We start from the raw sequence: 144179 nt of genomic DNA on the forward strand, positions 1-144179 counted from the left end.
GTGTGTTTCTTGTACACTGTCTTATTTATTGAAATGGTAAGATGTAGAACTGCATTTTAAGTTGGAAAACTAACTTTTTTTTCCTTCCTTTCTTTTTTTGTTTTCTTTTTATAAATTGGGATATCGCAATTCTTCCAATTCATCATTTTAGAAAGTAAGTAACTTTTGAAATTTTAGAGATTTTTTTGGTTAAAATGTTGTTTTATTATTTCATATATTGTGTACACATGCACGTATTCTGTTCCAGAAATTTTAGCTTTTGAATTCTGACTGAGGTGATTAACTCTTGCGTTAAGTGTGAACAAATTTTTTAAATTAAAAATAAGAAATATTGCATAGAAGATGTCCATGTTATCTAAGAATACAGACTTTTGACACATACTTGCCTCATCTTCTTTCATACCCACAGTAAGTCATTGTGCTTTTTTAATATATACAGATGTATAAATGTATGTTTGTATCTTTTTTAAAGCTGGCCTAGGTATACTTGCTAGTTCTGTTTTTTTCTGAATATTAAAATAATAGAAATACGTAAATGAGACTTTTATTTACTCCTGTTCAATGACAGTTAATTAAGACATTCATGTTTTCAGGGAAAGCAGTCCAAAATTTCTAGACCTTATGGAAATGTTGAGAATAATAGCAATAAGTAAAGGGTATGAAAGATTTTTAAAATTCACTTTCCTATGTATATGCAGTGGATAAAACAGTTACCTTTTTAGTAAGCACTTCACTCTTTCGATGCTAATGTTTTATTGTTTTAAATAAAATGGACTATATAATTCGGGTTTTTTTCTAGGAAGAAATGCAAGTGATATGTTTAAAACTAAGTGCCTATCAACCACTGACTTGAGTAGTAAAATTTGCATTTGATTGCAAAGTATTTTTTAATTCTTCTGAAATGCAAATGTTATATAGTTTTGAAATAAAACGAATTTCATATGTTTGTTTTGGGAAAGATTTGGGAAAATTACAGTAGTCATTGAGACTTTTGGAGATCTGTTGTTATGTGATTGTAAATTACATATTTTAAAAAATATTTCCACAGTAAATCTTGAGTTTATTGAGTTAATAAACAGTATAATTTAATAATATATTCATGTTCAACAGAGCTTATTATTTATATGAAACTGGGTGTTTATCACTTATGTTTGCAGCAGGCATAGCATTAAACTGCTATTTAATAGTCAATTTATCTTCTACAATTATCTTTGGTTTACTGTACCTTAGAAAGAAAATGTAAATTATACTGATAGTAAATTATATTCGTTCAGTATTTTTTAGTTGTTTTTAAATCTGTATTATTCTCTAATATTCTAAATCTGAGTTCTTGGAACTGTGTGTATTAAGACCTTAGGAATAAAGAACAGGAAGCATGTGTGTGAGGTTTGATAGGTGCACAGTTGTATTAAGTTATATCTTTAAAACATCTACATTGTTTCATTTTTATGTATAGGATTCTATTTTACTTGCAGTGCTAACATTTTCTTGCCAAGTCCCTCCAGAAAAATCTGTGTTTCTGACAGTTTCACCAAATTAAAGCTCCACAAATCTGGCATAATAATTCCCAGCTTCAGATTGTCTATGCTTTTTCTGAAGAGAATGATGATAAAAAAAATATATTTTGCAGTCTTCAGTATACCATGTATAGCATTATTTATCTGGAATTTATTCATGGACAGCTATTTCTGAGAGATGAATATATTTTACTTTATAAGGTATGCCTGGCCCACTTTACATATGAAAAGAACATCTTTTATGAGGAAAAATAATGAAATGAGGTCTGTAAGCTCGTAGAAGCTTCCAGAGGAAAGATATTACATAAACGTCCAGCATTGTTTCTATGTGTACTTCAGTGTTCTAACTGCATTGTTCTATGACCAAATTTATATCAGGGCTCTGGCTTCCTGTCAAACCAAATGGAATCATATTGATGTGTTGGCACAGAGAAGCTGTTTCCTAAAATAATAAAGAGTGTTCTTCTTATTACAATACTTATAAACCTTTATGACCATGATGTGTATCTATGCTGCCTTGCTATTGTGTGTTGTGTCAACTCAGCAAATTTGGCTTTTTCATTTTATTGGTGAGTATTCCTAGTAAGTAAGGGATTGGATAATCTTGGGTTTTAGAAAACTTTTAATTTAGTTAGTGACATAAAAATTTGTTCCTATCACAGAAATTCAAACTTTGAAGCCTTAATATCCTAAAGGTTCTCTTGTCCCAGGATATCTTGGATTACATCCCCAGAACCCCTACTAGGTAAATGGGGTGGAGTAGGGCTTCTAATCTTTATTGGTTCAGCCAAATATTGATCTTTTAGCGTATTAGGAAGTAAAATGGATATGGAAACATAAGTAAAGGAAAGTAACAATTCTACCTCTAAATTCTAGTGTACAAAAATATCAGTTTCCAAACAAAACACAAAAAAAGTTCTAAAGGCTACCCCAGGAAATACATACACGTTATACATTTCATAAACATCTTTTTAAGTGTATGAATACATTTCAGTAATGTTTGTACGTACGTGTTTTGATATTTGAATCAATAGTGTAATGCTGTTTGGTTTCTTAAAAAAATCTGTCTTCATAATTTAGTCACTTGCATCTTTACTACTGAACATAATTATTAGCTGGGTAGAATTCCCAAACCCATATTTCTTTATTTGACAAATAAAGAACTGAGGAAAGGATGTCATTGAAGAAGTTGTATCAGAGAGATAAACACAGATATAGATTTTTATTTGGGCTTGGTGAGAAATGCAATCCCGTGAGTAACTTAAATACTTGTAATTTCAAATCAGTTCTTCCGTGGTTTATTATTCTTTTGTTGCTTTTCAACCTATAGGATGGAGCTGTCCTTGAACTTGGTTTATTTGATCATTCAAGTGCAACCATCAAGTTGTCTGTAATATTTAAAACCTGAGGCTTCATGGTATTATTTGCAAAATAACACCACATAAACGTTTGGGCTTTGGTTTCTTTGAAATACAGTGTTGGTTGCTTTATGAATAAAAGCATAATTTCAATTCAGGAGACTTTTTGCCTGAAGCCTATAAGACAGATGCATCTGATTAACTTTGGCGAAACTGGACTGGCCTGTTATTGTAATGTAGATGTTTTCGGGGTTGGGAGGATATTTTAAAAAGGCATGCGAGGGGTCTTTTTTTTTTTTTTTCTTAAGAGACTGAGAACAGTTTTGCCACAGAAACTGCGTCTCAGACTGCTTCATTTTTTGCACACTTTTATTTTCTAGTGGAACTTCTCCATTAGCCTGTCTGAATGCAATGCTTCACACTAACACTCGAATAGGGGATGGAACATTCTTCAAAATCCCTGGAAAGTCAGGCCTCTATGCTCTCAAAGTAAGTTGGACTGTTCTGCGTAGTATGTCTGTTATTACTGTGTATCATGCATTTACATGTGAAGGTAAACAAAATTAGACTTGGGTGAAGGGTAGAATGACTCCTTTGCCTTTTAAATGTTTTCAGATGTCTTAAAAGTGATTTCATATTAAGAATAAACAATGACATTTTGTTTAAAGAAAACATATCTGTGGTTTCACTCTAACATATGGTAATGGAAAATAGTTGTGGCTTCCTTAAAATTCTTGATTCTTAAAAATTTACATGGAGGAGTGCCATGGTTGATCAGCCAAGTTTTAAGATGATCACAGTTGTCAAATACTATTTGACTTAATGACCGTCAGTTGATATACGGGCTTCACACCTGTATGCCTTTCTGTCTTTTACAAAAAATAAGAAATGTACCCATTCTTCTTGAAAATTTGCTGATTTAAATCAATTATTCAAATTTAAAACAACCACTGATCTCTGGGAAGTTTTTACTAATAATGCATACTTGTTATATGAGAAGAATAGAGAAATAAAAAGCTTCAGATAACTGAGTCTTAATTATTTTAGAGTAACTCCCATTTCCATCTAGAATGGAAATGCCATGTAAGATGCAAAATTCCAGAGAACAAAAGCTGATGATCTGCAAATGGTTGCATAACTTGCATCAAGCAAAATCAATGTATTATTTCTTATAAATTAAAAAAAGTCTGCTTTAATAAATGACGGGTTACATTTAAAGTTCATTAATTTCCTTTGAGAAGTTTTCTGTTTAGTTTTGGTTTTTTTTAATGCTAAAAGTTATACCTGGCAAAGAAGCAGGGGTTCTTTCTCAGCTACTTAGCATCAGGCTCTTAAACTGTGTGTGTTTCAGAAAACAATACAGGTTAATCAAAGGACTTGTATTATTTCAGTTGATTTTTGTAGCTACTTGGATATTTAATTTATGATTAAGATTCTGAGTCGTTAAGCCATTTTCTAAAGTAAGGAAGAAGGTAAAATTGAGAAAAATGGAAACAACATATGTTAAAAAAAAAACCTTGTTTTTTGTATAGATTTTAAAGGTTATCCGAAAACTCAACTATGGCAATGTGCTTCCCCCCCACCCCACCAAGGAGTGGTTTTACATTAAAAAGTAAATCAGTATTGAAATTCCAAATCACAAGCAACTGTGATAATTCCTTAGGACCGTGGAAGTATTTTGAATGTTTTCAATTGCTAATACATCTCCATAAATCATTATTTTTAAAATAATATAGAAAGAGGAGTCGTCATGCTCAGCTGATGGAACATTGGATTTAGGCTGTGAGTCTGAATTGGAAGGCACAGAGATGGCAGAGGTCAGTGCCAATGGGGAAGGAAATGGAGGTAAGTGTGACAAATTTCAGGATACAAACCCTGTTCTCTTAAAGGTTATGTAGAATTCCAATAACTTACTAATTGAGTTCCCTACCATTATAGATAACAGTTTTCTTCTAAGCTTCTACTACCTCTTAGATTTATCATCAAACAATTCTGGTTCAAAAGATTAGCACCTAAGAAAAGTAAACTGCTCTTTGCTTTTTGTTTGATTTTGTTTTTTAGCAGTATGGCTTTCCCTGGATAGTATTCTTGAGTGTTATCAGTATATTTCTCCTGCAATCTGAGAGGGTTACTGGGGTATGTCGTGGTTTTATTCTTATAAAAGTGAGGCCTGAGAATGCCAGTGTTTTATTTCTGATTGTGCTGATTTTTTCTGTGATCACAAGTAGTTTTATAATAGCTTTGTTCCCAGGTTTGTCCTTAATAAATTAAGCTTAATGTTAACATTCCTGACAGCAAAACAATGACCGAATAAGTTATATTCTTCTGAAATGCTTTTGAAAAGTGAGAAACCCTTCTAGAATTCTAAGGGGGCATTTTCCACCTCTGAATTCTGTCCATGTGGATCCATTTTTATCTTTCTCAAAACATTTGCATTGTGATTCCGTTGGTGTATGTAATTTCTGCACTGCAGTTTTGGCAAATCTTTGTCCCACAAAAGCTGCTGTACTTTTCTTTAACCCTACTGGTCCCCCAAGTGGACCCAGATCATGATTTGGGAGGAAGAGTGTGTCATTAAAGTCTCTGTCGGTGGACTCATAGAAATCAGTAAATTATCTTTAAACAAAGAAGCCTTAAAGGATCCTTGCAGAAAAATCATATTTCGGTAATAGCCCAAAGCCATTCATTTTATTAATGGTCATAGGAGTCCCTTTGTATTCTGACTGGCCACTCCTGCCCTTTAAAGTGATGTGCTTTCTGATAGTCCCCAAGGGACTGGCTCTGCGCCAGCGCTATCTGACCTGCAGCCGAGGTGCTGAATTAATGGAGGAAACAGATTCTTGTCTTAGTAAAATGGCTGAAGTCGGCTTTCTAGACTTTTTTAGCCAACTTTCGTTGAATTTGCTGTCCTTATTCCTATACCTTTTGAAAACTCAACTAAGCCCCCCAAAGTACTGTGAACTTTGGCAGGTCCTTGTGGTTAGAAAGAGAACAAAGCAGAGATGCATGACATTTTCTGGATTTCTGGAAGGGGCACACCCTTCTCCTTCAGTAGGATGAAGGGGAATCTTATTGGGTCACTCCTTTTGCCGTACTGCCTGCTTGCATGAGCACTTGTGTGTTCCCTCTCCCTCCTCCACCACCTCTCTGTTAACATGTATCAACATATATATTGAGTTTCTGCTATGTGCCAAGTACTGTTCTTGACATTATAGTTACAACAGTGAAAAAGAAGAACAGAAAGAGACCTCTCGTGGCTTTTATATTGGTAGAGAGACAGACAATGAGCAAAAGAAACATGTAAAATTTACAGCTTATTCAGTGCCAACAAGAGATATGGGGCAAAATAAATTAAATAAGGAGATAAGAGTGAGAGAGGGGTATTTGAGGAAAGACCCGAGGCAGTGAGGGAGCAGGCATTTGATGGGAGAGAGTTCTAGGTAAAAGAAGGAGCAATCACAAAGGTCTTGAGGCAGTAGAGTGCCTGGAATGTTCCAGAAACATCAAGAGGCCAGTGTAGTTGGAGTCCAGAGTGAGCAAGGGAGAAGATGGTAAGATACAGTGTCAGAGAAGTGATGGGGCCTGGTACGGAAGTTCGCTTCTTATTGCTCCATTTTTCTCAGTGAAATAGGAAATGAGTTCTTCAGCCAAGGGTGAAGATGGGGAAGTAGCTTTGTAGATCTAAGGGGAAGATAGAAAATGTTTGTCTCAAGTCCAACAGCATTAAGGACACTCCTGAAGTGGCTAATCCTGAATTTAACATGAGATCAGCCAGCATAGTTGTACATTTTTCTCCAGTCATGTTCATGATCGCTCTACAAGTGTGGAGTGGGTACAGAGTTGGATTGGACCAGAGCTGGGATTTTGCCAGGTGTGAATGATGAAGCCAGAGCGGGACACAGTTGAGGGTACATGACATAGAACATTGAAATCCATCTCCATTGAATTTCAGCTGGTTGTGGAGGTGAGGGAAGACACGATTGTGTGTGGGATGCTGTGAAGGAGGAGGTGGAGGTCTCCCTAGGGTGGACAGATTGTTTGTTTTTGGTTTTTTTGTTTCGTTTTTGAGGTACATGGGCATCTCACTGTTGTGGCCTATCCCGTTGCGGAGCACAGGTTCCGGACGCACAGGCTCAGCGGCCACGGCTCACGGGCCCAGCCGCTCCGCAGCATGTGGGATCATCCCGGACCGGGGCGCGAACCCGTGTCCTCCGCATCGGCAGGCGGACTCTCAACCACTGCGCCACCAGGGAAGCCCCAGATTGTTTGATTTGGTGTTCTAGAGGAAATGAGTTGGAAGGATAGGTGATGTAAGAGTGGAATGTGTGAAATCGAGGTTAGGGTGATATGGGATGCATGTCTGAGATGAAAGAGGGAGGGTAGGTTGAAGGCTGTCATGAATGTTTAGGCAGTGTGTGTACCCTCTTCAGAGTGACCTGGCTGAAGTGACCATCAGCGACTGAAATTCAGCAGGCCTTCGTCTGCCCAGCTTCGTGTCCTGGGATGGAGCAGGGCCTACCTGGAGGAAATGTTGCCTTTTCCTATTTGCACAAAGATGTTGTAAAGGCTGTTGGTGGCCCTGCCATGAAATATTAGAGAATCGTCTGTGTGGATATTGAAACAGACAATTATGACAGAACTAGCATTGAAAGGGTGCAGCACTTAGGAGCTAAAATCTGCCGAAAATGAAAGGGAGTAATCCAGGAGTTGGTAAATATTTAGTAAGGAGGAGCAGTCTGTTGATGCTGGAGGCATCTAAGGAGCAGGGAAGGAGAATAGAGTCCCCTCGTCCCATTTCCAGGCCCAGCGGTACAAGATGCGTGGTAAAGAAACAGGCTGCTACTTGAGAGAGTTCCAGGGGAAATAGTGTCCACGGGAGAGAGCCAGGTTTTGTAGATCAAGATGCGAAGGGAGGGTTCAGGGAAAAAGATAGAGGTTAATCAGAGACTTTGCTAACGACTAATCCTGAATGTCAGAGGAAAGAGTGGGAGGGTTTTAGTGGCTGGGAAGGGGTCGAGGACAGGGTGAGAGCACTTAGCCAGTAATTAAACCAGAGCAGGGATAGGCAAACTCCCCTAATTTGAAATGTGAATAGGTACTTCACCAGATAACACATACCCACACACCTCCAGCTAATGTGACCAAAACTAGATTTCCTGGCCTCTCCTTTGAAGTTGTAGTAGGGAAATTGCTTTGAGGAATCACTGAAAGAATAGTAAATAGCTTATTTCCTTGAGTATCCCTTGACTTGCCCACTTTTCCATCTTATTGCAAACCACAATTGCTTCTTATAGGACAAGTATATTTCCTCTCCGTTTGTGTACCGTAGACTTATGTGTAGAGTCCATTAACCTTAGGCTACATTTTCAAACCTAGATATTGAAAATATGTTGAGTGCTCACAAGGCCTAGGCTTTGTGAGCTGTTTGCATGTAGATTGTTTAACCCTGACAACATTCCTGTGAGATATTCAATCTTCCTAGGCTCTGTTATTGTGTTTTATTTCATTTTTCTATTTTTAATTTTATTTTATTTTTGACCAGTGAGGAAACGGACTTAGAGGTTCAATATGTCATCCAAGTGTCAAGCCCAGGTAGATGTGAGTGACACCAAAAGCCAGGCTCTGACCACTGACTCTGCCTGGGACTGTAGGGAACACTCTTAGCCAGGAGTCTTTGATGCAGTTTGGTTTTTCAACATTTGTCCAACTCTGTACTGATTATAAACTTGAGCTTATCCAAATGGAGGAGTGGGCTACCACATGATTTCTTACAAATCGATAATAAATACTATGAACCTGAACTGGTTTAGGTGATTTCCTTGCTTACTCTATTTCTAATACGTATTTGAACCAGCAGTTAGAATGGATATAATTTCCACACTTCGTACAGCTGTACAAATATACTTTGAAAATATAATTAGAGAGGGAAGGTGGGGATGTGTGGGGTTGCAGAGGCATGGGAGAAAGGGCAAGGGGAGAGGAGGAGGGGAGGGGAGGGTCCCACCATCTGTTTTTTAAATCTTTATTCCCTTCTCCTTTTCCCGTTCCTCCTTTGGGATGAAAGGGTGAAAAGTATCAAGGTGAATAATAACTATCAATTGGTAGGATATGCTTGTGGCAGTCCAAAGAGTAAGCCTCCGCTAGCATAGAGCTATTTCAAATTAACAAAGATTAGTTGACATTTGTTGCACCACTAAAGGGGAAACACAGTGAAGTACTTGAAAAGAAAGCGCTTTACAAAAACTGATAACCAGAAAGAAATCTTGCAGCCTGACTCCAGTCAGTAACATTTGAGTCTTTAGGTAGAGTTAAGATAATAACAGTAATGTTTTTGCCCTCTTCTTTCAATCAGTTGCCCAGCAAAACAGATTCGTTTTTAAATGAGAGGTGCTTTGCCAAGATACTTTGTTTTAACGTTTTGTTGAAAATTTTTAGAGTGCAGGAAACGTGATACATTATCAATTATAGAATTTACAAGACACAAAACTATAGTTGTGTATTATGTTTTTTGACTCCTAAACAAGTTTTTCAAGTTAATAAGAATTAGAGACTCAAGAAAGTAAACTCGTCACATTTTACAAGCTTAGCTCTGAAGATCGAACAGTGATTTAGGTGAATCACTTGATATATCTTTGTTGACAACCCATGACCATTTATGCCAATATAAGTATAGATCTATGTCACCCAAAGAAAATATGTAGAATTTTATGGGCTAGTTTAGTCAGAGATTTATGGTTATGTTTGTGTCTGAGTTGTTTTCTGAACATAATACATTGGTATATCATGAGTTTGCTTACACATATTAAGTTGACTTACAGTGCATTGCTGGCTGCAGAAACCACACATATTTTATAAGAAATGACACACTCAGTAGATCGTCTTCACTTTCTTCCCCATCTATTTATAAATTGTTATTAACAGGAAAAAAAATGAGCTTCTCTTTTTGTGGCCCTGATACATTTCATGTTTAAAATCAAAAGCAACCATCCTATTCAATCTTTTAAAATGAGGAGACTGGAGAATGTACAATTTTCATCCATAGAGATCAAAAAAGGTTCTGCTTGTTATTAACCCTAATGGCTTTCAGGGAGGAAGCAGCACTCTAGCTGGAGAATTAGTATTTTCAAAGTCTCTATTTAGGGAAAAAGATTATAGAGAACACATATCCTATGTTTTAGTCCTCAGATCCCAGGGTGAATAATGATTCCAACATTTGAAGAATTTTCTGTGGTCCTTTTCATTATTCCTTATGGCCGGTTTTATAAGCAGGTTTCTGATTGTATGATTCTTGGCAGGAGTCGTGTTAACTTAATGAAAAATTATTCTGCTCACTCATTGTTTGCATTGGCTCAGAGGCCACAGAGGGGTCTTTTTTCAAAAGTGAAAAGTGCTTTAAGATGGCCTGAAGTGTGTGCATAGGATCTCTTTTGAGACATCAATTACACACAGATGAGCAGCTTCCTGGAGGAAGTGAGAAGGGTACTAATAAAGGTTTTGGTGCCCTCAGGGAGTATTCACACTGATAGTTTATCAGTGGCAGTTTTATACGAGGGGAGAGAAAGGAAAATGAGGGGACCCTGGAGCTGTGAAGGGAGTGTTCAAGTAACTTTCTAAAATGTTGACAAACTGTGTGGTGTGTCTTTGCCCTCAGTGTTATGTGTCTGGTCTTGCTGGAGACTTTTCAGGAGCTTGTCTGTGACTGCTCCCGTGTGATCTTACATCAGATGACACATGAGCCTTCTTTGTGTTCACCATCCATTTCCACCTGACAGCCATTCCTGAGAATCTTGGAGGAGGGAAGGGAATTGTTTCAGTGACTGCGTCAGGTCCCCTGATTTTCTTAGGTTAGGCTACTTTGTCAAAGTAGGTTAGGCTCCTTTGTCTTTGATCCAACGTCTGCATTTTCGTTAACAGCTTTGTTGGCTCCTGCAGACACCTGTTCTACATTGGTGGGCCAGGGAAACTTAAGTATGTGAAAATGATGTTGTTTAAGTTACACATGGAAGAAAATACAGAGGAAAAAGAATACTCTTCACAGTCAGAAATGATCATTGGCAGGATATACAACTTCCTCTGCCCACTCTCATTCTCCTTTCTTTCATTCCAGCCCACAGCTTTCCCAGTTCAGGAGAAGTACGAGGGACTTCAGAAGTTCATGCAGGCCTGGATCCTCTCTCGTGCCAACATTTTACTTAAGCCAGTCAATTAAAGTAGACATCATTCTAATAGTAAATGCCCAGAGGGATGGGAATCTCACAGACTCATTTATATTTGTCTCTCTGTGTTTTTGATAACTTTTATAGTCAAGAAATTTTTCCTTATGCTGAAATCTCTTGAGCTTTTAATTAAACCAATTTTCTCTTGTATTTCCCTCTGATGATGGAGAACAGCTGGGCATCATCTAGATATCACCCCCTTCATCTTAACTTCTCCAAATAACTTGTCCCAGCCCTTTCAAACATTACTTATAGATACTATTTTCCATTTCTTTTACCCATTAGGGACCTCTTGTTCTTACATATTTCTCCATGAACTATGAACTTTGTTCTTGTGTAAGTGGATTTTGGTCAATTTTAACAGCCCAGAGTCATGGAAGAAAAAAAAAGTTTTCTTTTTAAGTGCAGATAAAGTGACCCATTTAAATGTACTTTCCCCCTCTTTTCTTGTGCTAGGAGAGAAATATTTCATAATATAAAGACTGGAAATAGAGTATGGTCTCATGATAAAAGCAAACTCCCTCTCAAATAAAACCAAAATTAAAGGTACTCCCCCAATTACCTATCCTGACAAGCCAGATTTCTTTTTGGTTGATAGAGTTTGTGATTGGTGTAGAGGAACAACAGCATCCATGCTCTTAAAATGAAGTACTTTTTTCCATGATATCAGATAATCCATTCTTTCCTTTTCTCTAAAGTGACAGCATGTAACCATTTCTCAAACAGTTAACCATGTGTTTATCTAACTCCCTTTCTCATACACTGGAGTTCTCTTTTCTATGTTGAAGAATGAAGTAGTAGTGCCCATGAATGAAACACTTATCCTTGACCTGTACCAACCTTTTAATGATATTCTTCCTGCATGCTTTTTCTCTATTTCTCATTTTCTAGGTGGATTCCTTTATTTCGGTGTAGATGTTTCAGGAGCTTGCTGCAGCGTAGAAAATCACAGGTGTCGTGCGACAGAAGAGAATAGCTTCTAAGGTTTCCCCCCCTCACAGCAGCTTACTGTGTTATTACTCTTCATAATTCTGAGAGGAATCTGTGTTGGTTCTCTGGTAGGAGCAATTAGGTGGTTAGAGGCTGGTACCTATCAGATATGCTTTTCCTATTAAATATTTTCATTTCTGGTTTGAGTTTCTCTTTTCTTGTCTGAGTTTAAAGGGATATTTTTATGGATATCCAGAGGTACTAGTATAACTAAATTGCCATGATGATAAATTGAGTGCTTGTTAAGAGGGATTCCTGTACCTTCAGTTCCTCCTAGTTACCTGTGGAGATTCAGTGTCCTGTCCGATGCAAACCAAAGTGTTTGTGAACCATTTGTGGACCTTGCAATTAAATCGTGATACATCCAGTTCCAGAATATCAGATGAGCATCATTTGTAGCAATATGATATCAGCCACCCAAATCTTTAAGGTGTCCGGCACGATTACATCTTATGGAGCACGTTCTTACTGATACACATGGCTGGTATAATTATCATCTATTCTTTATTCCTCCTGGTTTATTTTGCTCCCTTTTCTGTAGACCTCTTCTGAGTAAGAAGAGGACTTCATTGGCCTAGTGAAGCAGGCTGTGAAGTATAGTAATATTTTTAGTTATATTAGATATATTTTATTCATAGAGAATGTTCAAATATCAATACTTAAAATGTTTAGACACTTAAAAGTCTTCAGGGAAAACTGCTGTTTCCATTATTTTATTGCTATTATTTCTCTATTTAATTGCTTGCCTCTCATATCCTTTGAATGTTCTCTTTTAATGCAGTAAGGAAAATTGTTTCAATCTAGTTACCTAAACCTATCTTGGAATAAGGACTGCTTTGAGAGAAGTGGTTCTCCTTAGTATGGATCCAAAAAGGATTAAGGAATTGTCTTTTCTCTGAAAGAAATTGAGTCCTGGAAATATTTAGTTGGGGTCATATGGGTTTGTCTGGTTGTCGTTAAGTTGCCTTTAACAGTTTTGGGCATATATTTTGTTGCTGTGTTTATCCAGAATATCTGATATGCACAATTTCAAATGTAAGTATGGTACGTAAGACGTATTATAATACAAACATAAGCTTTTTTGATTATTTGCCAATCTGGGGATACTTTTGAATTACCTGCTTATTGATTTTTTAAAACAAATTTCAGTTGTCACCACTAGGTCTTCGTAGACTTGGTTTTTCTCAGGCAGAATTAATAGCTCTATACCATTTTTTTTTAAATGTATTTTTAAGAAACCTGTGGTCTCAAAGTCAGGTCTTAGGTCTTAGTCACTGTTTTCCCATGCATTTTATACAGTCCTTGGCATGAAGGTGCTCAATAAAAGTTTTACAGTTGAATGAATGATTAATAAATAAACAACTAAACCCCCTCTAAGACCCAGCCCTGTTTTAAAATGTGATTGAATTCTCACAGTGTTCCATGGTATTATCCCTAATATACTGTGTGCTCTTCAATTTCAATTTTATTTATAAAAACTCTATTAAGCCTATAGTGTATGTCAGGATCATTTTGATAGAAAACTGTTTTTTGATTTGAGTGCATCTAGTCTGATTGTTCAGAAAATCGAAAGGAAGTGGTCAGAGGAAGAACTGATAGAAGTGAAGTTGGTCAAAGGATGCTCTTCTCCCTGCCTCCATTAGCCCTTTGAACCCCGGTTACCTTAGATAGCCAGTCACTTAGTGTGTAGTTTAATTGACATATAAAGATTAATATCTTTGTTGCAGTGACTCTCTTGTGCCCAGATCCTGGGCTTTTGTGGTTCTGCCCCCACCCAGCTCCTGCCATTTCAAGTAAACATTGTGATTTCTAATTTTGACTTTTAAATGATACTTATTTCACCATGCAAAACCTCCAGACTGTGACTGTTCCTCTTAAAATAAGGCAACGAGTAAGGATGGCAGAAGGAAACGTATCCACGTTTAGTGGCAGGTCATACGACTTCCCAGCTGACTTGCATAGGATGTTTTGTAGTTTGGTTTTTCGTACTTTCCCTAATTGACTGTAGGATAATATAAAAAATTTTAATGAAGTTTCTGTTTTCAAATGTTAAAAATTCATCTTTTATGTATACTTTTGCACAGTAAAAAACTATGCATTGCTGACCTCCCCGTTCATGAATTCTTGTTAAAAACGGTAATTGAGGGCTTCCCTGGTGGCTCAGTGGTTGAGAGTCCACCTGCCGATGCAGGGGACACGGGTTCGTGCCCCGGTCCGGGAAGATCCCACATGCCGCGGAGCGGCTGGGCCCGTGAGCCATGGCCGCTGAGCCTGCACGTCCAGAGCCGGCGCTCCGCTAATGGGAGAGGCCACAACAGTGAGAGGCCCGCGTACCGCAAAAAAAAAAAAAAAAAAAACAGTAGTTGAAAGTTAACTTCAGAAACAGATACTTTAGATAAATTTAATGAAAATCAGATTGGACAGTTTAGTTTAATAAACATTTATAGACCAATGGCTCTGTGCCTGTCTTTGCACAGAAATAAGTCCCTGAGTTGCTGGGCCTGTGGGTGGCAAGGCAGACGCAAGCACCAGTATTGCAGGGACTGTCATGGATTCATACACTAAGTTCCAAGGAAAGGGTGGGGAGGATTAAGTCTGCCTCGGAGACTGGGATAGTCAGGAAAGCTTTGGGGAAGCTGTTTGAGTTTGGTCTGCCGAGTTTGCTAGGCAGAAAGGTGGAAGAGGGACGGTCAGAGCGAGTGAGACATACAGCAAGTATCTGCGTTCAGGAAATGGCACAAGGTCTTGACTGACTGGATCAGAGAGGGTGGCAGTTGGGAAGGCAAGCAGATGTGAAACTAGAAATAAAGACAGAGTCAAGATTGCATTCTGCTTTCTCCCTTCTTTGTGTCTTGGGCTAAAGGTCAGAGCCCTCTTGTATACCTGTCAGTGGATTGGTACTTAGATTGGGGGGAATGTCACCCATACCCTCTCTAGCACTCAACTTAAAAAATATGACCTCTAAGCCATATTTTCCAGTTCAGTCACATTGTCAAGTTGAATGGTGAATGAAAAAGAAGGGAGAGAGGGACAACTTGGGACTCTAAGAAAAGAGGCTGAAATCCAGTCTTGTTGGAACACAGTCAGCAGTTTCTCTAGCCTTCTAGGCTGTCCCATGGTTACCTGTAATCCTCCGTCTCCCTTTGGTCCCAGCCTTCTAAGTAGAATATTTTGGAGGAGGGGTTTGGGAATCTGAGGGTGAATGAGAGTAGAGGTAGGTGAGCAACAGCTACTGAAAATCCCATTAACTGTTTGAATTAAAAACTAGCAGATTAGCTTTTAACTATGCATTTGGCTTGCCTGGTTTGGGCAGGCAAGCAAAACGTAGACAGAAATAATATTTCTGTACCTTTTAGCACATGTTTTCTCGTCCTCGGCTTGTCCAGCTGTGAAAAGGGCAGGCAGTCTTGTGGGGGTTTCCAGGTATAAAATCCTGGCATGCGTTTTGTGATGGTGCCAGTGTACAGTTAGGAAAAAAAAGAAAAAAAGCTTCTATTCTGTCCTGAATGCCAAGAAGATATCACTTTCTAAGCTGCATGTCAGTGTTAGATAATTATTGGATAAAACATCTGTCCTAATTCTTCACTCTCCTGGCTCCTGTTGTAACTTCACATACAGGGGATTTCCCCTGGTCCTTTCTCGAACATTAATTTTTCTTTGGCTTATATTTTAGAGGCCAAACTCAGCCCCTTAGATAAATATTCAGGCAACTGTTTAAAAAAAGCCCTGTATTATTTATTTATCACATCTGTTAAGAAAGCTGCAAGGATAAAGTAAAAGTGAAAACTGTGTGTTTTGTCAGAATATGAATATGCAAGAATATGTTCAACTACCTGTCAAACTATGGCAGTTTTGAGAATCAGCCGCCCTCATCAGATACATGGCAGAAGAATGAATAAAGTCACTTAGATGCTCATGTTTGGGGTCTGTATTGTCAATGGGCGTGCACACACACACACACACACACACACACACACACACATATGCAGGCACACTGTTTGGGGCCTATAGATGCGTTACGTTGTGTCCTAATCATTTTTATTCTTGAATTTTTTCTCTTTAAAATAAGTTTTAGATCCAAAGGAACATTCATACATTTTATTTTCTATTATACTTACTTTCTTAAAAGTTCTATAATTATTTTATCAGAAATAAATAATTAGGGAAAATGGTTTGACCCAGAGAAATAGGACCAACTTCAGAAAGAGGAATCGGGCATCAGGTAGGAAAATGACTCTGTAGTAAAGGAATTCTCATGATGCTTCACTTGGGTCTAGGCTGGAATGTGAATGTAAGATAGAGTAAAACAGAGTTGAGGTAAAGGAAATTGAATCACCTCAAGAAAAAACTTCACGGTATTCCTTGATGCTTGTTTCAGTTTTATTGTCCTGCCCTCCAGCTGAAATTCTGGTAAAGCTGAACAGAATCTCTCTTTTGGAAACACTGTATGTAAATATATGTGAATCACTATTAACATAGTGCAGTAGTGAATTTAAACGACCATTCAGCGTATACTGAAATAGGTATCACAACACCCTGTGGTTTCCTAGGTCAGAAACAAACAGAGCAAGTCGTAACTTAGATATCTATTATCCTCAGGAAGTGACAGCTGATTGTATACCGCTTATTGTAGCAGTCACAAAATATAAGACATAAAGCTTTGATTACATCTACACTGATTCGGTATTTGTTGTTTTTTCGATCCTGCTGCATTGAAGTTTACCTTTGAAACACTTATGAATAAAATCATTTCCTAAGAAAATTAGTAAATTTGTTTCTATGTCCAGTAAGCAGAAGCATTCTCCTGTTTTCCACACATTTCCTGAAACCCATGTACCGCATTTGGTTATCCTTTTTAACTACCATTAAGTTTGTATTTTTCTAGGTGGCAACACGAATTTAAGAATGTGAAAGTAATGAAATGTATTTGCTAATGCGCACTTTACTGCTGGCTGGGCTTCCATTCCATCCATTTAGGTCTGTTCATTTGGGATCGTATATCCTGCCTGCCACCTTCCTCTCACCTCCCCAGTTTGTCACACTTCGTATCGACTCCAGAACATTGAAAAGGCCATCTATGTAATCAGTACAAAAATACATTTATCTTTAGAATATAAATCGATGGTTATTTCTAATATTTCTTGATAAGTAAGCTTTGGCAAAGTGTTACAAATTAGTGATGATTCCAAGGAGAGAAGCCTGGAAGCCATAGTTTACGCAAGCAGTGTTATAAAATGTTTCGTTACTAGAACATTTAGACTCTTTTAAGCGAAAAATGTCATATTGTGTTAAATAGAAAAAAGTTACCTGGTCTTAAACTCAAGGACTTCTCTCCCTGTATCCCTGGGCAAATCCTTTGGCAGCTTCAACCTTAGTGTTTCCTGGGCCAATCGCTCTCAGTTTTTTCTTGTCAGAGCTCAACGTCTTGTTCCCTGTACCCTCATTAACTTCCTGTTTCAGGTCCTCCAACATGACGCAAGGAAATTAAACTTCTTTAGACATTAAATTTTTTGTATCAGTTCTTGCCCTTGAAGCCAGATATTCTAAGCGGAAGATTATGGACCTGGCCTTGGACCCCAGCTCTGCTGTTTCACTTGGCTGTGTGACCATGGGCAAGTTATTGACCCTTTCTGAGCTCTAGTTTTCTCTCTTGAATGTGGAGATGATACTTTTCCATCTCGCAAGGAAGCTGTGAGGATGAAATGAGATCACATGTCCAGCACCTGGCATTAATAACTAACAATTATTTTATCTTCCAAAACGTGTTCATTTTGGCTTCCTGATTACTTTCTGTTATTAAAACAAAACTTGATTAACTCTTTATTCCAAGTATGCTCTTTCATGGACCACATGTTCATTTCTAGGCAACATGAGCTTGAGTCTGTCTAAAGCAGTGCTCTTGACACTAACACGTGTATATGCCTCCATTTTTTTTAACTCTTATGATTTTTGCATTTTATTGTATCCGTTTCATATCAAAATAAAATATTTTAAATAAGCATTGAACTACAGTTAGTAACATGGAGGCTAAAGTATTTGGTGGGAGATGTATTGATCTTTTTTCTTTTTAGCATCTTTATTGGAGTATAATTGCTTTACAATGTTGTATTAGTTTCTGCTGTATGACAAAGTGAATCAGATATATTCATACATATATCCCCGTATCCCCTCCCTCTTGCATCTCCCTTCCCGCCTCCCTATCCCAGTCCTCTAGGTGGTCACAAAGCACCGAGCTGATCTCCTTGTGCTATGCAGCTGCTTCCCACTAGCTATCTGTTCTACATTTGGTAGTGTATATATGTCCATGCCACTCTCTCACTTTGTCCCAGCTTACCCTTCCCCGTCCCTGTGTCCTCAAGTCCATTCTCTACGTCTGCGTCTTTATTCCTGTCCTGCCCCTAGGTTCATCAGAACCATTTTTTTTTTAGATTCCATATATACATATGTATTAGCATACTGTATTTGTTTTTCTCTTTCTGACTTACTTCACTCTGTATGACAGACTCTAGGTCCATCCACCTCACTACAAATAACTCAATTTGTTTCTTTTTATGGCTGAGTAATATTCCATTGCATATATGTGCCACATCTTCTTTATCCATTCATCTGTTGATGGACACTTAGGTTGCTTCCATGTCCTGGCTATTGTAAATAGAGCTGCAATGAACATTGTGGTACATGACTCTTTTTGAATTATGGTTTTCTCAGGGTATATGCCCAGTAGTGGGATTTCATATGTCTCCATTTTTGACTAGAATCATTTTTAACTCCTCCACCTTCCTTTAAAACTCAGGTCAGAATCCTCCCAAGTTACTGTTCCTTGGAAAATTTTCTTGGATTATCGTAAACCCTGGTGCCCTTAAGAAGTCTTATTTTGAGATTTTACAATATGTTCTCAAGCTATTTTCTTCTGTCGAACTTCCCCTTGCCTCCTGTATTTGACATATGCCTTCGTTCTGCCACTAATCATAGTGCTTCCTCACTTTGATTTTCCAAATAAACTCCTCCCATCAAGTGCACAGAAAAGGCCTGCATCTACACTGCTGCCAAAGTGTGAAACCTGGTCTCCTAGGCGGAATGTCTGAGGAGGCCAGAAAGAAGCGTTGGAGCTCCAGCACAGGTGTCATAGAGCAGAAAGTGACGGTGGGCTTGACTTGCATAGACTAGGTGCCTGGAAAGCTTGACTCTGGTAAAAAAAAAAATGAGCAGATTATATTGCAGTCTGCAGAGGACATGATTTTCTTGAAAGTAATTATCTTCAGTTGACACCCAGCATCTCAGATTTCATTTCTCCTTCTCCATGCTGTTTGCCTTGACCCATAGAAGAGGATACACACACCCCAGTAGACCATAGATTCTATAGAAGGAGGGCTGTTAAATAAAAGAATCATAGTACCTCTGAGGTTGGTAGATTGAAGACAATTTCATCAATGTAGATTCTTTCTTCAGAATGCTGTGCATTGCCCAGCCTCCCTACTCAGCTCCAGAAAGTACCTACTGACTCCCAACTCTTGAGATAGATATTGTGTTCTTTTTTATGTCTATACAATAGCCCAAAACATAGAAATTATCATCAATTGGTGGGTAAGGAAACCGAGGCTTAGAGAAGTTCAGTGTAACTGTGGCCACACAATTATTAAATGATCCCTTCCTTTAAATCGAGATACTCTTCTTTTTACTGTGCTATTTTGCCTTATTTTACGTATCCATTTTCAATTGGAGAAAAGCTCCAAGTGAGGTAATTACAGTGGCGATAAAAAAAGGAATTCAAATTAGTAATATTATTATCTCTCTGTTTCTAGTTTGTGCAAAGCAGGTAACTGATGAGGCATCTTCCACTCGAGATTCAAGCCTTCCTAACACAGCAGTGCAGAGCAAGTTAGTGTCTTCCTTTCAGCAACACACCAAAAAGGCTCTCAAGCAGGTAAGGTTGCTGGCATTTCTTCTTTGTCCCTCAGTTCTGCCTACTTAAGGTAATGGAAGTTATGCATAGAAAGTAAAATAAATAAGAACATAGTAATCAGAAAGCAACAGAGATGTCCTCGATTCAACTAATCCCTTAATATTCAATACGCTGATTTTAATCTATGCTAAAAACTAGGAGAGGCTTGGCTGAGACCTTTGATATAAAATAGAAGAGGGAAAATGTGTTTGGAATCATATAGAACTAAGATTTTGTGTGTGTGTGTTTTATAGCAAGTATATTGGGTTCATACATGCGTTGCATATTTTAAAAATAAAGTCTCCGTTTATGATCTTGTGTTTATCTGATAGTCGACATCAAAATAAATGTAATGTCTTTCTTATTACTGAAATGCATTGTTATAAATAAGAAAAATAGCAATCGTGCCTTGCTTGTATGTAGGCTATCCATTAGTGCGTTTGGTGCTGAATAGAGGTCAACTTTGCAGTATCATGCCAACATTACGTAAGCAGTCTTGAGTTGTGTGTCCTTGTCCAGAGACGGTGCTGGGAAGTGTGGTTATAATGTTGGGCTCTGGGCTCAGACATAAGCTGATTACAACCCTTGCTACTGTGTGACTCTGGGTAAGCCACTTCTCTCCTCTGAATCTTAAACTCCTTCGCTAGAAGATGTAGAAAATAAAAGTACCCTTCACATGGGAATGATCCAAGAATTAAGTGAGGTGATACACTGAAAGCATGTGGTAGAGTGGTCCATAATAATCACTCAATGAACGTTACCTTCTGCTACCCACCCCAGAAATGCTGAATGTGCCCAGAAGAAATGAAAGAGATGCTATGGTTAGACGGGAACATTGCATGATTGTAATAGTAATAAGGTCAATAAATATAAACCTTACATATTTAGTCCTGAATTCATGGTTTTCCCTTGTTTAACTGCTTTCCTCATTTTTTATTTTCATCCTTCTGAGACAGCCACCTCCACTTCACCCCTTGCTGACCCTTACCAAGTCTAGGAATAGAGGTGTCATTCTAAGTGATATATTTATAGCAAGAAGGAGAAGCCATGTTTTTCAATAAAGTTTAAAATGTTTTTAAAGTCCCACCAGCCTGTAAAGCTACTTAATATTCACATCCAATCCCCTAGACTTAGAATGTCTCCACCTCCTCCTCTATTACAAACCAGGAAACTTAGGAAAGAAACTTAACATTTTTGTAGTGAATTCTGTTACTTGTAAATTCCGTGTTAACTACTGAAATCGCAGTATTTCCTTTCATTGGTATTATATTTAGGGTAGTAACAGTGTTTCATCCTACAGAGGTCAAGTACTCTTTACTGAGCTTGCCATTTGTATCATTGCTCTTGAGAAATGTTATAGATGCCAAAGAACAAAATTGAATTCAGTGTTGAGATCCCTTTTTAATTGGTGAAATAAAGAATGTATGATGGTAGGGAAGCCTGGAAAAAGGCTGGTTCAGGTGGCAAATAGGATGCAGGTACTAAAACACTAACCAGGATGGAACGAAAGATACAAAACTGGATACTGGTAACTGGAGCATTTAAGAAACATGGATGCAATCATAAATGAAACTCATACTTCTGAAAAGCAGTGATTTAGAAAATGTGTATACACTGTGAAATCTTCCTCCGTGTGAGTGTAAAGATTAACATTCACATCTCTGTATTGCCGTGCCTCATTATTTTTTACTTTCTTCATTTTGATTTCGTATCCTTTGAACTTTTTTTTTTTTTACAGTTACTAAAACATTACACAGCTTTGAGTTAGTGGGTATTTTTGTTCGTTTATTTTGTTTTGTTATAGAGCACATGTTCGTGGGAAGCGCCACTTGCTTGATTAAGGGCTAAGCCTTGTTTTAAGAAACCTGCCCTGGAAGCTTCTTAGTGTCCTCAAAGAGCTCTTTATCAATGTCTTAAAACTTCTTGTTGTATAACCAAGTAACAAATTAGTTACCCATACAGTATGGCACAATATATAGCAGATATGCTAATGTTTGATTAATAATGAAATTCATACTGGAAATACATTTAGAAGAAAAGCTGTTCTTGCAGAATTTTGCCCAGATTCCCTGTAATTGCTGAGTTTCTTAAGACAGCATTTCAAAAATTGACTGAACATGCGGCATTTTAAATTGTAGCAGCCTCAGCAAATCTGCAGCTTTCTTTTTGATAGTTGAATGGCTGTGACCATGTAGAATTCTTTGTAAGTGTATATGCCGTTATATATCCATATATATATATTTTTTTTTCCATGGTTGTGAATATGTTTTGTGTGTACACGTACAGGCACAAATCATAATCTCACCAACGTAGGGCCAGCCAAATAACCTAATAATAATGACATTAGCTGTCATTTATTTTTATGAATTCTAGACATTATTCTCTGCATTAACAGGCCCTATGCCGTTTAATCCTCATACAAATCCTTTAAAAGAATCCTTTAAAATATTTTTCAAATGAGGAAGCTACCGCCCAGAGGAACTTACACAAGACTGTCCAGTGAGTAAATCTGGGAGATGACATTTGAACCCAGAGTCACGGTTTCAGGTTCTGCCTTCTTAACTAGTAGTTCCTTTTAGCATATGCTGTATAATGGGATAGATGGATTTTTGACATGATCCAAGGAAATCTACATTCTTGAGTATTTGTATAATGCAAGGGAAACATAGTCATTAAGAATATTATTTCCTGACACAGACTGACACAGGGAACAATATTATTTCCTGACACAGGGAACAATGTGTTCAGTATCGGCACGTATTAAAGGGAGGTACTTGGATGTGTTAGCTTTTACCATTTTACTAGAAGTATATTCTGAGTCAGTGGGGTTTTAGTAGTTCAACTATAGCTTGTCCAGCGTAGATTCTTAGAAAGAAGTAGGTGAAAAAAAACCAAAAACAAAACCCAGTAGCTTTATATGCATAAGTATAGTGAAGAAAAATGATTGAAAACAAACCTCATGCAAAATAAGCCAGACATAATTTCCCAGCTCTGAAGCCCTCACCCCCACCCAAAGCGTGATGCTGCAGAGAGTGGGTGCTTTAACTTTGCACTGCTGTTGATTGCAGTGTAACTACAGGCTGGACAATATGGAGGCGATAATGCCCCTTGGCTGTTGATGCAGAGTACTTTCATTGCCCCTAATATTTGGGTCCTTTTAACTTTCTAATCATCAAAACACTAGTTAATATCGTATGTTGGGTGTAATTGCATGAATAGCATGTTGTTATTTCAGTAGTTATATTTCTGAATAGAATCTTCACGCTAAGCATATTCAGAAGCCTCTGGAGAATAACAGATTGCTGATTATTACCTTGTTCCCTGTCTTCTTTCTGCCTTGATATTTTAGCTTTAATAATCCTAAAAGGTGTGAAATGATTAGAGTTTGAATTTCAAGGAAGCATAATTAAGAAAGATTAAATTTGGGAAGTTTCTAAACAGCAGAATCAAATACAAGGTTAAAAAAAGGATGGGTTGAGGTCTGTTATGATGGGAGGTAACATGATGGAGAACAGAACCTTTCTGTGTTGTTCCTGTTGGTTTCTTTGACTTCCTGCATTATTTATTTAGGGTGGGAGAGTTTATTCATAAAGTTGGAGATCCTTTTCCTTCCTCGTATCGCAAAACAGACATATTCCTGGTATTTTGCTTTCGCTTTATATGTTTGACCAGTACTGTGAAATTCCAAAGGTTATGTTGCATGATAGCAGTTTCTGGACGTGGGTGTTGACATTTATCATTCTAGCAACAATGCACATTGTTGGTGCCTGACACAGCCAGCTGTTTCATATGTGTGTATTTCTCATTATTTTTGCATTCACGGCATGTGCTATTTTCCGACTTCTCAGTCAAGGGCTTACTGCATCCAGTGCATTCTTAAGTTACATTGTTGGTATTCTTTCTCTATGAAAACAAAGAAGGTATTACTTGTTTATGCAAATTCCAAGTTAACATTGAAGGCCTCTGGCTTTAGATTTTACTTTATTTTTCATTGGGGTGGAAATGAGAATTCTTCCAGGTTTTTAGAGTTGTCCCAAGCTTTCTGTTTAAAAAATAAAATGTTTATCTAAAGGTTTTCTGTCTCTTTTTACAAGAGAATGTTGTGATACCTCTCTAGAGGAAAGCATGCTCACTCAGCATCTTTTGATTTTCACTCAAAGCCAGACTTGTAATTGTGAGATATGATCTTTACTTTCCTAGACTGGTTTAGCTCTGTTATGTTGGTTTCCTTAAATAAGTAAGTTTATTTCCAAGTGTAAGCCTATAAATTTCTTTCATATTGAATGATACCTGGAAGTACTAAACTTGGCAAGTCCAATGTACTCTGTGTAGTTTGGGCATGAGGACATTACATGTCCGGGCAGCTTGAAAGACAAGGCTTTTAGTAGACTGCAATTACACTTGCCATCTGCTTGTTTATTTAGGTTTCAGTATTGCTTCTTTCTAGAATTGAAATTAGGATTTAAAGTTGTTCGATAAGATATTCTGTTAGCGTTCCATTGTATACCTAAGGGTTGAGTAGTTGGATATCATCTTCCTAAAATGAATCTAGACTAATATAGTAAGACTTATTGTATAATATTAGTGTCAAAATAAAACCATGCTATAGATTGATCAACAGGGCCACCACTAGCTAATTAAAACCTTTGGTGTGGAATAGAGAAAGGCATCCCATCCCCAAGTTGTCACAACAACAAATAAATCTCCCCTTTCAGGGTATCTTTGTGCAGAGCAAATCTTCCATGACCATCAAAAGTGGTCATCCTAATTGTATTTTCTTAAGCTATTACATGGATGTATATTTTCCCGGCTGGGATACCCAAACTTAGATAATTACAAGGTAAATTGCATTTAACCTCTGTTATATTTGTAGCATAAAATAGGAAGTTTTCTTGTTCTCTTGGAATGTTAGCTACAGCTCAGAGTTAAGGATAATGGGGTACAGGAGTACCCTGTTGTGAAGCAGGGTGCTAGACACAGCCTCAAAGGACTTACTGAGAGGAGGCCAGGTGGCCATCGACCATCCCCCAAAAGCCTATATGAAACATAGCTCTGTGGAGTTCCTGTTTAAAAAGCCTTACCAACATTGCTGTCTCTGTTTTACAGAGACGTTTCCCCAAGTAATTTACTCGGCATTCCTCAGCTTGTTAGTTCTCTGATTCCACAGCCTCATACCTCACAGTCGTTAAGACAACTCTGCCTCAGCCCCTGTTCTGCTGCAAGTCAGCACAGTAGAAGAGGGAGCTTTTCATACCTCTCTTGGGCAGTGGTCAGACTCATTTTTGGGGGGAGGTGAGGAACTTTGGGAAAGGTGTTTAGCAGGTATCCAGAATTGATGACCTCAGGCTGAATTTGGCTCAGAGACCTCTTTGTTTTGTCTGACACATTGTTGAAAACAGGACAACTCACCTACAAATCCAGTTGTATTGCTTCTCTTGAGTCATTACTACCACCTCCAATGGGGTATAGGCATCCCGGTCCTCAACCTCCCCCTTGTCGTGGTCTTAGCCCAGCTAGTGTGGTCCAAAAATAATTGCACATTCTTCAAGGGATTGGGAGGAGGAGACACGCAGCATGTGTGAGTGGCCCATGCGCACGTAGCTGCAGCAATATAGGTATCTAACCAAAGCAAACAAACACGCAGACCATGAGCAGCTAGCCTCTTTATCTGCAGAAGCCACGCCCTGGAGTGAGGAACTGGGAATCACTATACTACTACCTGCCTTGTAGACGTAACAGGTGCTAGAGTTCTCTTGTTTGGAGCCAGCCCAAACTATCCCAGACATCTCAGTTGAGTCAACATTGGTTTCTTTCCCCTCCATCCACATTCTGATCTGCTTGGAGGGTATCCCCAGGGTCCACAGTCAAATAAATCCTGCTTTCTAGAAAGTGAATTGGAATCCCCAAGGTAGCCTAAAATGGCTACGGATCTAGTAAATGCTACCAATTTGCCCCTTCTCATAGCTGAACTCTGATACTCCTGAGTTTGTTTACTAGCCTGCGGGCTTTACTACTGTGACTGGTGTCATAGTAAAAAAAGGCTTCCCAAGTTTTGCTTCTTTGACCCTAGAAATGTTATTTGGGATAAAAAATAATGCTTGTTTTTCAGAGGTAAAGCAAAAAAAAAAAGTGTGTATTTTTAATACACTTAAAACAATCATTTAAATGATAGGCATAGTTGTTTTTATCACTTACAGGCACATAGTGTTGCATTTCAGTATTTAAGAAAATGTTGTACCAAGAAATATTGTTCAAATTTATGAGCAGGAAATACATATTCAGTAAAAAATCATTGAGACCATAGAAATGGGCTCAATGTTGACTAGCATTCCTTTTCCCTACCTTGGCTCCAGCTTGACTGTTTAAAATTCAGAATAGCCTTGGCTTTTTCTTCTTATTACGTTATGTATATCATGGTTTATTTCTGTCCAACTGCTAATTTTTCTATAATAGAGTCTTCTCCACTCTAAAAATTGAGGACAAAATTTTTGTTACTTTAATAATTATTTACTGCAAACACTGTAAAAAGACATGTCATCTTTGACTTTATGATTCCAGCTTCTAAGCGTCTTGTTATATCATCTCTTCTTTTCTTAATCAACATTTTCCAAAATACACCTCCCACCATGCCATAAAATGAGTATTTTTCAAATGCCTATTTGGATTGCCAAGGGAAAAGTTTGAAATCTGTGATGTGAAGACTCCTAAAAACGAATCACTCTTTATACAGGTTTGTTTTGTGATGTCTTACATAGTGGGTAAAGATGGGCCTAATTGTAATTTCAGGTACTGCGTTGGCTCATTCTGTTTATTTTTTTAAATTTTTTTGCGGTACGCGGGCCTCTCACTGTTGTGGCCTCTCCCGTTGCGGAGCACAGGCTCCGGACGCGCAGGCTCAGCGGCCATGGCTCACGGGCCCAGCCGCTCCGCGGCATGTGGGATCTTCCCGGACCAGGGCACGAACCCGTGTCCCCTGCATCGGCAGGCGGACTCTCAACCACTGCACCACCAGGGAAGCCCGCCTCATTCTGTTTTATCATTGGATTGATAGGTTAATGTCTACAAAGTGCTCGGAGTTCTCACACAAGGCTAGAGAGATTTATGCAATTATGTACACACCTTAATGAAAGAGTAAATGTCATAAATATTTTATAGCACACATGCTGTCATTCAGAATATTATTGCCAGCAAGCTAAAGGTGAGGAGGATGGCCTCTTATTCATCTTTGTATCTCCTGTCCGTCCACGGTGCCTAGTACTTTATAAAAGGTCAATAAATGTAAGAGTTGAAGGGACGATGTATCCTGTTATTATTAGCAACAGTATCATTTGTAAGCGATTTCCCAAGCCATTCACTTTCCCACGTGGTTTTAAATCTCATCTGAATATGTCTTTTCTCATTTAAGTGATATTTAATTTTTCACATCTGCAGTTATTTGACGGCTAAATCTTATGGTCTACGAGTTGGACATTCAGGTAAAACCCTTTGCAAATAAAATGGTATTGTTTCTGTCAGCAAGGGGATATACAGTCAATGCAGTATTTCAGGAGACTGTGACAACTATTGGTCAAAGGACATTAGTCAAGTAACTGAAATGTTATAAAATTGGTAGAAATTACACAGAAACCAGGAATTGAAAGGTTGGAGACTGTCTGTGGTCAGCCTTTTAACCTTTTGAGGAGTTTTAGTATTCCTGGAACCGTGAATTTATCCTCTCTTGAATTGTGTCTGCTTAAGACCCTTTTTATTGCAGGTAATTTTCTGCGTAAAACGATCAGCTAGATAAGCTGTATTTCAAAACTTTCCAGTGTCTTTTCAGTACATTATCATCACCATGGTTGATTCATTTATGAAACACAAAGCACTCCCATTTGGAGCAATTTATTCTCGTATCGGTCTTCTTTTCCCTGGATTTGCCAGAATGCCGTCACGTTCGTGTTCTGAAGGTTAATGCCCAAAGTCAAGCAGACAGAAGCCAAGTGCTGCAAGGTTTCCAAGATTAGGACTGATTCCCTTCACAGAAATAAATGATTCCTGCCATGTTCAGTGATTTTGTGCAGCGCTCCCCACGGCTGAGTGAGTGCATCAATACTGTAGTCCTTACCTGCTGTACATACTGATGACACTCGGTGTTAACTTGATTGACTGAGCAGCCCACTGGAGAGGACGCACCTGCAAGAGAAGTGCAGACATATATTTTTATCCTGGTCTCGAAACATTTATTTTACGTTTCTTTTCCTTGGGAGTCATGGTTTCAAATTCCATGGGCTCTCAAGCCACACTGCGCAGGTAGAACAAACCTTTACGTGCTGCTTTATTTTCAGAATTCTACCGAAAATGGTCTCAGGTTTATACCCTTTGCCAAAGCCTGATTTTATGCTTTTGAGGGAAAATGACAGGAAGGTGATGCTTAAGAGTCCTGACAAATCAGTGACTCTGTGGAATTTAAGTCTCTTTAAGAGGTTCTATCTGATGATGGGCAAGTGGATCATTTAATTCAATTATGAGAAATCATTTTGACTATATTTTTATGTTCTATTTTATTATCATGTTTTGTAGGCTTTGAGGCAGCAGCAGAAAAGAAGAAATGGAGTCTCAATGATGGTAAACAAGACTGTTCCTCGTGTTGTTTTGACACCATTAAAGGTGTCTGATGAGCAGTCGGATTCGCCTTCAGGTAAAGAGCTAAAATATTGTATGCTTGGCCAGTTTCTTCCCGGAGGAGCCTTTCTCACCAAGAGAGATGTCATGAATTTTCTCTGGAACTGAATAATATTTCCACCTGAGGTTTCATTTAATTTTTTTATACCTTAGACTCTTTCAATGATTCAAAAATAATAGGGTATTTCGCTCTTAAAAACAAAACAAAACAAAAGCTTGCTCATCATCAAAGGACTTCATTTGCTAATGTCAATAGATGCAAGAAAACGTGTAGTACTGCTAGGTGGATTTTTTTGTTGTTGCTTTGGCTTTTGTTTGAATGTTGAACTTTAATGGTGGACCCCATGCTGATGTGTAATGCCGTCAAAAGCCGTTCTTCCGTGAGTGTGAATTTGTTTTTCCATCCTCTGCTGCAAAGTCAGGAATCCTTTATTAGTTTTTGTGTTCTGGCAGCATTCTTCTCACCTCAGTGCAGCCCTGACCGTTTCTTCTAATTTACCTCTGTCACTTTATCAGCTATGTACCATTCTGTATATTATAGAGTGATGTTTGCGTTTTCTCTTCCTGCTTCAACATAAAGTTATTAATAAAGGCATGATCTCTCCCTCTCTCCAAGCCTCCCTTCATCCTTCATCTTTCTGTCTCGGTCTTGCATCGTCTCCAAGTGGCACAGTATTGTTGAAGCTTATTCGTGTATTTTCACAAAAGATCTGAGTGCTTCTTTGAAAAGCTATCAGTTCAGTGAACGTGTCTTTGACTCCACTATCAGGCCATCTGTTCATGCTTTTTGTTCTGTGTGATTGATTTATTGGGCTTTTCTCTTTATATAGAGTAGAGGAATCAGATTGTGGCCAAAGGTAGTGTATTAACTCTTAGCAAAGGAGATAATATCTACGGTTTGTAGAACAATTTGAGATTTTTCTTTTCAAGGACAGCAAGAGGAAGATAATGACATAATAACTATTTCCTTTTTTAGGATCCGAATCTAAAAATGGTGAAGCAGACAGTTCAGATAAAGAAATGAAACATGGGCAAAAATCCCCCACTGGAAAACAAACGAGTCAGCACTTAAAACGATTAAAAAAGTCTGGTTTAGGTGAGTGTTCAATATACTATAACATTTCACATTTTAGATATTTAAATCTTGTTGAATGAAATTATGGGGACTTTTTTCTTTAATAGTTAAGAATATTTTTAAATCTTTTCAATTTATCTAAACCAAAAAGGGTGCTAAAGAACGCAACATATTACAATGGAATGATTTTAAGCATGTTGCTAAATTTGTGAATGATACTATTGGATGAAGCAGAGGCTAAAGATAAGAGGTTTAAAACGATCTATGTATTAAAGTAATTATCTGCCAAGTCATAATTCTGTCTAACATGCAGTGTTTTGTTCCTGAAACTGGGTTTCACTTTATCGGAATACATTGTATTGGGGGGAAAATGCAACTTTTATAAAGTGTTCATTGAACTGAAGAGTACACTGTCATTGGGGTCTGCTGCAGTAAAACTGCTCTGCCTTGCTTTTCATCTTATGCTGTTTGAAATATTCAATAGTGCTTGTCTGAAAAACAGTGTACAATTGCCGAGAAGTGTGGCAGACAGTTACTGGGTCTTGCAAGTCAGTACCAGGTTTTCTTTTGAAGATTTCCTTCCTGATAACTTTTCATCAGGAACTCAATAGCAGCATTTTGGGGGAAAAGGAATATGGAAACTAAAAAGAGGAAAATAAACGTATCCTAGGCTGAACATTAAAATTCTAGACCAAACCTGCCTCGTTGCATGTCTGGACCTAATGGCTTCATTTCTCTCTCTCAGTTATTTCATCTCTGAGTTAGGGTAATGATAATGACCTAGATCATTGTAACATTTTGTAAAATGATGGGTTAGAAAGTACAGATTTATTGACCTGAACTTTATTATTGGTTCTGCCACTTACTTTCTTGGCAACTTAGGGTAATTCTTATTTGCAGAGTTTATCTGTTTGTAAAATTCAAGCAAGATTTTAACCCATTTATTTATTTATTGAGTAAAGATTTATTGAGTGCCTACTGTATACCAGGATTTTGTTAAATTCTGGGAGATTTTCAGTAAAGTCTTTGAATGGGGTTTAGATAGCCTTATGTAAGAGATCTTTGGGAAAGCAGAATTTATGTTTGTTTTAAATTCTTTAAACACAGCATAATTATCTTTTTCATTGTTTCCAAGGCTAAATCATTTTATAGTTATTGTCTAGCCCAAAACATATGTGTTAGTTTATAAACACCTACATATATACTGACATGTTCTTTCCTAGTCTTTTTGAGTTTTCTAAATTAAGTACTTTGAGTAGCTTCTGAAGCTGGAAACTGTAATGGGAGAGTGATATGTAAAGAATGTACTAAAAAAAGAAGCCCCCCCCCTCCAAATATCATGTTATGTTACCCTAAGTAATTTAAAAGTCAGTGACCTTCAGTTAAAAACAGTCTGCTACAACCTCAGGAAAGTCAATGCCATATCATGAGTTTAAGAAAATTCAAGGCATGGGGACCTCTTCATTTCTTTACTTAGCTGCCTTCAGGGCTGGGGTTCAACAAGGCTTGTACTCTTGTCAGGATCCTGCCAGGTGCTCAGGTCTTCAATCAGGATCTCTTGTTCTAACTGTTGTAACCTAGGAATCCTGCACGCCGCTTAGCATCTTACATGTTAACAATCATACAGTAAAGGTTAACAATCATACAGTAAAGGGTTTTCAGCTAATTTGTTAGCAAATTTAGAAGGCGATAAAGGAGACCACCATGTTCTTTTTAACCTGCTTTTTTCTTTTTAGACTACTAAGTAGTAGAAATAATGAAGCTACTTTAATGAAGGAATGGAAAACTACCCGTATTTAATGCAGTGGTCTTGGTACTTTGACATATTATCTCATTTACTTCAATTATGTACAGTTGAATTATTTTTATTTTACAGCTGAGGAAACGGAGGCCCAGAGGGTTAAGAGGGTTGTCCATAATGACACAGCTATTACAAGCCAAGGCACAGCTAGCTCCAAAGTCCAAACCATTATTTCAGAATATGTTCTGAATGTCTGTAATCATCCAGCCTGTGTTGTAGACCTGTGGGCACCACTGAGGAGTAGCATAGCATCTATGACATGATGAGCCTGCCATGGGTGTTAAAATGCAGGTACACTAGTTACACATAGAAGGAGAGCTAGCAACTAAAACATTTCCTGGCTGATCCTGTAAAATCAGAGGAAGAAGGTGGGATTTAAGGTCAAAAGTAACCTGAAGGTGATTACTAGGAAGGAACGCTGACTGACTGAGTAACCCAACAAGCAGCTGAGTACAATGGCTTATTTTGTGCAAATGAAGTTGGTGGTACTTATTAAGCCTCCAATATATGCCCAGCACCATACAATGAAAAGTGAAAACATGCAAAAGGAAAGAAAGGGCCTTAAAGGTGACCATCTCCAGATAGAATCCCATGTGTCTTCTAGAAAGTAATGTTTCTGATGTCCTGTGACCTTAGGAATCTTACAGAGTAAAGGATTCTCTGTTCTGTGCAGCATTTTAGAATCATAACTAAAATGTAAGTTCCTTGAATTAGGGGTCGTTGACTTACACCAGTTTTTAATTATGCTTCTTCCTACCCAATCACACAGTAGGAGTTTAAAAATTACTAAACAAATCCAAGCTTCTAATGGATATCTCTGAGGGGTTTTTAATAAATGTCCTCGCTGAGCTCAACTTCTGGGATTCATTCCAATATATTTTATTTGGTTTAATCTTTTTGTAGTGAAGAATTACAACTTTGCTGGTTTCATAAAATGTTACATACTTTTGAAATAAATTAATGCAGGAAAATAAATTTGAAAAGTAACCCTAAATACTATCATCAAAAATAACTTCCCCCAGGCTTCCCTGGTGGCGCAGTGGTTGAGAGTCCGCCTGCCGATGCAGGGGACACGGGTTCGTGCCCCGGTCCGGGAAGATCCCACATGCCGCAGAGCGGCTGGGCCCGTAAGCCGTGGCCGCTGAGCCTGCACATCCGGAGCCTGTGCTCCACAACGGGAGAGGCCACAACAATGAGAGGCCCGTGTACTGCAAAAATATATATATATATATATTAAAAAAAAATAACCTCCCCCAGTGTTTTATAAATATTATTTGACATCTCCTAATGTGTAGCCATAGTCAGGGGTCATCTTAGAAAAATTGAATTATATCATTTTAATTAAAAGTACTAAATTTAATTAAGTTTAGCCTGAATAATAAAAAAGAATGGAAGTAAAACCAAAAACAAAATTGCTAAACATCGCCACGAGATATATTCATATCTAAAAGTTCTCTCCAAAGATACTAAAAATATGAAAAACTGGAATAGGAGCGATGATCATTTTAACTACTCAAGCTTTGGACAATATATTGTAAAGGATAGGGAGATAATTATACTCATGGTCCCTCTTAACTCCATGTTTTTGTTATATTATTTTTTAAACATCAAGGTTGTTAACATTTAATAATCTTTTTTTTTTTTTTTTTTTACCATAATCCCCATAGTTCACTACCCCCCTGGTATTATATGGTAATGGATTCAGTGCTCCCCGGTAGACTGTTTACACAATTTCTTCATTTGTAAAGGGTACTTGGATTTATGTTGTAGATGATTAGATTTTGCCCTCTGATAATTTTTTTTCCCTAGACTTTACTCTTTGAAAGCCTATTTTTCTTCTCTGAGCTCTTTCAGAATCCATTCGTCTCTAATTTCTTTGAGACAACGAAGAACTCTCGTTTTGAACTCTTTCTGTATTTCTTTGGGCAGTTCCTCTTGCAACCAAAGGCCTTGGTCTGCCTCTTTCATGTGCTCCTTCCCTCTGTGTGAGTGTATGTGAGTACATCTTGTGTGCACATTTTATGCACAAATACCGTGTGGCTTCCCTTCTGGGAAATAGGAGGCTTTAAGCCAGCAAGGTCTCCAAAGTCTGCAGCCTTTATTCAGATTGGTGCTCTTCGACTCCCTTTGGTCAAAATAACAATTTCCCTGATCCTCATCAGACACTTTCCCATGATTTTTATTATGACTACAAAGTGTCATCTTCTATAGCACAGACACTTACTGTGGCAATTCGGCAATTGTTGCTTCTTTGCTTCTCCGGACCTCAGCTACTTTATACTCTCTAGTGTCCAGGAATTAGACACTAAAATGACTACCTCTTTTCTTCCTCTGCTTAGTGTAGGGAGATGAGGTACCAGCTTTAATGAGATAAGACAATCAGATATAATGAGCTTGTTCTTAAGCCAATTAAGAGTAAGTATGTAAGGATAATTAAAATGGAATTAAACATCCTGTGTGGCAACAAATTTAGCAGTAAGTTCATCTGCTCTGTCTTTGTTCCAAAATTATAAAACATAATTTTGCTTAGATGGACATCTTTGAAATAGATCTTCTTTTGACTTTGTCATAAAACATTTAGAGAGGCACATAGTCTTTTTTTTTTTCCCTGATACCCTTAAATATTTTGAACCATACCAAATAGTAACCAACAGCATAAGTTCTACTTCTCACATTGTCCATAATACATGTTTCTAAAATTTTATGATTTTCTCATTTCGCCAATACTCCTTCCCAAAGTTACTCTTGGTAAATGACCTCAACTCCCTCATATGGAGAGTATTTCGGCCATACGTAAGCATTAAGCAAATTCCTTTCCTATATTTTCAACATTTCTGTCTCTACGTTTTGCCTTTGCCTTCTCTGCTGAGAAAATAAGCTTCTTCCTAATTCTCTTCTTGTAGTCTATTTTATCTCCCTGTGAAATACTTGAAACATATAGAAAAATACAGATGCTAATAAAACATACATCTATATACCTGTCACCTTGACTTCATTCCTAACAAATGTTAGGAGTTTGTTGGGCAAAAAAAATAGATAAAATTTTTGTACTTTTTGTGTTTATAAGTGAGATTGGCCAACAGATTTTCTCTCTCATATTGTCTTTGTTTGTCCTTATTTTGGAATAAAAGTTATATTAACTTCATAAAGTGAACTGAAGAGCTTTCTTTACGTATTCACTGGAATAAGTATAAAATGAGTGGGGGGAGAGTTCCTTGGTGTATTGGTAAAATTCGTCTTTAGAGCTATTTGTAATATGTGCTGTGCATGTATGTGGGGAAGGAGGGGTTGTCTATTTATTTTACAAAAGTTTTCACAAATTTATTGAGGTTTGCTATTTTTAATATAATTTGAAAATTTGCAAACTTGAAATACTTTATGTCTTCAAAGATATTGGCTAAAGTCATAGTAGTATGATTTTTATGCATATTATACTATTTAAAATCAAATTTTAATTATAATTTTATTTGCCTTGTATATCTATACTGTATCTCAAATTATGTGCCTACCTTTCATTCCTATTCATGTTTATTTATGCCATCTCTCACTAGATTTATACCTATTTTATTAGTCTTAAAAAAATCCTTTTTCTGTTCTTGATGGTCTTCATTGTTCTTTTCTATTTCATGAATGTGTACTCTTATTCTTTACAATCTTTCTCCTTTCTTCTTTCTCCGGTTTTTATTCTATAGTTCATTCATTAACTTCTTGATTTGCACACTTAACTCTTGAATTTTCAATATTTTTTCTACTCTCGAATATATACAATTTATTTTTAAAACAAATTCAGCTGCATTTTACAAATTTTGGCATTATCATTTAGAATGTAAATATTTTGTAATTTCCATTACAAAACATTTCTTTAACTTGTGAGGTACTTAGAAGTGTACTTCCAAATGTCCAAATATATAATGAGTGTAGGAAGATTGGAGAGTTGCTATGTTATTGATATCTAATTTTACTTCTTTGTGCATAGAGAGATGAGGTTTTATATTATTCTTCAGTATTGTTGAGACTCAGTGGTCAGCTTTTGGGGTTTTTTTGTTGTTTTTTTGTTTTCTTTACTGTTTCCTGAGTGCTGACCAAAAAATTGCTTTCTCTTAAGGGCTCAGTGCAGTGTCCTATGTTAAATTCATTGGTTTAAGATCGATTATTGAGTTTTTAAAGTCCTTGGTATTCATAAGACAAGTTTTTTGCTTGTTATCTCAATGTCTGGTAAAATATGTTCAGATGTTCCACTGGCATTATATAGTGCCAATTTCTCTTTTTAATTCTCTCAATTTTAAATTTTGAATGCTATGCTGTTGAAATGGATGCAGGCTCTAGGTCATTGTATCTTTCCAGTGAATTATTCCTTTTATACTCAAGGAATTACTTTCTTATCCCCAATAAGGTTTTTTTTTACCTTTGTTTATCTTTGATGTTAATATTGTAGTATTGCTTTTTTTGATGTTTTGAATGTCTGCCTGGTATGTCTTAGTTTATCTCCTCATTTTCTTCTGTTCCATGTGATTTTTATTTTAAGTATATCTCTTGTAAAGCAGTATATAATCAGATTGTATTACTTTTAAAATCTAATATGAAATCCATTTGTATTTTTTTACTGTGTTGGGGACTTAATCAAAAATTTTTTTCTCCTTTTATGCCTTCATGTGATTGAGTTTTCCTTCCATGAATTTATTTGGAAATTATAAGTCTTTTCCATTTCTCCCATTGACTACCTACAGAGTTTTTGGACGGAATGTCCTATAAATATCAATTAAGTCCATCTTGTTTAATGTATCATTTAAAGCTTGTGTTTCCTTAGCTATTTTCATTTTGGATGATCTGTCCATTGGTGAAAGTGGGGTGTTAAAGTCCCCTACTATGATTGTATTACTGTCGATTTCCCCTTTTATGGCAGTTAGCATTTGCCTTATGTATTGAGGTGCTCCTATGTTGGGTGCATAAATATTTACAATTGTTAAATCTTGGATTGATCCCTTGCATGCAAATGGAAGTCAGCTGGAGTAGCAATTCTCATATCAGACAAAACAGACTTTAAAATAAAGACCCTTACAAGAAACAAAGAAGGACACTACCTGTAGAGTTTTAACAAACTAACAGTATCTCTCCTGTTTCCAAACAGTGCCAGGGTTATATGGTGTTCTCATTTCAGTCACACCTTCCCATCTCTCATGCAATTGCTGTCTTCTGTTTTTTGTGGTTTTTTTCCATTTTGTTTTAATTCTCATTAGTTGTTAGTATTATTTTTCACTGTTAATGTTTATTTGGAGTTACTCATGTCTGTGAATCTTTTAGTTTGTCGTTGTTTCTGCAACCCACTCATTCGTTCTTTGAGTTAATTTCTTTATTTGTTAAGAACATCCACTAGTACTTTTTCAGCAAGATTCTCTAAGGGATAGTTTCCATTTTGGATACTGAAAATATTCTTATATCGTTAATATCATTGCCATTTAAAGGGACTTTATTAACGAAATTCTAGATCAATGCTTCTTTTCTTTTGGCCCTTTGAAGATACTTCATTGTCATCTGTAATTTATTGATGATAAGGTTCCTGTGTCTTATTGTGATCCCTTTGGAGGTAATCTATTTTTGTTCAAAACTGTTTTAAGGTATTCTTTTTATTTTTGATGTTTTGCTATTTCAACACATCGGATGGAGGAATGGGTATTTATCCTTTTTGAGATTTGGTATGTTGCTTTATCTGAGGACTCTTATCATTTTTTCAGTTCTAAAACTTTCAGACGTTAGCTTTTCAAATATTGCCTCTCTGCCATTTGCTGTGTTTTTTCATTCTCCAACTCCTGTAAATGTGCATCCCGACTGCTTATTCCATTCCCTTTATTTTTTCTCTATCCTGCTTTCTTGACTCATCATTTTTAATGCTGCATTCAAGATATTTTCATCAACTCTATATTTATTCAATAGTTATTTCATTGTATCCATGGAATATTTAAAAAAATTTTTAAACTAAATTTTCATTTCTAGAAGTTCTATCTGTTTCTGTTTCAAATCTGCCTATTTTTAAAATTACAGTGTCCTGTTTTTTCATAATGAGTTTATTTTCTTTTTTGTTTCTATTGTTTAAAACAAGGGGCAGCAAGTTTTTCTGTTAGGGGCCAGAGAGTAAATGCTGTAGGCTTTGTGAGTCATGTGATTTCTGTCACAACTATTCAACTCAGCATTGTAGTGCGAAGGCACATCTAGACAGTAGCTAAACAATTGGGCATGTCTGTGTTCCAGTAAAAGTTTATTTACCAGCAGCCACTGGACTGGATATAGTGCGTGGGCAATAATTTGCTGACCCTTGATTTAAATCACACTCTATTAAAATCACATTCAAGTGATTCTCTCAACTCAAGCAACTGAGAGTGGTAATTCTTCCGTTTGATGCATCAGCTGACGGTCCCTTATGGTGGATTGTTCCCTTGTGTGTCGTAATTTCGAATTGTGGGCTCTATATACAGCCGTCTGTTGGAGGTCATTGTACCTGAGTTGTAGAATTATCCTACAAAGCATACTGGCATTTCAGGCCTCACAGCTAATATTTTTATAAAGGATTGCTGTTTTAAAGTATTACCCTTAAATCACCCTGAATAGGCATCTTCTGAAATACTCCAGTGCTTAGTGCTGTGCATGACACTTGGGGAGCACACAGCTATCAGCTATAATGCTCTCATTATCTCCATTAAAATTAACAGCACTCTTATTGTTATCATTGATCCTAAGTCTTATAGAATCTACAAAAACTGTAGTTGTTACCATTTATGCTCCTAAAGTTTTTGAGGATTCTGATTAATTGGAAGACCGTAATTAAAATACTTCTTTATCTAGACCTGGTGCTACTTTGAGTTAAAAATACAGATGGTATTGAGTGAAGTAGACATTATGAAAATTAAAGACAACTAAGGCAAGATAGAAACCCAAAGAAACTTTGGAGATTTCATTCTGAAATATCATTCTTAAAAGAGACAGAATTAAATACATTATCAAATATATATATATTATATATATATATATATATAGTCAGTATACATATGTGTGTGTACAGGTGTATGTTTTTCCCAATCTATAGTGAATTCATACCTCTTGCTTATTTATCACAGGACACTTGAAATGGACCAAAGCTGAGGATATTGACATAGAAACCCCGGGATCTATTCTTGTCAACACTAACTTGAGGGCATTAATAAATAAACATACGTTTGCTTCCTTACCTCAGCATTTTCAACAATACCTCCTGCTTTTGCTCCCAGAAGTGGATAGGCAGGTAAGTAGAAGTTTCAGACATTTGGTATTAGTCACCAGTTATATTATTATGAACTGGCAGGTCTGTTATCGAAGATGACTGATACATGGATGGATAGTTTTCTAATAATCTAGTATATTTATGTAATTTATATACTTAAATGCTAGCATTGGTGTGTTTGCTTAATCTGCCTAAACAGACTCATTTTTCATTATCACTAGTGAGCAAATTCAAACTTTAAAATACAGCACATTGCCATAGAGTGAAAACAACAGACCTACCTACACTGGGCAGGAAAAACAAAGAAATCAAACGTTCCAGTATCAAATAAATCTTTGAAGTAGCTTCCCCTTTGCCCCGAGGGAATATTGAAGTGCAGCAATAAAAAGCCAGGGTTTCTAAGAAATTATGTAAATATTTTCATTCTCAGTTCTTTCCAAAAACCATTTAAACCATTTAAAATTTATGTTTGGATTTGGCTTCTGAGAGTCTATCATCGTGAATATGATTGCCTATAAATAATCACCTTTTATCTTTTTTTTAGTATAACTAAAAGTGCTTTAAGTGTATTTCTGTATTTTTTAAAAGCCTCTAAAATAAGGAAATACAAATATAGACTCATAATAGCAGGCATCAATCATCTTCTAAAGCTGTTTCCTTTGAAAAGAAAAAAAATATTTCATCGCATAAACTTTTATTAAATTTCACAAAACTGTTACATTTCCTTGTGATTCTCATTTCAATAAATTTTGACACTGTATATAGTTTCCAGTTGATGGACATAATGTGCATGTGTTTATGAATTTGTATCTCAAAATGATAGGTACATCCATAAATTGAAATGGGCAAGATTGATTCAATATTTCCACATTATTCTGAATAAATTTTCTTAGCTTTTTATTTGATTCTGTTTTCTCCTAACTTACCCACCCTTTCATACATACTTAAAATTTGATAAGCTGCTGTCTTCTATCATTCTTATGTATCTCTTTGGTGGAGATTATTGTTCATATATAGAAAAATACTATTTTGATTTTGAGTACATTTTTGTTTGAAAATTTGTTCAGTATTTACTATGAATATAATACATGTTTGGTGCCTTGGAATAATGGAAATATCTATTAGTAAGTGCCTATTGCATGTTTATTGAATCAATGATTAAATACACTCTAGTTGGATACAGAAGCTATATTCCTGAACAATGAAAATATGAGGGAGAAACAGGTAAGCTTAGGGGGGAGAGCACAAAGTAAACTGAGCTTTTATATGTAGAAGGGAAAAAATCAGAGACAAATACAAGATCCTTGAATTGGGCCTAGAGGTATAGGCAGAATTTGAATAAAATAGATGGAGATGTATTTTATGTGAAAGATTCAAAGATACCAAATCAAAAGCTGATTTTGTGGGAGTCTGGATTATAGGAACAACAATGCAAATGAGTCTGGAAAGACAAATTAGAAGTCAATTTTGGAAGATGCCTTAAGTGTGACACTAAGGAGTCTAAACAGTGTTCACGCTGTGTTTGCAGTGCAAAGACACTGAGGGCTTTTGAACAGAGCTATAATGTAATAAGATCACTGCTTTTTAAGAAAATTATCCTGGCAATACTGAAAAGGGAATGTTAGAGATGGGAAGCATGAAAGTGTTGTTAGAAAGCAATTTTAGTTATTCCAAAAGGCAGAATGAGGGCTTGAATTTGGAGAATAGCCTTGAACTCGAAGAGGAGTAGGACCGTGCAGTCACCTTCCTCATCACCACCATCATCAGTAGCACCATCATCCAGTGGTGGCAATTTTACATTTTGTCAAATAACACTTGAAGCAAGGTCTAGGGAGAAGCCCCTGATCATTCCTGGGTTTCAAGCTGGTGTGACTGAGGATTGAGTTCAGGTGTTTAGAAAAACTTTATTTTTTCGGCAGGGGGAGGTGGATTATTAGCTACGTGACTATTGCCTGCACTTCAACGTATGTGTGGTTTGTCTTGTTTACAGTTGTACCTCCAGATCCTGGAATAAGATTTGGCATATGTAAAGTACTCCAGTCTTTTTGGAAAGAAGAAATGACAAATTGTCCTTGGATTAGCCAAATATTTCAGAAACCCAGGAGGCAGTGTCAATAAGCCTAATATTGAATTCAACCTGTAGCAGTTTCTGTTACTCAGTTTTTTCCAGTCACTGTGAGAAATATAAATGAATAAGGCACAATACCTGTTCTCAAAGAACATGTAGTCCATTGGGAAATCATTTATTCAAGAAATACTCACTGAGCATGTATTATGTGCTGCATATACTGTGCTAAATACAGAGGCTTCAGGAATGAATCTTCCAGAGGAATAACAGACGGAGGAGAAAGACAACCTCATGCTGAAATACAGTTTCCTCTTTACTAGGAAAGAAGTCTGATAACTGGATAGATCTATACCAAATTTAGTATAAGACCAGGCAGAGTGACATAAATGTCAAATAGAAATATAAAGTCCTCAGAAGGCAGAAGGATGAAAAACTTTAATCTGAAAGTAGTATTGGAGAAGATTTTATGGTGGAACAGATACTTAACTTGAACCTTGAAGGACTAATAGGTGTTTTGTAAGTAGAGCCAAGGGAAAGTGAATTTTACAGAGGGAGAGCTTGTCGTTTACACAGACTTGCTGTGTGTGTGGTAGGATGCTGTGCTAAAGGGTAATATGGTCTAAACCTCGATGACCCTGGTTGCAGATTAAGCTCTTTTAACTTTTTCTGAAACCAGTGGGCACCATCAGAGATTTCTCAAATGAGAAACAGCATACATAAAATAATTTAAATAAATATTTTAGTGCCTAGACATAGGGCAGGAGAAGAAGATCCAAAGGATAAATAACATATTGTCATTATTTTCTCTTAGGAGCCAGTAGCTCTGTAAAAAAATGTATTGGAGAGGCAGAAAGATAAGACCCAGGGAGACTGGGCAAGAGACAGTCACAGTAGTTGAAATAAGAGATAAGAGTCTGACCTTAGACATTGGCCTTGGAAAAGAAAAGAAAGGACTGAATTCCCGGCATATTTTCAACCCAGAAGAGTGGGAATAAATGACACTGCCTATGGGATGGTCTGGAAGAAGAAGGTCTGTAGAAGGTCTGGAAGGCAAATGGAGATTTTATTTAGGGTGACTTGGGAGGACAGGAAGGCTCTGTGGGCCTATTAGCATTTGACATCAAGAAGTTTAGAGCTCTTTCTCCGGGCCCTGCTAGAGTTGAGCTCAACCCTACCTCCCAGCAGAAAGGAACAGGCAACTTGATGAAACAACCTTCCAAAACCGGTCTATTTCACTTCAGTTTATAAAACCCCAAAAGTCGGTGAACATCACCATTTTCTAGGCCAGAATGAGTAGGAAAGGCATGGAAATGTGAATCTGATTACAAAGATTTATTTGAGCGAGTGGAAGGTACTGTAATTATGTGAAATACCTATGAATTTCACTTGTACAAAAGCTTGTTTTCAATACAAGAAAATACTTCTGTCCCAGTATTTCAAAGATAAACCTGAGTCACAAGAATGATACTACGTATCAGTAGATCACAGTGACTACTTCTTAAACAACGACCCTAGCTGAGGAAGTGGAATATGCGGATTGGTTTAAAGCAACCAGGCCTACTCCTGAATTTTAGGGTGCTCACCAACTCCTGAAGTAGAATGGTGCACTGTGGAGATGTCAGGAAAACTTTAGAAATCTGGTTTTTAGGAAGTTCTATTAGAGGCTATGCAGTGGAGGGTGGGGGAGAAGTCAACTATCATGTCCACTGTAGTAGGGTAGGTGTTGAGTTTGGTTTTGAACACGTTGGGTTGAGATGCTTCTATAAACTATATGAAATGTCCAAAGATGGCTATATATATTCAGGTTTTGTGACTGGAGAAGATGGAATTAGTGATTAAAATTTACGTAGATTATACTGTCAGCTATGGGATTTGATGAGCCTGTGAGATATCATGGCCATCCCAAAGGAGTACATATATTTGTAAGAAAGTATTAGAAAGGGTATGGGAGGAGCCAGGGAATAGATAGAAAATAGCAAATCCATGAGAGATCATCAATGGGGAGGTTATGTACAGGCAAGTGTCTCAGATGGACATTAGGAAGTCACTGGGGAGTAAGTGGGACATCTTTTCTTTGTTCCTTTAGATCCACCCTCCACCTTCTTTTCTCTGCTTTGCTCCAGGAGGCTGTATATGGAGAGTAATCCACGTATGGACTACTGCATCAAGAGAAAGGATGCCTCTGTCTTCCTTTCTTTTTTTTTTTTTTTGAATTTTGAAATAATCATAAACTTTCACAAAATTTAAAGATATATTAGAGAAGAAGTTTCAAGCCTCATTATCCATCCCTCCCCCCACCCTCAGTATATTATGACTTTAAGCCTGCTTTTTCCTACAAACAAGGGCGTCCTCTTGCATAAGCACAGTGCAGCCAATCAAGATCAGGAAGCTAGCATTGATCATTCTTACTGTGTGATTCTTAGACTCTATTCAAGTTTAGCCACCTGTCCCAGTAATGTCACTTTTAGCAACAAGATTCAGTATGGAATCTGTCATTTTATTTAGTTGTCGTATCTTTTTAGTCTCCTTCATTCTAGAAGAGTTCTTTAATCATCTCTTGACTTTCATGATTTTGACACTTTTGAAGATTATAGGCTAATGTTAGTTTGTGTCATATTTCCTAGTGATCAGATTCAGATTGTGTACCGTTGGGAGGAATACGATAAATGATGCTATATTCTCCTTGCACCTATGAGGTAGCACACAATTTTGATTTCTCCCAGTCATTTGATTAAAATGTATCCGCCGAGTTTCTTCAGTGTAAAGTTACTTCTTCCCTCTTTGTAATTAAATAGTATTTTGTGAGGATATATCCTGTTCTTGAGACTCTCAATTTATCCACTTACTCCTATCTGTATGGTTTCCTTGTTTCCTAGTTTTTCAATAGGTTATTATGCTCAGTTGTCCACATCTGGTCACTAGGAGCCTGTTCAAGCTGGCTCCTGTGTCTTCTGACGTGTCTCCATCACTCTTCGAGCATTTCATTACTTTAAAATACATGGAATTGTTTCAGTCTCATCTTGTACTTTCCCTGTCTCAGCCCTGGAATGAATCCTTTCTCCAAGGAGCCGTGGTTCCCTTTAGTGGAAGATGGTATTTAGAAGTCAGTATCTCATGAAACACTTGCTCTTTGCTATTGGGGTGTTGCTTCTCCCAGATCTATGACAGACCTAGGAAATATATGTATGTATATATAGGAATGCATACATCCATACATGTGTGTGCATGTATGTGTGTGTGAACACCTCCTTCTGTGTCTTGGAGATAAGGGACATCTTATAGAAGAAAGAGTATGAGCCTATATATAAACATAGCACAATTTCTATCTGCATTTATTCTATATGTTCCTCTATATCTTGTAAACCATGAATTCACACTAATACCTTCAACGCTAATCTAATACCCCATAGTTCATTCTGGTTTTCTCCCTTTCCAAAGCTGTTTGACAGTGACAGTGAGAAACTCAGTTTCTATTATCCTTAATATATCTAAGTAGTCGATTAATCCCCTTGTAGGTAACCAGTCTTCCATGTTGGCCAGCATACCTCCCCATGGGGATGGTCTCCTTGAGGCTCTGACTTTCCATGACGGCCCACGTACCCACCCACCCTGCTTGGGCACCTTCCCCCCACTTCCTTCTTGACCCCTGACACTGCTTACCAGGCCTGGCCTGTACAGGCGCCCCACCACCACCAAACCGTGCTCTGTCTCTGCAGCTCCTCCCCAGGCCTCCCCTCTACCTCACCCCGCTGGGCGCAGTGATCCCACTCTGAGCCATCGTGAGCCCCTCATGCAGGGACCTATGTTAATTTTAGCTTCAGGCCTGAATTCCTCAGGAGGGGGAGGAGAAGGCCTTCTGGATTCTAATAGGTTTCAGCTCTTGGGAAGCCCCAACAGGGGATTGGGTGGAGGAAGAAAAGTGAGGCTGAGCCCCTCACCTGCCCTGTGTGGTCAGCACGGGCCACATCCACTGACCAGCTTCTGTCAGAAGGCCCTTGCCACACAGCTCTCTCTGTCCAAATTCCAATCACCCCCTTCTCCCCTTACCGTTCATGTCAAATACTAGCCCCCATCATTAGCTCTGGTTTAATGCACTGTCCTCTGTGGTTTTGCTGCATCCTGCCCACACCTTTATAAATAGTCACTTTAATCTACTTTCTTTGAACGATGATGACTTGAATGAGCCACCTGTACCTGCCGGGCTCCTGAATGACAGACCTTTTGAGGAAGTAGAATGATGTGGATGTAAGCAGACTCTGGTGGTTTGGGGGAGGACTAGGGTATAGAGTTCATTCATTCAACCAGTGTTTATTTAACGTGTATTATGTGCCGGATAAGCATTGATGATATAAACATTAGTAAGTTCCACTTCCTACCTTGAGGGAAGTAATGGTTAGAGAAGAGTGGGGCTGGGCGTGAGGTGAAGACCTGTAGGTCCAGAGCCATGCCATGGTGTTAGTATATGCCTTGTGTTAAGGTGACACGGAGGAGGTGATTATGTTCTGTCTGTGGGAGTTGGAGAAGGTTTCAAGAGAAGGTATTACTGAACTAGGTCCAAAACAATGGAGGAAGTTTCCCAAGTTAAGAAGTGTGTCAGGCATTCCTAGTAGAGGAAACATATGTATCAATAATAATACTGATTACCTACAGTGCTAGGCCTCCTACAGAGATGAGCACTAATGCTTACAGTAACTCTCCAAAGAGTCTGCATTACTAACCCCACCTCATATGTGGAAACTGTGGATCAGGGAGAGAAAAGGACTTAACCTAACTTCTTCCAAGTAAAAACGCGGGAGCCAGAATTTGAACACAGGTTTGTCTGGTGCCAAGTTGATGCTCTTTCCCTACATGATGCTCCTGGCACCCGAGAGAGAGGCAGAGAAGTATATGATGTCTGTCCACGCATAATTTTAGATGACTGGGGTATAGGGTGAGAAACTTGAGGCTAGAAAGGTAGGCTGGAGCAAGCCTATAAAAAAGGCCATGTAGAACATAGCAAGGTTTTACATTTGGAGCATGACATTATTAGATTTATATTATAGAAAAAGAGCTCTATTGGAAGAATGAAGCATGGAATAGAGGAGAGATTCCCCCATTCTCCACCTGGCTGTGGTGTAGCCACACTATCTTCCTTCCTGCCTCTGAAACCTCAGCTTCTGTTCTCTCTCAGCCTCTGTGCTCTCTCACAGCTCTGCCAGGAATGTTTTCTCAGCATCATTTGCCAAGGCCAGCTCGTTCTTCTCCACCAAGTCTCAATGTCAGCTCCTCATAAAGGCTCTTCTTTCCTCCCCTCCCATCTAAAGTAGCCTCTCTGGATGTTTTCTGTCTTAGTTCTCTGTTTATTTCCTTTCCTGCACTTGTCACAGTCTATGATTAACTTGGTTATGTATCTGTTCATTTGTCTTTCCTCATGAAAATAAACAGCCCCAGGACAGTGGCTCTGTTTCTCCCATTCACTGTGCCTGGCATATAGTAAGTGCTCAGTAAGTGTTTTCCTAGTCAATGAATATAGCCTGGGAAGCCACTTAGAAAGCTAGTTTAACATATCTGATAAACATAAGAACTTTTGCCGAAGCCAAAGAGTGAAAAGGAAAGGCCTCATTCATGAGACATTGTATTAGTTTGCTAGGGCTACCATAACAAAATACCACAGACTGGGTGACTTAGAAACAGCAATTTATTTTCTCACAGTTCTGGAGGCTGCAAATTCAAGATGCCAGCATATTTCGATTCTCCTGAGGCCTCTCTTCTCGGCTTTTAGACAGCCTCCTTCTCTGTGTGTCCTCACGTGACCTTTTTTCTGCATGCCTGCATCACTAGTGTCCTGTTCTCTTCTTATAAAGACACCCCTCATATTGGGTTGGGGCCCAGCTATACGACCTCATTTAATCTTAATTACCTCTTTGAAGGCCATGTCTCCAAATATAGTCACATGGTTAGAGCTTCAACCTATGAACTTGTGCGGGGGGGGGGGGCAATTCTATCGAATACAGGCATTTTAGAAATAAAATCATCATGATTTGGTAATTGGATTTGAGGGGGAAGGAAGAGTTGAATACCCCTTTTAGGCAGTAAGTATTTATTACGCATTTGAGAATAGCAAAAGATTGGTATGTTTTTAAAGCTAGGATGGGCTTAAACATGTTTTTGTCCTAAAAACTGAGGCAGTTGATAGAAGAAATTGACGATAGAAGAGAGAGGATTTGATTTATGGATGGAAGTCTTAGAAGAGATGGCAAGGAATGGACTCTCTTGGTAAAGAAGCTGGCTTAAGAAAAAAAGAAGTGTTGATTTCTGAGATCAGAGAGGAGAGAAGCAGGAAAGAAGGAGGGAAGAAATAACTAAGTGTGAAGAGTATGGTGCAGAGTGAGGGGTTTTCAGCTGGGTGGTGGTGTATTTGTCTTCTCAGAGGCTAGAGAATTAGGGCTTTCACAAGAGTTAAAGGCTTTGGAAAGCAGCCTGATGGACTGTACTGTGGCTTCATCCTGGGGAAGAAGTGGCTGCTGAACAGCATTGAGGCCCCATCTGAGTTCAGATGCCAGCAGACACACTTGGTCTGCTTCTGTGTTTTCCACCCCACAGTGCTAAGTATTGGTACACTTAGCTTGGTGCCAGGAGTTGGATTTTGCCAGGGTGTTGGAGATTTACAAAGGAGCTGAAAGGTTGTAGGGGACTTGTGAGATGCTTGTTGGGGTGGTTGATTATGGGGTCCAGGCTGGATAGGAAGAAAAGTTAGGTCAGAGGAGCTAGAGTGAGTGGAGGTCTCAGGGAAAGGAAAATGTGGATTAAAGGAAGAAAGCTACATTTTGAATGAAGAGTCTCAGAATAACACACCTTGAATATGATCAGGTTTGGGTAAACGCATGGGTCAAGTGTCATCTCCTTGGCCACAGCATTTTGGTTCAGAGACCAAATACAAAGAAACAAGAGGCCAGAGCAACATTGCTCAGTGCCAGTGAACAGGCAGAATTGTAGCTAGTTCTTCCTTCAGTCCCCACCTAGGAATACTGGCTTAATAAATTCAGGGCTGGGGTTTATTTCAGATGTTGCCTTTTCTGCTTAGCTCTCTGCAAGATGTGCTTGCAGAATTCTTAGAACCTTCTAGATTATACATGACAGATCCCTTCTTTCTTTAAGCATTTGTACTTTAGAAACGATGTCTACGTAGAACAATTTTGAGACCTTTTTAAAATATAGGGCAGCTGGTGGAATAAATGTCAACTCAGGTGGAGTGTTATTTAGGTTTTTGTTACACTTTCAGGTTGATGTCACTGATGAATAGGTTGTTGTCATTTCTGTCGTCTGTGTCATTTTTAAGTGATGTTCATCTCTTTCTCCATTCGGTGGCGTCGGCCTCTCAGGGCTGTGTCTCCAAATACTTACGGGACCATCCCCCAGCTGCTTCTAAATAAATTATGCCTATTATTTTTTCGTCCAAGTGGTAATTGCAGCATTTCAATCCATTCTTACTAATCTCCTGATTTGGTCCTGCATTCATATCTGTGTGTCTGTGCTCTGTTAAATGACAGGCCACTGAAGGATATGTACTATGAAGGATATGTACTATGTAGTCTCTTTAAAACCCTATCTAGCTTTGTGCTCTTCAGGTTTTTGAACTCACTGGTAATAATGCACATCATTTTAACTGTGGAGAATGTCATTAAACTAAAATGGAACATTTACACAGTCCCTTTTGCAGAGAATTTCAGACCAGGAAAATGAATGTGTGTGTCAGACATTTTACAGCACATGAGAATGTGATTTATTGATTTCTGATGGCTCTGTTGGCATCAGTGTATATATATAAAGAGTCACGCAGCCTTTATAAATACAAATGGGAAAGGGCTTTCCATCTTTTTCTTCCATGGAAATAGCTCATACATTTGCAATAACTCAGGCTCCTCTTAGAGATTGCTCTATGTACTGTATATGTTGATTTTAAAATTATACCGTTATTTTATTCTACAAATAGCATATACAATGAAATGTCAGTTTACCAAACAGATTATAGAAATTCAAAACTATTAAAGACGTGAAAAAATAGTCGTATCTTAAGCCTCTAGGTAAAAGTAAGCACGTACCTGCGATGTAATTATTTTAATGGAACTGACATTTTGGCTTTTTCCCTGCTTCTGAAAGCATATCTTAAAGTACTTAGGAAATCCAATATTCCTTCCAGCCTCAGTCACTTACTGGTGATAGTAAATCATACATGACCAAAGGTATCCTTGCCGACCACGCCTTGGTATTTCCATTCTTGCCATTTGAGCTCTATGCTCATGCAGGGAAGTGATTTCATCTGGATATTATTCATTTCTTAGCTAACTGGATAGTTAACATCAACTTCTGTTTATCAGGATCTGCTTCAGTGTATATCAAATAATGTTTAGACTGGATTGGATTACAGATGTGCAAGTAATTGCACATAATAGGCAATCCAACAAATGGAGCCTATTCTGTCCCGTGCATAAGGTAGTTAATTGAAGAGCACAAACTTATTTAACCCGGACAACATCCCATTCTGTGCATTAAACCGCTTTTTTTCTCCTTTATATTGAATACTAAGTGACCACCCCATGGCCTGTGGGAGTGTCTTTGGCCCTGTGTGATCACCAGCCATTGGCTTATCAGATTAATAAATATTTACTGTTGTCATCTAATATTTGCATAATCACCTTTTGTTATATAAATTATTTAGTAATATATGTATGTTTAATTCTTAACTACTAGTTTATACAGGAATGGAGAATAAGGAACTTTAACCTTGCTTTATCGTACAAATGACTAGAATTTGAGAAAGGGAGTCATGCACGTGGCAGATGATATACCAGTGCCTCTCCTTTTCATAAGGGGCATTGTAATGCCAAGGTCACCGTGGACCATTAGGGACAGGTGTCATACAATGACTTACCCTTAAACTAGGCTCGAGAGTAGAAAGAAGAGAACAGATTTCACTTATTAAATCACCTTTAGAACTCATAGTAGTTATCAAACCCTATTCAAAAAATAAAGTTGCCTGAGAAAATATTTTGATTCCATTTGTAAAATTTATTAAAGACCAGTGTAAAGGAATAAAGAATCAATTATAGGCAGGAAGTAAACAGTCTAATAACGTTTGAACGTCTGGATTACGGTGGCAGTATAAGTGCGTATTGAATTTGCTGCTCTGCTTCTAGATTCCCATTAAAATGACACTGGCTTTTTCCCATCAATATATTTCTTTATCAGTCCTGGAACCTGGGGGAAGAATGCCATCCAGATTCCAGAAACTGGGAGGAGTTTCTGCTGGAGGCGATGAAGGTGAGACTAGACGGAGGTGAGAGGTGTCCAAAGTGCAAGTGACCGCCTATAGAGAGCTGCCTGTGGGATTTCACTGAAAGGGACTGTAGAAACTACCTTAGGCAAAACCAGCTGAGTTGTCAGGGCCGGAGGCAAGAGTGGAGCCTTCGGGAGAAACAAATCTCTATCTGGCTCCTGCTCTCTGGAAATGTTCCCTAGGATTTAGCCTCTCAACTGCGGACGTTTACAACACTGCAGAAAATGTTTCCAGTCTATGCTTGCCTAAGGGGTTGGCTGGTTTTCTATGTCCAAAGCCTGGCTGTTTTGCCAGCTAAAGGGAGGCCTAGCCTCACTGATATATCCTTAAACATGTGGTTAATACGTTTTTTTTTATTACAGAATGAATCGCTACTCCCCACAAGTGCAAACCTTTACTTGGGGAAGCATCAGTGGGGTGAACATGCACTTTTTCCTTATCTGAGCCTGAAAGACTTGTACAGGGCCCAAAAGAGTTTCTGAAGAGACCATCTCAATATCCAGTAATGATCCAGCACCTACTGACCTCCCTGTCTTACGATGAAAAGACAGATCAATAATGCGACATAGGAAAGATGTGGCAGTTCAAAAAATAGACCCAGTGTGACAGTTCAGAGAACAAGACCCTCTGTGTGTTACTGAAACAGAATAAAAATGATTTCGACAATATCTATTAGTAAGCTGAAGACCACTGAGGAAAAAGTAGTTGTATTTAAAATAGTAATTGAAGTTTTACAGTGGGCTATGCAACGTGCTAGACATTGGGGATACTATGTTACATGAGATTGTCCTGCGTCTGCTTTCACGGAGCTTATAGTCTAGCAGGAGAAACAACATTGAAGGAGGAGTGTACAGGAAGCCCCTGGGAATATAATTTTCAAGAAGAGAGAGGAAGCTTGTGAGCAGGCATGGAAGTGAGCTTGATGTCGTTAAGGTATAGGCAGACCTCGAAGGTATTTTGGATTCAGTTCCAGACCACCGCTATAAAGTAAGTGTTGCAGTAAAGCAAGTCACGCGAACTTGTTAGTTTCCCAGTGCATATAAAAGTATGTTTATACTTAGTATCTTAAGTGCACAGCAGCATTATATCCAAAATAACAATGTACATATCTTAAATAAAAAATACTTTATTGCTAAAAAGTGCTAACCCTCATCTGAGCCTTCAGAGGGAGCGGTCAGAACCCACACATTTATTAAGTTGACCTTCTTTTATGGGTGTGGTTTGTGGTGCCCTGAAACAATTACAATAGTGCCATCAAAGATCCCCGGTCACAGATCACCATAACAGATACAATAATAACGGAAGAGTTTGGAATATTGTGACAATTCCCAAAATAGGACACAGAGACACAAAGTGAGCAAATGCTGTCAGAACAATGGCGCTGATAGACTTGCGTGATGCATGAGTGCCACAAACTTTCAATTTGTAAAAAAAACGCAATATCTGCGAAGTGGAGTAACACAGCAAAATGAGATCTGCCTGTATTCGTAAATAGCTCGATACTTAGGAACCTTAAGCTGTCTTAGGCAGAGCCAGAAGAATTCAGTCCATGGCAGATTCTTCCCCATCACTGAGGCCTGTGTTTTTCCAGTCTGCCTGGTGAGAACAGACTTTGTGAGTAGTTCTTGCCCAGCCCCCGATTGTTTCCTCCGAGGAGAAGTCCAGAACTTTCTCTCTGAGGTGCTCTGGTTCTCTTCTTTGGTCCTGTGATTCTCTTCCTGTGAACTATAACTGCCTTGGTTTCCTCTGTTACTCAGCTTCAGTGTCTTGTTAGGCCAATAGATGCGTGGGTCGGTGCCATTTACTGGAGTAGGTAAAACTGGAAGAAAAGCGTGTTTTTAGTTTTGGCCATGTTGCATCTGAGGTGCCTTTGAGAAGTCTGTATGGAAATTTTGAATAAGAAGTTGGCTCTGTAGGTCTGAAGGTTAGAGTTCTAAGCATGAGTTTAAAAAAAAAAAAGGGAACCACCAACATATAGATGTTAATTAAGACCATGGATATAAATGACATGTACTATAGAATAGAATGAGAAGAGGGCCCAAGACTTAGCCTTGAGATTTCCATATCTTAATGGCAGAATAAAAGGGATTAAGCTTGCAAATAAAACTGAAAAGTAATAGCCAATGAAGTGAGGTAGAGGAAAACCAAGTGTTTGTATCACTGAAATTAAGGGAGTAAATATTTAAGGAGCGAGTGGTTTGTATTATTAAGGCTTAAGTATTGAATAGATGACAATGGAGAGGTCACCATCAGATTTCACATGTGTAGTTCACTGGTGGTCTTGACAAGAGCAATTTTGGAGGTATGGTAGGGAGGAAAAACCAGTTAGAAGTGGCTTCAAAAGAGAGTGGAAGGAGACAATTTGGAGAGACTGCTTCATTTTTTCCCCTGCATGTAAATCTTAGAATTTCTTAGATCTTAGAATTCCTTGTTGAGAAAGTTCTTAGATCTAAGAATTTCTTGTTGAGTACCTTGAGGCCATTGTTCTCTTTGAAAAATTTCTATTGTAAATGGGGTCTTTCCTTCTGTAATAGAATTGTTGTGTATGTGAAAGCTATTTTTTTTTCTCAGCCATCTTACTCAATTTTTGATAATTTTTCATTGTTTTTCATTTTATGCCCTTGAGTTTTCCAGATAATCATATCACTTACAAATGATGATCATTTTAATTCCTTGTTTCTCGTTAGTGTACTTTTTAGAACCATTTCACTTATTTGATAGTGAGGAAAGCCAGATTGGAATAGGATCGGGGTTGAGTTAAAGAAGAAAGGAAGGAAAAAATAGAGACAGGCATATCTTGTAAGAAATTTGTTATGAAGTGTAAACGGTCATAAGGGTAACTGGAACAGCATGATTGAAGAAGAGAGGTGGGGTTTTGTTTGATTTATTTTTTCATGTGGGGGAGGATTTAGTATGTTTCTTGTCAAAGGAATAGAGGACCCATTGAGAGGGAGCAGTTAACTAGTCAAAGTAAAAATGGAAATTGGTTGCCTATTATAATGATCTCTTCAAAGGCAGGGGTGGAGAAGGCAGTGATCAGAGCACTGGTGGAGAGGTGTTCCTTAGAAAGGAAGCAGAGCACCATTTCCAGGAAAACTGGAAGGAAGGAAGAAAGCGGGTGAAGAAGATGGGTGTGACACTTGGTAATAGAAAGTCTAGGGGTTTCCCGTCTGATCACCACAGGTTCTTCTTCCCCCTAGAAAAGGTAGAAGTCAAAATCATGGACTGGTAGTGATGGGTATGTTGAGATAGGGAGGAAGGTAAAGAGCTTGAGGTAAATGGAGTTTGAAATAGTCACTGAAGAGTGAGAAATTGAGTTCACTGAAAGCAGCAGAATAAGCTAGCTTGAGAGTGAGTGATACGTGGCCTGGAGTTGAAGACTTCATTATCAAACCTGTCTGCTTTAAAGAGTGGATTTTTCCAAAAATACTGGCTGTAGAATGGCAAGGTCCACCACGGACTGGGCTTTTGTCATATGGGCATATCCAGACGATGAGAAGGGCAAGGATCATAGGAACATGATGAGCCAGGAAATCTAAACTTGACAAGGAAGGGAATGATGAAAAGAGAGGAACAATGGACTGGGTGAAAGTAAAGTGATGAGTGGACAGCAGGTCATAATGAGTCCAAGAATGGTCATAGTAGGAATAGGTGAACAAGCAAACTGGAAGGAGGGAGCTGGGTCAGAATAATATACGATTAAATGCTATTGTGATAGAGAAGCTTTGGGGATTTTTCTGTTTTTCCTCAAACGTCTATAGTCTCTTTTTAAATTATCCGTAGCTCTGTAGAAAATTTGATTTTTCACGTATGATGTGGAGTTTCGTGTCTAGCTTAAGAATATATTCTCTGTGTCAATACCTAAACTGTTCTAATCTTTTTTTTTTATATTTAAAAATTTTTTCCTTTAGATTTTTAGAAGTGTGAGTCCTTCAATTTTTTTTTTTTTTTTTCATTTTCAAGGTGGTTTTGTCTGTTCTGGGACCCTGAATTTCCAAATGAATTTAGGATCAGCCTGTCAATTTCTGTAAAGGAGCCAGTTGTAATTTTGATAGGAATCGTCTTAAATCTGTAGATCACTTTTGAGAATATTGCCATCTTAACAATATTAAGTCCTCTGATCCATAACTTGGGATGTCTTTCCATTTATTTATATCTTCTTTGATTTCTTTCGACTTTTTTTTTTTTAGTTTTCAGAGTATGTTTTTCATTTCTTCTATTAAATTTATCCCTTCCTATTTTATTATTTTTAATGTTATTGTAAATGGATTGTTTTCCTTCATTTTATTTTTGGATTGATGTTAATGGTATTGCAATTCCCTTGTACATATTAAGTCTTCTTCCTCTTGTTTATTTCAAACTTTTCTCTTTGGCTTGCCACGTTTTTACTATGATGTGTCTGGGTGTGGATCTCTTCATATTTATCCTACTTAAAGTATGTTGAGCTTCTTCAATTTTTTAGGTCATTTTCATTAAGTCTGGGACGTTTTGGCCATTATTCCTTTGACTATTTTTCTGCTTCCTTCTCTCTTTCCTCTCTTTATGTTAACTCCTGTTACGTATTCATTGATACACTTAATTGTTTCCCATGTTTCTCTGAGGCTCTGTTCATTTTTTTCATCCTTTTTCCTCTGTTGTCTTCAGAATGCATAATTACTATTGCCATATCTTCAAGTTTGCTGATTCTTTCTTCTGCCAATTCAAATTTACTGTTGAGCCCCTCTAGTGAAATTTTCATTTTAGTTATTTTACTTTTCAATCCAGAATTTTCAGTCGGTTCTTTTCATAGTCATTATCTCTTTATTGATATTCTCTATTTGATGAAACATTGTCATCATACCTTCCTCAACTTATTTAAGAATGGTTTTGTTTAATTATTTAAAGGTAGTTATAACGACTGCTTTGAAGCCTTTTTGTGTTAAATCTAACATCAGGGCCTCTTACACGCAGTTTTCTTGCCTGATTGTTTTCCAGCCTATGGGTCATTCTTTCCTATTTCTTTATGCTCCTCTCCCTTCCTCCCCACCACTGCCCCACCCCTCCCCGTACATTTTAGGTTATCTGCACCTGTATACTGATTCCACTCCAAACCCTTCTCCAGGGATTGTTTTTGTTTTCCTGTTAATTTGATTAGAGACTTGGCTGGATTATTTTAGTGAAATTGAATTTTCCTGCACTATGAAGCCTCTGATGATTCTTCTCCAAGAGCATAGCCTTGGCCATGATCACAGTCATGCTGGAGTTCTTTATTCCTTTCCCTGATCTCTCTGTTAAACCATTATAAATGCCTATGCTGAATCTAGTAAGTATTTAAAGTATTTTTTTCCTTAAAGAAGGAGAATATTCCTTTTGATTGTAATTTTATCATTATTTATCATAATCTTGAGGAATTTGTTTATATTTGCTTTGGGGGACGGGATAATCAATTTATATTAGGTTTTCAGTGGTCACAATAAAATTACATTTTGCCATTCACAAACATTGTTAGCCTCTTTCTAAGTATTCTGTTTCCTTGGTAAGCAAGGGGGATAAAATTAATGGGTAGATATAATGACTGTGCTAAAGAATTTTACAATCTCATTTGATATCACACTCAGCCCTTAGGCTCCATTAATTGCTGCCTAATTGCTTTATTGTTTTTAACAATGCCTTGGGGCATAAATTTGTCCACAGTCTGATCCAATTAAATTAGACCACTTTGCAGGCATGGTTTTGAGGCTAGTTTTTGAGATTTGTTTGAACTCTAGGAGGGCACCTCTTACCTGTATCTTTCCCGGGTTCTCTCTGATAAATTAGTTGACCTATGGTCTAGCTTGTTGCTCTTAGAGAGCTACCAGTCTCCCCTTAATTGCTCACCAGCAAAATCTCCATTTGTTTCAAGAGCATCCTTCAGCTTAAGCTTCCCTGCACTCTGTTTTAAGTAAAATCAGCTTTTGGGGGGAAACCTTAGAAGGTCTCTGTTCTTATCAACTCCCTCTTGGCCTGGGAAAAATCTAGAGCCACTGTTCCAGAGCCAGGGACAGGAGTGACACTTGCTTTAGTAGCAGAGATTGGTGGGAATGGTAGCCTGTGGTCTTCACATCTTGCCTCTGCTGGAATGGAAGCTCCACCCTACAGGTGGCTTAGGTGAGGACATTCATGGTCCCAGTATTCCTGGCCTGCTTCCCCTGGTGTAAAGCTACCATCGTAGAATGATCACTGGTAGAGGAAAGGTGCTGCTGAGCTCTTGGCTACACTTGCCAGGAATTTAACCTCTGCATGTCAGGGAAAGAAGGGGATGAGGAAAGCTGTTGACCTGCCCCTCCCATTGAGTTACTGCATTCCTTTACTTGGAGCGGAGGAAAAGGGAGCCCCTTGTCCCTCAGAAGAGGGGGCTCTCTCTGGGGAGGAGCTTCCATCACAGAAACCTGTTGGATGGAGGCATTGCATTGGGGCTTAATTGACACACTCTTGCTGTGGTTACCAAGATTTAGTAGATTTTTTGGATAATACTTTCTTCACATGCTCTGTTCCCTTAGGAAAGATTCCAGAAACATTAAATGGTTGTTGGTTTTTTAATTTTGTTTTTTATAACATCTTTATTGCAGTATAATTGCTTTACAATGGTGTGTTAGTTTCTGCCATATAACAAAGTGAATCAACTATGAGTACACATATATCCCCATATCCCCTCCCTTTTGCATCTCCCTCCCATCCTCCCTATCCAACCCCTCTAGGTGGACACAAAGCACCAAGCTGATCTCCCTGTGCTATGCGGCTGCTTCCCACTAGCTATCTGTTTTACATTTGGTAGTGTATATATGTCCATGGAACTCTCTCACTTCGTCTCAGCTTACCCTTCTCCCTCCCTGTGTTCCCGAGTCCATTCTCTATGTCAGAGTCTTTATTTCTGTCCTGCCCCTAGGGTCCTCAGAACCTTTTTTTTAGATTCCATATATATGTGTTAGCATACGATATTTGTTTTTCTCTTTCTGACTTACTTCACTCTGTATGACAGACTCTAGGTCCATCCACCTTACTACAAATAACTCAATTTTGTTTCTTTTTATGGCTGAGTAATATTCCATTGTATATATGTGCCACATCTTCTTTATCCATTCATCTGTTGATGGACACTTAGGTTGCTTCCATGTCCTGGCTATTGTAAATAGAGCTGCAGTGAACATTGTGGTACATGACTCTTTTCGAATTATGGTTTTCTCAGGGTATATGCCCAGTAGTGGGATTGCTGGGACGTATGGTAGTTCTATTTTTAGTTTTTGAAGGAACCCCCATACTGTTCTCCAAAGTGGCTGTACAGTTTACGTTCCCACCAACAGTGCAAGAGGGTTCCCTTTTCTCCACACCCTCTCCAGCATTTATTGTTTGTAGATTTTTTGATGATGGTCATGCTGACCAGTGTGAGGTAAGACCTCATAGTAGTTTTGATTTGCATTTCTCTAATGATTAGTGATGTTGAGCATCCTTTCATGTGTTTGTTGGTAATCTGTATGTCTTCTTTGGAGAAATGTCTGTTTAGGTCTTCTGCCCGTTTTTGGATTGGGTTGTTTGTATTTTTGATATTGAGCCGCATGAGCTGCTTGTATATTTTGGAGATTAATCCTTTGTCAGTTGCTTCATTTGCAAATATTTTCTCCTATTCTGAGGGTTGTCTTTTCGTCTTGTTTATGGTTTCCTTTGCTGTGAAAAAGCTTTTAAGATTCATTACATCCCATTTGTTCATTTTTGTTTCTATTTCCCTTTCTCTAGGATGTGGGTCAAAAAGGATCTTGCTGTGATTTATGTCATGGAGTGTTCTGCCTATGTTTTCCTCTAAGAGTTTGATAGTGTCTGGCCTTACATTTAGGTCTTTATTCCATTTTGAGTTTATTTTTGTGTATGGTGTTAGGGAGTGTTCTAATTTCATTCTTTTACATGTAGCTGTCCACTTTTCCCAGTGCCACTTATTGAAGGGGCTGTCTTTTCTCCATTGTATATTCTTCCCTCCTTTATCAAAGATAAGGTGACCATATGTGCATGGGATTATTCTGGGCTTTCTATAATGTTCCATTGATCTGTATTTCTGTTTTTGTGCCAGTACCTCACTGTCTTGATTACTGTAGATTTGTAGTATAGTCTGAAGTCAGGGAGCCTGATTCCTCCAGCTCCATTTTTCCTTCTCAAGATTGCTTTCGCTATTCGGGGTCTTTTGTGTTTCCGTACAAATTGTGAAATTTTTTGTTCTAGTTCTGTGAAAAATGCCATTGGTAGTGTGATAGGGATTGCATTGCATGTGCAGTCATTTTCACAGTGTTGATTCTTCCAATCCAAGAACATGGTGTATCTCTCCATCTGTTTGTATCATCTTTAATTTCTTTCGTTAGAGTCTTATAGTTTTCTGCATACAGGTCTTTTTCCTCGTTAGGTAAGTTTATCCCTAGGTATTTTATTATTTTTGTTGCAGTGGTAAATGGGAGTGTTTCCTTAATTTCTCTTTCAGATTTTTCATCATTAGTGTATAGGAATGCAAGAGATTTCTGTGCATTAATTTGTATCCTGCTACTTTGCCAAATTCACTGATTAGCTCTAGTAGTTTTCTGGTAGCATCTTTAGGATTCTTTGTGTATAGTATCCTGTCATCTGCAAACAGTGACAGTTTTACTTCTTTTTTTTGGATTCCTTTTATTTCTTTTTCTTCTCTGGTTGCTGTGGCTAAAACTTCCAACCCTATGTTGAATAATAGAAGTGAGAGTGGGCAACCTTGTCTTGTTCCTGATCTTAGAGGAAATGGTTTCAGTTTTTCACCATTGAGAATGATGTTGGCTGTGAGTTTGTCATATATGGCCTTTATTATGTTGAGGTAGTTTCCCTCTATGCCCACTTTCTGGAGGGTTTTTATCGTAACTGGGTGTTGAATTTTATCAAAAGCTTTTTCTACATCTATTGAGATGATCCTATGGTTAATCTCCTTCAGTTTGTTAATATGGTGTATCACATTGATTGCCTTGCATATACTGAAGAATCCTTGCATTCCTGGCATAAACCCCATTGAACATGGTGTATTATCCTTTCAGTGTGCTGTTGGATTCTGTTTGCTAGTATTTTGTTGAGGATATTTGCCTCTGTGTTCATCAGTGATATTGGCCTGTAGTTTTTGTGTGTGTGTGTGACAATTTGCCTGCTCTTGGTATCAGGGTGATGGTGTCCTCATAGAATGAGTTTGGGAGTGTTCCTCCCTCTGCTATATTTTGGAAGAGTTTCAGAAGGATAAGTGTTAACTCTTCTGTTAATTTTTGAGAAAATTCACCTATGAAGCCAGCTGGTGCTGGACTTTTGTTTGTTGGAATGTTTTAAATCACAGTCTCAATTTCAGTGCTTGTGATTGTTCTGTTTTTATTTTCTATTTCTTCCTGATTCAGTCTTGGATGGTTGTTCTTTTCTAAGAATTTGTCCATTTCTTCCAGGTTGTCCATTTTATTGGCATGTAGTTGCTTGTAGTAATCTCTCATGATCCTTTGTACTTCTGCAGTGTCAGCTGTTACTTCTCCTTTTTCATTTCTAATTCTATTGATTTGAGTCTTCTCCCTTTTTTGCTTGATGAGTCTGGCTAATGGTTTATCAATTTTCTTTATCTTTCCATAGAACCAGCTTTTAGTTTTATTGATCTTTGCTATTGTTTCCTTCATTTCTTTTTCATTTATTTCTGTTCTGATCTTTATGATTTCTTTCTTTCTGCTAACTTTGGCATTTCTTTGTTCTTCTTCCTCTAATTGCTTTAGGTGTAGGGTGAGGTTGTTTATTTGAGATGTTTCTTGTTTCTTGAGGTAGGATTGTATTGCTATAAATTTCCCTCTTAGAACTGCTTTCGCTGCATCCCATAGGTTTTGGGTCGTTGTGTTTTCATTGTCATTTGTTTCTAGATATTTTTTGATTTCCTCTTTGATTTCTTCAGTGATCTCTTGGTTATTAACTAGTGTATTGTTTAGCCTCCATGTGTTTATATTTTTTACAGATTTCTTCCTGTAATTGATGTCTGGTCTCATAGCGCTGTGGTTGGAAAACATACTTCATATGATCTCAGTTTTCTTAAATTTACCAAGTCTTGATTTGTGACCCAAGATATGATCTCTCCTGGTGAATGTTCCATGAGCACTTGAGAAGAAAGTGTATTCTGTTGTTTTTGGATGGAATGTCCTATAAATACCAATTAAGTCCATCTTGTTTAATGTATCATTTAAAGCTTGTGTTTCCTTATTTATTTTCATTTTGGATGATCTGTCCATTGGTGAAAGTGGGGTCTTAAAGTCCTCTACTATGATTGTGTTACTGTCGATTTCCCCTTTTATGGCTGTTAGCATTTGCCTTATGTATTGAGGTGCTTCTATGTTGGGTGCATAAATATTTACAGTTGTTATATCTTCTTGGATTGATCCCTTGATCATTATGTAGTGTCCTTCTTTGTCTCTTCTAATAGTCTTTATTTTAAAATCTATTTTGTCTCATATAAGAATTGGTACTCCAGCTTTCTTTTGATTTCCATTTGCATGGAATATCTTTTTCCTTCCCCTCACTTTCAGTGTATATGTGTCGCTAGGTCTGAAGTGGGTCTCTTGTAGACAGCATATGTATGGGTCTTGTTTTTGTTTCCATTCATCCAGTCTGTGTCTTTTGGTTAGAGCATTTAATCCATTTACATTTAAGGTAGTTATCGATATATATGTTCCTGTTACCATTTTCTTCATTGTTTTGGTTTTGTTATTGTAAATCTTTTCCTTCTCTTCTGTTTTCTGCCTAGAGAAGTTCCTTTAGCATTTGTTGTAAAGCTGGTTTGGTGGTGCTGAATTCCCTTAGCTTTTGTTTATCTTTAAAGTTTTTAATTTCTCCGTTGAATCTGAATGAGATCTGTGTTGGGTAGAGGAATCTTGGTTGTAGGTTTTTCCCTTTCATCACTTTAAATATGTCCTGCCACTCCCTTCTGGCTTGCAGAGTGTCTGCTGAAAGATCAGCTGTTAACCTTATGTGGATTCCCTTGTATGTTAATTGTTGCTTTTCCCTTGCTGCTTTTAATATTTTTTCTTTGTATTTAATTTTTCATAGTTTGATTAATATGTGTCTTGGCATGTTTCTCCTTGGATTTATTCTGTATGGGACTCTGCACTTCCTGGAGTTGATTGATTATTTCCTTTCCCATATTAGGGATGTTTTCAACTATAATCTTTTCAAATATTTTCTCAGTCCCTTTTGTTTTTCTCTTCTTCTTCTGGGACCCTTGTAATTCCAATGTTGTTGCATTTAGTATTGTTCCAGAGTGCTCTGAGAGTGTCCTCAATACTTTTCATTTTTTTTTCTTTATTCCGCTCTGCCGTAGTTATTGCCACTATTTTATCTTCCAGGTCACTTATCCATTCTTCTGCCTCAGTTATTCTGCTGTTGATTCCTTCTAGAGGATTTTTAATTTCATTTATTGTGCTGTTCATCATCGTTTGTTTGCTCTTTAGTTCTTCTAGGTCCTTGTTAAACGTTTCTTGTATTTTATCCATTCTATTTCCAAGATTTTGGATCATCTTTACTGTCATTACTCTGAATTCTTTTTCAGGTAGACTGCCTATTTCCTCTTCCTTTGTTTGGTCTGGTGGGTTTTTACCTTGATCCTTCATCTGCTGTGTGTTTCTCTGTCTTCTCATTTTGCTTATTTTACTGTGTTTGGGTTCTCCTTTTCACAGGCTATAGGTTCATAGTTGCCATTGTTTTTGGTGTGTGCTCCCAGTGTGTAAGGTTGGTTCATTGGGTTATTTAGGCTTCTTGTTGGAGGGGACTGGTACCTGTGTCCTGGTGGATGAGGCTGGATCTTGTCTTTCTGGTGGGCAGGACCACTTCTGCTGGTGTGTTTTGGGGTGTCTGTGTACTTATTATGATTTTAGGCAGCCTCTCTGTTAATGGGTGGGTTTGTGTTCCTATCTTGCTAGTTGTTTGGCCTGGGGTGTCTAGCACTGTAGCTTGTAGGTCGTTGAGTGGAACTGGGTCTTAGTGTTGAGATGGACATCTCTGGGAGAGCTTTCTCCATTTGTTATTACATCGAGCCTGGAGGTCTCTGGTGGACCAGTGTCTTGAACTAGGCTCTCCCACCTCAGGCTCAGCCCTGACACCTGGCCAGAGCACCAAAACCGTTTCAGACACACGGCTAAGAAGAAAAGTGAGAAGAAAAGGAAATAAAGAAAGAAAAGGAAAGAAATAAAGTTATTACAATAAAAAATTATTAAATATTAAAGCATTAAATGTAATAAAAAAAGAGAGGAAGAAAAAAGAGAGCAATCAAACCAAGAAACAAATCCACCGATGATAACAGGCACTAAAATCTATACTAAAAAAACCAAAACAAAAACAGACAGGACCCTAGGACAGATGGCAAAAGCAAAGCTATACAGACAGACACAAAGAAGCATATACATACACACTCACAAAAAGAGAAAAAGGAAAAAAATATATATATATATTAAATAAAGGAAGAGAGCAACCAAATCAGTAACCAAATCTACCAATGATAATAAGCTCCAAATACTAAACTAAGATAAACATAAAACCAGAAACAAATCGGATGCATAAAGCAAACCCCAAGTCTACAGTTCCTCCGAAATCCACCGCCTCAATTTGGGATGATTCGTTGTCTATTCAGGTATTCCACATGTTGGGTCCATCAAGTTGATTGTGGAGATTTAATCTGTTGCTCCTGAGGCTGCTGGGAGAGATTTCCTTCTCTTCTTTGTTCACACAGCTCCTGGGGTTCAGCTTTGGGTTTGGCCCCGTCTTTGCATGTAGGTCACCTGAGCACATCTTTTGGGAAGTCTGAGGTCTTTTGCCAGCATTTATTTCATGTTCTGTAGGAGTTGTTCCACATGTAGTTGTAGGGTTTTTTTTTTTTGTTAGATGTAGTTTTGATGTATTTGTGGGGTGGAAGGTGATCTCCATGTCTTATTCCTCAACCATCTTGAAGGCACTGCTGTTTTGTTTTGTTTTTTTTTAATAATTTTCACCATTATAGTTGTATCACTGGGGACAGGTTCACAGACTTCCTCACACCACCATTCTGCAAAGGGAACTCCATTACCATTAGATTTTAATGTAACTTTTATAGGTGGTAATAAATATTGGTTCAAATTGTTTTTCTCTGCTGGATTATGAAGGATGCCACAACCATTTATTGAATAAGCCATCCTGTATCTAAAAGTGAGATATTAATAATGCATGAATATTTTGATATGTTATAAGGTAGTAGGTACTCAATAGATACTTTTTAAATGAAATTTAAATTAACATTTCTGTGAGTAAAAATACCTCAGAAAAACTGCTTTACATTCTTCCTGGCACCTTAGATTATATTTCACATTCAGACTTCAAAGAGAAAAATTGCAGTTTTGCTAAGCTCTTTTATTTTACGGAAGCTTGTAAAGAGAGGGTTGTATTAAAGTATAGATTTAAGAAATAACAACCTAAAAAACAACACAGAGATCTTGACAGTATTGTTAATACCTATATTAATTACCTGCAGTAATTGTTTAAAGTATTTTTTCCTCAAAGAGGCAGAATATTTCTTTTGATTGTACCTTTATTTTATCATTATTTTCCATAATTTTGAGGTGTTTGTTTATATTTGCTTTGGAGAATAGGATAGTTAATTTATGTTAGATTTTCTCTGGTCACAATAAAATTGCATTTTGCAACTCATAAATATTGAGCCTGTTTCTAAGTACGTATCCTGTTTGGTAAGCAGTGGGGATAAAATTAATGAGTTGAGGGCTGTACTCAAGGACTTTACAAGCTAGAAGAATCTTCGAAAATAGTGTGCTAAGTTCTAAAATACAAGTGTGCTAATGAAATGTGGGAATTCAGAGGTGATAAAGATTTGTAGAATATATGTTTCATTTGTTTTTCTTGCCTAGAGTAATTTTGCATCAAGCCTTTATAAATTTGTTTTTATTAATTGATGTTTTAGTGCCAAAATTTTGGTTATTTAAATCTGGTGTTTGGGGCGTAAGATATCATTAAATAAATGGTGAGTGAAAGAATGAATGCCTTCATGGAGGGTTGAGGAAATGCTTCAGGTAGTTCAGTTTCCCCGTTTTCTTTAACTGCCTCTCGGGATTGTTTCCAGAATGTTACTTTTTTTGCTCTTTGTTCTCATTTAAATTATTCATCTGATGTTTTATCTACTCAGAGATTCTGTTGAAAGAAAAAGAAGGAAGCTAGGAAAAAACCTATTAAACAGGATTGACTAAGCTCTTAGGTATTGTTTGATATGTTTAATAGCTTAGAGATATTTATTATATTAATATATTTCAATATATTGATATACATTTGGTTCTTAACAAATAAGGAATATCTTTGCCTCTGAATATCTTAAAATACACATGCATACACTTAATGTTACAAAAGGCAAAATAATTTTATAGCAATAATGAAGCTAATATTTATTGTGTTCTTAATATCAATTAAGGGTATTTCATTAGGGAAGAAAAAGTATTGGAAAATACCATCGACCAACTTTACACAGATACATTTTGAAAACTTGAAGATACGCTGCAATTTTTTTTTTTAATTTAACTGAAAATACTTTCCTTATACCAAATGTTTGACAACTTTATTTAAATTTAATGTGGTCAGTGGACTACTACAAGCTTTCACTTTATATAAAAGGAACCATATTCAGCAGCAACATCAAGTTTTTACTCTAGCTTTTTTTAAACATGTGCCAAGCTACAGATAATTGCAGAAAATGTTAAACCTGCATTATTTTAAGCAAGCCCCCAAATCTACCTTGGCCATTTCTGATTCTATCAGTGCTGGGTCTTTCTCAGCAACCACATTTCTCTTACTTGTTGTCCTGTAGGTCAGCTATTTCTTAAAATGAGGGAGTAATGGAAGGAAAACGTAATTACTTCATTTTTATGTAAACGTTTTATTTGAAGTACAACATGCAGACAACTGAGTGCCCATCTGATCTTTGTATATTTTATGAATCTTTGAAAAGTGAGCATATCCTTAAAACTGGCATACAGATTTTTTACAAAGATGGAGCATATCCTAGCATTTCAGAACTCTGCTTTGCCCCCTTTAATTAACACTCACTCAGAGGAACCCGCTATCCTGACTTTTGTCACCATCAGCTAGTTTTGTCTGTTTCTGAACTTCATGTAAATGAAATCATTCCATGTGTGCTCTGTTTTATTAAGCTAAATATTGTGTGTGTGTGTGAGATTCATTTTGTTGTGTGAGGCAGTAATTAATTTATTCTCATGCTGTGTGTAGTATTCCTTTGAGTGATTACATCATTATTTCCTTATTGAATCTTTTGATGGACATTTGGGTTGTTTTCGGTGGTATTTTTTAGTGGTACTGCTATTTTTAGTGGTACTGCTCTGAACACTATTGTATCTATTTTGGTTTGCCTAAGTACAAAAGTCTTTGGAGTATATGCCTATGGGTCTACTTGCTGGATAATAGAATTTGCATATATTCAGCTTTTTAAAATAGTATTAAACAGCTTTCCAAAGCGGTTACCCCAATTCTACCAGGAGTATGTGAACATTCAGCTATTCCACATCCTTACCAAGACTGGAAATTGTCAGTGTTTCTAATTTTATATTGTGGTTTTAATTTGCATTACTGTGATGACTAATGAGGTTGAACAATACTTTATGTTTTTTGTATATTTGGAATAGTCCCTTTGGTGAATTACCAGTTCAAAGTCTTTAGTCCACTTCAGTCATCTTTTCTTTGTTGATTTTTGGCAGTTCTTGCTGGTTTCTTCTCTCACATTGTGGCTTGTCTTTTGATTTTCTAAATGGTGTTCTTTGATGAAGAGAGGTTCTTAACTTTAATGTATCCCAATTTGTTGATTTTTATTACTATATTAAGCTTTTTTGTGTGATGATGAGAAGTGTCCTTATGGTACCTTTAGATTTACATCTACAAATCATCTGGGGTTGAATAAGAGTGTTATATGAGATACAGACTGTTTGATTTATTTAAATGATATCCAATTTGCCAAACATAGTTTATTGAATGGGGCATTCTTTCCCCCATTGCACTGTAATGTCACCTTGGTCAAAAACCACTTGACCAGAAATGTTTGTTTCTGTTATAGACACTATTCTTTTGCATTGGTTTTTTTGTCTGTTTTTGCACCCAAATCATTTTATTTTGATTATTGGTAGCTTAATATCTGGCAGAGGCAATCCACCAACTTTATTTTTTTTTTTTTCCTTACCTATCAGAGGCCCTTTGTACTTTAATAGAGATTCTGGAATAACAGTATCAATTTTCATAAAAGTACATGGATTTTGATTAGAGAATGCATCTAATATATAGACTAATTCAGGGAAGAATTAAAACTTTGCACACTGAATCTTCTAATCAGTGAATAATAGCTTGTCCTTCCATTGATTTAGGTCTTCTCTAACTTCTCTCAATGATTTGACAATTTCATTAGGAAAGGTCTTATACATCTTTCAGTAGATTAGTTCCTCCATATTTGCTGAGTTTTCACTGTAAATATTTGTATGTTGATTTTTCCTAGTCAATGTACTAAGTCACTTATTAATTCTAAAAAGTGTATATGGTTTCTTTTGGATTCTCTGAATACGCAATTATATTTTCTATACTACTTACAGTTTTACTTATTCTTTTAAAATTCTTTATTACATTATTGCACTGCATAATATTGATATCTTCAGTGCAGTTTCAAATAGAAGTGGTGTTGGCTGCCTTCTGTATCTTGTTTTCAGTCCCCGGGATAAAGATTTTATGGTTTCACCTTTATACAAGAAGCTTAATGCAGATTTTTTTAAAAGAAGGTTTTCATCATATTAAGGAAGTTTCGTTCTTTTCCTAGTTTTCTGAGTTTTAATCACAAATGGTATTTTCTGCATCTATTAATATGATTTTCCCTTTATTAATGTGATAAATGGCAAATTGCTTTTTCAGACATTAAACTTTGTATTCCTAGAATAAACAAAAGCCACACATACATACATATAAATGCAATTTGCTTATATTTTGCTTAGGATTTTTACATTTATGATCCAGGGAAAATTTGGCTTGTAGTAATTCCTTTCTGGTAACGTCTTTGTCAGGTTTTGCTAGTAAGAGTAATGTTGTCCTCTTAAAATTATTTGGTAAATACCCTATTTGATGGGAAAGTTTGTATGGATTTTTTTCCCAAAATGCTTGGAAAAATTCACTTACAAAGTTTCTAGGCATGGAAATCTCTTTGTGGGAAACTTTTAATTACAGATTCAATTTTTTTGTAGATGTAGAACTTCTCTTAAATTCAGTTTTTGTAAATTATGGTGTTTTGAGAATTATGAAAATTTTAACAGTTCTATTGAAGTATAGTTGACATAGAATAAACTGCACACATTGAAGGTGTACAAGCTGATATACGTATTCATGCATATTCATCCATGGAACCAGTACTACAGTTCAGATCATGAACATACTCGTCACCCCAGAGAATTTTCTCATGGCTTTCTGACCTCCCTACCTAGGTAAAGTCTTCTAATCCATAAGACATTGTATACCCCACTTCCCTATTTACTTAGATATTCTTTAATTTTTTAAATGTTTTGTAGTTTTCAGTGTACACCAGGGTTTGTCACCCTTGGCACCAATGATATGTTGTATTGGATCGTCTTCTGGTGGGAGGTGGGCTTGGGGGAGGGCTGCCCTGTGCATTGGAGGCTGTTTGCCAGCACACCAGGTCTCTACCCACTAGATGTCAGTAGGATCCCACACCTCTAGTCCTAACAGTGAAAAGTATTCTCTAGGTATTGCAAAATGTCCCCAGGGGGACAAATATCCTAAGGCTAAGAGGTTGAGAACAACTGGTACAGAGGATCTGTCTCACATCTTTCATTTGGATTTATTTATTCCAAAGTAGTGTTCATGCCATTGTATCGTTCTAAAATTTCATTTTCTATTTGATGCTGGCATTTAGCGATGACATTGAAGTCTATGGATTGTGATCCAACAATTTTGCTAAATTTACTTGTTAATGTTTTTTTTTTTTTTTTTTTTTTTTTTGGTGGTACGTGGGCCTCTCACTGTTGTGGCCTCTCCCGTTGCGGAGCGCAGGCTCCGGACGCGCAGGCCCAGCGGCCACGGCTCACGGGCCCAGCCGCTCCGCGGCATGTGGGATCTTCCCGGACCGGGGCACGAACCCGCGTCCCCTGCATCGACAGGTGGACTCTCAACTACTGCGCCACCAGGGAAGCCCAATGCTAATAATTTTTATAAATTTAGGAAAAAAACCTTGAGATGGCACTCAAAAAGTATGTTATAAAAATGGCCAATAAACATATGAAAAGGTTCTCAGCTTCATTAGTCATGAAGTAAACACAAATGAAACCACAAAGAAATACACTGCACACCCAGGAAGATGGCTAGTATTACAAGCAAATAAACATTAAAAAAATTTTTTAAATCATATATAGACAATAACAAATATTGGTGAGGAAGTGAAACACATAGAACTCTTGCTTTGGTAGGAGTTTTCCACCACTTTGAAAAACGGTCAGACAATATTTATTAAAGTTCATCCAGCATTTAAATTCCTCTGTACCCAATGGAATTAAATATATGTTTACCAAAAGGCATGAGCAAAAACGTTTATGGCCATACTGTTTCAAAACCTAGAAAGATTCAAAACCTGGAAACTACTGAGGTACCCATGAGCAGCAGAATGTATAAATAAATGTCTGTGTAGTATTCCAGTATTTGTATTTACTGCAATGAAAAGGGATGAACTACCTCTACTCATAAGTGTGGGTGAATCTCACAAGCATATTGAGGATAACTGCCCAATACAAAAGTATATGTACTGTGTAGTCGATCTCCAAGGTCAAAACGGACACAGCTAATCTGTCGTGTTACATTATGCTTAGGGATTAGTACTTGGGAGGTGGCACTATTTTGTTTCTTAAAGTGGATGCTGATAACATGAAAGTGTTCAGTTTGTGAAAATGAATCAAACTATGTACTTGTAATTTGTTCGTTTTCTATATATGTTACACTTCAATGAGAGGTTGTACAAATTAAAAAACAAACAGTTATTTTTCTTTCCATAATTTGGCTCTGCAATAGCCAGTCTGCTCTGTCACACATGCAAGGAGAATTCCCTAGCTCTCCTTCTCACCACCACTTCCTGGTCACTCCACTCCCACCACAACCCCCAGCTACAATATCATGAAGTTTGTAGGTCTGTCTTAGAAGCTGAGCCATGGCTTTTGATCTAGACAAAGTGTGTTATTTTTCCCCTTCTTGTTGTACCTTGTTTCATTGGTAACTCATTAAGGTTAGCTAGGAAACTGTAATTAGCATTAGTGTCAGAATAAAAAATTGGGTCCACAAGGGTCCACAGTTGGAATGTCTTGACTAGAGAGAGTTGTTCATAATTAACTTTTTTTTTTGTAATTTGAGTTTCACTTGATCATATTCACTCGGGGAGGGATGCGTATGAACTTCTGAAAACATACTGTATTCAAAGACACAAAAAGTAGACTCTCCCTATTCTTCTTACTAAAGACATATATGTCTCTATAGTTAGGAAACTGTGTAAAGGGTACAGGGGATCTCTGTGTAATTTCTTACACTGAATCTCCAATTATCTCAAAATACAAAGTTTCATTTTTAAAAAGGCAGATAATAAATGTATAGAGTCAGATCCCCATTTACCATTTAAAAAAATCTGTTTAAAATAGTATTCATTCCAACTAATATAAAACTTTCCTTGAATTTTTGTCCTTGATTAGAATATCTAATTTACAGTTCCCTGCTTAGATATGGATCTATTGGTGAAAAATGTAACATTTTTTTTCATTCAAACACGAGAGGTTTATGCATTAAACTATTGCCTTTAACCATATAATGAAATATATAGATTTTCAGTTTACCTGACCATATGATACTTCTGATTCTATTTTTTTATTGAATATTTGGGAAGTTCTGTTTGATTTTTTCTGGAAAAAAAAATTTACCAAGACTTTATTTTATAAAATGTCTACAAAAATTTATGATAACGTAAATTTGTATATAAAACACTGCCTTATACACATCATTGTATTCTTTTCTCTAATGTTGCTTAAAGATGTTCTTCCCTTTTTCATCTTTCCAGATTTATGATTTCATTTAGATTTTCTATTTGGTTTCCTGTATTATAGCCCAAGAGAACAATTTTGTCATTTTAGAATCAATGTAGATATCTTTTTTTTTCCTGATTTCTCAATTAACTAAATAACATATTATTTTGTAAACAGATGTTTGAATTTATTGTATTTCCATAATTTATTTACTCCTTTTGGGGAAACAGATTTTTAAAAAATTTCTAATGTTGATGGCATTCACATTTGCTCCTTCTTTTTGTTTTTATATGTAAATCTGGTGAATATTCTTCCCACTTAATTTTTTATTTGATTTTGTGCCATATGCCTCAAACTGGCTTTCAAAATACACATGATTTTCTTCCAAAACTTCCAAAACTCCAGGGAGTTTGGCTCCCCTGCCCTAATTGTGTAGAATATTTATATAACTGCACTTGATTCCTGTTTATGAGGTAAGAACCATATCCCGGGCTATCCGAACTCCCAAATGACTGATTGTTCACTTGTTAGTATATGGTTATTATTTATTTAGATGGAAACATTTTTCAGTTATTACAATAATGAACTGTGTCACCGGTAACTGATTTTTAAACAGCTTGGAATTTTAAAAGCCACTCTTCCTTTTTATCATTTGAATACAGTTCGGTGGTTGAGTTGATTGTTTGCATGTAGGTCATACGTGTCCCGTGGGTGAGAGCATATGGTGTGATTAGATCACTCTGCATTTGTGGTGGGGTGGAGGTCTGTGGGTATCCCTCACAGAGGCAGTGCTGCATTTTCACAGTACTGCTTCCCTAAAAATTCCTCTCTGGGCTCCCATATTTTCATATTATTGGTCTAGTCACTTGTATATTGTTCAGCAATACAGAATATCTGTCAAAAAGATTAAAATTCTATCCATTCCTGCAGTTGCTGGGAAAACCGTGATACAGTCATAAAATTTACAATCCTTATTGTCTTACATTTTCATACTATATGAAATTAATTAGTTTTGCATATTCCTGCAATTTCTAATTTATGAACAATAGATTATTCTTTAGGCATTATTATTTGCTTGCTAAGATGAGACAGAGAATTAAAGGGAAAATAGATAGTGTTGTTTTGGGAAAAATTGAGAACTATTGTTGATCCTACAGTTGCTGTAATTTTGCTGAAATTCTCGTATTCCTTTTTAAAGTGTATTTGTTCATAGTAGTTTGTCATAAAGTATGATTTTGGCTCTTTGTTTTCCACTTTACATACTTATTGCAAGATGCTCGCTTTAGTAATTCACCCTTTATTAATGACAGAAAGAGAATATGAATTACGATATGTTAGCGATTTCTCTCATTCAAAGAAGAGCTGTATTTTAGTTTTAAAGTCTGATTGTTGCTCCTGCTATTTACATTGGCACACCCAAGTAAGCCTGACATTCATTAAGAGTACTGGCTTGCAGTCCTGAACATAGAGAGGAGAGACATGGAAGAATTTAGGTTACTGAGGAAAGAGCCAATCATTTACCATGCTTTCATATTTCAGAATGCTTTCCTGTTTCACCTGTGGATTGCAATACTAGGTGACAAAATGAGTTTTCTTGTGACGGCTCCACAGCAAATGCTCACCTGATGTTCTCTAAGTTAGTTTTCCTAGGAGACTTTCTACCAAAACTGCTACAAAAACTACTACAAAATTTTTGGTTCCGAGCACCAAGGAAGGCTTTAGGAGTTGATGAAATTCCTGAAATTGTGTGCATTACGTTGCACGTGTGTATGCATGCACACGCGTGCTTTTGTCTCTTTACTTCCAAGATGTGTTAGTCAAGGTAGAGACTGTGTTGCTGTAACAGAGAGTTCCAGAAAAGGGCAACCCAAACATAATAGCGGTTTTTTTCTCTCCCATAATCGTGCACAAGTAGCGTTGGTCCGTGGGGATTGGGCAGTTCTACCCTTTAGAGTTATTCTTTCCCAGTGGTTGAAGCCAGCACATCTCAAGGATTGTGGAGGGCAAGCTTACAGAAGTAACACACAAGATACACACATCATGTTTGCTCACATTCCTTTGTTGAGAACTTAGTCTCCTGGCCACATCTAACTACAAGAGAGTCTGGGAAATATCCTCTCTAATGCTGCTCCAACTCAGAGGAAGTGTGTGTAACTATGCAAAGATAAAGGACAGAATGGATGCTGAGAGATTAGCAGCCTGCCACACAAGAGGTTTCATCTGTAGTTTCATCCATAGTTTTCATCAAATATAGAAAAGGTGCTGTGAACCCAAAACATTTAAAACCACTGATGTAAAGTCCTCAGAAATAGTGACCCTATTTTACAATGCATATTCTGTAAAGCTCTTTTACTGTCTTAAAACAAAAATTACAGAAAAAATAACTTTCCTACACACATTTTATAAAAATATAAATTATGTATTGTAATTATAGTATGCAAGAGAAATGAACAGAAATTATTATTAATGAAATGTTATGTGTTCCAGTATGTAAATGGTCAGGCATAAGCATCTGGGAAGGCTTGCTGGGGAGGAGAATAATGCACATATATGTGGAGTGACTGATTGCCATGGCTGCAGTTGGAGACTGATACACGTATAGCAGACTGTCGATACAGGTTTGGAGTTAGCTTTAGTGATGCAGTTTTCCATGAACAACTTTCATAGAAGTTCTGAACACAGCAAGTTGCAGTTTTCTCTCAAAATACGCATTAGATGCATTTGATATCTACTGAGTTTTCCAAGAAAGAAAACTCAGTAGGTATCAAAATTCATGCAAAAAGATGGTGTTATATTCTAGCCTTGGACCAGCACAGCAGGCGTTTTCCTTGCATGCATGTCCTTTGAGTCATTTCTAAGGCATGTGGGGTGCAGGGCATTTCTCTATCGTGTGAATGTGGGCCCATTGCTGGGCCTCTGTATCTTTCCACTCTGCCCTCTAAAGGCTGGGAATATTCCCATAAATGTGAAAATACCTCCCCACCCCACTCTCCCCAGCAGACACACTTCAATTAGCAACTCTTATTTCTAGCAACTTTTCTCCTAGACGTCATCCTTGTCTCCCGCTCTCTGCGGCTCTTCCGGGGTACCCCTATACTCACATATGCACTGTGGTCCTTGCATCTCAGTGGTGTCTATTCACAGGCTTTAGGACAGCCCCCTTCAAGGATTCAGATCGCCTTAAGTGGCCACAAGTGCATGGAATCACGCCACTCCTTGAGCTTGTCAGCACCTCCTTTCTTCCTTACTTAACAGGCGCTCCTTTGGGCTTGATCTCGGGGATCGCAGTCGTTCTTTTTTCCTTCCCTCTACCAATGTCGTAGAACCTTGGTCCTGGAAGAAACATTCGAGGCCTTCTATTTTAATCACTCCATTTTACAGACCTTGTAAATGAGTTTCATATGGTTACAGTAACTTGCCTAAGGACATGTGGTTAGTTCTAACTCTAAAGCAGGCCAATTATTGCTCCCATATTTCCCTTGAGAAGCGAGCATCCTTTTTTATACTGTCCAAGGTTCCCTTCTCTCAGCTTTAGACCACAACTCATCTCCTGAGTTGATGGTATCTTCTAGACCCATGGTGTGTGCGTCTCCACACACCATGGGTCTAGAAGATAGACGTGCGTCTCCACTCCACCCCTCTCTCCAAAGTGTCCCCCAGCCTCCTCATACTGGTCCTTCTTTCTGTGTGGCCCATGGTGAATTTACACTAGGAGGACCCATGGTAGCTCTACTCTATTTCTTTTTGCTTAAATTTGCTTGTTAGTGCTGAATTCATTTCTTGGAAGGGATCTTTGAAGCCCCTTGTCCATTTGGCGGTGACAAGTTTAGTTAAAATTTACAGTTGGTAAAGTACCTAACCTGGAAACAAGTTGAGTGCACAATTTGAAGTGCAGTGAGCTCGAATGAAGGTGAAGATGTTTGTCTGCTTGGCAGACGGTCCGTCTCTCCCTCCTCTCAGCACACCCCTCAACAGCCTGTGACTCAGGATGGTGGACATGAAGCTCAAGTGAGGTCTCAGTGTTTCACTTTATTTTATTTTGTTCCTGCTTCCATTGAAGCAGTTCATGGTGGCCATACTCTGGAGTCAAGTACAAACACAAAAAGTCACACAGACCTCATTTTTAAAAAGAGAATAATAGGTGTACATGTAGGAAAAACCCAACAGCATTTGAATTATGTTTCAATGGCAATTTTGTAAGAGTGACCAGGACATGGTTCAGAAAGGCCATGTTTTATTCTGGCCTTTGACAACAGTTTGAGAGTTCACTGAATTGGAGTTTTAAAGACACGTCTGTTGAGGGGTCGAGTAATAGCGTCTCACTCTGTGCTTCTCTAATGCTCTGATTTGCTGTACTTTAGATACCAGGTAACCGTTCCTATAGTGAACACAGTGTGCACAGTATCATTCCCACAGAATATTCTATGGGGAGCAATGCTCTGAGCTTTCAGGAGTTTGAGAAAGGCCACTCTCACTGGCATAGTAAAGACTCCAAAGCTCTGTAGTGAAGAAAATTGTTGAACTTTGTGTCAACAACGTTAATTGAACATAAGATTATTTCCCGAGGAATATCTCAAGGATCCCTATCATAGAATGTATTGGGGAAATAAGGAAGTAAAGGAATGAAGGTTAGGTGTGTCATCTCTGTGACAGAAGTAATTCAAATATCACGGATGGGCGGGCATTCTCTGTTACTAACAAAAAGAGAGCTGTGTGTCTTAGGAGTTTCATTTAGGTGCTTGGTGTCAGTTTGATTTAGGTGGCATGTTTGGCATTTTGTTATAAAAATTTACAAGCTGATTTAGAGTCTTATCTTTATGAAACTCTACCCTTATAATGTGCTATAAGTTGAACTGCTGGCTTGTTATTAATTTGCATTGCAGTCCAACTTTTTTCATGGTCTTTGGCCCTCTTTGCAAATGTAATTTCTTTCTCCAATGAACTGCATGCTCTCTTCAAAGTGGAAAATGTTTAATAGATTACTCAGTGTAATACTTTTTTAGCTGTATTCGTCCAGCTTTGCTCAGGTTGCAAGAAATGGAGATCTGATGAGCTGAGAATTGGGGGACTTGAAGTAATTACGGGGGAGGAGGAAGGAGTTAAATGCTAGACCTCTCTCTTCTTTTCTTACGTGATCTGGGATATCTTGGTTCTTCTCAGGACATCTCTTATGGTATTTCAGACCTTATCTCTTTCCCTGAAACAGGGAGGAGGTGATTAATTGGTTATCCTAGTTCACAGAATGTCTCTCTGTGACAGCTTTGTCTTTGACACTGATCTCTGGGCCAACGAGCTTTGGCCTGGGTAGCAGGACTGATATTGCTCAAGGCTAAGGGGCTGATTTCTCAGAAGGGAATAGTAGCATTCAGGTGACCAGCCAGCACTAAGGCAGGCATGCCTACCGGGTACACAGGCTCTCCAGCTGTGATACCTAGTTTCAAAAGCAGATAATTCCTTCCAAATGTTGCTTCTTGGATATCATGGTGTCTGTGTTCAAGTGATGTAAACTTAATAAAGTTCGTACTTAAGAATTCCCAGATATAAAAGATCAGAGACTAAGCACTCAGTAAATGATGGCTAGTATTATTATATATTGATCTTTTGAAACTTCACTCTCTGTAAGTAGTATCTTTGAAAATTTCACTCACTAGGTAGTGGTTGGGTTCTTTACATTTGTTATTTCTAATTCATGTAACAGCGTTGCAAGTAGGTTTGCTTTTTCCATTTGAATAATGAGACAAACAGAGACTAGGAAGCTGTTATTAAGCACCTGGAGCATCTTCAGACAGATATGAAAATGCAAAACTGAGATCAGCAGCCCAATTTTCTAACTTTAAATCCAGCCCTCTTTCCACTGTGACATGCTGGGTTACTTACTTAAGGAGAATGCCGCGGACATCTTTGCACATATCAGAGTTTGTTTTATTGGTTTTTGTTTTAATTTATTTGTGCAACCTCTACATCCTACTCTGGTAGGATTTAAAGTTTTTGTATATACGTCAAGTTTAAATCCTACCAGAGTATTCCTTCCGTGTTTTGTTTTGCTGCACAACTGCTTAATTTGAAAATATACATTGTGCACACTTTGGGACGTTGTATTACAGTAACATAACCCTGGTGTTGATAACCCCCTAGGTGAAGGCTAAAATCCGTTGTCTGCTTTTTTTCCTCTTTGCTACTTTACATCAAAAACAATAACTAAAAGTAGCTCCTGCTCTTACAAGCTCCTACATTCCTTATAAAATCAATTGTTTATTCACCCTAACAAAAGTATCTTTTGGGTACCATCATCAAAAGACTGGATAAGGTTACATAGATGCATCGAACAGTGAGACAGCTAAACCACAACAAAATTATTTTATTCAACAATATTTATTAAGTACCTACTCTATCATGGAGTGCAAAGCACTGTCCTCACGGAGATTACAGTCTGTTCTTTCTTTATAATCCCTCTTCTTTGATAATGCTGCTTGGAGTCTTGTATTCTCTCTTTTAATCCCCTGTACACAGATACATACACATAAACACACATACACACACACAAACACAGACACATTGGGGGTACTCTGAGGTGTGTCTGTCACACCTACTACCCAATAATAATAATTATTATAGCTAAACTTCCTGTTATCTTTCCCTGAACAACCACTAGTCAAAGCATTTTACATATATATATATATACATATATATATATATATTTTTTTTTTTTTTTTTTTTTTTTTTTGCGGTACGCGGGCCTCTCACTGCTGTGGCCTCTCCCGTTGCGGAGCACAGGCTCCGGATGTGCAGGCTCAGCGGCCATGGCTCACGGGCCCAGCCGCTCCGAGGCATGTGGGATCCTCCCGGACCGGGGCACGAACCCGTGTCCCCTGCATCGGCAGGCGGACTCTCAACCACTGCGCCACCAGGGAAGCCCACATAAAGGTTTTGAGTAGAAGAATGAATGCCTGCATGTTAATTAAAGGAAGCCCCATGGTATAATAGAAAAGGTATTATTTTGAGGGGTCAAATCCTGTTTCACCACTTACCTACCTCCCTGGTCGTAGCTACTAAATTAATTAGAGTCGTTATTATAGTTATAAATACAACTGTCACTGAACAATAGTAGATTGGGGCATTGTTTAACTGCGGAGAGGAGTAAACTTCAGGTGTAGATATTAACAGACTATAAACGGGGAATTAAAGGCATACTGGTACCCAGGCCTGGGAGTTCTTATGGCATCTTTTCCTTCTCTAGGTACTTAGCTGTACTATTATAGCGAACATTACCTTTTCTCGGTCCCATCCTAGATACTAAGCTCTTACGGCAGCAGAAGCCGTGTGTCCGTTTCACAGTTCTTGGCAAGTAGTTCTTGGCTGCTTATGAAATGTTTGTTAAAGACGTGAGTGACTAATAGATAGTCACTTAAACACAGCTGTTCAGTGTATTAAAGTGGAAACAGTGATTCATTGATTCCCACAACCTCATAACAGAACCTTATTTTATCTCTACAAGGACATGAGCTTTCTTTCAATAAATAAAGCCCTAGTATTCTGTGTTTGCATTGGAAGTTTGCTTTTCCATTTTCCTCCCACAGAGGGAACATTGATGAAAATACAATTATGAGAGAATGTCTTTTAAGATACACACATTCTCATATTTGCTAAAACGTGTTTAAATTTTATTTATATTCATTTGGATCCAAGAAAATAAGTCATTTCTCATCAAGCCCTATCAGATTGTCCCAGTGTGTGGCCAGGGGTTGTCCACAAAGTTTAATGAAAGAGATGAACCATAAACATCAAAACATACTTCTGTAATTTTGAGAGGTTGATTAAAGCTTGATCTGTCTATGACTTGACTTCTGTCTTTAGATGTCTTTATTTCGTTATTTTTACCTATTTCACCACAGGCTACATCTCTTCTGAGCAGGATGCTGACACATTAGAGACATTATTGAATAGAGATTCCTCCCTTTGCAGTTTAAAGCAGGGTGATTCTTAGCAAAAGTGGAAGTATGTAAATGTGTAAAACAATGTCATTAGAAAATGATTTTTGTTTTTAATCCAGAAGATTAAGGGAAATCCCATGTAAGTAAAGTAATCGAAACTCAATAATTAAAGTCTTTTAAGAATCAATATCAGGATTCTTTTTTCATGTGTTTTTAATACCATATACATCCCTCAAGTGAGGCTCTTCTGATTGTATATGCTGAAATTCGTAGCACCAATTATGAGAATATCTTTTTCTCTTATTTCTAGGGAATTCCTTTTCCCTGTTAATTGGGTCCTGAGAAATTGCTTACCAGCAGGTCTTACTCTAGGGGATGGCCTTCCCAACCTCTAATTGAAGACCTCCTCTGCCAACCTGGAGGCTTGGGCAGGTGTCTGGTGGAAGGCAGAACAGTTCTCTTGGGAGGTGCGAGAGATTCCATTCCAAAGGCAATGGTTATCTTAGCTAAGTGGTTGGGTTGTTTACAGATTGTGTTTCTAGAGGAAGAAAACTTTATTACACACATATAGATGTACATGAATGTATAGATATAGATATATAGATACATGCACATATATGTATTTATATGGGTTTTTTGGGGTTTCTTTTTTGCGGTACGCGGGCCTCTCACTGTTGTGGCCTCTCCCGTTGCGGAGCACAGACTCCAGACATGCAGGCTCAGCGGCCATGGCTCATGGGCCTAGCCTCTCCGCGGCACGTGGGATCCTCCCAGACTGGGGCACGAACCCATGTCCCCTGCATTGGCAGGCGGACTCTCAAGCACTGCGCCACCAGGGAAGCCCTATATGTCTTTTTTAATGAAGTGATAATCTATTCCCACAAGACCAGCTGTTATTTTGTCATTTTATAATCTTCGTTTTCAAAGCCCTTTGCAATTTACATACTTGAACATCTCATTTAATAATTAAATGTTGCCCACTCCTCTGCCTCAAGGACTTTATTCTAGTTAACAATTAAACCTGCCGTCATCCTAAGTACAGTGGATCTTCCATCTCCCAAATTCTTCCCTGCTGAACTTCATACCTTGTGGATTCTGTCCCAGTGCTCAGCAGTGATTCCCAGAGCAGCAAGTATTATGAAGAAAAGGAACCTATTCGACTCAGAAGAGAGGCTTTTATTATAAAATCAACTTTAATGGCCTATCATAACAGTGATGACAAAAGCCTTCTACTTTTCCATCTACATGTTGATTTTGGGAGGTAGTATTTTCTGAGATTTCTCTTTTGTTCACATCAGCTTAATTCCATGGACACCTAAAAGAAACGAGGTGGAGGGCAGATGAAAATGGTGTCGGGTTTTTTTTTCTTTAACCTCCATATAATTCCAGATAGTCTTGATTACTACTTTATAATGATAGTCTCTATGTATTTAAAGAAAAGTTGTTTTATGTATTTATAGTTTGATATAATTTTTAAAAGTAATGTCGAATAATTGTTTTCTGCAGTGGGCTTTGAAATTGAGGTTGTTTAGGCTTATAGCATCATCCTTTACTAGTTTTCACTATTTTATTTATTTATTTTTAATATTTGATTTTTGGGGTATACTGAAAATTATCCCATGTCCAGATCTTAGAAATTTGCATTCATGTTGCTTAACAAGGATTTAGTACCTAGTGTGTGCAAATTCATTGTGCTAGGTTTATCTCATTTTACTGCTTCTGACAATAATACTTTCACAACTTTTAAAGCATCATTTCCCAGACTGTATTCTGGAGAACACTTGTACTTGTTCCATGAGATATTGATAATCGTTCTGGAAGAGGATTACAGGATTTAAAAGTTTGCGAAATACTGCATGATACATATATTCTTAAGGGTTTAAAGTAAATTCTAGCATACTTGAGAATACTTATAGTAAAGAAAACCATTTAACCATATTTAGTAGATATAGGCTATATTTATTGGATGGTAGAATCAATTTCCTTCTAGATAGATTACCCATTAAAATTATAATTACCCCTTAAAATTCCTGTTTTTCAAAGCACAGTTTGGGAAATAGTGTCTTAAGGCAGTTTTAGAAATAGCAATGAAAAATTATTGGCCAAACTGTCTTTAGTATACCGCTGATCCTCTCTCCCTTACTGATACTGTCTTTCTCAGAAGCTCTCTTTCATTCTTTATGCCTAACTTTATGCTTAAAGAATTACATTTTCTCTTATGGATAAAACTTGAGCCGTACTTATATAGAATCTTCTGAGCCATCTGAATCATACTTAATGGTAAGGCAAAAAATGAAAAATTACCCTTTAGAAAGAATGAATATCCTGACTTTAATTCCTACTGGGGTATAGAATACAAGGGCTCTGGATGCTTGATCAGGGTATAAGAGGGTCAGTAATAACAGCTTGTAGTCTCTCTGCTCATTACTCTTTTGCTTTTGCATTAGACTCCTGGCTGGCCTCTCACTGACTAGGTTGTCTTTGCTCTAAAGACCCTGTTGATTGTTTTATTGGACACAACAGCTAGTATAGTGTACTGTACACGGTGTTGACCTAAGTAATTGCACGTGGCTTGATAGATATCAGCACATACACAGTACAGATCTTCTTGAAACTCTTTCTTTCCTTTCAGCTACGATGCCGTCTGCTTTGACTTTCTTCCTGCCTCTGGCTGCCTTTTCTCAGTCTTCCTAACAGGATTTACTTCTTCTGCCCATTCCTCCTACGTTGGTGTTCCTCAGGGCCCTGCTTTAAGCCGTCTTCTCTTTTGGTAAATCCTTCCTGGGTGTTCTCATCCATATCCATGTTTGCAGTTACACTTTCTTTGCTACTAATGACTAATTTTCTGTGTTTGATTCCTTCCTCACCATTGAGCTTCTTCCCTGAGTTCCGGCTCTTGATTAGATCATCTTTACTTGGATGCCTTCATGATGTCCTTATATTAGCATATCCAAAGAAAGATCCATCATTTCTTTGTCCAAGACACTGCCCCTCCTGTGCCTTTTCCTGTCCTGATGGCTGTTTCCAGCATCTACCAAATTATCCAAGACTTGTTCTTGGCCATCATCTTTCATGCCTTTATCTCATTCACCACCCACACACACGCTCACTCAGCCCCATCATTTCTGGTTCCCTTATTCCGCCTGGAGGACATGCATTTTTACTCCCACTGCCTGAACAGTCTTAAGACTTCTCGTCATTTTTTCCATGGACTTCTCTTGGTACTTCTTGCCAGAAGTCCCTGTTTCTTGTCCTGTCTTTATCCAGGGCATTCTTTACACTACGTGCAGAATGATATATCTAAGACATCAATTTGGAATTATAATCAGCATCTCAACCTTAATTGTTTCAGGACTAAACCTCGTCCTCCCATAGTGTTTTCCGTTGTAATAAATAGCAATTTCGTAATTTCAATTGCCAAGGCCAGAAGTCTTTGGTGTCATCCTTGCCTGCTTGCTTTCTCTCATACCACACATCCCATCCATCATCAAGTCCTGTTGGCTCAACCTTCAGAATATAATCAGAACCCAACCATTTCTCACCACCTCTACAGCTGTCAACCTACTATTTGCATTATCTCAATAACTACATACCCAAGTCCCTGGTGAGTCTTTATCTTCTAAAACTATGCTTTCCAATACAGTAGCTGCTAGCCAGCAGTGACTATTGAGCTTTAGAACTACGGGTGATCTGAATTGAGATGTGTTATAAAAATATATACTGGATATGAAAAGATTAGTATACAAAGGGAATGAGAAATATCTCATTAATAACATTTCGTGTTGATTATATATTGAAACAATAACATTTCATATAGGTTGGATTAAATAAAATGTGTTATTAGAATTAATTTCATGTTTCTTTTTGCTATTTTAATGTGATTATTAGAATAATTAAAATCACAGATGTGGCCCAATGTTTATATTGCTGTTGGACAGCTCTAAAGTCTTTTTTAAAATGCAGCAGTCAGCGCTATCCTTTTGAAATGTCTGATCTTTTCATTTGTCAGGCCAAAATCCCAGAGGCTTTCCAGCTCGCTTGGGGGAAAAGCCAGTCTTTACAGTGGGCTCCGAGTCCCAGTGTGATCCTGGCCCCTCAGCCCCTGTTTCTCCTGCTTCTAAAATCTTTCCATCTCTTAGGGCCTCCTCGCAAGCCCCACCTGAGGGCCTCTGCATTTACGTCCCTCCACCAAGCACGCTCTCCCAACCATGGCTGCGTGGCTCCTTCTTCTCTCATTCAGGTTTCAGCTCCGGTGTCCTGATCAACAGTGAGCATTAGAGAGGCTCGTCCTGGACACACCATCTACATCAGCGGTCCACTTCCCCACACACACTCAGCACGAACCTTTTCGTCTTGTTTTGGCTTCACTTTGAATCGCTCCCCATTACCTGTAGGATGAAGTCCAAATTGCTAAGTATATCTAGGTGTCCCCTTATGATTTAGCCACTTTCTGACTCTCCAGCACATTTCTCACGCTTCCTCTAAGCAACCCACGTGCCACGCATTCCGAATCACTTGCAAAAAACCCCAAATTAGAAAAAAAGGGATAAAGAATCTTTTAGAGGTGCGAAGGGTTATTATTAAATGTAAATATATTCTCATACAGAATTAACATTCCTCAAACTTCAAACATTGGATGGTTTTCAAGTAGCAATAACATTTTAATCCTTTGAATTCCACTGATATCCATCCCATAAAATGTTAATATAACTGACCCCAAAGGCAAATGATATACTCACCAACAGAGACTTAAATCTCTGTGAAAGGATCTCTCCACAAATAAGTTTTCCTTTAACCGTACTTATTTTCTTCCACAACAGCACAGAGTTTTTCTCCTTCTAATGAAAAAAGCAGCATAGCTTATCAATAGCTTATTTGGATACTTCACTATAAGAGAGTTAGGGGAGTTTTTAGAATGAATGTTTCTATTGTGGGTAATCAGAAAAACCAGAATTTATAGCTCTGCGATAAATAAATAAATAAAACTTTCAGAAACGTGTATTGTTCCAGCTCATTAAAATGACATGTCTTTTGGACAGTATTTCTGAAATGCCATAAAATTAATAGTGTATTTAAAAAGTTTTATTGGCACATATTTAATTTAGCCCTAGTGTTTAATTGTGCTGTCTCAGACAGGCTGGAAGCCTGGCAGTTAATATTATTTTTTGCTTTTAAAAGAAAAACATTTTCCTCCCGGGCTAGCTTCCATATTCTTGAATGTGTTCATTTCACACTGCCTTGCATTTTCATGTGCTGAAATCTTGAGACTCTGTCAGAGCTAACCTGGATCTGGTATTTCTTTGTGTTTTAAAATTATGCTGAAATTTCAGTTAATAACTAATCATTCCCCTGGCCTGGCAGAACACACCAAACTAAAATCCTATATGTCAGCTACCGGAGTTAAATTGTAAATCTTTCTCTTACACGAAGCAAAGACAGGGCAATAAACGTTTATTGAGTGCCTGCAATATAATAGGCATTGTGCAGGGACTCCAAATTATGAAGCGCCATGCGTGTTCTCAAATGTAGAAAATCTAACCTTTTCCATTGTGCCTTCCATAACTGTACCTCATAGTAAACCAATTCCTTTTTCTCTTCAGGGCACTTGCCTTCCACCTACTAGTCCTAACTGTTGGGGACACGGCACCAAATGGCATCCCTTGACTCAGTTCGTATACTGCGTGCCAGGAGATAGTGTCCTAGAAGTGTCCAATTAAAAGGTGGGAAGGCGAGGCCATTTAGCCACTCACATCTTGGGGCTGTGGTAAGACCCTGAGGTGGGATACGTGCGTGGCGATGTCACTGTACGTCACAGCCGTGCTGAGCTCAGGTGGGTGGGAGAGATGCACAGGGACCAGAACCATCTGCTGTATGGGGAATATGTTCAGAATATAAGGGCAGAGCCTTTTTCTTTACTGCCACCGTATTGCCTGCACCCAAAAAGCGCCCGGTACACAGGTTCGTGTGAGTGGCTTAATAAGTATCTATGGAATGAAGATGAAATAATTGTGAGTAAACAGTGAATCCATGCATGAACAAAGTCTTGCCTGAAATTTTCCAAGTGTATTGAATATTTTAGTATGGTTATCAGTATCTTCTTAAATGAGGAAACTCAGGATCTCAAATCTGTGGCTGCCATGATGGCAGCATCCAGGATGTCTCACACCTGTTCAGTGTCTCTCTTTTCTGGACTTGTTGACCATTATCCGGCTTTGAGTTGCTAGTATAATATTTACTTTTAGACTCAGTATTCTCCTTTGCTCCCGAATGATGGTTTAGCTGACATATTCATGAAGGCATGATTTGAGTTAAATTTAAAAGAGGGACAGTATTTCAGTGGGTGAAAATGGGGTGTAGAGAAGACTGCAAACGAACAAAAACATGGGGCTAAGACGTGTCTGAGTGTGTTTTCAGATAGCAGTGACTTATTAGCGCTTAGGACACACGGGGGTGTCTGTGAGAGTAAGAGGAAGTCTTTGAAAATGTAACTGGAGCTACAGTTTGCCAAACTGACTCAATAGCAGGCTAGAACATCTTCACGCCTTCATGAACGGTCCAGTTACTGATTGTCTGTGATGTTCCTCCTCTACAACAAAGCTCCCACTCTGTACTGTATACTTTATATAAAACCATTCTGCCCCAATCCTGTTACTTGCCCAAGACCCTAACCCATTTGACCCCTGGCATCAAGTTCTTCCTAACCACTCACATCCACCTAGATACCCTCCCCTAGCTTTTTTTTTTTTTTCCCCTTTTTAATTCCCACTCACCTCATGCTTGGCATTGTTTAACTTTTTATGTGTTCTGTCTTCACTCCTCAACTACATGAGAAGCCAGCCAAGGACAACACTAATGATTTTTATCCCCCGTGTCAGCAAGCAGAATACATTCACAGGGCAGATGTAGTAAATAGTTGGAAAGTTAAAAGCATCCAGTTCGATGATGCTTATCCAAATCTCTTCTATACGTGCATGAATTTGAAAAATAATAAATTTGAGGAAAAAGGTTAGTAGCATACAGTTGCACAGATTTTAAACTTTGTATACCTGTTTTCTGTGTGCACCCAAAGAGGTGAGAAGAATAGAGCGAAGGGTATGTATGACAGTGTGGGTGTATTTGTTTTAATGTTTCAGAACTTTGTCGTCTGAACTGAACCTCAGACAGTGGAAGAACCCAAGTGATCAGACTAGATTTCTTTAGCTTCCACAAACTTTAGAGAATTTAATTAAAAAAATAATCTAAAGGTGTACACATATGTAGATTTTTAATTTGGTATCATTTAAGGCATATAAAGATGACAAAGATATAAATTTTTTGATTAAATCACATACATTTGTTATACTCACCACTGATAATGGAAATGCCTAATACAGATTTCCTTTAAGTTGATGTATTTAGTCATTATAATAGTCACTGTAAGCAGTGCAGTTTTCCTACTAGGAAATTCATCTTTTGTTAGATTCCTTTCCTCCCTGCCTTTTACCCTGCTGTTTCTCTCGCGCTCTTTCTCTCTCTCTCTCACACACACACTCACACCCTCAGTTTTTGCTTCTTCCCTGCATACTTTTGCTTTGAATTATTCTTGATGGAATCTTGGTTTTGTCGGCTTATTTCCTAGATGGGAAGTGATGGAATTTTACGCCTCAGTACTTCAGCTCTAAATAATGAATTCTTTGCATATGCAGCACAAGGCTGGAAACAGCGACTGGCAGAAGGTAAGTTTCTATTTCCCATTATTATTTGACATATTTAAGTCAACAGACTGTACTGAGATTTGCACCTTTCTCTGCTTCCCAAGTCATTTTCCCCCCTGAAGTATACTTGAGTAAAAACTCACATCCTATTTCAAATGACTTCATTAATTCTTTTGTTATACTTCGCATTTTTGATGTCCAGTATTTTTATTAATTAATTAACTTATTTATTTTTGCTGTGTTGGGTCTTCGTTTCTGTGCGAGGGCTTAACTAGAGAAAGTCCAGTATTTTTGAAGAAAGCATGACGTTATCTGGAACATAATAAAATTTTTTGATATGGCAAGATTTTCTTTGGAATAATCATTTTAATTATGTGTTTGATGCATTGTGTATTCTCTAATGTCCAAGAGCCTGGAAGAATCTTCTTTTAATGCAGTCTTCCCCTGAAGCCACCACTTCATCTTATCATTCCTTTAGTCACCAAGCTTCATGAAAGACTAAAAAATACCCAGTGTTACCACATTTTTACTCCCTTAGCCACTCACATGTTTATGGTTGGGTGTGACCCCACCATACACAATGGGAACAGTCCCTTCTAGAGAATAAGAATGGCTTTCTCATTACAAAAAAAAAGTTCACTTTCCTCTTCTCAGTCCTTGGCATTTCATCTTCCTTCTCCTATGTCTCACTTGTTATCTACCCCATCTAATTTGAAACCATCTGCCTTCGACATTCATAATATATTTTAAATTGTGTCCCCAGGCTACCTTTCTGACAGCCTTTTCTCACCTTCCTTCAGGAGCTCCTGTTCTTTCACCTGATGGTAAATGGTGATGTCTCCACCATTCTCCTCCCTGCTATTTGCTTTTGCAACTATTCCCATGCTCTAAGAGCCTCATTCAGCTAGTTTCAGCTATATAGCCCACATGCTGAGAACGTCCAAATCTGGCTGGAAGTCCTCTTTCCCAATCCTTTGCTGCTCCATTCCACAAACCTGCTGGATCTTTCCAGTATCAGGCACCTTAAAACCAAAATGCCAGTATTAAACTCTCTTCCCTTTTTCTTTCTTTTTTTTTTTTTTTTTTGCGGTACGCGGGCCTCTCACTGTTGTGGCCCCTCCCGTTGCGGAGCACAGGCTCTGGACGCGCAGGCTCAGCGGCCATGACTCACGGGCCCAGTCGCTCCGCGGCATGTGGGATCTTCCCGGACCGGGGCACGAACCCGTGTCCCCTGCATCGGCAGGCGGACTCTCAACCACTGCGCCACCAGGGAAGCACTCTCTTCCCTTTTAATGTCTACTATTTCTTCTGCCTTCTGTCTACTAAGGTCACCCCCTTTTCTCACAGCTCCTCACTTTGAAACCTTGATGATGTCTTTGTTCCTCTTCCTTCTCCCCAGGTCTATCTGGTTATGAACTGTTACTTGTGTCTTTGAATCTTCTCCAACATTCTCAAGATGCTGGCCTGACTGTAATCTCCATCTCTCATCTATGCTACTCAGTAGCCTCCCAACCAGTTTCTAAGTTGCTTATTTGGACATATTCCTCCCTCAGTGAACACCGCCAGGACCTCCCTCTGTCTCTTACAGGAAAAATTCAGGGCTCTCTTTAAAACATGTGTTGGGTAATTGGCCACTGCCTACCTTTCCTATTTCATTTCATCCTGTGGTCTACTCATAACTGGCCACTCAAAAGCACGTAAATATACGTATTCATATCTCTGTGCCTTGTGAACTAATTACTGTATGAAAGCTTGGTCATCTTTCAAAAGCTAACTCAAGGATCAGGTTCTATGTATGGTCTTCCCTAATCAATTTAGGGAGGATTAAGTACTTTCCCTTCATTTATTCTTATGACCTATACGGGGCTTTCCACATTGTGTTATTATACTCAACTGTGTGCTTTTTCTTTCACCAGACTGGTTTCATCAAGGACAGTGAATATACACTTTCATTTACAACGCCTAGCACTCAGTACATTTGCTAAATGCTTTGGACTCTGTCTAAGACTAAATGACTGAGTGATGTTCATAAAAAAGGAAGCTGTAGAAATATTATCAGTGCTCAGCTTTTTTACCTTTTGGCATCCATAAAAGTTTATTCAAATTAGTTACATGTTTTCTTTATTAACTGGCAAAATATATGACAACTTTTACTCAATATCTAAGCATTTTCTTTCTAGGAGAGTTTACTCCAGAAATGCAATTGCGGATAAGGCAAGAAATTGAAAAGGAAAAGAAAACAGAACCCTGGAAAGAAAAATTCTTCGAAAGGTTTTATGGAGAAAAGTAAGTACTAGAGTATCTTCTTCTCATTTCTCTGAGAAGGAAATGAAAATGTAATTCTCCGTTTCACTTAGCACATGCTATAAAACTTTATAAACGTGTGATAAAAGGCAGTAGTCTCTCAGTGTAAGAAATTGCAGGTAAAATTATATGGCCTATCGGCACTTAAATTTTAAAAAATGCATTTTCAAGGGTTTATAACTTGTCCATGAAAATTCATTTTGGACTGAAAATAGCACATGAAATTCTATAGAAGTCAATTTTGGCTTTCCTAACTGGATTTTAGTTAAAATCTCCTGTTTTTTTTTTAATCTAAGCATTTTCATTAATAAATGCATTAGAGATAAGTAGTCTTGGACACATATTTAATTCTCACATTTTTTTCCAAAAATTTTGACTCTCCATATACATTTGTTTCATCCTTATTTGGGGGAGAGCCTGAGGTATTACCCTTTACTCTATCCATTTTCCTCTTTATGTAAAAGCACTTTTTTAAAAACATATTTTATTCAAGTAGTTGATTTGCAGTGTGTTAATTTCTGCTGTACAGCAAGGTGATTCAGTTATACATGTATATACATTATCTTTTATATTCTTTTCCATTATGGTTTATCATAGGATATTGAATATAGTTCCCTGTGCTATACAGTAGGACCTTGTTTATCCATTCTACATATATATAATAGTTTGCATCTGCTAATCCCAAACTCCCAGTCCATCCTGCCCCCAGCCCCACTCGGCAACCAGAAGTCTGTTCTCTGTGTCTATGAATCTGTTTCATAGATAAGTTCATTTGTGTCATATTTTAGATTCCACATATAAGTGATATCATACAGTATTTGTCTTTCTCTGTGTGACTTAACTTCACTTAGTATGATAATCTCTAGGTACATCCATCCGTGTTGCTGTAAATGACATTATTTCATTATTTTTTTATGGCTAGGTAATATTCCATTGTGTATATATACACACCACATCTTTATCCATTCATCTTTTGATGGACGTTTAGGTTGTTTCCATGTCTTGGCTATTATGAATAGTGCTGCTATGAACATATGGGTGCATATATCATTTTGAATTATAGTTTGGTCTGGATATATGCCCATGAGTGGGATTGCTGGATCATACGGCAACTCTGTTTTTAGCTTTTTGAGGAACCTCCATACTGTTCTCCATTAGTGACTGCACCAATGTACATGCCCACCAATAGTGTAGGAGGCTATAACCGCTTTTTAATTTATTATTATTTGTGTATGTGTGTGTTTTAAAAATAATACCAGTCACACCTAAGTATGGTACTGACTGAGCTAATTTGAAAGTAGTTTCTCCTTTGCCTCATGGTTAACAGGAACATATTCTCCTTGGGCAGAATTTGAATTTCACAGACAGCCAGATCCCTAAGAAAGAAAGAGGGATTTTAGAGCTGACAATTGACACCAACGTTAGATCATCATGGATAGAGTAATTTGTGCTTTAATTCCCACATACACAATTAATGCTTGAAAGTCGTTTTTTTTTTTTTTTTGCTCTAGTCCAACTGCTGTAGAATTTTTATCTGTAACTTGAAAAAAAAATTTTTTTTACATCTTTATTGGAGTATAATTGCTTTACAATGGTGTGTTAGTTTCTGCTTTATAACAAAGTGAATCAGCTATACATATACATATGTTCCCATATCTCTTCCCTCTTGCGTCTCCCTCCCTCCCACCCTCCCTATCCCACCCCTCTAGGTGGTCACAAAACACTGAGCTGATCTCCCTGTGCTATGCGGCTGCTTCCCACTAGCTATCTATTTTACGTTTGGTAGTGTATATATGTCCATGCCACTCTCTCGCTTTCTCATAGCTTACCCTTCCCTCTCCCCATATCCTCAAGTCCATTCTCTAGTAGGTCTGTGTCTTTATTCCTGTCTTACCCCTAGGTTCTTCATGACATTTTTTTTTCTTAAATTCCATATATATGTGTTAGCATACGGTATTTGTCTTTCTCTTTCGGACTTACTTCACTGTGTATGACAGACTCTAGGTCCATCCACCTCATTACAAATAGCTCAGTTTCGTTGCTTTTTATGGCTGAGTAATATTCCATTGTATATATGTACCACATCTTCTTTATCCATTCATCCAATGATGGACACTTAGGTTGTTTCCATCTCTGGGCTATTGTAAATAGAGCTGCAATGAACATTTTGGTACATGACTCTTTTTGAATTTTGGTTTTCTCAGGGTATATGCCCAGGAGTGGGATTGCTGGGTCATATGGTAGGTCTATTTGTAGTTTTTTAAGGAACCTCCATACTGTTCTCCATAGTGGCTGTACCAGTTCACATTCCCACCAGCAGTGCAAGAGTGTTCCTTTTTCTCCACATCCTCTCCAGCATTTATTGTTTCTAGATTTTTTGATGATAGCTATTCAGACTGGTGTGAGATGATATCTCATTGTAGTTTTGATTTGCATTTCTCTAATGATTAATGATGTTGAACATTCTTTCATGTGTTTGTTGGCAATCTTATATCTTCTTTGGAGAAATGTCTATTTAGGCCTTCTGCCCAGTTTTGGATTGGGTTGTTTTTTATATTGAGGGGCATGAGCTGCTTGTAAATTTTTTTTTTTTTTTTTTTTTTTTTTTTTTGTGTTATGTGGGCCTCTCACTGTCGTGGCCTCTCTCGTTGCGGAGCACAGGCTCCGGACATGCTGGCTCAGCGGCCATGGCTTATGGGCCTAGCCGCTCTGCGGCATGTGGGATCTTCCTGGACCAGGGCACGAACCCATGTCCCCTGCATCGGCAGGTGGACTCTCAACCACTGCGCCACCAGGGAAGCCCTGCTTGTAAATTTTGAAGAGTAATCCTTTGTCAGTTACTTCATTTGCAAATATTTTCTCCCATTCTGAGGGTTGTCTTTTGGTCTTGTTTATGGTTTCCTTTGCTGTGCAAAAGCTTTGAAGTTTCATTAGGTCCCATTTGTTTATTTTTGTTTTTATTTCTATTTCTCTAGGAGGTGGGTCAAAAAGGATCTTGCTGTGATTTATGTCATAGAGTGTTCTGCCTATGTTTTCCTCTAAGAGTTTTATAGTGTCTGGCCTTACATTTAGGTCTTTAATCCACTTTGAGCTTATTTTTGTGTATGGTGCTAGGGGGTGATCTAATCTCATACTTTTACATGTACCTGTCCAGTTTTCCCAGCACCACTTATTGAAGAGGTTGTCCTTTCTCCACTGTACATTCCTGCCTCCTTTATCAAAGATAAGGTGACCATATGTGCGTGGGTTTATCTCTGGGCTTTCTATTCTGTTCCATTGATCTCTCTTTCTGTTTTTGTGCCAGTACCATACTGTCTTGATTACTGTAGCTTTGTAGTATAGTCAGAAGTCAGGGATTATTCCAGCTCCATTTTTCATTCTCAAGATTACTTTGGCTATTCGGGGTCTTTTTGTGTTTCCATACAAATTATGAAATTTTTTATTCTAGTTCTATGAAAAATGCCAGGGTAGTTTGATAGGCATTGCATTGAATCTGTAGATTGCTTTGGGTAGTAGAGTCATTTTCACAATGTTGATTATTCCAATCCAAGAACATGGTATATCTCTCCATCTATTTGTATCATCTTTAATTTCTTGCATCAGTGTCTTATAATTTTCTGCATACAGGTCTTTTGTCTCCTTAAGTAGGTTTATTCCTAGATATTTTATTCTTTTTGTTGCAATGGTAAATGGGAGTGTTTTCTTGATTTCACTTTCAGATGTTTCATCATTAGTGTATAGGAATGCCAGAGATTTCTGTGCATTAATTTTGTATCCTGCTACTTTACCAAATTTATTGTTTAGCTCTAGTAGTTTTCTGGTAGCATCTTTAGGATTCTCTATGTATAGTATCATGTCATCTGCAAACAGTGACAGCTTTACTTTTTCTTTTCTTATTTGGATTCCTTTTATTTCCTTTTCTTCTCTGATTGCTATGGCTAAAACTTCCAAAACTATGTTGAATAAGAGTGGTGAGAGTGGGCAACCTTGTCTTGTTCCTGATCTTAGTGGAAATGCTTTCAGTTTTTAACCACTGAGGACGATGTTGGCTGTGGGTTTGTCACATAGGGCCTTTATTATGTTGAGGAAAGTTCCCTCTTTGCCTACTTTCTGCAGGGTTTTTCTCATAAATGGTGTTGAATGTTGCCAAAAGCTTTCTCTGCATCTATTGAGATGATCATATGGTTTTTCTCCTTCAATTTGTTAATATGGTTTAGCACATTGATTGATTGCGTATATTGAAGAATCCTTGCATTCCTGGAATAAACCCCACTTGATCATGGTGTATGATCCTTTTAACGTGCTGTTGGATTCTGTTTGCTAGTATTTTGTTGAGGATCTTTGTATCTATGTTCATCAGTGATATTGTCCTGTAGTTTTCTTTCTTTGTGACATCCTTGTCTGGTTTTGGTATCAAGGTGATGGTGGCCTTGTAGACTGAGTTTGGGAGTGTTCCTCCCTCTGCTATATTTTGGAAGAGTTTGAGAAGGATAGGTGTTAGCTGTTCTCTAAACGTTTGATAGAATTTACCTGTGAAGCCATCTGGTCCTGGGCTTTTGTTTGCTGGAGGATTTTTAAGTACACTTTCAATTTCAGTGCTTGTGATTGGTCTGTTCATATTTTCTATTTCTTCCTGATTCAGTCTTGGCAGTTGTGCATTTCTCAGAATTTGTCCATTTCGTCCAGGTTGTCCATTTTATTGGCATAGAGTTGCTTGTAGTAATCTCTCATGATCTTTTGTATTTCTGCAGTGTCAGTTGTTACTTCTCCTTTTTCATTTCTAATTCTACTGATTTGTGTCTTCTCCCTTTTCTTTCTTGATGAGTCTGGCTAATGGTTTATCAATTTTTTTTTACTTCGCAAAGAACCAGCTTTTAGTTTTATTGATCTTTGCTATCATTTCTTTATTTCTTTTTCATTTATTTCTGATCTGATTTTTATGATTTCTTTCCTTCTGCTAACTTTGGGGATTTTTTGTTCTTCTTACTCTTATTGCTTTAGGTGCAAGGTTAGGTTGTTTATTTGGGATGTTTCCTGTTTCTTAAGGTAGGACTGTATTGCTATAAACTTCCCTTTTAGAACTTCTTTTGCTGCCTTCCATAGGTTTGGGTCGTCTTGTCTCCATTGACATTTGTTTCTAGGTATTTTTTGATTTCCTCTTTGATTTTTCAGTGCTCACTTCATTATTAAGTAGTGTATTATTTAGCCTCCATGTGTTTGTATTTTTTACAGATCTTTTCCTGTAATTGATATCTAGTCTCATGGCGTTGTGGTCGGAAAAGATACTTGATACAATTTCAATTTTCTTAAATTTACCAAGGCTTGATTTGTGACCCAAGATGTGATCTATCCTGGAGAATGTTCCATGAGCACTTGAGGAGAATGTGTATTCTGTTGTTTTTGGATGGAATGTCCTATAAATACCAATTAAGTCCTTCTTGTTTAATGTACCATTTAAAGCTTGTGTTTCCTTATTTATTTTCATTTTGGATGATCTGTCCATTGGTGAAAGTGGGGTGTTAAAGTCCCCTACTTGAATGTGTTGCTGTCGATTTCCCCTTTTATGGCTGTTAGTATTTGTCCTATGTATTGAGGTGCTCCTATGTTGAGTGCATAAATATTTGCAATTGTTATATCTTCTTCTTGGATCGATCCCTTGATCATTATGTAGTGTCCTTCTTTGTCTCTTCTAATAGTCTTTATTTTAAAGTCTGTTTTCTCTGAGAATTGCTACTCCAGCTTTCTTTTGGTTTCCATTTGCATGGAATATCTTTTTCCATCCCCTTACTTTCAGTCTGTATGTGTCTCTAGATCTGAAGTGGGTCTCTTGTAGACAGCATATATATGGGTCTTGTTTTTGTATCCATTCAGCCAATCTGTGTCTTTTGGTGGAAGCATTTAGTCCATTTACATTTAAGGTAATTATTGATATGTATGTTCCTATTCCCATTTTCTTAATTGTTTTGGGTTCATTATTGTAGGTCTTTTCCTTCTCTTGTGTTTCTTTCCCAGAGAAGTTCCTTTAGCATTTGTTGTAAAGCTGGTTTGGTGGTGCTGAACTCTCTCAGCTTTTGCTTGTCTGTAAAGGTTTTAATTTCTCCATCAAATCTGAATGAGATCCTTGCTGGGTAGAGTAATCTTGGTTGCAGGTTTTTCTCCTTCAACACTTTCAATATGTCCTGCCACTCCCTTCTGGCTTGCAGAGTTTCTGCTGAAAGATCAGCTGTTAACCTTGTGGGGATTTCCTTGTGTGTTGTTTGTTGTTTTTCCCTTGCTGCTCTTAATATGTTTTCTTTGTATTTAATTTTTGAGAGTTTGTTTAATATGTGTCTTGGAGTATTTCTCCTTGGATTTATCCTGTATGGGACTCTGTGCTTCCTGGACTTGATTATCTATTTCCTTTCCCATATTAGGGAAGTTTTCAACTATAATCTCTTCAAATATTTTCTCAGTCCCTTTCTTTTTCTCTTCTTCTTCTGGAACCCCTATAATTCGAATGTTGGTGCATTTAATGTTGTCCCAGAGGTCTCTGAGACTGTCCTCAGTTCTTTTCATTCTTTTTTCTTTATTCTGCTCTGCAGTAGTTATTTCCAGTATTTTATCTTCCAGGTCACTTATCCATTCTTCTGCCTCAGTTATTCTGCTATTGATCCCATCTAGAGTATGTTTAATTTCATTTATTGTGTTGTTCATCGTTGCTTGTTTCATCTTTAGTTCTTCTAGGTCCTTGTTAAATGTTTCTTGCATTTTCTCTATTCTATTTCCAAGATTTTGGATCATCTTTACTATCATTATTCTGAATTCTTTTTCAGGTGGACTGCCTATTTCCTCTTCATTTGTTAGGTCTGGTGGGTTTTTACCTTGCTCCTTCATCTGCTGTGTGTTTTTCTGTCTTCTCATTTTGCTTATCTTACTGTGTTCGGGGTCTTCTTTTTGCAGGCTGCAGGTTCGTAGTTCCCGTTGTTTTTGGTGTCTGTCCCCAGTGGCTAAAGTTGGTTCAGTGGGTTTTGTAGGCTTCCTGGTGGAGGGGACTAATGCCTGTGTTCTGGTGGATGAGGCTGGATCTTGTCTTTCTGGTGGGCAGTTCCACGTCTGGTGGTGTGTTTTGGGGTGTCTGTGGACTTATTATGATTTTAGGCAGCCTCTCTGCTAATAGGTGGGGTTGTGTTCCTGTCTTGCTAGTTGTTTGGCATAGGGTGTCCAGAACTGTAGCTTGCTGGTCGTTGAGTGAAGCTGGTTGCTGGTGTTGAGATGGAGATCTCTGGGAGATTTTCGCTGTTTAATATTATGTGGAGCTGGGAGGTCTCTTGTTGACCAGTGTCCTGAAGTTGGCTCTCCCACATCAGAGGCACAGCACTGAGTCCTGGCTGCAGCACCAAGAGCCTTTCATCCACACGGGTCAGAATGAAAGGCAGAAAAAGTAGAAAGAAAGAAAAGAAAGAAAGAAAGAAAGAGAGAGAGAGAGGGCGGGAGGGAGGGAGCGAGGGAGCAAAGGAAGGAAGGAAGAAAAGGAAGGAAGGAAGAAAAGAAAGAAAGAAAAAGAAAGAAAGAAGAGAAAGAAAGGAGGGAGGGAGGAAGGAAGGAGGGAAGGAAGGAAGGAAAGAAAGAAAGAAAGATTAAATAAAGATAAAATAAAGTTATTAAAATAAAAAATTATTATTAAGGAAAAAAAATTTTTTAAAAAGAAAAGAAAAAAAAAAAAACGGACGAATAGAACCCTAGGACAAATGGTGGAAGCAAAGCTATACAGACAAAATCTCACATAGAAGCATACACATACACACTCTCAAAAAGAGGAAAAGGGGAAGAAATCATAAATCTTGCTCTCAAAGTCCACCTCCTCAATTTGGGATGACTCGTTGTCTATTCATGTATTCCACAGATGAAGGGTACATCAAGTTGATTGTGGAGCTTTAATCCGCTGCTTCTGAGGCTGCTGGGAGAGATTTCCATTTCTCTTCTTTGTTTTCACAGCTCCCGGGGCTCAAGCTTTGGACTTGGCCCCGCCTCTGCGTGTAGGTCGCCGGAGGGCATCTGTTGTTCGCTCAGACAGGACGGAGTTAAAGGAACCGCTGATTCGGGGGCTCTGGCTCCTCAGGCCGGGGTGAGGGAGGGGCACGGAGTGTGGGGTGAGCCTGTGGCAGCAGAGGCCAGCGTGACGTTGCACCAGCCTGAGGTGTGCCGTGCGTTCTCCCGGGGAAGTTGTCCCTGGATCCCGGGACCCTGGCAGTGGCGGGCTGCACAGGCTCCCCGGAAGGGGGCGTGGACAGTGACCTGTGCTCGCATACAGGCTTCTTGGTGGTGGCAGCAGCAGCCTTAGCGTCTCCTGCCCGTTTCTGGGGTCCGCGCTTTTAGCCGCGGCTCGCGCCCATCTCTGGAGCTCCTTTAAGCAGGGCGCTTAATCCCCTCTCCTCGCGCACCAGGAAACAAAGAGGGAAGAAAAAGTCTCTTGCCTCTTCGGCAGGTCCAGACTTTTCCCCGGACTCCCTCCCAGCTAGACGTGGTGCACTAACCCCCTGCAGGCTGTGTTCACTCCGCCAACCCCAGTCCTCTCCCAGCGCTCCGACAGAAGCCCAGGCCTCAGCTCGCAGCCCCGCCCTCCGCAGCGGGTGAGCAGACAAGCCTCTCAGGCTGGTGAGTGCCGGTCGGCCCTGATCCTCTGTGCGGGAATCTCTCCGTTTTGCCCTCCGCACCCCTGTTGCTGTGCTCTCCTCCGTGGCTCCGAAGCTTTCCCCCTCTGCCACCCGCAGTCTCTGGCCGCGAAGGGGCTTCCTAATGTGTGGAAACCTTTCCTCCTTCACAGCTCCCTCCCACTGGTGCAGGTCCCGTCCCTATTCTTTTGTCTCTGTTTTTTCTTTTGCCCTACCCAGGTACGTGGGGAGTTTCTTGCCTTTTGGGAGGTTTGAGGTCTTCTGCCAGCCTTCAGTAGGTGTTATGTAGGAGTTGTTCCACGTGTAGATGTATTTCTGGTGTATCTGTGGGGAGGAAGGTGATCTCTGCGTCTTACTCTTCCGCCATCTTCTCATCCCCTCGAAAGTCGTTGTTTTGTGTAAAAGACACTGAGGTGGTTGCAGGCAACACAACCTGTACCATTTGATCTAATTTCACGAAACTCCCCCTGTAAATGAGGAAAACCGTCAGGGGGAGTCTCACATGAGCGCTCGTTGTAAAAAGACATCACGTGATGAGCAGCCTGCTTACTCGGAGCAGCCTTGCCTCTGGTGAGTTGTCCTAAGTAGCCCTCCTCCTGAGTTTGAGTAGGAAGGCTCCTTTTCAGTTGTTGCCCTAGGACTTTGGATGCATATACATATTTAAGCAAAGCTAAAAGGAGATAATTAATGTCCTTTCTCAAAAATTAAAATTGTGGCACGCTAGTTACAGGCTAGTTGCCAGCAGTATTACTCAAGCCTCTGGCATCACAATCTTCATTGGAGCTTTTAAAAATAGGTACAGATTTCCCACCCCAGATGTACTGATGGGTGATCTTCAGGAGTTGAGCCCAGGAATTTGTATTTTTAGATGCTTCCCCATCGTGCTCATGTCCAGCAGGATTAAGAACCCTGCCTTCCTTACCTTTTCTGACAAAGGGAATGTTGGGAGCACTCTTGTCAGTAATGGCAGAAGCATAACCAAGTTAGTTACCTCCAAAAAACTGGTCCTTAATTTTTGTTGAGTGTTGGGCCTGTGCTTTTATCAATTCAGTATTCATGCAGCATCGCCTCCGTGCCACACACTATCCTAGATGCCAGAGAGCCTGCATTGTAGAGACCATACAGAGAGTTTTTCCTCAGTCAAGCAAACAATCCTTGAACATACTCTGGCTCTGATAGGTTTCTAAGAGCTTTGCAAATATTGTTTCACTTAACCCTCCCAGCAGTCCTATAAGGTGGGTACCATTATTATTCTTATTTTAAAAAGGGTTCAGGAAACTGAGAGGCAGTGAAACTAAGTAATTTCCCCAGTTTTACTTGGTGTGGTTCAGTAATTAGCTCACCTGCAAATCCTTCTCAGAAAAATTCACACACCTACAATTTTTTACATGAAATTTGGGGGCTCCGTAGACTCTCATGGATATCAAGTTAAAGACTCCTGTCCTGGAAGGTGACAGCTACAATACTGTGAGTAAACACGACTCCCCATCAGCATCACTGAGTTCTGAATACAAACAGTTCTTTTACTTGATTGACCCTTTTCTTGCTGTAGTTTATCCATGGAGTTTCCGTCCCCTTACATCCCTGGACTTCTTGCTTGTCTTTTCCTATCTTTGATTACGTATTGGATGACTGATGTATTTTGGACATTTCATTGACTACCCTTCTAATTTTGTTACTTCTAGATTACCTACATTCCTTCAATATGTGAGGGATATTTTCCTAGCATCAGATAATTTTCAGTTGACTGACACCATGTGCCTTCTCATCGTTCTAAGTTTTCCCAAGAATGTTACCACTGAAATTCAGCTTTAGTTAAGATCTGTCTGATTTAGTTTTCTGCTCTTTGAGATCTTTATTTTGGTTCTTATTGGCTTATTCTGCCTGTAATACAGTACTGTCCTATATTCGTTTTAATTTCTTGTAGGGATCCCATGTATATGCTAACTCAAAATTATAGGAGTTGGTCTGTTGATTTGCAGTCTAGATTTCAGGCGGTCAGAGTTTTCCTTTGTGTGGTTATGTGGTGTGCTGTGAACGTCTTCCTTCTATGCCTTATGCCACCTTAAATCTATTTTCCCATGAAAATAATAAAATGTTTACACGTATGTTTTATACAGTGCTGTTTTCCATATGAGATATATATATATTATATACATAGATGATATTTAATAATATTAAATATATTTAATAATATTCTTATTAATCAGCTAGCTGAAATTTGGCTGCCAGTGGGTAGATTCTGTGTGTTCTCCATCTAACCTGGTATCAGTGGTATCTCTGCTTGATCTGGCCCCAGGAGACCTTATTCCTAGCTGATTATTCTGCTCTAAATTCATCTGTAGTGTAGTTATATTATTCTTTTCCTCTCACTATAATATAAATTGTGGTTTAATTTGAACCCATCTTAGGGAAAGTTGAAAGAAAAGAGACTAATTATGAAGGAAGGGTCCTCTATCTTCCTTTCTCAGCCTTCTGAATTTTAGTGAAGAACGCAATGATCAAATACCCAAAAAGTGTATTCAATTTTATTTCCCTTTCATTTTGAGGATTTAATTTAACTAAAAGGTTGAAGAATATTTTACTGAGGTATTTTCCTGTTATAGCGGTATTTCCTCACACAAATATGTTTCTTCCTCTGGGAATGTTCTCTCTTCTGCTCATCTTTGTAATTGCCTGTACTCTAATTTAACTTCATTTAGAGCAGCATATTCCCCTACCATCTGATGCTGACATTGTAACTTAGTATGACAGGAAATAGTGATTTACAATATTGTTGATTGCAATTCTGATAAACTTTACCTTATGACCTGAACATTAGGCTGGGTTATTTCTTGATATTCTACACTCACTTTTTATGGAATATCTTTACAGTAAGAGATCTACGTGAAAGAATTTTTAAAAGTCTTGCCTCACATGAATGTAATCTAGTAGAATCAACTTTGATGACCCCAAATATGTTTATTTAGTGAAATTTCCATCTTGTCTTAGGTTAGACACTTAGATATTGTACTAAAATATGGTGATGGACAACTTTTACATTGGGTTAATAGAACTTAATCTTTGGAAGTCATTTCCATTTCAAGATTTTACAACATACCCATCTTCCATTGATCTTAATTATTTGGTGATGTTGCATCCTTTAAGGACTATGTAACTTTCTATTATAAGGACATACTTCTACTTTCTGACTTTAAAAAATTTAGGTCTTATACATTGTTTTGCTTTTCAGCCCATATTTTTTTTAATCTTTTTAGTGTGCAGTCTCCCTTACTTACAGAATAAAAATCAATACTTTTTAAACAGAAGTAGAGTTTATTTTAGTTATGATTATAAAAGCAGTAGAAAAACTAATCCATCATAAACTATGGTTTATGGTTTATATAAGCTAAACATGTTACTTAGTGATTATAAAATTAATTTTATGCATTTACTTCTATGAATACTATATTTGGTGAGAAATCCAAGTTGTACCTTTCATGTTTTGTGGTTGAACAATAATTTAATATTTCTAATTTCTGTTCAGGTTGGGCATGTCAAGAGAGGACTCTATAAAACTCACATCTGGACCAAACAATGATGGAGCTGAAAGCAGTTCTTCATGCGGGACCTCTGGCCTTCCTGGTCTATCTGCACAGACTCCCTTGAAAGAACAACAGCCAAAAAGCATGAAAAGTCCAACTTCTCTGGAGCCTGATTTCTGTGCTACACTTTGTCCCATGGTAGACGTAGGTAAAGATGTAATGACAGAGTCAGAATCAGAGGACATCCTGATCCCCGAAGAATCTGTGATTCAGGAAGAAATCGAGGAAGAGGTAGAGACTAGCATCTGTGAGTGCCAGGATGAGAATCACAAGACAATACCTGACTTTTCTGAGGAGTCAGAAAGTCCAGCCAACTCTCATGAGGAGCCCCAAATAGCACCTCCTGAAGATAATTTGGAATCCTGTGTTATAATGAATGATGTTTTAGAAACTTTGCCTCATGTTGACGTTAAAGTGGAAGAGAAATCAGAATCTCCCCAGGAAGAGATGTCAGTTGTCATTGATCAGCTAGAAGTCTGTGACTCTCTCGTTCCTTCCACTTCATCTGGGACTCATGTCAATGACACAGAACATAAGGAGCCAGAAACTGCACTAGAGACCAACACTCCAAAAATTAAAACAGGGTCATCGTCTTTAGAAGGCCAATTTCCAAGTGAAGGAGTCGCTGTAGATATGGAGCTGCAGAGTGATCCTGATGAACAGCTTTCTGAAAATGCTTGCATCTCTGAAACATCCTTCTCTTCTGAGAGCCCAGAGGGAGCCTGTACCAGCCTGACATCCCCAGGAGGGGAAACCCAATCCACTTCAGAAGAATCATGTACCCCAGCCTCCCTCGAGACAACGTTTTGTTCTGAGGTGTCCAGCACTGAAAATGTGGACAAATATAATCAGCGAAATGCCACTGATGAAAATCTTCATGCATCTTTGATGTCAGAAATCTCTCCAATATCCACTTCACCTGAAATATCAGAAGCGTCTTTGATGTCCAATTTACCGTTAACATCTGAAGCATCCCCAGTGTCAAATTTACCTTTAACATCAGAAACCTCGCCCATGTCTGATTTACCTTTGACATCAGAAACTTCTTCAGTGTCTTCCATGCTTCTCACATCTGAGACCACTTTTATATCCAGTTTGCCACTTCCTTCAGAAACATCTCCAATTTCCAGTTCTTCCATGAATGAAAGAATGGTGCATCAACAAAGAAAGTCAACTTCCATATCTGAAGAACCACTCTCCCCCCAGAAAGATGAAGGTTCTGCCCCTGCCAAGCCCCTGGGAGAGAGCCTTACCTCTCAGCAGAAGCCTCTATCAAATACTCCTGAGCCTATCAAAATGGGTTCTTCTTCCATTGCTCCTGAAGCATATTCATCAGAAGAATTGCACAATAAGACCCTGAATCAGCAGCCTTGTAAATCACATGTTGAAACTGAGAAGCCTTATCCCGCTTCGATTCCAGAACTTCCTTCTACAGAAATGATAAAAGTTAAAAATCATAATGTCCTGCAAAGAACAGAAAAGAAAGCGATGTCTTCACCATTGGAATTACCTGTCTTTTCTGAAGAGACAGAGAGTAAGGGAAATGAGCTCCCATCAGCTAAATTACAGGACAAGCAATACATCTCATCGGTGGATAAGGCTTCATTTTCAGAAGGCTCTAGAAATAAAATGCATAAGCCAGGGAGCTCACAGAATCGGTTGGAGACCTCTCATACTTCCAAGTTGTCAGAGCCCTCCAAGTCCCCAGATGGGGTAAGAAATGAAAGTAGAGAATCTGAGATATCGAAGAGGAAAACCGCAGAGCATCACAGCTTTGGGATCTGTAAGGAGAAGAGGGCTAGGATAGAAGATGACCAGTCAAGCCGGAGCATCTCATCCAGCAGTCCATCTGAGAAAGAACAGCCTCCAAGAGAGGAACCAAGGGTTCCACCTCTCAAGGTATGGTATTTTTTTTTTAAAAAAGGGAAATTCCATAGATAGGCTTTTTCTATTTAGATACTTAATTTTTCAAAAATAAATGTAGCAGTTTATAATCTAATACTCCCAGCACCAGCCTAATATTAAATGATCCTTTTTCAGACTGCGTTGAGCTCATACAATAAGTTTAGATAGATGTACATATTTAGACCTTGGCGTTTAAGGAAAAAGAAGGGCGGAGGGAGAACAGGCCCTGGAGGAGCCCACAGGCCACCGAGATACAGGGTCTCTGGGGGACTCCACAGTGTAGGACAGAGACCTATATAAACTTGGAAAAATTGGAAAGATAATTCATCCTATAAAAGTTCAGTAGGACTAGAGTAAGCAGTAGTCAAAAGTCAGAGGCTTGCCCTCAAGAAATGAAGGTACGTGTTATCTCCTCATTCATTTTCCAACAAATGTTGAACATCCCCTCTGCCTAACAGAGAGGAGCTAGCTTCTGAAAGAGCCTCATTAAATATTTCTTGAATAAATCAATGAAATCACTTCACAAACCCTGAGGAAGATGCTATAGATACATAGGTATACAAATCCTACTATTTTATTTCCAAAATAATAAAGAAGTATTTAACTTCACACAGTAATAAAGCCTGTAGACAAACATTCCTATTTATATATTTTATTTTGATCCCAGGTAGATTTTAACTCTCAGAAAACAACTCTTGTATATAAATTGACTCTGCCTAACTAAACTAAAAATTAAGGTTAACTCAAAGAATTACAAACATACTCAAGATGTGTTTTTCTTAATCTTTCTCTTTATTTTGCTCTGCTCTGACATCTACTTTTAATATGTGACTCATGATCTCCCTAAGGCTGACTTTTAGGGGTGTGATTGTAATTATTCTATTTAATAAAGCAGTCCCTGTTAAATAAGATTCTAGAGATATAAAAGATGAATATTAAGCTCCTATTAAAACCCTGCTATGCATTTTAATTTCTGAAGCAATGAAAAGAAAAATATAAGCATGCTTTCCATAGGAAATAATTTTAAACATTTCAGTCTAATTTTTTTGTCAAAAGCTTATTTTCAAAGTGATATACACTTTATGTAAAGATAGATGGATAGAGAGATACAATAAATATATTTAATGTTTGTTAGGCTTCATGTTTTTAATTTTTTAAACTAAGGGAAATATTTAAAAGGTAAAACTGAATTCCTTTTCTAAATTCATCTATCACTGGAACCTTTGGATTAGAAGAGAGCCATCAGAAATTTGAAAATGAGAAACGAGATAGCTCAGGAAGATAAACCATCTACCAAAGTGCTAAAACATAATTCCAAATTGACATGATCCTGTAGTATGTGTCAGGTATTTATAATGTCAATATATGTAAATGCACATATGTTAAGAAGAGAGGTGTAAGTTTTCCAGGAAAATTTTTTCTAGAGGAAAAAATATAAGGGAATACAGTACGTGTCAACAGCACAGAATGGGGAGCCCAAAGGCTCTGTCACTCCCTAGTTATATGAACCCAAGGCAGCCCATCTCCAGGGGCTCAGTTTTTTCAACTGTAAACGAAGGGCTTTAACTAGATCCCTGCCAGCTCTACAAATCTGTGACTCTGGGAATATTCTTAGTGACTGAAGCATCATAGGCATTGCTTTGGGTTGTTTGTTGTTCGGTCTTGTGCCTCACGAATTTGGTGATGACTGAGTCTCTTAATTAGATGAGTGAGTGAACAGTGTGGGCTGGGACATTTACTAAATTCAGCAGATTGTAGATTTCCAATATCAAGTAAGCTGCCCAACCCGTACTCTCTTTTGGAGGCAGAAAACTACAGTTGCCCTTGCTTTCAAGAAAACGTAATAATAATAATAAAATCCCTTTGGAAAGCAAAGCACTTTCACAAGTATAGTCTCATTCCATCTTTATAACACCTCTGTGAAAGAAATAGACCAGAAATAACTAGTCTTACTGTTTACAGTTTACAAAGTCATATTGTATGCTTATTTTATATATATATATGTATATATATATATTTATATATTTATATATATATATATATATATATATATATATATATGGCGGCATGCTAGGTGGTATGGGACCACATAAAACCTACAGAGTCTCTGACTCGGGGAGATTATTGGAGAAACTGAAGTACACAGTGATTTGCCTAGGTTCACAGCATTCCTTTGTGTCAAGCCAGGCTGAGAATTCTAGTCTTCTGACCCTTGGTTAGGGCTTTTTTCCTTTTTCCTTTGTGTCAAATTAAGACAGATAAATTAAGGCAGATAAATTCAAATAGAGTTTTGAATATCTCTATTCTTCCTGGCTGGCCTGAGTATCTTCATGCCAGCCAGGAAGATAAGTTGAAAGCTGACTATTTCTAACTCTTTTTAGCTCACCTCATTTTAAGAAGCCTGGGTTTTGTTTCCATTTATATGAGGCTTTAAAAGACGTTTCATTTCCATGCCAAATGAAGTCACCGGTTAATATTTTATGGATTGAAAACAGAGGTTAAAATTTTAAATTTTCCCATTCGTGCTGCGTTTATTGCTGCTTTATACCCCAAAGGCCCATTCAGGGTATTAGGTGCCGTTCTTGCCCCCTTAGGAGAGGATGCGGCTACTCCCCGCCCTCGCGTGCCTGTGTGCCCACGTCCCTCTGTGGTCACGTACACATGTGCCTTGTCTGTGATCGTGTACACGCACTTTATCTTTCGATTTTCCCCCTTCCTGTAGATACAGCTTTCCAAAATCGGGCCACCCTTTATTATCAAGAGCCAACCAGTCTCCAAACCAGAGGCTCGCGCGTCATCTGGCACATCGGTCAGTGGCGGGAGGAACACGGGAGCCAGGACCCTGGCGGACATCAAGGCCCGAGCCCAGCAAGCAAGAGCCCAGCGAGAGGCGGCAGCAGCGGCAGCCGTGGCGGCGGCCGCGAGCATTGTTTCGGGAGCTATGGGGAGCCCAGGAGAGGGCGGAAAAGCCAGAACTCTGGCGCATATCAAAGAGCAGACGAAGGTGAAGCTCTTCGCAAAGCATCAAGCCCGAGCCCACCTCTTCCAGAACACTAAAGAGCCCCGGTTGCCTCCGCTCGGCTCAAAGGAAGGGCCTCCAAGCTTAGAAGTCTCTTCTGCCCCTGAAACAAAAATCGAAGGCTCGCCTGGTGTCATCATTGTCAATCCAAACTGCCGATCTCCCAGCAACAAGGCTGCGCACCTCCGGGAGCCCACCACTGTACTACAGCAGTCTCTCAACCCGACCAAACTTCCAGAAATTGCCACGGACTTATCTGTGCATAGTTCTGACGAAAACACACCTGTGTCACACTTGTCTGAGAAAATTGTTTCATCTACCTCTTCTGAAAATAGCAGTGTGCCCATGCTTTTTAATAAAAATCCCATCCCCGTGTCTGTCTGCAGCACTGCTATGTCGGGAGCAATTAAAGAACATCCCTTTGTGAGTTCTGTTGATAAATCCTCTGTCCTAATGTCTGTTGACAGTGCAAACACTACAATTTCTGCTTGTAACATAAGCATGTTAAAAACCATCCAGGGAACGGACACTCCATGCATAGCCATTATACCAAAATGTATTGAGAGCACCCCTCTTCCGGCCACCACGGAGGGCTCCAGCGCAGCGAGCCCCCGGGATGACGCGCAGTTACTGGCACCCAGCAGCAGTGCTGGCAGCCTAGTCTCCAGTCAGTACACCTCTGTGCCAACTCCCTCCATTGGAAGCAACTTGCCAAACCATCTCTCCACTAGCTCTGTCTTGATTCCCCCAACGGGAATGAACAGCAGATTTCCTTCTGAGAAGATAGCCATGCCTGGGAGCGAAGAACAGGCCACCATGTCCATGGGCACCACTGTGAGAGCCGCCCTCGGCTGCAGGGACCCCGTCGCAGTCACTGACGCCCTGGTGGCACGCCCACCTGTCGCAGCGTTTACTGCAAGCATGCTGACTGTAAACTCTTATGACAGTCCTCCCACGTTAAGTGCTGAAAGCTTGGACAAAACTTCAGGGACTCGGAACAGGGCAGACACTTCTGGGAGACCTCAGCCACCCCCGGGGGGCTTCGCACCAGCAGCCATAAACCGCTCGATTCCGTGTAAAGTCATCGTCGACCACAGCACCACGCTGACCTCTGCGTCATCTCTGACTGTCTCTCTTGAGAGCACAGAAGCCGGCGTGGACCTCCAGAGCAGGTCCGGGAGGACGGAAGCAGCCGTTCAGCCCGTGGCGTGTCCGCAGGTGTCTGTCATCAGCAGGCCTGAGCCGGTTGCAAGTGAAGGCGGAGATCACGGTCCCAGTTTCATTGCTGCTTCCGCGGCAAAACAAGACAGTCAAACGATGCAGGCCACCTGCCCGGGTCTCCGTGAAGGGCCCCTCGTGGTTCCAGATAACTTAAACGAGGGGACTCCTCTGAGTCTCAGCTTTGCTGAGCAGGCGCATGGCATAACCACGTTCAAAAGTGAAGCCGACACAACCTGTAGCCATCAGTATAACCCGGGCAGCCGGATCTGCTGGGGCGAGGACGGGGTGAGGAGTGCAGGACAGCCTCTGCTCAGCCACCCTGCTTCCAATAAACAGAAGGAATATCTGGAGCAGGGCTGTCCGAAGGCCATCAAGACCGAGCACGCCAGCTCCTCGCATGTGGCGGAACTTCACCCCAGGAATCTCATCACAAGCGTCCCTCTCCCAGTGAAGTCCGAACCTCACGACGTGGACAGGGGCTTTAGGATGGACGCCGACGACTTCCCTGGCCCTGAGCTGCATCCTCCAGCTGCAGGGGCAGCCCCGAGTGTGCAACAGACGCAGACCGTGCAGGCCCCCGCCTCTGGTCCCATGGAAGAGGCCATCTCTCTGGCTACAGACACCCTGAAAAGAGTTCCCAGTGCAGGGAGCTCCAGCTGCCGTCTGTCATCGGTGGAGGCGAACAATCCCCTTGTCACACAGTTGCTCCAGGGCAACTTGCCTTTGGAAAAAGTGTTGCCCCAGCCCAGACTGGGAGCCAAGCTCGAAATCAACAGGCTTCCTCTGCCTCTTCAAACTACCTCAGTGGGTAAAACAGCCCCCGAGAGGAACGTGGTTGAAATGCCCCCTAACTCTCCCAATGCAGACGGGAAAGGCTACCTGGCAGGAGCTCTCGCACCACTACAAATGAGGAAGCGGGAGAACCACCCCAAGAAGAGAGTTGCCAGGACCGGGGGGGAACACACTCAAGTGAAATGTGAACCAGGGAAGTTGTTGGCGGACCCAGATGTGAAAGGGGTGCCGTGTGTCATCAGCTCCGGCATGAATCAGCTGGGACTCAGCCAGCCGCTGAAGCAGGAGTGGCTGAACAAGCACCCTGTGCAGAGCAAGATGGCTCACAGCCCTGAGGTCAAACAGCAGAAGCGGCTGCTCCCCTCCTGTAGCTTCCAGCAGAACCTGTTTCACGTCGACAAGAACGACGGCTTCCACCCCGACGCTGGGACCTCCCACAGACAGCAGTTTTACCAAATGCCTCTGGCTGCCAGGGGCCCCATTCCTACCGCGGCTCTGTTACCAGCCTCTGCCAAAGCCCCAGTGGGCTGTAACACGTTTTCCTTCAATAGGCATCTTGAGCAAAAGGGACTGGGAGAGGTTAGCCTTTCCTCAGCACCTCACCAGCTAAGGTTAGCCAATATGGTGCCCCCCAACATGCCCATTAAAGAAGGTGATGACATGGGGGGGACCCCGCACGGGGTGCCGCACAAAGCACTAGTGCATCCCCCGCCCCCTCCCCCCTTGGCTCTGCCCCCACCTCCCCCGCCGCCGCCGCCACTACCTCCACCTCTGCCTAATCCAGAAGTCCCCTCCGATCAAAAACAACCGCCAGTTACCATGGAAACCACTAAGAGACTTAGTTGGCCACAGTCCACGGGCATATGTAGCAATATAAAATCGGAACCTCTTTCTTTTGAGGAAGGTTTAAGCAGCAGCTGTGAACTGGGCATGAAACAAGTTTCCTATGACCAGAATGAAATGAAAGAACAGTTGAAGGTGTTTGCGCTGAAAAATGCAGATTTCTCTTCCTATTTGCTTTCTGAGCCACAGAAGCCTTTTACCCAATTAGCTGCTCAGAAAATGCAGGTGCAGCAACAACAGCAGCTCTGTGGAAATTATCCAACAATACACTTCGGTAGCACGAGCTTCAAAAGGGCAGCATCTGCAATTGAAAAGTCCATTGGGATTTTGGGAAGTGGCTCCAATCCCACCACGGGTCTGCCTGGTCAGAACGCTCAGATGCCCGTGCAGAACTTTGCCGACAGCAGCAACGCGGATGAGTTGGAACTGAAATGCTCTTGCCGGCTGAAAGCCATGATTGTGTGCAAAGGCTGTGGGGCCTTCTGCCACGACGACTGCATAGGGCCTTCTAAACTCTGTGTAGCTTGCCTGGTTGTGCGATAAGAGCTGAGTGAAAGATGCAGTATCCCTTTTCACCACGGAAAAGCCAAACGGCGTCAGCAACAACAAATTGAACAGCTCAGTCGTTTATAGCGTGCTAATTTATTTTACTTTGGAACAGATGATCTTTTCTCTAGATGATTATTTTCTTGCGTTTCTGGGAAAGGAGAGATCGCATTCCAGCCGAGGGGCTCAACAGCATGTCTTTTACATATTTAGTTGCCATTTGCAGCTTTGGAAAGTTTCTATTCGTGTGTATACAGGTCACTCCCAATTTGTTTCTTTCTTTTTTTAATCCAGGTGTAGATAGGAAAAGGACATTTTAAACTACTTAATGGTAACCAGCAATGGAGATGTGGAGAGAGATCGGTAACAGCAATTTAAGGTGGTGATGCATTCTTCTGTAGATTAACCATTACAGCGAGGGTTCCAACCGTTGACTCCTTTGGACCTACCTTTACCATAGTGGTTACATCATATTTGGAAAAGGGAATCTGATTTCAGTGTATGATTCCTTGTATTTACTCATATCACAAAAGGTATTAAAGGAGGTATGCCATTAATGAACTCCACTGTCCTTATTCTCTTTCCTCCCTTTTGACTCTTTTCAGAGACTGGCAGATTCTCTGGATCTGCCTTGGACATGGTACACATATTGTAGTGAAATGTCTTTTCCACCTGAAATTGCAGTGTGGGCCTCATGCCCAGCAATCTGGTTCAAGCCCTTTGACACCCGAGACTGTAAGATCAGTTGGACAACAGAGAGCCATAGGCCCAGAGGATTTCAGAGCTTCATGTGTGGCTTCTAAGAGCAAGTATGAAAAAAAATGTCCTAAAATTCAAAGCAAACAAGTAAAATGCTGTGTATGCAAACACACCTAAATGCGTTGGCGATGTAAATATCGGTCCATTCTATTCACTCTAATACAATTACTAGATATTAAAATTGGGGGGAAATAATCGTAACCCTTTATTGATGACACCAGTGTATTCCGGCTTCCGACTTTGCAGAGGTTGGCCACCTCTTTTTTTAAAGTGTCATTGATGATGAGAGGGACTACAGAAGGCTGAAGTGTCAACATTTTTCTGAACAGTTTTTTCCTCATGAGTCACGATCTATGTAATTATATTTGACTCTAAACTAGCCCTTATTTTAAAAAATTGTTCTGGGTGTTGCATGTTTTGTTTCCCACCCCCGCCCCCCCTTCAGGTGAATTCAGTGCATTCTTCATATTTGGGGGAGTGGAACTGCTTTTGAAAAAGGGATACTGCATCTTACAACTATTGTCAGTGTTTATCCAGTAGTCTGGGTGTTGAGTATGTGAGCTCCATTCCATGTACTGTGGCCACCCTCATGCCAGAGAACAGCTGTAGTTCAGCAGGCTCTGTTCCCTAAAGCAAGTTCAAAAGCACATGCACACCGTGGGGAGATGAAAGAACAAAGACCATGTCCATTTAACTTCAGATTACAGAGCACAAAATGTGGAGTACCATTAACCCACTGGTTGATTGTGGCTGTAGAATTTTAAAAAATATGGGGGGAAAATCTTCTGTATCCAGGGTAAGAATTTGACAGATATTTTCACAAGGGATCATCCTAATCAATGTTAACTTTTGACATTCCCTTAAAATATGTCTTAAAAATTAACTGGAATGAGCAGAAATTTCATTCCTGTGGGAAAAAAAAAACTTGTAATTTTTTTTATAGTAATCAACCATGGTATATTTTTTTCCTCCATATTTATTATTGTGATGTTGCCAAATATCATTAGGTGATAGAGATGTCATTTTTACTAACACATTGCTGATAGTGAAAGATACTTTATCTTAGGAAGAAAGCAAAACAAAGAAGGCCTACCTCCGCGGCTGAGATTCGGTGCTTCAGTTGCTGTCACTTCTGTGTTTCACGTTAAAATTAACAGAATTAACGACTGAGAATATTAGCAATGCACTTAACCAGCCCTTCCCAAGGAAGGCAGTGTTAGTTCCAGCAGATCCCTAGTTCACTGTTCACCAGGTGGTTTGGGTGGTGTCCTCGTCAGCGGTATCTCTGTGGTCTGCTTGGTTCAGAAGGGCATGCTCTAGTTTCACAGAGGGGCACCCCTATAATATAGACACTTGCATGCCAGCTCCTTCTGCCAAATTCAGTTGCCGCTCTACCGGTGTCAGATACTGTCTACACCAGCAGATTCAACACTACCACATCAGTAACTGACACCGAGTTGAAAGTGTGGTCTTCACAACCTTTGCACTCTGCATATGAGGCAAAATTATCAGTTCCATCATTGTGGGATACTGCGTGCAAATTACTTACTGGGAATACAGAAAAGTATCCTTCTCTATGTTCTGATTTTTCTCATAATAAGTTTGGAAAATCAATTGCTGATCACACGTGGATGGTACCACCCTGGTCCAAAGAGCGTAATATTTGTCTGCCCTTGCTCTTTTTTGCCCGGTTTAAATTCCTAGTGTTTGCATATGGTTTATATCACTGAAAAATTAATATCTTTGGGCTAGAAGAATGGAAAGAAAAATTCAGAAGTAAAAAGTGGGTCAGATACGTTACAAGTGGCCATTTAATATATATACAAACCCCAGTATATTTGGATTAGGCGAGCAGGTTCTTAGTTTCCTGAAATCCACAGATATCTGCCTATGTGCAAATGGAGTATGTTATTTACTACATGGTTATTGTGGTGTAATGTGCAAATTTTAGTGTGTGCATTATCCTGATGATTGGACACTGGGATATCCCTATCAGGAATAGAGCTTGCACATCTAACATGTAATTTTTAATTATTATTTTCACAAAGGATGTATTTCCCTAAGTAGCACTTTTGGAACAGGGGAAGGAAGAAAACTGCTATTCCCTGATCCCCCTCCTATACCGTATGCATATGCCTGAGGTTGTATAAAGACATTTAGGTAGTTAATGGGCATGTTAATACAAACGTTCTGATGCAAATTCATTTTCAGAATGAAAATATTTTTCCTTCCCCAAAGTGAGAATAGCAGAAATGTCGGTGACCTGAGCACCGTAGTTATATGGACTATTTTCCTGCTAAGGTGTAGTTTGAAGAAAAAACTTGAAAACAAACCTTTGAGGTTGAGCCTGGTTGCTATAAAGACTTTGTGGTGGTGTTTCTGGGATGAGCTATGGAAGGTTTAGCTGACTTCTAGAGCTTGGATATTCTTATTCATCCAAAATAAACAGATACCAACAAGCTGGTGTGTACAGTGCTTCATAAAGAAGCCAAGAGTAAGAATACACGATGCTACAGCCCCATGCCCTTTACAAACACTCGCACAATTTCAAAAGGGGAAGTTACTGTGGCCTTGGTTTCCCAGTTCCTCCCGGGTCTGGTCCAGTCCCAGGTGACAGAAGCTGAAGCGCCGTTAAGGGTTGCATCCTCTCAGTGGTGTGGAAGTCAGCACCGCGCTAGCCGCCTGGAGAGAGTGAGCCCGCTGAACACGCAAAGCCCAGAGTCACTGTCCATGTTTCTAGAGAACAATGTGAAGAGTCCTAGGAAAGGAACTCATCAGACTGTCAGGGGCCTATGTAGCCAAAATGTCACTGAATATAAAAATCTTGTCTTCAGTCCTCATGCTTTGTCACTGTAAAGCAAACAAAAAGCGTTTTTACTATAATTTAAAGGAGCTGCTTTTTTATAGCACATACTATTTCGCTTTGTACCCTATTTGATAGTTGCAGAATAATTTAGACTGTAGAAAAACTTTGTTGTATTTGTACTGTTCATGAATGTTTCAAAAAAAAAAAAAGTGCTTTACTTGCTTGCCATAATTTTTCTTGTACTGCTGTATTTTTCCCCCTGGCTTCATGGAAACCTAATCTGATTCCTCTTTTCAGTACAGCTTTTTGTTTGTTGTTGTTTTTTAATGTGTGTTTGTGAGTATTTTTTTCCTTTGGTCAGTATTCTGAATGTTTACATCTGTTTAACATTAGCCATGTAATGCCTTTTTTAAAAGGCGGTATTACTCTTACAGTGTTACAGCAAAATGTGAACCAACCCAAACATAACATGCATGACAAACACAGATGGGGGGGCAAAGGCCCTGAACGTACAAAGACATTTTATATCAGCATACAGAAAAGTCAAACCCTTCTTCAGTCCTCTACCAAAGAATATATTATTCCCACAGGAAAAACTCAGAAAAGGTGTGTAAAATCCTCAGAAGGGGAGCAGTTGAATCAGTAAGACTGCTACAATTTAATACTGTTATGCTTGCTTTGATACCTGACAAAATGTGACGGAGTGCAACAAGCATTGAAACGATTTTTAGACAGTGTTTTGTTTAGAATTCAGGGATCATGCATTCTTTAATGGTGCTGTTTGTTTTTTATTTCTTTTCTACAAAGAAAAAAAAAAGTGTTGCCTACAAAAGTGACTGCTCACGATACCATAAGTTAAATGAAACGAAATGTTTGTCTCTTCATGTTTCTCTGTTTTTCCCTTTCTCTAAAGTAACAATTTGGGTTTCAATATTAAAATATTCTGGGAGAAAATAAAGAAATTAAACCTTCAATTATTGTCATCTTTAATTTTTTATGAAATGAGGTAGTTATGTACACATAAAAGATACTACTAAATACATTCAAACTTTTACTTAACAAAAAGTTTATAAGGAGAACAAACCATATGCTCTTAAACTTTCTACCCTTCTTGGTATGGTGGATTGTCAACATACAATTATAACTATTTGTTGAGACCTCTTTGAAATTAACCATGTCTATTGTACTGTGCTTATTTAAAATTATATTTGAACCTTTTTGTTTTGTAAAGATGTTGTTAATTCTTTATACCAAAAGACAGGTAAGTCAAGCAAATTGTTACTACCATATTTAAATTTAACTTTAAGATGAATTACCTCTCAAAATTCTTTTTTAAAAGAATTGCTCTGGTTAGTTTTTCTTATCTTGCATTAAATATTACAGCTAGAGTGATTTGAATAAAATGCTGTGAACCATTAGAAAAAAGTTGCCTCAGTTATATTTACATTGGTTAAGAAAATATTCATATCTTTACAGTGAGATGAATCTGAAAGCATTAAACATAACTGGCTGTTAAATCTGAGTTCAGCTGTTTTTATCTACATGGAAAATGCTATCTTTAGCCACCAGATGGCAAAAGAGGGTGCTTACTTTGCAGGAAAAAAAGAACTAAAAACATGTTTCTTCCTCCTCATAAATTATTATAATGATGAAAGTACAGCTTATTCAGGTAAGACAATGGAAGATAGATACTTCTAAGTTTCATTAAGTTATTTTCACTATAATACTGGCATTCCTTTTTTTGTCCTATTTTCTCTATTAAAATATTTACAGAATGCATTCTTAATTTTATTTAGCATTGTGGAAATTTTTTATTGTTTTCATTGCATTACTCCCCAGGCATCATCTATTCCAAAATTCATTACAGAAAATTGTACAGTCAAGCATTCTTTAAGCTGACATTTCTTGAAATTTATCTGAGCACTTTATATGTTTAAATTCATTTAGTCTCATAATAGGTACAACAGTAAACAATTTTTATATAAATATTTCATTATTCTTAATACATGAATGTGACATAATTTGAATAACAATTGCTTTTAGGATCTAAAGTATGTATTTGTATCTATCATAGACTTTATCTGAGAACAGGTGATTTACCCGGTGATTCAACAAACTTACATATGTTATTTAGAAAGAGCCTAGCCAGGAGAGTAGTTGGACTTCTTTCTGCAGAAGACAGTTGAACATAAATCCTAGAAAGTGTGTCTCCTTAAAATTATTTGAAAACTTTGGTTGTAGCTTGCCTAGACTTAATATTTCAAGTTCAGAGCACACACAGTTATCCACAGTGATACGCAGAAATCAGAAGTTGGAGTCCTCCAATGTCACAGCTAATCTGGAAGTCTAAATTGGGCAATGAACCCAGTATTTTTACCTGCAGAAACTTTTCTCCAGTTGCCAGTGCAATAAATTACATACATTCTCACTAACTGGAGGAAGGTCCCCTGATTTACAAAGCAAAGGCTGGGTTTTTTTGGCCATTTTATTTAAAATAGTTTTATTGTTTTTCAGCTATATTAAGTAATATCCCATTGTGATACCTGACTACCAGTAAAGCTGATATTGAATATATTTAGCAATCCTGCAGAGCATAGACCAATCCAAACAGATGCAGACAGATCAAAAGAGACGGCCCTATTACAACAAACCAGTGAAGAGTGGCTGAATATCTGCTTTTATCAATAGTTAAGATTTATACTTAGTATATCCATTGCACTTAGGGGAAGTTTGTTTCTGAGGTACCTTTCTTAAGCTAAAATTTCCATCTACAATCTCTCTCTCTTTTTTTAAGGAAATCATTTAGAGGTGGTTCAAAGGTGAGCTTTAACCCAAACACAACGAAATGTCCAGGCATTTCCCCCTTTTGCTGTTTCCAAATACCTTGTTCGGTGGACACGCCCCATAAATAGCAACTTGGCTAAAGGGTGGGAACATCCAGCTGCTTCAACAGAAGGTCCTGGACACTTGAGATCAAGTAAGATTCATCTTGTTTTCTGGGTACTCATCACGTCTTTGTTTATCATAAGCTGGTAAATGGAAAATAGGTTTCACTTTTGATCCAAACTTATATCTATAGTTTCAAATTATGGTTTTATTTCAGGAAAACGCTGTGTTCCAAATCCTCATTCTTTTAATGACGAGGGAACGTGGAGGGATTTCAGAGGAGTGCAGAACTATGGTTCTATTTTCCTTGATTCATTTGGCTTTCAGTGTCCAATCCTGGGATGCTGGAATATCTTCCAGACACAGAGAGATGGGAGAGTGTGGTTTGCCTCAATGACTGTACGAACCACAAGAGTTTCTCCGGGATGTTCTTTTCCTATATATAAGTGGCAACATTTATGCATGTCCATTTGTATAGAAATTTTAAAAACATGATTTCTTACTGTAATATAAAATTCATTTGCCAATAACTTTAAATTTCATAATGTGGAATTGAAAGGCTTGAGTGGGAACAGTTCTCCATGATGGCTTCTAAGTGGAAGCCACTGACACACTTTATACCTCTTCTTCCTTTAACATGTGAGCTCAATGTAGACTTTTTTTGTACCACATAGGTTTGTTTGGTTTTATTTTTATTTTTTTGGTAAAATAATTTATATTTTCAGGGGAATAAGCTGTGGGAAATGAGTTGGCATCTTAAAAAATTCAATAATTCAAAAAAAACATTTTAAAAACTACATTTAGAGTAGGAATCTATGGATAATTCCTTATCTCTAATCTTCAAATATGTAATTTCCTTACTGTTAGCAGGCCAGTCCAGAGCATACCAGACATCTTTTTACCAAGAGAAGGACAATGTGAGATTGGTAGCAGACAGTTTCTTTTTTTCTTATTTTTTTTTTTCATATTTTGACCTTGAAATGGTTCTCTGTTTTTGCTTTTGAGGTATAATTGGCATAAAAATTATATTAGTTTCAGGTATACAACACAATGATTTGATATTTGAATATATTTTAAAATGATCATCACAGTAAGTGTAGTTAACATTCATCATAATACACAGTTACAAAAATTTTTTTTTCTTGAGGTGAGGATTTTGAAGATCTACTCTCTTAGCAACTTTCAACTATGCAATTCAGTGTTATTAACTGTGGTCACATGTTATACATTATATCCCCAAGACTTACTCATTTTATAACTGGAAGTTTGTGCCTTTTGTCTCCCTCCCTTCACCCATTTCACCCACCTCACTCCCTCGACTTCTGACAACCACTTGACGATCTGTTCTCTGTATCTGTGAGCTTGGAAACGTTCTGTGGAATCTTTTTTGTCCAAAATGCTTTCCTTGGCAAAACCTGGGAGTAATCAAAGACACCACACTCTGCAATCTCACTTTTCTAACTGTGATTCTCTTAGTAATAAATAAATCCTTTCCAAGTCTTTAGCCTTCATGATCTGAATATGAAGGAGATTTTCTAAATTCTCTTCATATAAATAAACTTTCAGAGATTTAGCTATGTACTACCCCGAATATGGCAATTTCCCAGAGTTCCCAAAATGCAGACTTTCTTTATTAAAAAATAATAATAGATAATACTTGTAAAATGCTGTGTACCAAGTGCTGCAAAGCATTTCACAGGTGTTAATTATCACATTTATCCTGAGAAAAATCCCATAAGGGAGGCACTGCTATTATATCCATGGAACACACAAAGAACCTGAGGCTTAGAAAGTTTAAAGAAAAGAATACACAGATCTGGAGTATGAAAGAAGGTTTTTCGGAGACCAAAGCCCATCCTCTTATTTGCTATAAGACACGTGGCTGCTACATATACTGCTAAGTACTGGGGATGCTGAGAAAAATCAGAGGGTCCCCAAATCTTAAAAAATTATAGGCCAATGGGAAAGATGATCAATAATTTTATTGTGACAAGAGTGTAACCAAGACAGGTACAAAGTGCAGTGGGAAAAGTAACTGAGTGGATGAAGCCATTTAAGATTGCAGCTGGACGAGAATGAAACCTCCAGGGGGGCATCCGTTGCCACATCTGACATAGATTCAGGGCAGTCCCACCGGGAGGGAGGACACACTCTTCCCTGTCAGCATCCCAATCGTTTCCCTTGAACAGTGCTCATCAGTATCAGTCCTCCTGCTAATGATCTCTGCAGGCTGTACAATCCTTTACACGTTCCAGAAGCCCTGTCACCAAGCCCTTCTTACGTGACTCTAGGAATTTGTTTGGATGTTGGTAATATTGACAATTGATTTTGTAAAAGTTAACAGCATATTAAAACAATGTTTGTGGTACCCAGCGTTGATGATACTCTTTAATACTTTTTAAAAATCAATGTAATACATACTCCAATATTAAAAAGTCAAATCATATTACAGAGACTATAGCAAAAAATAGCAGTGCCCTGATATACATTGCAAAGTGGGCTATTTTTTTTTTAAGGAGCTGACATTTCTTCTGAGTATTCATGTTATTCATAGGGTTCTGATAAGAAAACAAAGAGCAAGTCCTGCACCTTCAAGTTGCAGGTTTTGATTGAAGTCAGGGAACTCACAGTGTGTTGGCCAGTACTTCTGAGAAATAAAAGCTCCCCGATTTGCTGGGAATCACAAGAGGGAAACATTTTGACCACTGGGGGAAATGAAAAAGCACAGAAGAGGCAGTCAACAGGTAACCCCGGGACATACAGTACCAGAGATAAACATCACCAGTATCAATATTTTTCCAAGCAAATCTTGACTGGTTAAGTGAGTCCTACTGATCCATTTATTCCCGCCTGGGGAACGGGGAACATGAGTGATAAGCTGCCACCATACAGAGAAAAATATTTGGGAGCCGCAGTAGCCTCTGCCCCCCTGTCTGTTATGCCACTGCTGTAAGAACATGACTTGGAATTATTCACACTCCTATTCAGTGTCTGACTCACCATCTTACCCCCAGGACAAAGCCATCTTTTATCACCTCTTACCTGTAAATGTTTCTTAAAGCACTGTGGCAAGCTAATATTTTAAGGATTTAATAAGCAAATATTTGAAGACATGTCAAAGTAGCAATTTATTTGTAAGGTTAGATTGTGTGAAAAATTTCATTTAGCTATTTCCAAAAATCAATGCTTTAACTTCCCTTTCTACTTGAGAGTGTGTCGTCTCACTGACGGTAAGCAGAGCTTACTCCTTGACCCATAATGCTTGTAAAGGGATTCTAACAATTGGGGCACTTCTGATGCCAAGATTCATCCAACACTCAATGAGCAAACATTTTACTGATCCATATTGCTATGCTGGGTGCTGAATTACATAAGACAAAAGTTCTTATTGATGACTTGATTCTTCAAGAAATATAAAAGTTACCAAATATTTTTTTAGTGTTTTGTGCTTCAGCATTGTGCCACGAAGCATTATCATAAGATAGAAGGAATTTTCTTAGAAAATGTCATTCAAATGTACCTTTCCAGGAAGCATCCTATTTCCCAGAACAGCGTGGGTGTGGATGGGAGGAATAGTGAGAGAATAATTGAAGTTTCAGAGAGAGAAATCTCCTTTGAAGTCATAATTTAATTTATTGCCTACTTTAGGTTCAGAGTCAAAATATTTAGGCAATATAATATGAGAGGCAAAATACTTTTCTGCAACTTCTACTGGAGGAATTACACTTTCTCACTTAAAATAGAAAAATGAAAAGAAAGAACTCCTTTGTGTGGAGAATGATTTGTCACCAAATTCGACTCATCTGGAGAAAACAGCACAGATGGTCTGGTTTGCTTCAGAATTGTGGTTTCATGCCCTGCATGACTCGCCAGAGGAGGTAAATCAGCATCTCATTTCACTTTGGGTTCACTGTTGTACTAATAGATAGCAATGTCAATAACATTCTTTAGACTTTAGCAGGAAAATGAAATAAGAGATTATTTTTCCTATAGTTAACATTCAAGTGAATGAGGCAATGCTTTAAAAATACCTTTGCAAGCTTAATAAAATTCAGGATGACTTGACTTACAAAGCCCTCTGGCTGAGACCGAGCAAATCATTCCTCATTTTTTTAGTGAATATCATGCTAATTTATCAGAAAGGAAAACCTGGGCTGGAAATTGGCTATTCTTACACATGGTCATTTCTTAAAATATTGTCACAGGGGCTATTTCTGTGTATAATTTGCCTGTGAGAATGGATATTTAAAACATACTTCAGCATATAGATTTGATATAAATATTACCAAGAATGAATGATACATTTAATAACGGGAAATCTGATTTCCTAACCCCTAGTTCAGCAAATAGATTTATGCAACTCTGAAGAGGTTAGCTCCTGTGTGAGAAGCAGATGTCTCCCAGGACTGTGCACAGCACAGATTTCTTCTTTCCTTCTGGTCATTTCCTGCATTACAGTTTATAGTTAGGAAGCTTCATTCATTTACAGCAAACCCCGTATATGTTACTGGACTGAAGCTTACTGAAGAGCAGGTTGTAGCATCTCCTCTGTTTTGGTATCTCTAAAAGGTTCCATTGTGCATCAGAGAGAATAGTCCATCCGTGGGCACAGCAAGCATTGTTTACATTTTTGGCTTCCTCTGTGCCACGCTCTGTCATGGCTGCTACTAGTACCAAAACGAACAAACACCCCCAAATCCCTGAGTTTTATTTTCTTGTGGGGAAACAGGTAGCAAAGAATTGAACATATAATATACACAGTATGTTTGAAAATGGAAAGTGCTATGAAGGAAAATAAAGTCTAGTAAGGGCATAAGGAGGATTATGGTGTACAGGTCATAGATATAGATAGGTTTCCAGGGAAGGCCTCACTGAGAAAGTGCTATGGACTGAATTGTGTCCCCCCAAATTCATATGTTGAAGCCCTAATCCTGATTGTGACTATATTTGGAGGAGGTCCTATAAAGAGATAATTAGGATTTAATGAGGCCCTAAAGGTAGGACCCAATACTATAGGATTAATGTTCTTGTAAGAAAAGATTACAGAGTTTCTCTCTCTCTCTCTCTCTCTGTCTGTCTCTCTCTCTCTCTCTCTGCCATGTAAGGACAAGCAAGAAGGAAGTCTCTCCAGAAACCAAGTCAGCCAACACCTTGATTTTGGACTTCCCAGCCTCCTGAACTGTAAGAAATTAATTTTTGTTGTTTAAGCCACCCAGTCCATGGTCTATTGTTGTGATTTCCTGAGCTAATATAAAGGCCATATTTGAGTAGAGAACTGAAGAAGGTATGAGGGTGCAGAGGTATGCCAAGTGGGCATCTATCTGATGGAGAGCCTTCAGGGTGTAGGCAAAAGCAAATGTAACACCCTAGGTCTCTATGCTGTGGTAGATAATTTACATATAATTATCCTAATTCTCAGAATAGCCCTTAAAGAAGGGGAAGCTCTCACACAAGGCAAAATAATGAACTTCTAGGCCTTCCGTTTACCAAGACTCTTGCGTGACTGATGGGATCAGCTATTTCCAAAGGCCCAACTTGAGAATAAAGTGTAACTTTCCCAGGAAATAATTAAAATCAATTATTTTTCCTTTGCCCATGTTATTAGGTTCTAATAAAAAGTTGGATTATTTATTTATTCACCAAGCAAGATATTAAAAGGGTATCATATATCATGTCATCTACTGCCTCGCTAGTTCTAAAGCCACCTCTAAGAGCTAAGAAAGTGTATGATCCACATTTTCAGATAAGGAATGTAAGAGTCAAACACATTAAGTCAACTGAAAAGGACCCTGTGTCTCCAAAGGCCATGCCCTTTGTAAAGCATGCAGTCCTGTGTATATGTCAACATGCGTGAACTACTCCAGAATTAGCTTCTCTGTCATAACCCCCTTCTGGTTACGAATAGCAGTAAATTTTAAAGAAACTGTCAGCCGGGATATGTTTTTGTCTCATAGAGCATTTTATTACATCTTTTATTCAAAACCTCTGAACAATATATATACCACGTTTTGACCTGTTATTGATAATTGCACCATCTGAAATGCAGAAGCTTACAAAAAATCAAAAGTACAATTTTGCCTCTCAGTCATCAGCTCTGAAGTATTCCCTTGCCATTTTAAACAGCATGGGGGAGGAGACAAAGCAATAACCATGCAATAACCCTTTATTGAACCAGGAAGAAACTTCATCTGCCTACCTATATGTGCACCTTTCTGCGTATAGCCTTACAGAGTCCTAGACATGAATGAATGTAGGTCATAGTACCAGAAAGACTTCATTGAATTCAGATTTTGATGTTGACAAACAATGTAATCTAGGTTAATTTACTTAATCAGTCTGAACCTCTGAGCTTATCCATGTAACCTGGAAAGTTTGTTATAAGAAATAACGATACATGTAAACAGCTTAGCATAATGTTTGTTGGACTCAAGATACATGACCTCTTGTATTCAAAGAGACATATTCTTCCCCACAGTGTCTCCAATGCCTGCATTTTAGTTGGAAATGAACTCTTTATAAATATCAGTATTCCAGTGACCTTACCCTAACCTTAGGATTTATCATCATTTCCATTTCATATAGGAAGAAATGGAAACAAGTGAAATGTAAATGTTTTTCCAAGTTTGTGTATTTCCTGTTAACAGTATTACTGAGGCCTCTGACCATATCGTTTTATTTAGAGTGTGAGTGGTTCTGAAACTTCAGTATGCATTTAAATAGCTCAGGTAGCTTGTTAAAAACTGCAGAAGTCTGGCCCTCAAACCTGGAGTTCTGATTTAGAACCAATCCAAGTAATTCTGATCGAAAGTTCTGGTCAGAAAGCTAAAAAACACATTGCACCAGGATCTCTCACTATATGAAATACTAATTTACCACCTCACGTTGGAAGGCTGAAAACCATCAGCTATCTAGCCTTCAAAATTAGCAACAGTTGTCTATAAGAGTAAATACTAGAAACATTGGTAAATAATTGACAAATGCTTAACAAGAAGGAACTGGTTATAAATTGTTCTAGCCATATGAGGGAATATTATTGAATAACAATATAATATTGCAAAAGGATATTGAATGACATGGGGAAATAATTCACATTATGTTAATAGAAAAAAAGAGCAGTTTAAAGTGTTATGTAAAAATAGACATTATTATTATTGAAAAAGACAAGATAAATAATAACAAGTGACTATCAATGGTTAATTTAGGTTTGGAGATTTTGAGTAATTTTGTTCTTTCTCCTTTCTGAAGTCTTCAACATTTTTTCTTTGAATATATAAAACTTCTGTTAGTAGATTTTTAAAGCTACTAAAAGTAATGACAACTTTTAATTATTAGGAAAACAATGTATGTCCACCTACAGAGTTATCCTGAGTAATGTTAAAATTTCATATTATGTTCATAGACTAATGGGTCATAAGGTTTAATGTTTTGAAGTTTTCTCATAGTTGAATATCCTAGTTTATGTTAGAGAGAAGAGTTAGATGAATATAATCTATTAAAAGATATTTTGTTGAAAAAATGTCTTTTAGTATGCTAAACTGTAAGAGATAAGATAAAACAATAAGGAAGTATATTCATGCAGTATATTTATCAAATTTCTGCTGCCACCCAGTGGCTGCCCAATCTGTTTTACATATTTTGTTCACCTAGCTAATTGACCAGTAAAGTTACTCTATATCTGTAGGTAAAATCAGCCTTCCTGGAAGAAGCCAGCTCTGAGAATGACCAATTAAACCTTATCAAGTAATAAAAGAAATTTTCAATAGATCAGCGCTAAGATGTTTTGGATCCACATAAGTAACATTCCAACAACCCTGCTTGTTCCACAAATTCTAGAATCTCTCTCTTGCTATAACAGAGTCCTTCTTAAGCTAATATTCCATGAGTCCCATGCAAGGGACAATTGCCACACAGTCACAATTAACACCTGCTCGCTGAATTGGATCCAGTTACTTTTAACTCTCAGAGAAGAGAAAAGCTGAGGATGAGGCCAAATTACACTTGGACATCTCCAGAGGGCAGCCACCTGCAGTTCAATAAGGGCATAGCTAGACAAAACGGGACTGGCAGTTCTGCTAAGAGCTGAAGCAAGGTCCCCAGAGTATGATATAAATGAAAATATGTAAAAAATCATGAAGGAAGAATAAGAAAATAATACCTGAACCAGTTCCAGTTGCAGTGCAAAGAAGTTTTAGAAAAAAAAGCCACATCTAGAGAACCAAATGAAAAATGTAAAGGTCAGATATGTAAATCAGTGTTTACATAGGTTTGCAAAAGCCTTGGGAGAAGAATGGAGAGATAAACACCAAAATATTATCATTGGTTACATGATGTCGGTGGAATAAAAGGAGAAAACTACCTTTCTCCTCTCTCTCCTTGTTTTGATTGTTACAGTGAACGTACATAACAGTAAATGTAATTTTTTGAAAAACTCTATGAAATAGTTATTGTGAAATGAAGGAGAATATGATAACTATTGGTCTAGTGACTCCTTCTTGTATTTCTTTGAGTAGGAAGAGAAAAAAGCAAACTGAAATTGTCTTCAGGGCTGTAAAAGGGTCATTTTGCCCAGAAGAGACATGAATGTAAGAAAGGGGAAAGGTAGAGTTGCTCCCACACGAAGCCGGGCAACTTGGCGCCCAAATAGAACCAGGTTAACAAACGTAAGACAGATATCATCTGACTGAAAGGTATCTCACGAAACTGCAGCTAATACTAAATCGAGCTTATGAAAGGTCAATGTCAAAAGTAATTTAGGAGCTAAAGCAAAATGAGTAAAAGAGTGTTTGTATGGAATAATGGCACATTTCAAATTCTAATTGAACCACAATGTCCAACAATCGTTGCTCTGAACAGGGGCAGACTGGAAAACCCTTCAGTAATTGTGAAAATCATACTCATGACTGATGCCTATGTGTCATTAATTCTAAATCAGGGAAGTGGCTTTGGAGGTTTTGAAGGGTAGAACAGGGATTGGTCGGTTGTAAAGATTTGCATCTCAAAGTCTTTCATTCATGAATAGATCTTTTTTGGCCCAGGCTGCCATTTTAAACTCAGAGGGATAGGCATGTTTTTACTTGATTGTGTGTGTGTGTGTGTGTGTGTGTGTGTGTGTGTGTGTGTAGTGTGTGTGTCCCAGGACTCTTGTCTTTAAAACACCCTTTTTGTTTGGCTTGTTCCTGACAGATTTTTGACTTTGGATGGCTGTGACATCAAAGACATATGGAGATCTGTTGTTTATTTCTGTCTTCTTGGAGAATTAGCTTCTTACAAACCTAAAAAAGGTAGGATTTTGATTGCCTTCTTTTGACCAATTTAAACACATAAGTGATTTTTATTATTAAATTAAGAATATGTAAAATGACCGCATTTTGTTTAAATTATCTTTCTGAACTGTTCGAAAATCAATTATACAAAATTTATCTTCTTAGTTTCAGGACAGTAACAGTTGGTATACATTTATGTTACTGATGAAACTACCAATGTTGAGTAAACAATACAGGAAATACATTAAGACCAATTAAAGTGTTAGTTTCTATGTCTTTATAAATTTGGATACTTGCTGACCACCTGTATACAGTAGCCTTCCCCAGTCACCTCTCTCTCTTCCCCTTACCTGCTCTATTCTCCTCTGTATAATTATCATTACCAAAGACAAAGCTTGAAGAATGGGGGACAAGAATAAAAGCTCAGCAATCAGTTATATAACATAGATATGATGCTTTTATCTTTTTCTGATCTCAAAGTTAGCTCAATGTGAGATTGGTTCACTTAAGCAAGAAAAGAAAGAAAGAAGGAAAAAAGGACTCTTTTTCAACCACAAACTGTCTTCAACCAGTACTGAAATCCATCTGGGATTTGATCGATATTACTACTACTTAATTTATATTGTGATATTCTTAGACATATTCTCATTTAACTTTGTAAACAAACAAATCCAGTTTGTTAAACCTTTATATCTTATTTGTTTCCACTTTTAGTTTCTATTTGGTAGTTATATATCTTACACTGTAATCAATTATATTAGCTTGAAGCAAAGTTCTTAAGTATTAGTGTGGCAACCATCAACTTGGATGCTTGTTGAAAAGGTAGATTCTGGGTCTCAGCCATCAGAATTGGTATATCAACAATAGAACCCAAGAATCTGTATATGCAGTAGGCAACTCAGGTAATTACACACATAGTCTAGAGATTTAGAGTATGTGATTGTCATCTGCTTTTATTATATCCAGACATGTAGTGTAACTCTACTAATCCCTTTAGAAGTCAGTAATTCCTGGAGGAAAGTGGACAATGCAAGCCATAATATCAATACCTCTGACAGGTAAGCTTACCATTGAGGAGGATGGTTTGTTGGATTTTTGGGAAAAAACATATGAGACTTTCCAAACGTATGAAATGAGGTCATTTCACAGTTTTACACATTGGCAAATGATTTGTTTTTCCTTTCCTTTGCTTTTTCAATTTAGTTTCAGCTCCAGGGTTCTGTCTCTTCCATTTTACCTTTTTAATTTATTTGACTGTTCACCCCATAGGCTATTTGAGTACAGGGATAAAAGTAAGTTTTTGACAAGTTTTCATGTACTTAATATTATTTTCTATTAACCTTTTCATTCAAGAACATTTCACTTGAAAAGCAAATGTGTCCTGCTGGTTAAAAGTGAAGTCTCTTAGCTTTAATTTATTTTCCAACTTGTAATCAGCCCTTATGTTGAATCAACTAGAGTTATGTCATTTATCTCCTTGTGTAGAAACCAGAAGTACATATTTTTTTGAAAGGAAATTTATATAATTGAATAAGTGTGTTATTCTAAGTATCTTGTATCATCTTTGTTTACATATACATGGACTCATATATTACAAATTTAATATGGAGTTAACTTTACTGCACTTAACTCATAGAATTGATATTATTATATTTATAATATCCTCCAGCTAAATTTTGAATTTGCTCACAAAATCACTAAACAAGATTTTGGCAAACACTTGCCTTTATAAATACTAATACACAATTTAAAGTTTTGTCTTCTGAACTTTTCTAAATCATGCTGTGGAAATAAGTACAGATAGACATTTCTCCAAAGAAGATATACAGATTGCCAACAAACACATGAAAGGATGCTCAACATCACTAATCATTAGAGAAATGCAAATCAAAACTACAATGAGGTATCACCTCACACCAGTCAGAATGGCCATCAAGAAAAAATCTACAAACAATAAATGTTGGAGAGGGTGTGGAGAAAAGGGAACCCTCTTGCACTGTTGGTGGGAATGTAAATTGATACAGCCACTATGGAGAACAGTATGGAGGTTCCTTAAAAAACTAAAAATAGAACTACCATATGACCCAGCAATCCCACTACTGGGCATATACCCTGAGAAAACCATAATTCAAAAAAAGTCATGTATCACAATGTTCATTGCAGCACTATTTACAATAGCCAGGACATGGAAGCAACCTAAGTGTCCATCGACAGATGAATGGATAAAGAAGATGTGGCACATATATACAATGGAATATTACTCAGCCATAAAAAGAAACGAAATTGAGCTATTTGTAGTGAGGTGGATGGACCTAGAGTCCGTCATACAGAGTGAAGTAAGTCAGAAAGAGAAAAACAAATACCATATGATAACATATATATGGAATCTAAAAAAAAAAAAAAGTTCTGAAGAACCTAGGGGCAGGACAGGAATAAAGACGCAGACATGGAGAATGGACTTGAGGACACGGGGAGGGGAAGGGTAAGCTGGGACGAAGTGAGAGAGTGGCATGGACATATATACACTACCAAATGTAAAATAGATAGCTGGTGGGAAGCAGCCGCATAGCACAGGGAAATCAGCTCTGCTTTTGACCACCTAGAGGGGTGGGATAGGGAGGGTGGGAGGGAGACGCAAGTGGGAGGGGATATGGGGATATATGTATATGTATAGCTGATTCACTTTGTTATACAGCAGCAACTAACACAACAATGTAAAGCAATTATACTCCAATAAAGATATTAAAAAAACAAAAAGTAATGGTGATCAGAATTTGAAAAGAAGAGGATATTTCAGATATTGGAAAATTAACTGCTGCGATGTTAAAAAATTGAATGTTGTAAAGTGAACTAATTGTATTTTTCTCATCCTTTAGATAATAAAATAGTAACAAACCATAACAAATTAGATTACAGGTGAAGCCTTTAAGCTTTTGATCCATAGAAACCAGAAGACCCCAGACAAAGCTCATAAAAAACACAGAAAGAAAGATTCTTTTGATGTGAGTGATTGAATTCATTTTGTTCTCATTCCATTCCTAAGTATGGTTCTTTGAACCATACAGATGTGAATTTGACTTATTATCTTCAATATATATCTTACATGATCTGTGTCCACACTGTGGCTCTCTTTGTACCATCCCCCTGAAATATATTTCCTGGCTTTCTCAGACTGTCTGAATTTTACTATTTCTCACATTCAAGTGTGTTTTTCATAAGCATGATGTAGCTTGTTTGAAATAAAAGAGTGTTTTTATTTTTGGTTACCTTCCCAGAGCACTTTTTTACATGTAAAGTGGAAAGAACTTGGAGTCTAGAGTCTGAAATCAGGGGTTTGAGTCACAGCTCTGCCATTAGGAGCTACGTGATTTTTAATTCTCTGACTCTTAATTTCTTTGCCTAATTTACACACATTACATTCAGGAGTGCAAAGAAAATTTATCATCTTTACATTCCAGCTGAAGACAGCATGAGGGAAATTTAGAAATTAAATTTAGTCAAATCTGGTAACCTCTGTCTGATCCAATTATTATAAATTATTTATTTAAGTAATGCCCTCTTTTAGAAAAGTACTTGATTTTATTTTTTAGAACAGTTTTACATTTACATCAAAATAAAGGAGACAGTAGAAAGAGTTCGCATATACGCTGTGTTCAGTTTTGCCTATTATTAACATCCTACATTGCTATGGTATATTTCTTATAATTAATAAAACAATATTGATACATGATTACTAACTAAAGTCTCTAGTTTATTCATATTTCTTTAGTTTTAAGTAATGTCTTTTTCTGTTCCAGGATCCCATCTAGTATATCACATTACATTTAGTCAATATGTCTTCATAGGCTCCTATTGGCTGTGACAGTTTCCTGGCTTTTTGCAGTTTGAGGAGTACTGGTAAGGTATTTTATAGAATCCCCCCTGTAGGAATTTCTCTTATGTATCTGTTCAGATCATTTGTCCATTTTTTAATTGAGTTGTTTGTTTATTGTTGAGGTTTAAGGGTTGTTTGTATATTTTTAATACAGGTACATTATCAAATTTGTTTTGAAGATATTTTCTCCAAAACCATGGCAGTCTTAATTTTCTTACAATGTTTTCTGTGGAGTAAAAATTTTTAATTTTGATAAATCTAACTTTTTTCCTTTCATTAATCATTGCTTTAGTGTTATACATGAAAAGTCATGTGCAAACTAAAGGTCATATAGATATTCTTCTATGTTTCTCCTAGATATCTTTCGTAGTTTTGCTTTTTGCATTTAAGTATTTGATTGATTTTGAGGTGTTTTCTTTTTTCTGAAAGGTATAAGGTCCACGTCTAGTTTTACTTTCTGAACATGAACATACAGTTCCAGCATAATTTGTTGAAAAGAGTGTCCTTTCTCTACTTTCCCTTGCTCCTTTGCCAAAGATCATTTGACTATATTTGTGTGGGTCTGTTTCTGGGCTCTTTATTCTGTTGCATTGATCAATGTGCCTATTCTTCCATGAACCCCATGTTGACTTGATTACTGTAGTTTTAGTATTGGTCTATGACTATGCTCTTCTTCCTCAGCAATGTGTTGGTGCTTCTGGATCTTTTGCCTTTCGGTATAAACCTTAGAATTAGTTTATAAATATAGACAAAATACCATTTTGAGATCATGGTTGAGCTTGCATTGAATCTATAAATCAGGTTGAGAAGAATTGGCAATAATATTAAACCTTCCAGTACATGAACATGGAACATCTCTCCATTTATTCAAATGTTACTTTTTTTCCATTTACTCTTTTTTTTCTTTAACATCTTTATTGGAGTATAATTGCTTTACAATGTTGTGCTAGTTGCTGCTGTATAACAAAGTGAATCAGCTATAAGCATACATATTTCCCCATATTCCCTTCTTCTTGAATCTCCCTCCCACCCTCCCTATCCCACCACTCTAGGTGGGAACAAAGCATTGACCTGTTCTCCCTGTGCTATGCAGCTGCCTCCCAGTAGCTATCTAGTTTACATTTGGTAGTGTGTATATGTCAATGCTACTCTCTCACTTCATCCCAGCTTACCCTTCCCCCTCTCTAGGTCTTCAAGTCCACTCTTTATGTTTGCATCTTTATTCCTGTCCTGACCCTAGGTTCATCAAAACCATTTTTTTTTTATATTCCATATATATGTGTTAGCATACGGTATTTGTGTTTCTCTTTCTGACTTACTTCATTCTGTATGACAGACTCTAGGTCCATCCACCTCACTACAAATAACTCAATTTCATTTCTTTTTATGGCTGAGTAATATTCCATTATATATGTGTGCCACATCTTCTTTATCCATTCATCTGCTGTTGGACACTTAGGTTGCTTCCATGTCATGGCTATTGTAAATAGTGCCTCAGTGAACATTGTAGTACATGACTTTTTTGAATTATGGTTTTTTCAGGGTGTATTCCCAGTAGGGGGGTTGCTGGGTCATATGGTAGTTCTATTTTTCTTTTTTTAAAGGACTCCATTACTCATCTCCGTAGTGGCTGTATCAATTTACATTCCCACCAACAGTGCAAGAGGCTTCCCTCTTCTCCACACCCTTTCCAGCATTTGTTTATAGATATTTTGATGACGGCCATGCTGACCAGTGTGAGGTGATATCTCATTACAGTTTTCATTTGCATTACTCTAGTGATTAGTGATGTTGAGCATCCTTTCATCTGTTTGTTGGCGATCTGTATATCTTCTTTGGAGAAATGTCTGTTTAGGTCGTCTGCCCATTTTTGGATTGGGTTGTTTGTTTTTCTGATATTGAGCTGCATGAGCTGACTGTATATTTTGGAGATTAATCCTTTGTCAGTTGCTTCGTTTGCAAATATTTTCTCCTATTCTGAAGGTTGTCTTTTTGTCTTCTTTATGGTTTCCTTTGCTGTGCAAAAGCTTTTAAGTTTCATTAGGTCCCATTTCTTTATTTTTCTTTTTATTTCCGTTTCTCTAGGAAGTGGGTCAAAAAGGATCTTGCTGTGATTTATGTCATAGAGTGTTCTGCCTATGTTTTCCACTTAGAGTTTTATAGTGTCTGGTCTTAGATTTAGGTCTTTAATCCATTTTGAGTTTATTTTTGTGTATAGTGTTAGGGAGTGTTCTAATTTCATTCTTTTACATGTAGCTGTCCAGTTTTCCCAGCACTACTTATTGAAGAGGCTGTCTTTTCTCCATTGTATACTCTTGCCTCCTTTATCAAAAATAAGGTGACCATATGTGCATGGGTTTATTCTGGGCTTTCTATCCTGTTCCATTGATCTGTATTTCTGTTTATGTGCCAGTAACATACTGTCTTGATTATTGTAGCTTTGTTGTATAGTCTGAAGTCAGGGAGTCTGATTCCTCCAGCTCCATTTTTTTTCTCGACATTGCTTTTGGCAATAACACGGTATAGATTTGGAAGATGTGTAACGTCTAGAAAAAACAGGATTCTGGAACCCCCTTAACCTGTATGTAGTGGAGAGGGAATGAATAAGTGGATGAGGGATGGGATGAGACTGAGATAACCTTTAGTTTTCAGGGTTAAGTACAAAACACACTGATATCTGTGTTATCCCACAAAGGAGGAGAGTCCATTTAGGGGAATGATGTAAAATTCAATTTGATACATATTGACTTGGATGCGTTTGTGAGGCATCAAAATTGTAGTAGGCAATTGACTAAATGATTCTGAAGCTTTGGAAAAAGATGTGAGCCAAAGCTAAATATTAGCATGTCCTCAGCTTATAAATAATTATTCATATCATTAGAATTAAAGAGAATGTTCCAGGATAGTGTGTAGAGAGAGGAAACCATTGGCCTGAGGATGTAACTCTGGGAAACTCCCGTGTAAATGGGGCAGGATGCGCAAGCACTCCCAAACGTGACCAAGAAGTAATGGTTTGAGTAAAAAAGAACAAGAAGAAACGTCATAGAAGGCAAGTGTCAGCAATATCACATGCAGCTGAAAATGCCAGCAAAAGTCAGGATGTAAAGATAACCTGTGTATTTGGAATCATGGATTTAAGATTTTCCAAATCATTTTGGGACATATATATTAAATGACTGAATGAGTACAAAATAAAATCCTCCAATTATTCAAGGTATTTTTGGAAGAGCCAGAGGTCACAACATAGCAGTTGAGGAATGAATAAAAAGTGAGAAACTAACACATATATATGGAACCTAAAAAAAGAAAAAAAGTTTCTGAAGAACCTAGGGGCAGGACAGAAATAAAGACACAGACATAGAGAATGGACCTGAGGACACAGGGAGGGGGAAGGATAAGCTGGGACAAAGTGAGAGAGTGGCATGGACATATATGTACACTACCAAATGTAAAATAGATAGCTAGTGGGAAGCAGCTGCATTGCACGGGGAGATCAGCTGAGTGCTTTGTGACCACCTAGAGTGGTGGGATAGGGAGGGTGGGAGGGAGACGCAAGAGGGAGGAGATATGGGGATATATGTATACGTATATCTGATTCACTTTGTTATACGGCAGAAACTAACACATCATTGTAAAGCAATTATACTCTAATAGAGATGTTTAAATAAATAAATAAATAAAATAAAAGTGAGAAACTGAATACAGCAAATACAGACAAAAACTTACCAGAAAACTGAGGAAAATGGGAAGACAGGACCAACAGAAAAAACATGATGCAAAGTTAAGAGGGTTTTGTTTTGTTTCTGTTTGCTTTATTTCTTACTTTTAAATAGAAGAGACTTTAGCATGTTTATGGGTTGAATTTCCTTCAGTCAGGGGAGAGAGACTTTGAACCTACAGGAGGGAGAAAGTGCTGGAAAACAAAGAACCAGAGAAAGTGGTGTGGAAGCGAGATGAAGATATGGGACTTTGAAGGGACAGGATCAGAGAGAAAGAAGTTAGGATGGCTGCAAATACAGACAGAATTCTGGGCTGGGGAAAAGTCCGGTCCATTTACTCTTGGAGGAAATGTGATATGCTGAGCATAATGGGGGCTGGGTATGGAATGCATATGTAAATTTTTCATGAATCTAACTAAGTAAGGATTGACTATTAAACCATTTAATTAGAAGTGCTTATTGACGCAATGCTTCAGAGCTCCGAGGCTTTGTGTTCTCAAAGATATTCAGAATTAAAGCCTTTTATCTGGACTGTCAGGCAGAAATATAAAAACAAGCAGTCATAATATTGACTTTCCTTCTGATTAACCTGCCCGTACCATTTTAGAGAGAGGAAGAAAAAAATCACATGATGAGTTCTTTATGTCCATCACCCTCTGGGTTGTGTTGCGCCGTGTTTGCTTTCCTGTCTTTCCCACTAGAGGTAGTGTGGTAGAGTGGGAAGAACCCGAGGTTTGGAGCCACAGAGACTGGGTTGCATCTTACTCTTTCTGTTTAGAAGCTGAAATGTCCTGGGGTAAATTACTTCACGTCTCTGAGCCTCATTTATTAAATACGTACATCTCATAAACCTACTGTGTGGGTTTGGCACAAAACACAAACTTTGAATGTTGCCCAGTGCTTGGGACTCACTAGGGCTACCAGTCTCAGTTTCTTTCCTGGGCTGTGAACCCCTAAAGGGCAGGGAGTGTCTTAGTCCTGGATTCCCATTTCTTAGCACAGTACTGGATACACACATGTGCACACACACACACACACACACACACTCTTAGAAAATATTGGTTGATTGGTTGAATGAACAAATAAATCAACTAAGGAAGTTCTACAGCTGTTAACATTTTATAATTAAAAAGAAAAACTTAATGAGAACAATACACACTGATTTGTTTGAATGTCTTTAAGCAGAGGCTTTGTGGGATCCTGACCTCCCCCCCTTGCCTAGCACAATGATATATAGTAATTTTTTTTCTTTTTTTTTAATGTGGTAACTTTTTGCTAAGGTTGCCTTTGACACCTAATGAAAAATAACTCTTCCCCTTTCATTCTTTTTTTAATTTTGGTATAGACAAGTGGGCAAGTGTATCCCACAATGACAAAGACTTATTGACTGTGCATGTCTCTCTTTTTTCTATGTAATTGTTCTCATTGTAGGGTTTCCTCCCCAGCCTACTTGTTAGACATAAAAACTTAACATATATGAAGGTAATGTGCAGTTCTCTGCTTTGTTTTAAAAGTTTCCCAGATGCTGTAAGACAGGGATCCCAAAGAAATCTCCTTAAAGTCCAGCTTGGTTAAAAGCTCCTGTTCCTGGGTTATCAAAAACTTGGGGGAAAAGGGTACAAAATAAAGAGGGAATATTAAAACTAAATCTTGCAGAAAGCACATTTTAAAAAAAGTATTGGCCCATATTTCCACGGTCACAGCTGATTTACTTATTCTTTACGTACAGAGAAATTTGGTAATGACATCATTAGTCACTGAGCGGTGGTTACTGAGTCTTCCAGACACAGAACAAGGCCGAGTGGGAGGCATTATGACATTTGCTCGTCAGTGGATCCTTTCATTCGCTGTTCTCTGTTTCTCTCTGGACATGCAAGGGGAAATCTGAAACTCAAACTCTCGATTCTGACACCCATCTTCTGCTCCCACTAAGGGCAGCTGAGTGGAATTGCCACCCATATCTTTTTTTTTCTCCACAGCTCAGTTTGTTGGCTCAGTGTACAATTAATTAGCCTGTTCATGAAATGCAATCATAGCTGACACTTTGTGTGCAACACAGAGGATAGTGGAAGGGGCCTGTCAGTCTTTGCTCAGGACTCAATGGATTTCTGTCCCTCGAGGCTTGGCAGGGACATTTGAGGAGCACAGGCTCCAAGGGGCAGGAGTGGAGAGCTGAAAGTCTAAGGAGATGTTTTACCTGCAATGGGTTATTTAGACCTCCTCCTGTCTGTCTGTCCTTGTCATATGGTATCCAGGGGAGTGTTACCACATGGCCTTATTTTGGGAAACTGTATGTCTCTAGTCATTATAACTCTGCTCTGTACAGGAAAATAGTTGCAGTGCAATCAGTGAGCAGTAATGATTTTGGCAGAAAATTTCTTTGAATGGATTTAAAGATGGATTCATACTATGTCATCAAAAGGGGAAAATGCAATTCGTTTGCTTGGTTTTGTTTTCTGTGGCTTAATTGACCAGTAGAATATGAAACTGAGATCTTCCTTTTTTTTTTTTTTTTTGGCATTTAGGGAACAAAATTATCCCTGTATATAAGGACATCATCATTTATTTTAAAATGGCCTACTATTTTTCCAGTCATCAGCTTTTTCTACCTATGAGACAAAAAGCTTTTCTTTCCTCTTTTGAACATTCTCCCCTACCCTCCCCGCCCCGCAAACTTACATTTCAGGTTCTAGAAATCCTTTTTATAGGAATGTTTAAAAGATATAATTTTAAGAATAGTAAAGGTAGTGAAAATGGAAAGAACATGAATGGCTATCAATAGAGGGCTGTTAATATAAGTTGCGGTTTGTGCAATGTTGTTCCCTGTAGCAGTTAAATAAAATAAAAACCTATATATTTTGATCTGGAAGGGTGACAGAAGCAAGTTATAGGGTAATACATGTTGTATAATCAATTTTTATAAAAATATAGATGTGATTATATGTACATGTGGCAATGTCTGTATAAGGCTGGCAAAAAAAAAAAAAAGAATTCCCAGTGGGAAAATATCTTAAACTATATTTACCAAAATGTTAATAATGATTGCCTTTGAGGTCTGAAATCAGTGAAAATTTTACTTCATTGTATAAATACTTAAAAAGAAGTGGATGATTTTAAGGGTGATTTTTGTAGCTTTTGGTCTTTAAAAATTAATTTTTATTATTGTTAGTGTCTGACCTTTACCTTATAAAGGTATTTTTCTGTGCTTCAGCATGGACACTCTATATATATCTATAGGCCATATATAATCTTCAGATGGAATCTTTACTCCCACTGAAACTAAAAGAAATCACCAGACGACAACAAAAATCATACATTTCTTTAAAGTTAATGAAGATCTATAGATACAAAAATATCTAAAAAACAAGCAAACAAAAAAATAGTAAACTCCAGAGGGATGAGCCCTCTGAGACCAATTGCTGGAGGTGGTGGCAGGGCTTGTAGTGGTTCAAGCCTGCAGAATTTTGTTTAGACAAGGAGAAACCAGCTACCTTTGAACAAGCCCATGCACTGGCATGCTGGATGCTGGATTTGAAACTGTAGGAGCCTCAAAAGCAGAAAACAAATGTTTTCAACCAATAAATTGTCTTACATAGGAATTTTAATAAGTAAGGAGAAACTGGGGGTGGGACTGGAGAACAGAAAGAGATCTCTGCAGGTTTCTGTTCTGCAATCCTAAGTCCTGAAGTCTTATGGTCTCACAATCTCATGGTTTCACAGATGTGCATTCTTGAAGTTCTCCTGTTTTGTGATTTGGTTCCAGGGCCCTACTGTAGGGAGACAGTTAACTCAAAGTCAAAGCAGTTGAAGCCGAAGATGAATTGAGTCTAATCAAAGTCATAACTAAACTCCCACTCAATTCAACTTGTGATGAGATCATGTATATCAGTGCTGCGTCCATATAAGAAGTGGGGTTGAAGAGCAAAGAGGGATTTAGTAAACTCCTGGTGTTCTAATTCCAGTGATCTGTTAGAGGAATTAAAGCCACGACCGACCTCACTCCAAACCAGCTCAACCTTTGATTGAATCAAGCTGAAGTCAGGTCTAGAAACTGAACTCTGCAGAACAGTAAATCCAGTCAGATTTCTGCCTACCTTACCTAAGGTATCTTTCTGAAGACAATTATCTGTCAATCAAGGTTCAAGCAGAAGACAGAAACCACAGAGAAATTTGAACAGGGAAAGTTTAATGTAGATTTATCACCTTTAACAGGGGATTGGAGTAATGAGGGATGGACCAGCGAGAAGTAAGAAGAACTCTTTTGACGTATTTCACTGGAGTACATACCTTGGATATGTAAACCCTAGTTCATCCACAAAAAAACAAACAGGCACACAAACCAACCAAAGTATAGATAGCTAATGAGCCGAGAGAGAGAGAGAGAGAGAGAAAATGAAATCATAATAGTGCTTCATTAAAACAAAGAAGAAAAACAGAAAATAGGGAATATTATGAATATTATAAATAACTTTATACTAATAAACTTAATGCCTTAAATGAAAATGCTGTCCACAGATATCTGTATTTAAATATTTATAGCATGCTATTCATTGTAGCCAAAAATTGGGAGCAATCCAAATATCTGTTAACAGGTGAATAAATAAACAATTTATGGCATATTAATATAATGGGATGCTAGGCAGCAATGACAGTGAATGAACTTGTGATACACACAATCACATGGATGAATATCACAACCATGTTGGGCAAAGCAGCCTGATCAAAGAATATACACTGTATGCTTCCATTTACATGAACTTCTATAACAGGTGAAATTAAGTGTAGTTGCAGATTTTAGGTGTGGTTGCCTGTTGACAGTGAGAGGGGAAACAGGAATTATTGACATGAGAGAACTTTTTTGGGTGATTGATAGAAATATTCTATATCTTGTTTATAAGGAGCTGCTTAGAGAAGTGTATACATTTGTTAAAACTCACATAACTGTATATTTAAAACTTGTGCATTTTGTAGATAAATTATAATTCATTAAAACTGATAAAATATTTAATGGAATAATTATTTAGTTCCTACTGTGTGTAAGGCAAAATTCTGGGTATGAAATCTTAGCATACAATTTCACATTACTTACAAAAGATGGTCTTTCTCTTCTATGTAGATGTTAGTCTCCCCTAAAACTATGTTTATTGATCCCTCCTTCCTGCCCTCCACCGTTCTCACCCACATGCAGCATCAGGTATCTCGTTTTTTTATTCTTGAGACTAGTTTGATTAAAGTAAGAATAATGATCTTAAGATGTTTTATTTGCTTGTTTTGTTAGTTTTGAGAAGACGTAGCCACATCTGTTTTTAAAAATCGGCACAATAAAGAGATGAACAGATAAGCATCCAACTTTCATTGTCATCCCTATCAGTTATTTCATGCAAGAAATCATTGAATATCAGTTTGTTATTGCCTTTGTACAGATGAAGACTCTGGTGGTCAGGCCAAATAGTGTTCTCAGATTCATATGTCAAGACCTCAAAACTCTGGGATTCAGATGTCATCATGCCCCACTTTCATATTTATGAAAAATTTGATTTCACTGTATAATTCCATTTATATATCTCAAAATACTCCTCTATAATTTGGGGGAATAAATAGTACTCCTTCTGTCCTACTATAAGCCAGATCACAAAACTTGCCCCTTTGCATCTAAATATCTGTTTTCCTTTTGATGTTGCTACAGATGTTAAAAGAAAGGATAGAATAAGAGAAAAAGCTGGAGTGATTTTTTTCCCACTATTTCTTTATACTCCACTTATATAACATATAGATCTTGGCTAAAATTCTCTAATTGAAGTTCTTTGGAACTTCAGCAAGCTGGATTCAACAAACCCTAGAGATTTCTTCATAAATTTCTGATTGCATTTCTCTCCATTTGTACACTGCCAGTCTTTTAGTGGTTAGTATGACCCAAGAGAAAGTCCAAAAGTGAAAATTTCCATTCTTACATGCTTCATTTATTAGGTATGAGGCACGTAACTTATACGTTATTTTATTTAAAATATATATGAATGCATGTGTTTGATATAGCACACTAACCAACTGCTTCATGTTCCAGAAATTGTCATTTGCTTTAATAACAACTTTGGGGAGTTGTTATATAATTCTTAGAAATATTAAAGTAGAAAAAGAAATATACCTTGATTTTGCAGAAATGTTCTCCCAAACCAATGGTAATAAATAATTAACTTACCTCATTGGAAATATTCTTTAACCTCGGGCTAGTCCACAATTACATTATTCTTTTTGATCAAAATAGTATAAACAAGTCATAGGCAAAATACTCTGTTGGCTTTAGGATCTGAAACAGAGTTTTGATCATTTGCCTTCAGGCCTATCCAATCTTTGCTCTTTTGGTTGAATTTTCTGTGTTTGTGATGAAAATGAAAGAACCTAAAACATTGCATGTTCTAGTATATTTCCACCCATGATTCACAATACTCTTTTTTTTTCTCTCTCCTTATCAAGGCTCAGCTTATATTGTTGTGTGTTCTTCTTGTTGAAAATGTGCCAGCTCTGATAAACCAAAGCCCTTTCCTTTACCATTTTTAGAAACAGTCAAATCTCAAGGAGACTTGTTCTGAGGATTAAACGGTGTACAAATAAGTACATACTGAAGCCCAATTCATGATCATCTGCTAACTTTGAGAGTATCAATTAATTTTCTCTATGAATTAGCCTTGTGTAGTTTGACTTTTCCCACCTAGAAGTAGTGATGTGCATGTGTGTTTCAGTCAAATCCAGTGCAGAGAGATTTGTACAGCTTGTAGTAGATGTGAACAAGGTGGGGGGGACATTCTCACGAACACTTTGGGGTTGTATTTCTCCCTTGTCCCTTTGTGTTCCATTTCTCTGGCCTTTGTTCCCTGAAGCCTGAACTGTGTTTCTTACTGAGGCTTGGAATAGGTCTTGCCACAAATCGCAGAATCATGTATGTGTGTATGGGGGGTTGGTGCTCGTTTTTCTGGTCATGGAGGCTGAAAGCTTGGATCTTTGAGTGGCCATTGGTAGCATGTTCATTTGCCCACCCCCATCTTCCATTGTGGATCTCTGATAGGTATTGTTGATCATGTAGAAAATGGAAAATTAGAGCTAAGTCATCTTTTCTTGTTATCATCCTCAAAAGGAGTCAGAAGAGGGAAAGAGGAAGAGCAAAAAGGAACTGTCTATAGGACAGATTTAATTATCCAGATTTTCATATGGAGGGGCTTGAATCAAATGCCCTCCAGAGGCAACCAGGGAGCAAATATTACACATCTGAGAGAAAGACTCAATCCTGATGTACAGCTACTAATCTCCTAGGCCACCCGTATTAGGATAGGCTGCCTGAGTTACCTGGGTGTCCCATGATTGGCCAATAGTAAGGGCAGAATTTTGCTCCAGCAGGTGTAAAACCTGTTGTTTACTTAACAGTGTTGGCACTGGCGGCCGCTGCTTGTGCCGTTTCAAAGCAATTAAAGAGGGTGCTGTTTATAAGGTTGCCAGGTGCTGGTCTCCCTATGTGCTGTGACAGGTGGGGCAAAATTTTATGAAAACACCTGCCAGCCTCCAAGACAGACCTGTGCTAACTGGCTATTATGTACACAACATTTAATCTTTTATGGGTTTAGCTGACAAAGCAGGAAATGGCTACAATGCCCTCCACCAAGGGCTGAAGAGATATATGTAAGCACTTTCTTGTTCACCACTGCAGACAAGCATATTTTGGATATTATGAAGACTTTATGACTTTACATTTATCAGTTGTATTTGGAGAGCATAGAAAACACCCCAAGTAGGAAAAAAAAGTGTTATCTAGAGACATCATATGTTAATAATTAATTATCATAACCAAACTGATTTGTGAAACCATAAATACTATAAGACTATTTTCTCCCAGTGCCGAAAAGCTTCTCATTGTCTTTGCTTTTAGTCACAGTTTGTTTCTTCTTAGAATAGTTGACATAAGAAAGGTACCTAACACTCATCCTGGAAATAAATAAATGAAAAGAATTACTACAGCTTTTGGATTTGTTTTTTGGAACACAAATGTGACTTAGGTCTTTAGTTTTCATTACACAAACAATGGAAAACTTATTGTGGAAGAAATAGAAATCTAGAGATATTCCAAAGGTTAGATCACAACTATTTTCTCTTTGGTATTAAAAACCCCCTCAGATGAACTCAAGAGACACATTTAGACTTCTTTTTAAAACATGCTTGACAAGTCTTAGCATCTACCAAGAAAAAATTCTTCCATCAGTCTTAGAGCTGTGGAAACTCAGTAAACTCAATAAAGAAGTCTAATGGTGTTATCTTAGAACTATATGTTTTGTGTTTTTAATTTTCCATTGAAAAAGTGCCTGATATTCTGCCCCCAGACAAGGAAGCTAAACAGAGCTAACAGTTTGTGGTATTTGAAGTGTATCTTCAACCTACTCCTCATGCACCCCTTTATTCCACTTCCTTTCTTCTATTAAAAGTTGCCTTTCTATTATGTTATTACAACTATATTGAATATAGTTCCCTGTGCTATACAGTAAATCCTTGTTGTTTATCTAATTATATATAGTAGTGTGTATCTGTTAGTCCCAACTAATTTATCCCTTCCCCCTTGGAAACAAACTGTAAGTTTGTTTCCTATGTCTATGAGTCTATTTCTGTTTTGTAAATAAGTTCACTTGTATCATTTTTTTAGATTCCACATGTAAATGATATCATATGATAGTTGTCTTTCTCTGTCTGACTTAGTACCACAATCTCTAGGTGTAACTGAATCACTTTGCTGTACACCTGAAACATTGTAAATCAACTTTACTTCAATAAAAAGTTGTTTGCTTTAAAAAAAATAAAAATAAAATAAAATAGGGCTTCCCTGGTGGCTCAGTGGTTAAGAATCCGCCTGCCAATGCAGGGGACAGGGGTTTGAGCCCTGGTCCGGGAAGATCCCACATGCCGTGGAGCAACTAAACGCGTACGCCACAACTACTGAGCCTGCGCGCTAAGCCCGCAAGCCGCAATTACTGAGCCCGTGTGCTGCAACTACTGAAGCCCACGCACCTAGAGCTTGTGCTCTGCAACAAGAGAAGCCACAGCAATGAGAAGCCCGCACACCACAATGAACAGTAGCCCCCGCTCGCCACAACTAGAGAAAGCCCGCATGCAGCAACGAAGACCCAACACAGCCAATCAATCAATAAAATAAGCCAAAAAAATTTGCCTTTCCAAAAAGAAGCTTAAGAACTTACTCATACTATTTATTCATCAATGACTGATATAGAATGTTCTGTTACTTGTTCCTAAAACATTTGCATTTTAGGAGCAAGTAATAAATATTAGGTCAAGGGAAACAAACAAACAAACAAAACCCTAATTCTGAAATGTGAAGGATCAGCAAAGAGAGAGGGGTGTATTTGGGAAGCAAAGGCATTTCTGGTTTGCATGCACATGCTTCATGACTGGCTCTTTCATGTCAATCCTTAATGAAGCTCACATGTGTTTCCTTAAGAGAGGCAGAAGGTTGGCTGGAGCAGTGATTTGAATCCCAGTTTGGCCATCTGCCAACTAGGTCTAGCATTTTAAGCTCTGTTCCTTCATCTGTGAAAATGGAGAGAATATCAACACCTTCAGCTAAAAACTATTGAGGGAATTTCAATTAAATGGCAATATATAAAAGTACCTAGGATAATACTAGATGCAAGTGAAGCACTGGAGAAATTGTGATTTTTCTTTAATTCAAATCTGTTTAAATTTCTTCAGGAGGTAAAGTTCATTCTAAGAGCACCCTTGCTGGTTCATATTTGGCGAGGTGGAAACTGACCACATCTTGGCATTTATCATTGTAGAGAACCACTCAGTAATGATTTATTACTTTTCTGTGAGAAAGGCTTTTGGATGAAATGTGAATCTTTGATACTCTCCTCCCCATCTTTCAAGGAAATATTTCATAACCATCTGATTTAATTGTGAAATGCAAAGTTAGTTTTATTAAATATATTGAGTTTCATATGTCCTTCAACTTCCCATTTCTTCTGACATGAACCTTCATTAATGTTCACCACTGTGATTAAGGTAACATTTTAAAACTGTCACAGAATAATCGAGAGGTTATTATACCTGAGAAAAAATATGCCTCCATTTCCGAGTTTCTGCTAAGAATCTATGTTGCCCCCATTACAAATTCTTTTAAACCATGTGGAGAAACTAATTTTTTAAATCAGGAAAAGCACCAGGTGGCAAATATACATTTTCTATAATATAGATGTGACATTTTGCCATTGTGAAACATAGGAAGAGAAGACTAAAAAGATGTGAAGGAGAAGCAGATAGAATTCACCTACTGGAAAGAAAATTGTCTCTTGCATCAATCCAAAGATATGCCCTATCATGGATACTATAAGAAGTTAACTTTATCAAATAGAGATATGGGGCAGTGGGTCTTATGGGAAAGCAGGACCATGTTTTTATAGGAAACAATGTAAAAGAGTAAAAGTCATTTTCTTGGTAGGGAGACAGGAAGAACAATAGTAATGAACGATGTGGGGAACAAAAAGATTGTAAAGAAAATATAGAATATATATGTCAAAAAATATATAAAAATATATTTATAAAATGCCTTAAGGTTATATTTACACATACTAGAAATAAAGGGGAAATGGTTCTTTGTTCACTTTAGGCTTTAGAAAAGACTCAGTACTGTAGGTTTGACATGCGTTTTTTTGTTTTGTTTCGTTGTGTTTTTGTTTTTGTTTTTTTAAATTTTTTGGCCATGCCACACAGCATGTGGGATCCTAGTTCCCCGATCAGGGATGGAACCTGTGCCCCCTGCAATAGAAGTGCAGAGTCCTAACCACTGGACCACCAGGGAAGTCCCTGCATGTGTTTGTCTTTGATGTACATATTTACAATTTTAGTTTGTTTCATTGTTGTTTTACTGGCCGCAACTACAGATAAATAAGGATACTGGGTGTGGACTGGATACTATACTACAGCACGCTTGATGTGAGTAGGATGTTGGAAGCAATGATGATAAGATTGCAAGGTCAACCTTGAGCCAAACTGACTGGCTCTGATTTCTTGCAATTCCAGCTGTGTGTTTTGGGCGAGTTGGGTCCCCTGTTGATCAGTTTCATCTTTAGTAAAACGAAATGAAATTTTATATCTCATAAGGTTACTGAAAGGATTCAATAGACAATGCAAATGTTTAAAATAGAGCCTGGTTCTCAGTAAATAATTGCTAACTCTTGTTATTAACTATTAAAATTAGATTTTAACTCATTTTCTTTTCATAGGTAATTTTTTTTGAAGAAATGATTTCTACAAAACCAACAACACATAGTCCTTTTCTTTCTTGTTTAACTTCTGACCTCCAGAAAGTAAATTTTATCTCCTTCCTAGGTAAAAAAGTGAAAACTTCATATTGCAAATATAAAATCTCATAATCGGGTTTTCCTAATGTAATAATCAATGAAGATGAAATCTGAATATATATTAGGATGTTAATGTCTTAATATTTATGGACTTTCCATGCCAGATAGTCAATAAAAAAAGGAAACGGATGCTAAGAAAAGTGATTATTATAGTTAAAAGAATGATATTAATGATTAAGGACCTGTGGCATGGTAGAAAAGAATAGCCAATTAGAATAAACATTTCCTCATCATAAAGAAATTACCACCCAGGTTAGTTTAAATAGTTTCGATTTACAGAAGAAAGAAATAATTAAAATTATGCCAATACACGCAGAGGGTGATTTTGTGTATGACGATCAGAGAAGTTTTCACTGAAATATAATTGTGATATGCTAGGGGCACTCTTGTATTTTATTTGTAATCTATAGGAGAAAACTATAGACCCAGAGATCTTAGTGTTTTTCTAACAAAGTATCCCATATAATTTATTTCTTGATATACAAGGCTGGTCAGTTCATTTTCAATTTTGATGAAAATACTCCACTTTCTGTAACAAATGTATTCTGTAGACTAAATTAAAAACACAGTGTTTCGCATGCCTCATGAATGTTGAATGTTCTGTTTTAGGGAGGTGAAACAAGAACTATTTAGTGACCCAGCAGAACAAACACCAAACTAACTT

At 38.1% G+C, this 144179-nt stretch overlaps 1 protein-coding gene and 1 non-coding gene across 2 annotated transcripts; one reads left to right on the plus strand and one right to left on the minus strand.

Annotated features, from left to right (window-relative positions):
- The first annotated feature begins 3246 nt into the window (after window positions 1-3246).
- On the plus strand, window positions 3247-113315 carry ASXL3 (ASXL transcriptional regulator 3). Its single transcript, XM_073789893.1, has 11 exons — window positions 3247-3364; window positions 4612-4720; window positions 19884-20005; window positions 28583-28700; window positions 29661-29780; window positions 38670-38833; window positions 50109-50180; window positions 85857-85953; window positions 88113-88218; window positions 100414-102370; window positions 105099-113315. The coding sequence occupies exons 1-11, from the start codon at window positions 3287-3289 to the stop codon at window positions 108792-108794; spliced, it is 6639 nt and encodes a 2212-aa protein (XP_073645994.1). The 5' UTR covers window positions 3247-3286; the 3' UTR covers window positions 108795-113315.
- Window positions 113316-142880: 29565 nt separating this feature from the next.
- Window positions 142881-142953, minus strand: TRNAR-UCU (transfer RNA arginine (anticodon UCU)). Its single transcript has one exon. It is a non-coding gene; the product is annotated as a tRNA-Arg (tRNA).
- Between the last annotated feature and the right edge of the window lie 1226 nt (window positions 142954-144179).

Source organism: Tursiops truncatus, chromosome 13, assembly GCF_011762595.2.
Source record: "Tursiops truncatus isolate mTurTru1 chromosome 13, mTurTru1.mat.Y, whole genome shotgun sequence".
In the NCBI taxonomy this organism is placed as follows: Eukaryota; Metazoa; Chordata; class Mammalia; order Artiodactyla; family Delphinidae; genus Tursiops; species Tursiops truncatus.

Bases quoted from the DNA above. Each gene is read 5' to 3' on its own strand.
- ASXL3 (XM_073789893.1), top strand. From the start codon at position 3,287: ATGCTTCACACTAACACTCGAATAGGGGATGGAACATTCTTCAAAATC. The intron at 38,834-50,108 runs GTAAGTAGAAGT...TTTCTTTATCAG, and splicing joins TCCCAGAAGTGGATAGGCAG to TCCTGGAACCTGGGGGAAGA. The intron at 85,954-88,112 runs GTAAGTTTCTAT...TTTTCTTTCTAG, and splicing joins GAAACAGCGACTGGCAGAAG to GAGAGTTTACTCCAGAAATG.